The sequence below is a fragment of the Monodon monoceros genome, unplaced genomic scaffold (assembly GCF_005190385.1).
Source record: "Monodon monoceros isolate NGI ecotype Baffin Bay Population unplaced genomic scaffold, NGI_Narwhal_1 Super_Scaffold_18, whole genome shotgun sequence".
Classification (NCBI taxonomy): Eukaryota; Metazoa; Chordata; class Mammalia; order Artiodactyla; family Monodontidae; genus Monodon; species Monodon monoceros.
The window spans coordinates 162,039,226-162,156,880 of NW_021703774.1; the positions used below are offsets into that span (position 1 = coordinate 162,039,226).

Consider the following 117,655-nt stretch of genomic DNA (forward strand, 5'->3'; position numbering starts at 1 on the left):
GAAGTTTTCGACTATTATCTCTTCAAATATTTTCTCGGGTCCTTTCTCTCTCTCTTCTCCTTCTGGGACCCCTAAAATGTGAATGTTGTTGCGTTTAATGTTGTTCCCAGAGGTCTCTTAGGCTGTCTTCATTTCTTTTCATTCTTTTTTCTTTATTCTGTTCCACAGCAGTGAATTCTACCATTCTGTCTTCCATGTCACTTATCCGTTCTTCTGCCTTAGTTATTCCGCTATTGATTCCTTCTAGTGTAGTCTTCATTTCAGTTATTGTATTGTTCATCTGTTTGTTTGTTCTTTAATTCTTCTAGATCTTTGTTAAACATTTCTTGCATCTTCTCGATCTTTGCCTCCATTCTTTTTCCAAGGTCCTGGATCATCTTCACTATCATTATTCTGAATTCTTTTTCTGGAAGGTTGCCTATCTCCACTTCATTTAGTTGTTTTTCCGGGGGTTTATCTTGTTCCTTCATCTGGTACAAAGCCCTCTGCCTTTTCATCTTGTCTGTCTTTCTGTGAATGTAGGTTTTGTTCCACAGCCTGCAGGACTGTAGTTCTTCTTGCTTCTGCTGTCTGCCTCTGGTGGATGAAGCTATCTCTACATTCTTTTTTATGATCAAAATATAATCAGAAAATACATAATGGTTAAATATCCTGCTTTCCCTGAAGCAAGACTCATATTCCGTAAATCTTTGGTGTCTGGTGAAAACTAGCTTTCTAGTTCATAGACAGCCATCTTTCTGCTGTAACTTCACATGGTGGAAGAGATTAGGGTGCTCTCTAGGGTCTCTTTTATAAGGGCACTGATCCCATTCATGAGGGCTCCGCCCTCCCAACCTAATTCCCTCCCAAAGGCCCCACTCACCTCTTAATACCATTGTGTTGGGGGGTAGGATTTAAACATATGAATATTTTTTTAAAACATCTTTATTGGAATATAATTGCGTTACAATGTTGTGTTAGTTGCTGCTGTATAACAAAGTGAATTAGCTATATGTAGACATATATCCCCATATCTCCTCCCTCTTGCGTCTCCCTCCCACACCTCTAGGTGGACACAAAGCACCGAGCTGATCTCCCTGTGCTATGCAGCTGCTTCCCACTAGCTATCTATTTTACATTTGGTGGTTAAACATATGAAGTTTGAAGGGACATGAACATTCACTCTATAGCAGTAACTAACTCTGTGAATGACGGTGAATATCTGTTTATATGTCTGCATTCTAGTGTTTCCCCCACTGGAATGCATGCTCGAGGGCAAAACAGATGTCTCAGTCATCTATTGAGAAGACATATGATAGATTCTTGTTGTATAAATTAATGAATGAATGAAGAGTGAATGGGAGCCAAGAACAGAGTAAGGCATTTACTCAGAAGAGCTCAGCCACATTCATCCTCTCTCTCTTCTCTCTTACATTTCATTACAAATTGTGTGACTTTTCCTAACATATATAATAACACGTGTTTAAAGTCATTCCTAGGATACGAGTGAGGCAGGCTGGGAGCTGGGACCCTTTGCTGCAGTGCTTGCACCTGAATGCACCTCTCCTCAAGCAACAAAATACAAAGAAACTATAAGGGACCAAAAATAACTGCATGCATGCGCAGTTGGGGAAGATTACGGACAAAAAGATACAGAAAGACCAAAAAACCCAACTGCCACTTCTGGAGAGCTAGGAACTGAAACAGGCTGTTGGGAGCAAAGCAGGGCACTGCGCATGCCCCCTGCACACAACACCACCAAAGGGGTGGGCAAACCACCTAAGCTACCCCTCCGGCCAGAGCCCTGGTCACACCCCGTAAGGAACCAGCTTGCCCCCACTCAGGGAGTGAGCAAGGAAACCTGTTACTTGTTTTCACTCCTTCCTGCACCTTCAGGAGCCCCAGTAAAGCCTTGTCTGAATTTCTTGTCTGGCCTCTAGTCAATTTCTATTGATTGGGGAAGGCCAAGAACCTTGGTCAGTATCAGGAGGACAAGTGGGAAAAAAATAAACATAAAGAGATAAGCACAAATATAGTCCTTTTAAAGCCAAAATACAAAATTTTGCTTTTAAAGCTAGTGATATAAATCAGACTGTTGTTAAAAACTTTAACTGTAAGGAAAGAATTAAGTCCTATGTAGTATGTTCTGGTTATAAGTTGAAGTTGTGAATAAAAACACAAATAACCCCATTTAAAAATAGGCCAAGAAGCTTGTATTAGTTTCCTACAGTGGCTGTAACAAATTTCCACAAACGGCATAGCTTAAGACAACAGAAATGCATTCTTTCACACTTTTAGCAGCTTTAGAAGTCTGAAATCAAGGTGTTGACAGGGCTGGCTCCTACTGGGGCTCTGAGGGAGAACCTGATCCATGTCTCTCTCCTAGCTTCTGGTGGTTGCTGGCAATCTTTGGCATTGCTTGGCTTCTGGAACATCATTCCAGTCTCTTTGCCTGTCTCCACATGTCATTCTCTTTGTGTATGTCCATGACCAAATTTCACTCCTCTTATAAGAACACCAGTCAAACTGGACTCAGAGCCCACCCTGATCCAGTATGACCTAACATTGACTTAATTACATCTGCAAAGACCCTATTTCCCCATAAGGTTCCAGGTGGACATGAATTTTGGGGGGACACTACTCAATCCATTATACAGCTGAATAGACATTTCTCTAAAGAAGATATACGAATAGCTTATGATAGGCACATGAAAAGGTGCTCAACATCACTAGTCATCAGGGAAATACAAATCAAAACCACAATGAGACACCACTTTACACCCACTAAGATCGCTAAAATCAAAAAGACAGCTAAAGGGACTTCCCTGGTGGTCCAGTGGTTAGGACTCTGAGCTTCCAGTACAGGGGGCGTGGGTTCGATCCCTGGGTGGGGAACTAAGATCCCACATGCTGCACAGCTCGGCCAAAAAAAAAAAAAAAAAAAAGACAGCTAATAAAGAGTGTTGGTGAGAACTGGAACACTCATACACTGCTGGGGTGAATGTAGAATGGTGCACCTTTGGAAAACAGTCTGGCATTTGCTCGAAAAGTTAAACACAGAGTTACCACATGACCCAGCAATTCCACTCCCAGGTATATCTATCCAAGAGAATCAAAAACATATGTCCTCACAAAAACTTGTATAGCTTGTACATGAGAGCATTATAGATAACTAAAAAGTGGGAATATCCCAAATCTACCAACTGGTGAATGATTCAACAAAATGTGCTATATCCATTCAGTGGAATATTTTCAGCCACAAACAGGAATGAAGAATTCATTCTATGATACGGATGAACCTTGAAAACATGCTAAGTGAAACAAGGCAGACACAAAAGGCCACATATTGTATGACTCCATTTATAAGAAATGTCCAGAATAGGCAAATCTATAAGACAGAAAATAAATTAGTGGTTTCCAAGGGCTGGGGGCAGGAGAGAATGGGTAGTGACTACTTATGGGTGCAGGGTTTCTTTTAGAAGTGATGAAAACATTCTGGAATTAGATGCTGGTAATAGTTTTCTTTTTTTTTTTTTTGGTAATAGTTTTGCAAACTTGTAAATAAAAATTTACACTGAGAAAAAAGAATGGAAGGATACAGTGTGAGAGTAAAATTTTATACAGTCAGAAAATCTAAATAAAAACAAGCTGTGAGGGCTTCCCTGGTGGCACAGTGGTTAAGAATCCACCTGCTAATGCAGAGGACATGGGTTCGAGCCCTGGTCTGGGAAGATCCCACAGGCCTTGGAGCAAATAAGCCCGGGCGCCACAACTACTGAGCCTGTGCTCTAGAGCCCGCGAGCCACAACTACTGAAGCCCGCGTGCCTAGAGCTCATGCTCTGCAACAACAGAAGCCACCACAATGAGAAGCCCATGCACCGCAGCAAAGAGTAGCCCCCGCTCGCCACAACTAGAGAAAGCCCACGTGCAGCAACAAAGACCCAACTCAGCCAAAAATAAATAAATAAATAAATAAATAAAAAACAAACAAACAAAAAGCAAGCTGTGATGTTTCCTTCTCTGGATCTTTAAGTATTTAATAGATGAAATAATATAAAGTGACTTACCCTATCAAAAACTTAGAGTAGTGATAAAATAACGTTCTTCATGGATTCTGAGTACATGTCTCTCAGTGTAACATGGAAGACTGTGGTACTGGTGTTGTTTGTCACTTGACGTCAAGATCCTAAGGAAGTTCTGTGGTAAATTATCATGGAAGATCTGTGTCAGAAACCTCTGTATCACAAGTTATTTTGGGTACGTTTATAAGACTCCCCTAAAATTTACTCTTCATATCTTGCCTGGAATCAGTTGGATGGTAAAAAATAAATACCAGATTAAAAAACAAACACTGCTTATCTGTTAGATTGCTAAAATCTGACCAATTCACCCATCGGTAAAATGCTGTCACCTTTTAGGCTTTATAACACTCATCAGTATGCTGAAGTACATACATGGTGTTTTTGTCTGCCCTTCTTCTGTTTCCCTTTCTGGGGTAAAGGACTTGCCCACCTGGCCACAGGGATGGGCATGTCACCCAACCAAGCCAATCAGAATCCTCCCCTAGGTTGGGACTCTAGAAAGCTCTCCTTCTACCTGTTTGCTGCCTTGTTCTCTACTCTGAGGGGAAAGTCCTTTTTGCCGTAAGAGGGGAGGAAGCGACCACTAAAGAGAGTTAGAATAAGGAGAGCTGAGAGATGAAGGGAAAGAATTAATTCTTTACCCTTCTCTTAATCTAGGTGTTTAGAACTTTACATTTCCCTCTCAGGATTGTTTGAGCACCCTTTCTCTCCTCCCATTTGCTACCAGGGTTGGTCTGTGTGACCAACAGCATACGGCAGAAGTGATGGGATAGCACTTCTGAGTTTAGGTTATAAAAAGACTCCAGGGGCTTCCCTGGTGGCGCAGTAGTTAAGAATCTGCCTGCTAATGCAGGGGACACAGGTTTGAGCTCTGGTCCCGGAAGATACCAGATGCCTCGGAGCAACTAAGCCCTGCGCCACAGCTACTGAGCATGCACACCCTAGAGCCCGTGCTCCACAACGAGAAGCCACCGCAATGAGAAGCCCGCGCACCACAATGAAGAGTAGCCCCCGCTCGCCACAACTAGAGAAAGCCCATGAGCAGCAATGAAGACCCAACACAGCCAAAAAATAAATCCATAAAATAAATTTATAAAATAAAAATACTTTATATAAAAAAAAGACTCCATATTGGGTTCTCTCTCTGATCCCTCACTCTGGGGAAAGCCAGCTTCTATGCCCTGTGTGCACCTACGGGGAGGCCCTGTGGTGAGGAACCAAAGCCTCCCGCCAACAGCCCTGTAGTGAGCCCGGAGGCGGGTCTTCCAGTCCCGTCAGGTGACTGCAGCCCAAGCTGACTACTCAATGGAAACTTCTGAGAGACCCTGAGCCTTCACCTTCAGACAGCCCCAGACTCCGGACTCTCAGAGACTGTGAGATAATAAATAAATGCTCTGTTGTTTTAAGATGCTAAATTCTGCAGTAATTTATTATGCAGTAGTAGATGACTAATGTGCTCCTCAATGGGTTTTTATTAAGCCTGCAGTTTAATTTTATTCCAGTATGAACAATTCGTAAGCCACTCTCCAGGAAAACACATTTTAAGGTGCTCCATTCCTGTATGGATGGTGAAGGGAAATTGAAGACTGGAACCGAGTTGGAGGGCAGCTCTGTCTCTTTCACAAGGGAACCCACTAATTCATTAGAATTAGCAGGTGGCACTGGTCAATCAATGCCCAAGGGCTGCTTCTCATTTGGAAAGGAGACATCTCCATTCTAGACTTTCCAACAGTTGTTAGAAATTTCTAATAAATAGTCTAGGAAATTACTCAAGTTATCAAGGAAATAAGTAATACAAGACGTGTAAATCTGGCCCATTAAAGACCTTTTATTCACAGGACTTACCCAGGCAACCTCTGAGAAATCATTTGTGGTCTAATTACCTGCTCTGGGGCCAGGGGGCCTACTCAGATCTCTCAAGACAGAAAACTGTATAATTTTCCATTAAAGATCTCAATTATTCAAAACACATGGAAGAAAGGCAGCACCAGGCCAAGAAATAACTTGATTACTTCTTTGAAGCAAAAGGAGATGGTGAATCTAGAGTCAAACCACATGCAATGCTTATCTGTAGCTCAGAGAACCATGAATGGTGGGTATATTTTTTTCCATCCACATGGGAGTACAGTTAATAAAGAATCTATGTAACTTACTTGGAGAAAGCATTAATATACACACATCTAGCATCAGAATAGGCATTCCTGACATTTTTCTGAAATATTTATCTTAAAAGGCAAATACCTCCAATAAAATCTGCATTTCACCTAAACAAATCACAGCAAAATATTTTCTTCTAGAGCAATAATAAAGAAAAATAACATAAAAATTTTAAACAATGTAGAATCAAGGGAGGAAAGAGACTGAGGTATGTATTAGTAGTTTCTTAAAGTCTATATAAAGGTTATGTATGAAATAATGCCATTTGAAGCAACATGGATGGACCCAGAGATTGTCATACTGAGTGAAGTCAGACAGAGAAAGACAAATATCATGTCATATTGCTTTTATGTGGAATCTAAAAAAAAGGTACAAATGAACTTATCTACAAAACAGAAACAGTTACAGATGTAGAAAATAAACTTACCGTTACCAGGGGGTAAGGGGAGGAGGAGGGATAAGTTGGAAGATTGGTATTGACATATATACACTACTATATATAACAGATAACTAATAAGGACCTACTGTATAGCACAGGGAACTCTACTCAATACTCTGTAATGGCCTATATGGGAAAATAATCTTTAAAAAGAGTGGAGATATGTATATGTGTAACAGAGTCACTTTGCTGTGCACCTGAAACTAACACAACACTGTAAATCAATTATACTCCAATAAAAAATTTTTTTAAATATTAAATAATATGGGCCAACCATCACCTTGGCCAAGTGTCATAAAACACACCTCATCCCCACTCCAGATGGCTGTCAATAAAAAGTGGCATTTAAAAACACTGACTGAAAAAAAAAAAAAAGGTTACGTAAAGTCTAATAGTAAATCAGAGTTCCCAGCACATTATCATCATTGATCCATGCAGGATGCCTCTTATGTATGTATATATGTGTTTAACGTCTTTTTATTTGTATATATTCTTGCATAGGGATTACTGTCTTTGTATTTTAATTTATGTAATGCAACTGTTATATACATCTCACTGACTCACTTTTGTCATTCAGCTCTGTTTTTAAGACCCATCCATGCTGTTGTGTACATGGTTACTCTCTTGATGTGTAGTTCTCCACAGTGTCAATTTCCCAGTTGGGGACACCAGCTTGCCTCCATAAATAACGGCACAATGAACATTCTTAAGACGTCTCCTTACGGACCTGCATGAGAACATCTTTGGGATATATATCTCCAGGAGAACTGCTGAGTCAGGGACTTTGTTCTTTTTTTTTTTTTGGCCATACCACACGGCTTGCGGGATCTTAATTCCCCAATCAGGGACTGAACCCAGGCCCCTGCAGTGGGAGCGCAGAGTCCTAACCACTGGACCGGCAGGGAAGTCCCCAGAGACTTTATTCTTATTGATATGACAAAGTACTACCAGCTAATTCTTCAGAATAACAGTCTCCATTCCCACCAGTATTATATCAGGTTTCCTATATCCCCACCCTCTGGCTAGACTTGGTGTTATCTGCTTTTTACATTTTTGAGAATAGGTATAAAGTGGGATCTTGTTTTAACTTACACTTACTGGGTTGGAGTATCTCTTCATAGGCTCACTTTTTCCTTTGTTGTCAACTGCTGTTTGCATCCTTTAGCCAGTTTTCCTATTGGGCTGCTTTTCCTTTTGATTTCCAAATTTTTATTAATACCATGTTAGGATTGCAAATATCTTCTCCCTATTGTCTGTCAACATTGCCCATGGCAGTGAACCTAAAACATTCATGTCAATGTAGTCAAATTATACTTACATTACAGCAATGCTTTTAAAGCTGTATGAAGTCTTTTCCTGTGTCTGGGTCACAATGGCATTCCCCTACAATTTGTTCTGCTACATTTACAGTTTTACATTCTATATTTAGGTCTTAAGTTCATCTGGAATCCATCTTTGTATGTGGTGTTTGATGGGGAACCAATTTTTATTTACCTACATATGCTAAGCCAGTTTCCCCAACACCATTTACTAGACAATCCAGCCTTTCTCCATTTTTATTTTATGATGGCACTTTAGGGGCTTCCCTCGTGGCGCAGTGGTTAAGAATCCGCCTGCCAATGCAGGGGACATGGGTCTGAGCCATGGTCCGGGAAGATCCCACATGCCGTGGAGCGGCTGGGCCCATGAGCCATGGCCGCTGAGCCTGCGCGTCCAGAGCCTGTGCTTCGCAACAGGAGAGGCCACAACAGTGAGAGGCCCGCGTACCGCAAAAAAAAAAAAAAAGCATTACTTAGATAATGAACCATATTCTTATTAGACTTTGAAAGTTTGTTTCCACTGATGTTCTGTTGCAATTATTATTTTTTTAAAAATAAATTTATTTATTTATTTATTTTTGGCTGCGTTGGGTCTTCATTGCTGCTGCGCGCGGGCTTTCTTTAGTTGTGGCAAGCGGGAACTAATCTTCGTTGTGGTGGGCGGGCTTCTCATTGCGGTAGCTTTTCTTTGTTGTGGAACACGGGCTCTAGGCACACAGGCTTTAGTAGTTGTGGCGTGTGGTGTCAGTATAGTTGTGGCTCACGGGCTCTAGAGCTCAGGCTCAGTATATGTGGCGCACGGGCTTAGTTGCTCCGTGGCATGTGGGACCTTCCTGGACCAGGGTTCGAACCCGTGTCCCCTGCATTGGCCCGAATGGTATCTTATTGCTTACGGTTTGGCTATTGATAGTGGAAGGAAACGCTACCAATTTTTCTAAGTAATTCTTATATTTGGCAACTTTGCTGCACCTCCTTAGAGGGTCTAATAATCACATTGGTTTTTCCATTCATTAAACCAGGAAGGCTCCTTCTGATGCCCCAATCTAATAATACTCTTGTTTAGAGAAATTAATAAAGAAATTTTAATTTGCAAAACTATCCTTTAACTGATTAAGTTAAAGTCAGGATTTCAGTAGCAAGTTTCTCTAAATGTTCTTTGCGCACCAGTGCAATGAAGCACTTCTGGGCAAAATGGCTCCATAGTTTATTAGACTTGATAAGTACAGTATTATCCTCTTGGAGACTCAGAATGTGCAAATTTAAAAGTTCCTAGAAGTGGGACTTCCCTGGTGGCACAATGGTTAAGAATCCGCCTGACAATGAGGGGACACAGGTTCGAGCCCTGGTCCGGGAAGATCCCGCATGCCGCGGAGCAACTAAGCCTGTGCGCTACAACTATTGAGCCTGCGCTCTAGAGCTCGCGAGCCACAACTACCGAGCCCACGTGACACAACTACTGAAGCCCCTGCGCGTAAAGCCCGTGCTCTGCAATGAAGAGCAGCCCCTGCTCGCCGCAACTAGAGAAAGCCCGCGTGCAGCAACGAAGACCCAACACAGCCAAAAATAAATAAAGAAAGAAAGAACATGCTTGATGAAAAAACGAAGTTCCTAGAAGCACTGCAATATAGCTGTTTAACTTTTCCAAATATTTCAGACCACAAACTTTTTCCAAATATGTAACAAATTTTGATACACCCTATTTAAATACCTAATCCATGAATTACTTATATTTATACCTTCTATGTCTCAGAAGACCAGGGGAAGTTTGGCAAGATTTGAGATCTTTCCTATGAGCTTAAGAATTTAAATCTTTTTTCTTTCTAGATTGGAACCATATTTTGATGCGTTCAATGAAAGCATAGTGGGTTACTGCTCACTCCCCATATCTGTTCCAACATGTTTCTTGGTGATAATAGGACTCCGATACACACATTGTTGAATCTAACTTTTAAGTCAGTCTATTTTTTCTCTTATTTATTTATTTTTTCTTTTTTTAAATCTTTTATCTCAGTCAGTCTAATTTTATGAGGTAAATTACTTAAACCTTTATTCTTGTATTTTCTATCCTGCATTAAAAGAGTGTTTTACCTTTAGGTTATTTGTAGGGGTTTTCCAACTTGCTGTTTCAGCCAAGGAATCCTTAGCTCCAGTGAGATCTTATTTTCAGGCCATTATGTGCAACCGATTAGAGTGAAGAGTGCCAGGCCCCGGTCACCTGGAGGCTCAGCGCCACCTGGAGGCCGCTCCCCAGAACACAGCTTGAAAAGCATGTGTGACAATAGCAACGCCCCCAACAACTCTGGCTTAGTTCTTTTAAAACAAACAAAGAGGGACTTCCTTGGTGGCACAGTGGTTGGGAATCCGCCTGCCAATGCAGGAGACACGGGTTCGAGCCCTGGTCTGGGAAGATCCCACATGCCGTGGAGCAACTAAGCCCATGCGCCACAACTACTGAGCCTGCGCTCTGGAGCCCACGTGCCACAACTACTGAGCCTATGTGCCACAACTACTGAAGACCACACGTCTAGAGCCCGTGCTCCACAACAAGAGAAGCCACAGCAATTAAAAGCCCAAGCCACAGCAATTAGAAGCCCGCGCACCACAAGGAAGAGTATCCCCCGCTTGCCGCAACTAGAGAAAGCCTGAGTGCAGCAACGAAGACCCAACGCAGCCAAAAATAAGTAAATAAATTTATAAAAAAACCAAACCAAAATAAAACAAAAAACAAAGAAAAACACTAATAATTTTAAGAACCTCTGAATCGTGATACGTCTTCTCCCGAAAAATTAAGGATTTCAGTTTAACAGAGTAGGAGAGTATGGTAGAAAGAACCTGGGACAGGGGCAAGAAACCGAGATTTTAGTCCCAGGTGGCCTACCATCCAGATGTGTGAACCTGGCAATGCCTCTTGGGCCGTTCGCTTGTAAAGGTGTGAGTGGGGAACATGGAGGTGGGGGTGTGGAGGCTACTGAAATAGATCCCTGTGGAGTGCTCTGAACTGTTCCATGAGCTCTCACACGGGCTGGAGGGGACTGTGGGTCCCCATTCTCCCCACCCCCTGCCTCCCTTCAAAAGGAGCAGCTCTGTTTACCTTTGTTTTTGGTAATCACTTTTACACTGGGATTTACATAAGACTTTTTCTGAACAAAGAGCAGAGTTCAACAGCTTAAAAACTGATAGATAGATAGATAGATATAAAATCACTGTACTAGATAACCTCTACAGTCATTTTTAACTTCAACATTTTGAGTTAGAGGCTTTTTTTTTTTAACCAAGACAGAAAATAAGCCTTTAACAAGAGTAAATCAATTTTTGGGGGGGGCCACACCCCGTGGCTTGTGGACCAGGGATTGAACCCAGGCCCTCGGCAGTGAGAGGGCAGAGTCCAACCAATGGGCTGCCAGGGAATTCCCACAGTAAATCATTTTAAACTGAGGAACAAACCAGGGTAAAAGCTTTTCTTGCTGACGAACGCAAACCAGAGTCAGCGGTGGGTCACCACCTTTAACTTGGGCACAAACCCAGCACTAATGTCCAGCTGGGATCTAGTTAAAGAATCAAACGTAATATTTCACTTTTCTGCCTTTTGTGTTATTACCTAAATGTGATACTTAATTGAAAATACTAAGAAAACTCCGTTCAAAGGATTAAAAAAAACCTAACTTTATTAGCTTTAAAAACAAAACTGTTACAACGAATCACAAAGACTCCCCCCCAAATTACATTCTGCTTTTATCACCTTGATAGGATGAGGAATGTTTAAATGTCCTCAAAATACAGGAGAGCCAAAGTTGACAAATAACAAAGCACTACAAACTACGAATTGCCACTTCAAACACACTAAAATGTGGAATACACACATGTGAATTACTGACCAGCTTCTTGAAGTACAATAATATTCACTACAGTCGATAGTACCAGAAAGGTGATGTGCCCCAAAACGTAACACAAGATCACACATGTGTTCAGGTAAAATAACAAATTCAACTCCTGGGTTCAGTTACCAGAAGAGTGAAATGGTGGAGAAACGTTCCTTCAACTTGGAGGATACGCACAATACAGCACGAATGAAATCACGGGCGCCCCGACTTGGGTTGAGAAAGCAGTGGGAAGAGTATGGTACAATAACAGGATTAGCCACCTTCATCTCTCCTCAGTCCCTAATATGAGTTAGGAAGACTGGGGACTACGCAGAAAACAATACAGAAAAACACACATTAGCTGCATAGATATAAATCTTCCCTTACGGCAAGAATGGACATTCAGTCAAGGCTACGCTTTGTTCTAAGCGCCTGCAGAACGTGGTTTTGTTTCAAAAGGAAATGCAGGTTTACAAGATGGACCACATGGCTGATTTAGTAAAAGGCCTTTAAACTTTTTGTTTAAATGGACAGAGACACTTTGACTCAGTCCAAGGTTAGTTCTTAACCCTAGCTGGAAACTTCTACTTTGAACTTGACCATTTTTATAATTTTTTTGGTCAGTGAACCTAGGAGTCGTTGCAAATTTCAGTGGCTTTGTTGCTTGTATATTTGGTAATAATAATAACACTCTACAAATTTTTACAATTTCCCCCGATTCATGATTTTTTTTGTATTTTATTTATTTTTTATACAGCAGATTCTTATTAGTTATCCATTTTATACACATCAGTGTATACATTTCAATCCCAATCTCCCAATTCATCCCCCCCACACTTTCCCGCCTTGGTGTCCATACATTTGTTCTCTACATCTGGGTCTCTCTTTCTGCCCTGCAAACTGGTTCACCTGTACCATGCAATTAAAAAAAACTGCATTTCAATGAAGATGTTCTGGCTGACCCCACTTCAAAGGAAGCTTAAAAAACATGTATTTATCAAATTGTTGGACAAGGTTCACAAATCTTACTCTTTAAATTTATTTAACCTTTTAAAAGGCGAGGTTCTACAACATGGACTTACCTCCTCAGCTAGGAGGAAACTACTTCTCCAAGTCTTTAGTTTCTTTGTATTGTCACACTTATTGTCAGTAATTTATTTCCCTTCCTACAGGAAGATATAAATGCAAGTGTGCCAAGAAGAGAAAGACTGACCAAGCTCACCTGTAGGTCGGATATGAAGTACACAACTGTGGAGAAAAGAGAGAGATCCAGCAGACAGTGACCCTGATGAACCAAAGAATTTTGTACATTTTCCAATGCTTAATTAGGCGTGAGATTTTCCCTTTTACAAATGAAGCCATGGTCTGTAAGAGTCTATATAGAAACCTGAAGCACAGGTCAGCCTTCAATCTTCAACAGAACTCCATCTTACAAGCACTGAGTGAGCGCGCCATTCCACTGCAAGCTCTTTTCAAATCATATTAGATCTCATTATGCTTCATGAGAATCACATCTCAAGTATGCCTATTTATATTTTAATCTCATTACTATGAAATCTAGGAAAGCCCACATATTGATAAAATGTCAACACAATTCCTTGCTACCAAGACAATATTTAAGTAGATTCCAAACCCAATGGTACACTGACAACAAAGACAAAACATGGAACATCGAATTCATTCATTAAAATTACTAAGTCACTGATTTCATCAGATAAGATTTTTCTTATTCATTGTATCGCATCAGGGGAAAAGGAATTTTTTCCCTTTTGTTTGTTTGTTTCTTTTCTTATGACTGGGATTCACTGCCTCTGAGTGTCTTTAAGAGGCTAAGGTGAGAAAAACTAGAGGAAGGCCCTAGCCTGGGAGTTAGGACTACCAATTCTAGAACCAGGGCTGCCTTCTGTGGGCTTCACAGCAAGTCACAGCTCCTGTTTTCTAATCTGAGTAACACGAAGAGTACATTATGATTTCCAAAGTCATCTTCAGCTCTGTAATTGAGATTCTGAGAAATCAAATCTTTTCACTTTACATCACAACTTTTTTTTTTTTTTGCTCTGCTGTGTGGCATGCGGGATCTTAGTTCCCTGACCAGGGATTGAACCCAGGCCCCCTGCAGTGGAAGCACGGAGTCCTAACCACTGGACCACCAGGGAATTCCCTATATCACAACATTTTAAAAAGACAGAATTATTGTGAGTGGGAAACAAAAACAACCGTATTCTAGAATGGAAGTGCTAACCTGACTCTATCTCCTGGCATCTCTTTGATTTGAACATCCCATAAACCACAATGTTTACCTAAACTTCTACGTTATAAACAACAAGGTCCTACTGCACAGCACAGGGAACTATATTCAATATCCTGTGATAAACCATAATGGAAAAGAATATAAAAAAGAATATGTATATATATGTATAACTGAATCACTTTGCTGTATGGCAGAAATTAACAAAACACTGCAAATCAACTAAACTTCAATTTAAAAAAAAACCCTTTATGTTGAACTTAGAAGTTCCCAGGAGCTTTTATTTGGCTCTTAATTACTGATAGGTTTTAGTGTATAATATTTTGGCGAAGGAGAATGTGAAAAGACTAGTTGGCTTTCACCTGGTTTTCAGCTCTCCAAGGCAAGGGAACTAACTGTTCTTACCATTTCTGCTTCTTAGCACCTTAAACTAGTAGATGCTCACGGGGGTACACTTTTAAATAGATTAACTTCCGGTTTCATCCGGTGGGTAAATTGAAAGAACCTAGACCATAATAGCCCACGCATTACAGGTTCTGTCGACTATTTTTACTGTCGTACAATTTTCTTATCCTTCGCAAATGTTTTTTCCTAACGAAAAACATCATCTTCTTTCCTCATAACTGTCTACATAAATTGATTCCCAAGAAGAGGTTATCGTTTCTAAAGAAAACATAGCTACCATATTATGAGTTAAATCTAAGCAATGACTCAATTTCAAAGAAGAAGTAGATAAACTTATTAGAAGGTACTTAAAAAAAAAAAGATGCATGAGACTTATCTCTCACAAGATGGATACATGAACTGGATACAAAATAGCCAAAAAAAGAGCTCATAATACCTGGGGAGATCCTGGTTGATTTCACAATATTTAAAAGTCAATGGGAGGGAATTCCCTGGCGATCCAGTGGTTAGGGCTTGGTGCTTTCACTGCTGAGGGCTCGGGTTCCATCCCTGGTCAAGGCCCCATAAGCCGTGGGGCATGGCCAAAAATTAAAAAAAAAAAAAAAAAAGTTAATGGGCATATAGTAGTTTTTCTTTTAGAGTTCATCTTGTGGAAATATTATACTAGAAAGAATGAAAATATTAATGTTTTCCTTTCAGAAAAGTTTAATATATATTAAATAATTATATTTTAAATAAAAATATATATTACTTAATATATATTTAATTTTGGTTTAAGTTTTTCTTCAATTTATTCAACACTGGAAAAAAAGAAAGAAAAGAGAAAAAGAAATATTCAGGTAATTTGCATTGTTTGACTTTAAAAGACAGTTTTAAGTTAGGGATAGAATATTCTTTAATTGGAAGGTAGAGCACGAAAGCCAAGCCAGATAATAAAACATCATGACTTTTGACCACTTAGAAAATTATAGCAAATAAATATGATCTAAAAGGAAATTCAAAAATTCCCAAATGTTGAAAATACATACATTTCCTGACTTAGGGTCCGTCCTGCAATAAGTTAGTACACCCAGATAAAAGAGTGACAAAATGCTGAATTTAGAACTGCAAAGTAAATTTATTAAGTGGCTGCCAGTTAAACTGCCAAATAATGAGTTTAATAAACTGCTTACAGAATCACAAGTTTCAACTGAATTTACACTGAGGCTTACCAGTGGTGGATATATACAAATAGAAGAGTTGATCATCTCAGAGTATTTGAGGGCAAGGAAAATATAGAAAACTCTTTTTTTTTTCAATAAAGTTTATGTCCTTAGAAATAAATTCTACCATAATAAGAACATCTAGACCACAGAAATACATTACCAAAAATGTATAGACAGCACAGTCTGAATTTCTGCATTATTCTTTCTTTGTAGTGGCAGCCATATTGGTTTATTAGTCTAAACTCACACGTCCCTGCACAGGCACACCAGGGAACCCCATACACTTGCCATACAAAGAAAACCTCGGAGTGAGCAGAGAATCAGCAGAGCCACTTGACCTGAAGCAAAGCATTCTTAGTTTTGATGCTTCTCTATAAAAGGGACCTCAAAGTCCAAAGAGACCACAAAGAGTTAAGAAGATGTCTGCTTCTACCTTAGCAGGTTCAACGATACACTCTGAAACACAAGTAGGAAACACTTCTATTTTAGGGGAAAATGCCAACTGGAAGCCAGGGTAAAAAAATTTCACCCAGAAGAAAGTCCAATTAAAACTATCTCTGTTTGCCCCATCTTTCCCTAATTCACAGAAAAAGAATGTGTGTGACTTTTCTTTCAAATCAAACTGAAAAATGTTTAAATGGACAATTTAAAAATGGAAAATCTTATCATGACCTTTTCTAATTCAAGAATAATGACACACAAATATGCATAACAAAAACTCAACTGGTGGTTGAAGACAGTCTGAGCTACAGGCCAGGACGTGGTCACAAATGGTAGAGTGCAGTGGCCGCCTGAGGTCACAGTCATCAAGCTCACAAGGGATACGTCCTGCCTTCCAAAGCAACAGCTCTGTGTCCGGGAGGGATGGCACATCAGGAACTGGGGTCTGTGTATCACTTTCGGGATGAGAACAATGTGCACATAGATTTGGGTCCCTTGATTCTGACAGTCAAAGGGAATTGGGTATTTCTTCCCCAAAGTTAAGGAAAAAACACTTGAGAAAAATGATTTTCTACGAATTACTCTGTATGTCAGGTTTCTTTCTGTGCAAAAAATTCCATGTATATTGAAGAGCAATTAACCATTTACCAATAGATTAGTTGGAAGCCAACAGACCATTACAAAAAAATCCCACACTACATTATTAAAATTGTAAGACTATTTTTAAGTTCTTAAAAATGGTACTGCACTCAGTGACTAGAGTTTTCATTTTGCAGTACCCCATGCTATACGGAAGCAGGGAAATCAACGTTGCTGGAGGGAGCCATTCTCCCAATTTGCTATTGTTAAAAATGGTCAAGAGTTGCCACATGTTGGGGGCTAATCCTTTAATTTAACGTGCTGCTCAGAGCAACAGTTAAAATTTTGAACAGGTAAACCCGGCTGCTACTCTGTACTCCCCTGTCCCCAAGGCAGGCGCTGTTCCCTCCTGTCCTCGCCTCAGCTGAGCAGCGGTCACGGGCAGGCATGTCTCCACCACCCCAGCCCAGGTGGCAGCAGCCTCGCCCCACAACCAAAGCCTCACAGCGTGCAGTCGAAGGCCCGGGGCTTGCTCAGTGCTGCAGTCAGAGGTTCAGGGCGCCTTGTCTGGGTGATTTTCTGTTTGGGATTTTTTGTTTCCTCTTCCTCTTCAGTTTCACTTTCACAGACATGAACCACCACGCTCGGTGTCGACTCGGTTCCCGCGTGAAGTTCGTATTTCTCTCCTGTGGAGGTAAACAGCAAAGGAAGGGTTCTGTCCCTTGGAACTTCTTGCTCTACTCATAGTTTCATTGCTCATTATTGGTTTTTCCATCCTTAAATCCTATTTCAGAGAACTTCATCTTGTCTTGGCATTAGAGAACTGATGCTTTAAGGTTCTTAAAGAGTTTTGGCATTTTAAGACATTAGCTAGTATGGAGTACTGAGGTCTTGGGGGTTAAAATGTAAGTGCTAATTACTGTTCTATGAATAACACAAGTACGCCTGCTTAATTTCATAACGGCTTCTGGTTTTGCCTTGGTAGACGCCTGTAAGGTTCCGGGCAGCATCGGCAATCTCGTTACTGTAGGACCTCAGAGATCCAAGATACAGCTCTGATGTCTAAAAACAGCAACTAGCCACTTCCCCTCAAAATGCCTTTTGTATCCCCTATAATAGACATAACATTACTTTAGGCGGACAACTTGTATGAACAACAATGGCGCCGATTTCTTAGATTGTCTTAAAGGGATGAGAGAGAGAGAAATCAAAGAGAAGGAAAAGAAGAAATGAAAAATAAATACAGGAGAAGAGTCTGGAAGGGATGATATGGTATCACCACCAGTTCCCTGATGTACTAGTCAACGTGACGTCTGTCTATTTTGATGGCAACTAATATTCACTAACGACCTGTTATATACTGGAATTTATAGCGGTAAAAACCGCAGTTAGATTAATTATTACATACATATCATGTAATCCTTATAACCACGTTGAAAGGTAGCTATTATGATCCCTATTTTGGATTTTAGAGGAGAAAACAGAGGCTCAGAAAATTGAAGCTAAGTAACTTGCTCAAGTTCACAAAGTTAGCAAATGCTAGAATTTGAACCCAGGTTTTATCCTCCATGCTGATCATGCTCTTACTACTTGGCTAGAACACAAATTGCTGAATACAGTCTTTAATACCAAAGTTTCTTGGGAAAAAAAACAGGAGAGACAGAAGTTTGTTACCTGGTCCCAATTTGGAAACAGCACAGAGTAAATCATAATTTATAACAGGCATCGCGTCTTCCCCCTGCTTCCACCCCACTGGAGGCGACGCAGGAGGGGAGATGAGGAACTGTTTGACCGGCTGGGGGGGCAGTAAATACGATTTGTCCTGTGTTTCGCTGGACATCTGTACCTGCAGGGAGGGAGATGTTCAAAATTTGACTGGACTATATTTTTCTCTTTCATCTTTACATTAACTGTAACATCTCTTGGGAGAAAATTTTTAAAAATTAAAAATTTCTCTTTAACAGTACATCTCCCAGTGGCTGGGTCAGGGTCTGTGCCTGTCTGGTTCACCACTGAACACTCAGTGCACAGCACAGAGCATTATGTGCTCAATAAAGATTAGTTGAATAGAAAAATAAATTGGTGGAGAGATGAATGAACAATGAATGGTACTAAGCACTGAATCCCAGTTTTAGAAGAGATTAGGTTATACCATCTCCATCAATTCCACCAAGAAAAGTCCAAACATGGGTTTCATTTGGAGTATGAAATGACAAACCCCTTAATTTTTTTTTTTTTTTATTTTGAAAGCTAAGACCAAGGGGAAAAATTCTGTGTTGAAAATAAAACAGTGCCCTTAACACATCATCTAATGCCTTTATTTCACTAATTCTTCCGAGAAGAAATTGGCTTCTCAGAGTCCTATCAATGTAGGATTAGAATAATAAGCATAGCCAATTCTTGGCAACTCACAGGATCCTTTTCAATTCCAAAGTCTAAAACAGTCTTTCTGTATGTGCCGTGCCTCCTCCCTGCTCACCCCTTCGGCTGGGAGCCATTTTCAAAGGGGTGCCTCATATGAATCACAGCACACGGAAATGATTCCAGAGACTACTTTCTCACTTCTTCCAAGGATATCCCAGCACGAGTGCCATTCTAGATGCACAGGAGAAAAGTTAATTCACTGGCCTTAAGGTGTTAGGGCTTACTTAACCTTCTCAACCCCAGTTGAGAAAAGCTGCCAGAAAAATGAATTCCTTAAACTGAATAAAAAAGAGGTTGAAACTCTTTTCATGTTTAAGCAAAACAAAGCTAGGACGGCAAATATGCTTAATAAATAAATGTATATATCTGTAAAATAAAGGAAAAAATATTTTTCTCCCTGGGGATTGTTCATATCAAAGACCTCTGGCATAATAATAGAGAAAGTGGAGAACTGACAGTATTTCTGGATGGAGGAAAACAAGTTTAGAGAACACTGCCCTCTGCACCATGAAGTACCTGTGCGAAATACAGCTTCAGCTTCTTCCCATTGAAGTCTGTCTCGTGGAGTTCTATTCGAGCCCGTGCTGCTGCTTCAGGTTTGCTGAAATTTATTCGGACTCTTCTAAAGCTTTTAAACAGCTGAAACGTAACTTGGTCATCATAGATGGTGAAAAGCGCTTCAAATCTCTCCTACAAATTGAGGGGCAGCCAGGCAGAGAGAATGGGGGCGGGGGGAGAAACGACAAACCTTTACCAAGAGGAAATTTAAGTCATTAAACATAATTAATGGGATAGAACTCATTATAATTTGCCTTTTTCCCCAAAAAAGCATTTTTTTCTTGTAGGTATACAAGAACAGGTATCCTGTTAGTCATATGCTAAAATTCTGCAGTTTGCCCTTATTCTAAAAATAACCTTATTAAATATAGTGTAGATTCATATTATAAAATCGTATGTAAAGTATTATAAAATAAACGTAAGGTATAAAAATCATAAAAACATTCCCAATTATAGAACAAAAACATTACTACCATTTTGAAGTCCACAGTGTGTCAGAGTTTCTACCCCCATCCTACTCCTTTCCTGCTTCAAAGTAACCATTTTCTGGAATTTTGTGCTTATCTTTCCCTTGCTTTTCTTTATAGTTTTACAACATTTATATGGATCCCTAAATATTGAATCATTTTGCACATATTCCTCTGTAACTTGCTTTTTTTTTTTTTTTTTGCGGTACGTGGGCCTCTCACTGTTGTGGCCTCTCCCGTTGCGGAGCACAGGTTCTGGACGCGCAGGCTCAGCGGTGATGGCTCATGGGCCCAGCCGCTCCGCGGCATGTGGGATCCTCCCGGACCGGGGCACGAACCCATGTCCCCTGCATCAGAAGGAGGACTCTCAACCACTGCGCCACCAGGGAAGCCCTGTAACTTGCTTTTTGTTCCTAAGATTCTTCCTTGTTGCTGCATGTAACTATGAGCTATCCTTTTCATGACTGTATAGTATTCCATTGTAGAGCCATACCACAATTCCTCTAGTGCTGCTGGAATCTGAACTGCCTCCAGATTTTGCTACTACAGTGCTGCTATGAACATTCTTGGTACTATATGCATGAGTTTCTCTGAAGTGCAATCCCTGGGCCTTAGCACTGGCACATCTTTAACTTTAGTAGATGTTGCCAAATAGTTTTCCAAAGAGCTTATATCAGTTTACTCTCTAAGAGTGAATGTGTGTTCTGGTTGCGTCATATCTATGCCAACATTTTATAAAGACCTTTAAATTTTTATCAATGTGAAGTAGGGAATATGAAATGGGCTCTAATTTTGGTTATAATTCACGTTTCTCTGAATAATAAAGAGGTTGAACCTCGTTTCATGTTTATTGGCCATTTGGGGCTCCTCTTAATGTGATGTATCTGTTCATGTCTTTTGTCCATTCTTCTATTGGGTTGTCCTTTTTTATTGAGTCATGGGAGTTCTATAGAGATACTAATTCTTTGTCAATTATAGGTACCATAAATATTAAAATTTGAACATTACTAAATGTATCCACTTTTTCCTTTTGTGTTGTGTCTTGAGAAATCCTTCTGCACTCTGAGATCACAATGATGTTCTCCCGGATTGTCTTCTCAAAGTTTTATGGTTTTACCTTTCATGTTTAAGTCCTTACTTAACATAAAACAGATGTGTATGAGGTGCCCCCCCTCACCCCAGTAACCACCATCTCTTTTTCTATCACTCTAGATTCGATTGTATTTTTTAGCATTTTGTATAAATGTACTTTTGGTGTGTGTGTGGGGAGGTCCAGGTTTTTTCCCTGAGCATAATCATTTTGAGATTCATATTACTGGGTTCTCTTTTGTGGTCCTTCTTATTGTCAAGTAGAATTCCACTGTAAGGATGTTTACCCATGTACCTGCTGATGGACATTTGGGCTGTTTCTAGTTTTGAACTATTAGGTATTAGGCTGCTATGAACATTCATGTACACATTTTGGGTAGATATATGATTTTATTTCTTTTGGGTAAATACCTAAGAGTAGAATGGCTGAATTGTATGACAAGTATATGATCAACTTTTCAGAAACTGATTTTCAAAGTGATTGTACCATTTTACATTTACACCAACAGTGTATAAGAGTTCTAGCTGCTCCACATTCTCACCAACGTTTGGTATGGTCAGTCTTCTTAACTTCAGCCATTGTACTGGGATACAGTATTATCTCACTGTAGTTTTAATTCACACTTCCCTAATGACTACTGATACTGAGTATCTTTTCCTAAGTTTATTTGCCATCTCTATAATTTCTTGGGTCAAGTGTCTATTCAAATCTTTTCCCACTTTTAACTTGGGCTATCTTTCTTATTAAGTTGTAAGAGTTCTTTTATGTATTCTATATAGAAGCCCTTTGTCAAGTCTATGTCTTTCAAATATTGTCCTTGCTTTCCTTTTTCATTTTGAAAGAGTATCTTTTGAAAAGCAAGGGTTTTTTTTTGTTTTGTTTTTGGATGAAGTGTTGACTCCGTGTGTTGACTTAAAAAAAACCTTTGTGCTTTTTCAGGGAGATCAGCTCGGTGCTTTGTGACCAACTAGAGGGATGGGATAGGGAGGATGGGAGGGAGGGAGACGCAAGAGGGAAGAGATATGGGGATATATGTATATGTATAGCTGATTCACTTTGTTATGAAGCAGAAACTAACACACGATGGTAAAGCAATTATACTCCAATACAGATGTTAAAAAAAAAGAACTGTATCAAGTATAAACGCACATAAGTATAAAAAATAAAGACAATAAATAACTTAAAAAACCCCACAAAAAACCTTTGTGCTTTTTGTGTCATATTTAGGAAATCTCAGCCATACCCAAGGTCACTAAGATTTTTTCCTATGCTTTCTTGTAGACGTTTTATAGCTTAGTTCTTACGTTTAGGTCTATGATCCACTTCAAGTTAATTTTTGTATGTGAGACAAGGGTCAAAGTTCATTTTTTATCCCATATGGCTATCCCTTTGTTCCAGCACCCATTGTTGAAATGATTATCCTTTCCCCTGTGCACTGAAAACTATAAGACATAGTTGAAAGAAATTAAAGACCCATATAAGTGGAGAGATATAATTCTTTCTCCTTGGGGAATCACCTTTCTGACACTATTGGCTCTCTCCATGTATGTTTATTCACTTTTCGTTAATTCTTGCTCTTTATTCTTTTCTTTGAGGTTTTTTCCTATCACCTTAAGATGGATGCTTACTCCATTAGTTTTTCAACTTTTCTCATTTTTAATATAAGCATTTTAAAAATATACATTTCTAAGTATTATTTTAGCTGTCCCACAAGTTTTAATATATATTATTTTCACTATCATTTGATTCTAAATACTTTAGTCTAATTTCCATTATGTTTCTTCCTTGTCTCATGAATTGTTTAGAGGTTTCTTAAATTTCAAATAAGTTTCAGGGAAGTTCAGGTTCAGCTTGAACTTCACATCCAGCCTCAGGCTTCTATTGGAGTAGAGAGAACTGCATGTGCCAGCCTGTAGATGGTCCGATGGCCCAGTCAGGGACAATGTCGTCCACATGGTGGTATCTTTCCTGTGACTTCAGTGACCGAGCACTGGCTTTGATGAACAAGTACAAAACCCACCTCTGCATTTGCGAGGGGGACATGAGTACACACCATCCATTCCTGAGGCTCTCTGCTCATTGGCCTTTATTTAGCATGGGTAAAACACTCCTTTTTGCATCCAGTAACAGAGACTCTTCACTTCTTCAAACATGAGACCACAAAAGGAAGACCTAAGGAGGAACTCACAGCCTGGACAGATCACTTCAGCAAGGTCTTATGGCTTCTACCAGCCACTTATCTTCTGAGCACAGAGCTCTGGCGCTTGGCTGTCTGCGTTTAACTCCTGGCTCCATTATACATCTGTGTGACCTTGGGCGAGTTACTCACTTCTGCTGTGCCTACAGTTTCCTTATCCATTAACTGAGGATAGTAAAAGTACTCACTTCATTGGGTTACTGGTGATAGAAAGAGAGATCATTTAAAGGTCTTACAACAATACATCATAGGGAGTATTATCACTATTAGTAACAGGAACAGGTAGAGCTGTTGCAATAATCCATTTGCCATTCTGTGGTCACAAAAATAACTGCTCTACTGTGTGACGTGGATGCCCAGGAAGGAGGTGAATACACAGCGATGACAGTGTGAGCTAGATAGCAAGTACCACGGAGGTCGCCAGTGGAAAATTAAAACCTGCCCTTCCTGACAGTCCTTTAGTGTAATTCAGATGTGTCGAGCTGATGGAGCAGTCACCTAGGAGACATGCCCTCCCAGGAGACTCGGTTGCAGTGGGTGATACAGTGAACCACTGCTTAACAGAATCAGTGTCCATCTTCCCAGGATTCTTCTGAACTTGACCTATGACCCTGACCCCTTGAAGCGGAGGACACTGCTCCTCTGTTATGACACTGAGGACTCTGCATTACTCTGCTATGAACTTTGACTTGAACTGAGGGAGAGGATAGCAGGGTTTTTGTTTTTTTTTTATTGTAGCGATAAATTGAATTGTACATACTGAAAAAATACACTATTTCCATGCCAGTGGCTTTTAATCTTCCTTATTAATTTTGTCTTTTTGTTTTGTTTTCTATTTCATAAAGTCAACTGTTTGGTGATGGCCTTGGAGTTGCTTACTATGTATGTATTCACGGCGCCAAGCTTGCACAGAATGAAAAGCCACTTAAAACATGGAAACGGCTGATATGAAGCTATCACAGCATGCATGAAAATGTGGAGGAGCAAGACACGATTCCTCTTCGTCAAGGCCAGTTACGTACGAAGACCAAGAAACATTTCATTCTCGGGCTTGTCCATGTGCTTAAGGATTGGCAGTAACTTGAGCTCTGTTCCATTTCTTTGGTCTCCATCTAGATCTTTGTGTGTATGTGTCTTGATAAATTCTTTCTCACTGTTCATCCACTCACTCATTCAATAAGGCCAGGTACTACCTTAGATATTGAGGCTAAAACAAGGAACAATATTGATTGTGTGATTTATTCCAGGGTAGACGTTCATTTCCTTTCTGGTGGTGTTTCCTTCATGGACATTAGAGAATGAAGATGATTTTTCAAGTTAGGGACCCATCTTTCCAAAGACATGTAAACTTGAAAGAATGTCAGAAACAAGTCTGAGAAGGAAGTGTATTATTTGTTCCTTTAAAAAGAATAAGGCATCCTTCCTCTTCCTGAACATTCGGTTCAGAAGCCTTCAGGTGTAGCCAAGTAAGGTTGGGGTGTCCATGCTGATGGGGAGCCTGGAGCAGGGTGTCAGATACAGGTGGGTTAAGGGGGGCAGACACCAGGGAGGGAGGCAGGCCCAGCATGGGGTGCGGGAGCCCAACAAGGATGAGGACAGTGTGCCCACATAAGGGTAGCCCAACACAGGGTGCTGAAGCTCAGTGGGGTGAGGTGGATGTCCATGCAGGAAGACTGCCCAGAGCAGGGCAAGAGGGAAGGTATCCAGCAAAGGGGCAGGCTGATGGCGTGAGAAGGCCGAGGAGGGGACCTGCTCAGGAAGGCAATCCAGCCTGGAGCTCGGAGCCCAGGTGGGTAGGGATATGTCTGTAAGAGGCCAGCACAGGACACTGGATCCCGAGCAGGGTAAGGAGGGCACCCACGGGAGTATCAGAACCCAGGTGGGGTGAAGGGGACTTTCCTGTGGTGGGTCTGGGTGCAGGGTGGGACCTGACACGGGGTGTTGGAACACAGATGGGTGTCCACATGGGAAAGGGGGTGGGTGGTGATTTAATTTAAGGTGATACAGAAGAAGTGATTGAATAAGTAACTATAATAAGATAATGGAAGCTAGTTATCTCTCTGTCAGAGAAAGGAGTTACAGATTTGAAAAGGGAGAAAACTAGAAACAATTCTTTAGTATTGGACTGGAGCTGGAAGTATACGTGTAAACACAGGTATGTATGCAAATATGTTCATTTGCACATAGTTCCCATCTCTGTGCCAGAGACCTAGGAACAGTGAGACTCCGAGAGCACCCGGCACACACAGCTAACTCCTATCTCGGTTCCTAAATATGACTGTTCTCCATTGAAAGGAATCAGGGCTCTTCAGAGGAATGGCTGATTCCAGCGCTGGGGCAGGGAGAGTACAAGATAATTCTGGAATAGTTTGTTATGCTAGAAAGTTTAAAGAGGTACCCAAAGAGTGATGGGCACATGTCAAAAAGACACAGAGACCACCTGGAAGGGGCAAGTGCTGGCCAAACCTGGGACGAAAGTGAGCATAAAATCGTGACAGTAACAGATTATAACCAATGAATGAAATAGGAAACCACGAATCTTGCTGATATGAGTAAATATGTTTAAAACTTGACGGGGATACAGGATATTTACTTTCATAGTAACTCCCACAAAGTACTTATTAAGTACAAGGAAAATAAGAATAACTCGACAGTGCAGAAACCTGGGAGACACTGTCTTAATCAAGGGCTCAAAGTGAATTTCATCGGTAATAGGACAAATTAAAGATGGATGTGAGAAGAGGACAGCATCGCTTCTGTGATGTTCCTGCCAAAGGTGCACAACCTGACTGACCCTGAAGAAACAGTTTTCAGCCAAACCCAAACTGAGAGATGGGCTACAAAACGACCAGCCTGCAGTCTCCTAGAGTGTGAGCATCCTGAAAGGCAGGGAGGACTAGGAATTGTTTCAGACTGAAGGAGACTAAAGAGACCTGACAACTGAATGCATTGCGTGATAAGGGACTGGATTTTTGTTGTTGTTGTTGTTATAAAGGACATTACTGGAACCACCGCAAATTTGAGTAGGGTCGGAGAACTAGAACAATGTAATGTATCAGTGTTAATTTCCTGAATTTTGTTTTTTCTCTTAGAATGCCCTTGTTTGTAGCAAATACAAATTAAAAAATTGTGGGCAATGGCCACCATTGCTGGCAACTTACTCTTAAAATGGTTTGGGGAAAAAAGTCCTTTGTACACCCAAACCAGTAAAAGTATTTCAATACGCACTGCCAATATACTTTATTTATTTATCTACTTTTAAATTTATATACATACACACATACCCATACACACACATATTATGGACATGTTGTGCTATTCCAATATAATATGCCCTATAAAACTTATAAAAATAGAAATGTAAATCAGATAAGAAAATAAAACAAACAGAATAGACATGGTTACTGAAATTAATTTAGGAGGGCTCAACACAAACGCTGGTGAGTGTTGGTACCCTGACCTTGTAGATAAATCTTCCCAGTTTTTTATTCATCACATATTTAATGCACAGCAAGGCTCAAAAGCTGGGCTCTGTGCCAGGCAGTATAGAGGTGACACACGTGCCTATTCCGAGCTCGCTCACTCCTGAATTATCCCACCCTCCCCCATGGGAGCACCCTGCTTTGGAGAGATTAGGAACACATACACATGGGTAATCTAGATGTTTCTTAGAACCCAAAGACCTTAAATCCTACCTTGATTTGGGGACCGGCAGATCTTTTCCAACTGAAATTGAGATTACTGGGGAAAAAAAGCTTCAATGCAGTATTTGTTTTGAGAAAGATAAAAAAAAAATTATAAGGCATTTCAACTGTATAGACACATGAGAGAAAAGTTATTTAAATTATGTTAGGGGACTTCCCTGGTGGTCCAGTGGGTAAGACTCTGTACTGCTAATGCAGGGTTCCCAGGTTTAATCCCTGGTCGGGGAACTAGATCCCTCATGCCGCAACTAAGAAGCCCGCATGCTGCAACAAAGATCCCATGTGCCGCAACTAAGACCCAGAGCAGCCTAAATAAATAAATATTTTAAAAATTATGTTAGGATAAATCTCAATTAAATTATAGGAAGTATTAAATATTATACTGGTTCTTTCTCATTATTCGGTGACTTCAAACGTCACTTCTTCAGACAGGCCTTCCCCAACCACTCTAGTTAAAAACTGTCACCCATCAAGTCACTCTCTACCCTTCCACTATTTTATTTTCTTCACAGCAATACTTGTTATTATCTGAACTTCTAATTCACTTGTTTGCATGTTAAATATATTTATCTCCTTAATGTTCCATCAGGGCTGGAGAGTCACTGTGTTCACCACTGTCTCCCCAGAACTTTAACTGTGGCTGGCACAATGCTCAATAAACACTTACTGAATACACAAACCAAGATCGAATGTGGAATCTGTAAACCAATTGTCTCTAAGAACATGACAGCTAACCTGACTATTCAGTGATCTCTTAATATGGCCGATAATTAGGATACCTAACTAAATGATCTAAGACCCTTTTTAACTCTTGTTTTTGAGACAAAGTATTTACAATGGAAGCTACAAATATAATTGAAGATAACTGAAGATAGCTTCTTCATTTCAAAATCTTCTATTTGTAATTTCCTAAATGTTATATATACAATGCGGTGGTCTGAGGACCCAGCGCTAGTCCATGAACTTCGCTACTGGTCCACAACAAGGTTTGGTATAGAAATTGAGAGAAAGGGTCTAGGAACATTTTAGCAAGTTTACACTGCTGTGACATTCTTATTGCATTTTACAAATCTGTGACAGTTTGGAGGAAAAACCTGGTCCTTCACTAAGAGATAAATTTGAGAAGCATTCATCTACAGTTTACGCAAAAGTGTGTTAAAAAGGAATAAAAATGTTAACTACCAGACTGGCAAAAATTTTCAATTCTTAAAATATAAAGTATTGGTGATGCTATGGAACAATGGAAACTCTTCTACATGGCTGGTAGGAATGCAAACAGGTACAACTTTAGAGACTATCTGACAGTCTCCACTAAGATGGTGAAAATGTGCAACCTGACAAGCCAGCAACATCATTCCTGTTTATATACCCCGAGGAGACCCCCCACTCTCACCCTCACATATACAGGACACATACAGAACATTTACAACATCACTGTTGCAATAACAACATCTCAAAAATAACCTAAATGTCCAACATTAGAATGGGTAAATAAAGAATGGTATATTTGTAAAACAAGAGAGTATACAGCAAGCGACACGGAACACATATCTCAACAAGGATTAATCTTACAAATATAGGGGACTTCTCTGGTGGCACAGTGGTTAAGAATCCTCCTGCCAATGCAGGGGACATGGGTTTGATCCCTGGTCTGGGAAGATCCTACATGCCGTGGAGCAACTAAGCCCGTGCACCACAACTACTGAGCCTGCGCTCTAGAGCTCGCGAGCCACAACTACTGAAGCCCACGCGCCTAGAGCCCGTGCTCCGCAACAAGAGAAGCCACCGCATTGAGAAGCCCGTGTACCGCAACGAAGAGTAGCCCACGCTCACCACAGCTAGAGAGAGCCCGTGCGCGGCAATGAAGACCCAATGCAGCCAAAAATTAATTAATTAATTTAAAAAAAACACAAAACTTTGCAGGTCAAAAGGGAGAGGCATGGTATTTAAAAAAAAATCTTACAAATATAACATGGAGAAAAAAACATATAATTATGCCATTTATAGAAAATTTTAAATTATGTAAAATTCTATGTATTCCATTAGTGTTATAGTTTTCAGCATACAGATCCTGCACGTATTTTGTTGGATTTATCTTTAAGTATTTCATGGTGCTACTGTAGTGTTTTTTAAGTTTCAATTTCCAAATGTTTACTGCTAGTATAGAGACATGTAGTTGATATTGTATATTGACCCTGTATCCTACAACCTTCTTAAACTCACTTATTAGTTCTAAGAGTTTTTATGTAGATTCCTTTCTAAATAGACAATCATGTCAACTGCAAATAGAGCAAAATTTAAAAATAGTATACATACATACACACAGTATTAGGCTAAACCAGAAGAAACGCCAATATAGGTATCCACCGCTTTTTGAAAGTTTGCTTTATGCTGCTTTGCTTTTACAAAAGACCTACATTAGTACGTGTTTTCACTAACTGAAAGAAATCCAAAGAGGATGTTTCCCTTTTACAAAAAAAAGGCGAAACTCGCATTCAGCATGTTTTGCAGCAGCTGTTACAGAGGCAGTGCACACCGCAAGCGGTGAGAGTGGCACCGAGCTCCGTCCCGGGGAACTATCCTTAGCATCTCAGCATCTCAAGCCACCTTAGCTTTGAACTGTGTCTGTGAGCATCTGTGCTCTACCTCGATTTATTCTGTGCATCCTTTGGTAAGATGTGTCCTAAGGGATTGCTTCTTCATTTTATACCATTTCAGCTTACAAAAGGGTTTGTAGAAATACTCTACTTTTGGAGAAAGGGGGAAACCTGTATTTGACCATTTTGGCCTACAGATACACCAATTTCATATGGTTAAACTTAATAAAAAGATAAAATTGCATGGGAAATGATAAACATGGAGTTCAGGATAATGCTTATCTCTGGGAGAAGACAAAAGGAGTTCAATTTATTAGTAAAATTTTATCTGCTAAATTGGGTGGGCACGTGGTTTTTCTTTATATTAGTCTTTATCCTTTTTGCACAAGCTAAAAATTGCCCCCCTTTTTTTTTTTTTCGGTACGCGGGCCTCTCACTGCTGCGGCCTCCCCCATTGCGGAGCACAGGCTCCGGACGCGCAGGCTCAGTGGCCATGGCTCACGGGCCCAGCCGCTCCGCGGCATGTGGGATCCTCCCAGACCGGGGCACGAACCCGTGTCCCCCGCATCGGCAGGCGGACCCCCAACCACTGAGCCACCAGGGAAGCCCTGCCCCTTTTTTGAGAGCCTGAGACAGTGCCTTTACAGAGGAGGAATAACCAAACTTGGAAGTTATTCACTTGTGTCTTCCCTGGGCTCCTTGTGAAAGCAGAGGCCGAGGCAAGGGTACACACACGGAGCTTGTTTTGGGAAGTGACCTCATGTGACAAGGTGGGAACAGGGAAGAAGGGAAAGCCCGTCCTCCTTCTGTCCAGGTTGTGTTACCAAGCTGGTCACCTCTGTGAGCAACTGGGGCTTGATCCTGCTAGGAGCACTCTGAGGAGCCAGAAGCCAAGGAACTGGTGGCTGGAGAGTAGAGAAGGGACGTATTCACTGGCTTCAGCCCTCCACTGGTCTAGGATTGCCCTGTGAGATGTTAATTAACTCCCTCACACTGCTACGTCTGCACCTGCATCAATACGGACGAGCATCTGTGCACAGTCAGCAGAGAAACACTGGGACAAAGAGTAAGATATCCACAGTGCCACGGAGGCCAGCTGCTGTGGGGTTACACCTGCACACAGGTGAGTACACTCACAACAGCTGGAGTGAAAACGTGGGCCGAAAGCATGCAAAGTGGGGCAAAAGAGGTGCCCGTACATATATACATACGTAGTACACACACATATGTACATATTATATATATTATATATGTATAAAAGCACATTACAAAGAATGATAAAGTCAAGAAAAAGGGGGGGGTTGCATTTTTTTGTGGTAAAATATACAAAACACAAAATTTACCATTTTAACCATTTTTAAGTGTACAATTCAATGGCATTAAGTATATTCACACTGCTGTACATAACCACTATCCATCTCCAGAACTTCTCATCATCCCAAATTGAAACTCTGTACCCATTAAGCTGTAACTCCCAATTCCCCACTTCTCACAGCCCATGGCAACCACCATTCTACTTTCTGTCATATCATATAAGTAGAATCATACGATATTTATCCTCTTGTGTCTGTCTGGCTTATTTCACTTAGCATAATGTCTTTCAAGGTTCATCCACAGCATCAGAATTTCATTCATTTTTAAGTCTGGATAATAGTCCATTGTATATGTATACACTGCATTTTGTTTATTAACTTATCCGTTGATAGACATTTGAGTTGTTTCCACTTTTTGCCTATTGTGAATAATACTGCTGTGAACATTGGTGTACAAATATCTGTTGGAGCCCCTGCTTTCTTTTGTGTATATACCCAGAAGCAAAATCATTGGATCATATGGTAATTCTATGCTTAATTCTTTGAAGAACTGCCATACCATTTTCCACAGCACTCATACCATTTTATGTTCCTGCCAGCAATGCACAAAGGGTTCCAATTTCTCCATATCCTTGTCAATAATGGGTGTGAAGTATCTCATTGTGAATTTGATTTGTATTTTCCTAATTATTCATGATGTTGAGCATCTTTTCATGTACTTATTGGCCATTTATACACCTTTGGAGAAATGTCTATTCAAATCTTTTGCCCATTTTTCAATTAGTTGTATATACCCCACTTGGTTTTTGTTGTTGAATTTTAGGAGTTCTTTATATATTCTGGGGATTAATCCCTTATCAGATATACGATTTGAAAATATTCTCTGCACACGTTTTAAATTCTGATAAAGTCCAATTTATCTATTTTTTCTATTGTTGTCTGTGCTTTTGGTGTCCTATCTGAGAAATTAATGCCAAATCCAATGTCAAGAAGCTTTCCCTCTATGTTTCCTTCTAAGAGTTTATAGTTTTAGCTCTTACATTTAGGTCTTTGATCTATTTGGAATTAATTTTTGTATATGGTGTAAGGTAAGGGTCCAACCTCATTCTTTTGCATGTGGATATCCAGTTTTCCCAGCATTATTTGTTGAAAAGACTGTCCTTTCCCCGTTGAATGGTCTTGGTATCCTTGCTGAAAATCATTTGACCATATATGCAAGGATTCATTTCTGGACTCTCTGTTCTATTCAATTGGTTAATATGTCTATCTTTATACTAGTACCATACTTTTTTTTTAAATTGAGATATAATTGACAAGTAAGTACCACACTGCTTTGATTACTACAGCTTTGTATTAAGTTTTAAAATCAGCAAGTGTGAGTCCTCCAACTTTGTTCTTTTTCAAAATTGTTTTGGTTATTTGGGGGTCTCTTGAGAGTCTATGAATTTTAGGATGAGTTTTTCTATTTCTGCAGGAAACATCTTTGGGATTTTGATAGGGATTGCACCAAATCCATAGACTGTTTTGGGCAGTACTGACATCTTAACAATATTAAGTATTCCAGTCCATGGATATGAATATCTTTCCATTTATTTGTGTTGTCTTTAATTTCCTTCCGCAATGTTTTATAGTTTTCAGTGTACAACTGAAAAATGGTTTCTGAAGCAAGCTCAATTACTCTGTTACTCTGAAATTACTGTATGAGACTTGGCTAGGATTTCTTCCAGCTCTAAACTTCTATGATTCTCTAGTGTTTAATCTAGCCTTGAAGTTAATTAAATTTTTACTAATTCTTGGCCAGAATGGCACTACAGATTCAATTGAACAAATATTTACTGAAACCATATTATGTTCCAGGCACTGTTAAAAATACAGTTCACTTTAACATTCTTCCTTTGAATCCCCTTTTTCAATTCTCAAGTTTAAAACAAATCACTTTCCTCAAAAGATTCATTTCTCCTGGATTGAAGGTTGTATTAGAACACTCAACAATTGATTAGGTCTAAAAACCAAAGACTCAGGGTATTTCAGTTAACTTCCAGATATCATTTATTTTTCTTAAGTAATATTTTCTATTCTTTAAATGGAGGGTATAGAAACCAAATGTTCGACAGAAAGATTATATTATGAATATGATTATACAGACCACAGAAGAATTTGCGCCAGTGTATCTGAAATCACAATTTCAGATTAAATCTTCTACATACTACTTAACCTCACTCAGCTTATAAGTCTGTTTCTCTACCACAGCTCTGTATCACTAACCCTCCACAAACATCTTACATAATCCATTCATTCAACAAACATTTAACAGGTGTTGCCCCGTACTGGGAACTGTATTAGATGCTAAGTGTCACTGATCAAAAAGCAGGACCAGGAGAGCAAGTAGAGATGTCTTAATATACCCCAACCATCGTCATTAGAAAAATAAATCAAATGTCGTATGGTGAGTAGGTCAGTGGAAACAGTTTCATGCGCGAAGGGTAGTGCTTTGCGAAGAGACTAATCCAAAAGCCACGTGCATTTCTTTATAAAGTCAGTCCTATCGGAATGCTGCTTCCCATCAACATTTACTGAGTCCCCTCAGATACTCAGACCTAAATCAGAAAGGAGAATCACTCCAGCTTCTCCCATCATAAAAACCTAAATTGCATTTTGAAGACCTCTCATGTTCAAACCAGAAGGCTGCTCAATTTTTCCTTATTTTAAGAAAGGGAAAACTGGGGTTAAAAATGTCAAGTTAATAAAATCACACGGAACAAATTCCAATCTGTTACAGAAAAATTAGGTACTAAACCTGCAGTGCTCCAGATGGAGCCACTGATTAGCTGAGCACATGTATAAAAACTAGCAACCGTGCTGCTGCAGAAACAGAAATGACGAGATAAGCCTTTTCCTCGGTTTATTTTTCTTACAGTTTACTATATTCTTTACTTTTCCTCCCCCACCTCATGCAATTTTCAAGAAAAACTGATGAAAATGTAGAGCCCAAATCCAGCCATCTAAAATGAAGATTCACCTTCACATGACAATGGCACCTGTGTTACTCAGTCTACCATTCAGAAGAGGGTAAAAGCGTATTCCAACACTTATAAAATTATCAAGACAGAAACCTTTTCAAACCTGGAGAAAAAACTAAAATTCTTTTGAAAATAAAACATTTAATTGCAATCAGAATTATTTTGCCCATAATCCATCAGAAGTGGTTTTTGTTTTGCTTTGTTTTTTGCACGTATGTGGATGACCTGCACAAACAGGTTATTCCAGAAGAAACTAAAGCAAAATAAGACACTGATAGTGAGAAGCAAACTATAAAGAAAACATTTGATTCTCCTTACACTTTATATCCAATTAATGATCCATATATAATTTTATTATATAAACATTTTATATTCTGCAGCTTCAGATATTATCATGAAGGTTTTTATATAAAATTTACTATGAGTTAAGAACTGTATGTAATGTGAAGTCCACTGAACTGCTGCTAGAATTTCTGGTGATATGATTTCCAATATAAATTTAGGTTAGATACAACGTTAAATGGTTTTAAAATGGAAAACCAACCAGAATTCATCACTTCGGCAAGTTAAACAAACCCCTAGGCTATAGTAAAAAAAGAAAAACTTGGGACAGATAAGATTGTGAGGTTTCTTGAAAAATTCTTACGAATTTTAAGATAAACTAGTAATACATGTGGTTTCTCACAACAACAAACAACAAAGTCAACGTAATTACTTATTACATGAAAATTTAGAGCTCTTAAAACGTATGAGAAAACTAGGAAGAATGATTTCAAAATGTCTACACTGTGACCGAACTTGGGAAAGAAAATAGCATTTGTAAATGTAAACAAACCCAAACGGTAAAAACCTGGTGGCTGCCACCCTCTCCCTCTCCCCTTCCAGGCCTCCCGCACCTCTTGGCTGGTTTCCACAAGCGCACCCCAAAGGGCCCTGCTTTTGGCTCTCTTGCCACCACTCTGCCCTTCACAGGTTGTGGCTGACCTTCCCAATGTGTAATTCTGACTGCCACTCCTTTGCTCAGAGGCTACTGACCACAGAAGGGCAAGCTCCTTGAGTCTGCAGGATGCCTCACACTCACCTTTCCAGCCCAACTGCTCTTGACGTTGGCTACATCTCACCTCAGCGCCAGCCACACAGAACTGCTCACTACTCCCTGCAGTAAGCGGTCCACGCTCTCCTGATTCAGCTCTTTCGCTCATTCTGTTCCCTCTGGCTGGAACTGCCTTTTCCTTCCCTGCTAAACTCCTACCCAACTCACACAGCTCCTCTGCAATGCGTCTCCCCGTAAGCTCTTTTATTCCAGCTGGCTGTGATCCTACTCCTCTGTTACCTCAGCACTTTCAAGTGTCTCTAAAGGGCACGAGTATTCTATCTTACATCAAATTACTGATCATCTCCACTGCAGGACTGTAAATTCTCTGTGGCAGAAGCTGTCTGAATTCCCTGAAGCAACTGGTACAGTGCCTTACACACTGGAGCACTCAACTACGTACTCAGTCAAACTGTATCGAGTTCTGCTCCATGAGAGTCACTGGAAGGAAAATACTTAGAGGGCATAGATAGCAAATTAAAAGGAGCGTGATAGGATTTTTAAACGAAGTCTTAGAACATGCAAAATTCATACCAGTGGCAGAAATATTTTACTTTTGTATGACTAAGACCCACAAGCTTTTGTGAGGTCACGACGGAACCAAAAGCGCACATACAATCTCTTTTTCCAGTTAAATAATGAATGAACTAAAGAAGGGTAACCTTTAAAAAAAATAAACTCAATCATTTTGCCCCGGCCAGGTTGTAGAAAGTAAAACAAGAAATACTAACAACTCTGTTAAAATGAAATCATAAATAGTCCTAATTATGTAATTAGCCCTAGAAAAAGGCTTAAAATAATTCCTTCTTTTGTGAATTAACTCCCAAGTAATAGGAAGCCAGGCTAAAAATCACTTAGCTTCTCTTTAACCACAGGCTCCAAAAATGAATGACTGCATGAATAAATGGATGAACTTAATAGGACTTGATTCAGAGCTCACTAGAAACCAGTACTTCTCAAAATGTCTGTGGGGAAGGACTGGATTTTAAATATTTCCTATCTGTTGCAGACTGATAGTCTCATAAAGCATAATAAAAATGCCCCAGCAATGTCTAAAGTTTGGTGCACACTTCTCTACTTGTCACGGACCAGTAATAAGCTTTGCAAACGGGCAGCGACATGCTGTTTCCCCGAACCTGCACACATTTAACACACTATCAAAGGCAGGGAAAGGCAAGGTACATGCCTACCTTCTGCTCTGGCACCTCAAACACAGCTTCATGGACACTGCAAGCAAAAAGTGAGGTAGGCAGATCACTTAAATCCATCATTTCTTCCAAATCATCTTCATTTTCACCAAAAATCATCTCTTCTTCCTCTTCTTGGTCACTGCTACAGAGATCTGACTGGCTGTCATTCCAAGATTTCATAGTGACCCTCAGCTTTATCCCCTAAAAGCAGGTCTTTTCCGTTCTTAAAGTTCTAAGATGTCTACCAGGCATCTACTGTTAAGAAAAAGAAAACAACAGAGATAAGACTTTGAAGGCCCAATAACGCTCCAATTAATTCTCAAGACAGTGACTCATCAAATGAAGCAATTTTATTCAGGAAAGATCACTCAAAGTTTAAATAACCTCATTACAGTCCTCATAAATGAATTCTATACATACTAATTTGATTTGCTTGGCATACTTTATGTAATATATTTCACTGGCAACGACATATTACGAAAAAAAGGCTGCAAGTTTTCTAGTGAAATGGAGCTGGGGGTATAATACAAAATGAGATACTATCAACATGTACACCAGTTTACAAGCAGTGGGAAGGAAAATGTGAACCAGAACTGCCTTTGCATATTTGTTTGGGATTTAGGTCTGCAACACTGAAACTGGCAGAGCAGAATAAAACCCACACTGACTCACTCACCGTCTGCACCCTAAAACATGGTCTGCAATAAGCTGACTTTACCTTTTTTTTAAACAATTTGTTCTTTTTGAATACACTCTTGAAGAACTAAGTTACACAGAACCAAAAGTTCTATACAGAGTTGGTCTTTGCTAGTATCAGTAATATTTACAACGGGCAAAATCTGACATAGAAGACAATTTTTAAAATGTCCTTTCTCTGAATACTTAAAAATCAATAATTTTAACCCCAAAGCATGGAGCTGATAGTGTCCCACTGTTAAATAATGAACAGAGTCTGTCTTATAGGACTGTTTACGTGCATTTTTGTCTCTTCTGATGAACTGCACTCCACATCCACCAAGCAGAGTGCCTTGAACATAACACATTTCAAAATGCTGGAATTTAAGTAATACTTATCAGGCACAGAAAAATTAAGTGAGCATGATTATTACTACCTCAATATTCCCTTTGTGATTTTCTCTTTTATTTCAAAGAACACGAAGTTGCAAATATATTGCTTATATAGAAAACAGTACAGAATGTTAATTATGGGAAAAAATAGTGATTTTTCCCCCCCATTATGCCACTATATCAATCAGGAAAGACTAGTTTTAAAAAGTAAAATCTTTACTTGTTTTCAGAAACATTTTCCGAGTGTCTACTGCATACCAAGTACAGGGAGCTATGAGATGAATAAAACATGGTTCCTATCCTCAAGGAGATCCCACCAAACCAAGAATTTCTTCTCTTCAATAATACCCCCAAAGGACCTTTTTCCATTAACTGGCTCCTATACTTTTAATTTCTCCGTCTCCACCCATTCATTCCTCTTCTTCAGCAAACATACCTCTTCAAGATTCCCCACCCCCACTCCGGCCCAATCTTGAAAAAAGAAAACCTTCCATTTGGAGTCTGCCTGCCCCTCCATCTACCTCCCTCTGTCTCTGCTTCCCCTTTCCTACCGGCTTCCTGGAAAGAGGAGTCTCCTCAACTCCAGTCACTCCTGAATTCAGGGCAGCAGGACTCCTGCCACCCCCTTCCAGCTAAAACTGCCCCCATTGGACAGCAACAGCCTCTTCGTGGTGTCCTAACCCCAGGCCTCTGCCTGTCTCTGCAGCTCGGGACCGCCGCCCACCCATTCCTTCTGGGACGTCTCTGTGCCCCTGCCCTCCCCGGGCTCCGTCTTTCCCGGCTCTCCTTCCTCCCCAGCTGCCCTTGTCACTGGCTCCTCTTTCCCTACTCACCCTTTACAACGTCTCTTCGAGGTTTCAACCCCATCCTCTTCTTCATCTTCCTGTTCCTGGGTGGTTTTATCCAGGCCCAAGGATTTTCACTACTCCACCACCAGTGTTTCTCAACTTTGTTTCCTGCTTCCCCGTGGTTGACACACACAACACATGTATATCAATACAGTCTCTCGCTTCAGTAATTCTTAAGCGGGGAAAGATGTCACCGAAATTGAGGGGGAAGCAAGAGCAGAATCTTGGGCATTGGAGGCAATGATGCGTTGAAAACCGACAGGATCCCGAAAGATTCTCATCTGCCCCCAGGTCTTTCCTGCCTGTGCACACTGAACTCCACCTCTCTCTCCTGAGTTCTAGACTTGTATTTTTAGCTTTCCTTTGAATATACCTATCTGGTACTACAACTGTTTAAAACTTATTCCTTTAAGTAGATGACTGTGCTGGAAATCTCTGATCTGCACAGGGGCGTGCTGGGGGGGAAAATGGTATCTCACTGTGACTTTCATTGTAATCTTTTCTTTAAGCCTCAATTGTCAGGTAGAGTCCGTAGCTTTGTTCATTTCTCTGTTATGTACTTGATTATTTGTTTACAAATCACTCCTAAGCTACCAGAGCTTGAGTACCTTTGAATCCCCAGTCCCTGGCACAGTTTCTAGCTCAGAGTATACGCTTAATAAGGATTACTGAAAGCAAGCAGGTAGTATTGTGTTTACCCCTCTGATACGGCAGCACAGACAAAGGAAAATTTAATTCTGCATGAGATTAGAGACAGCTTCCCCAAAGGAGGTTATGGTTAGACTTGAAAGATGAACAGAATTTCTGCAGGAAGAGAATGGGGTGCATTCCAGGCGAAGCCAACAGTTCACGGACAAAGGCAGGAAGACAGAAAGAGGAGCAGGCACAAGATCATGAGATTTGGTGTGGCCAGAGTGGACCAGGTTTGGTGGGGATGGCACGAAACAAAGTGAGAAAGGCAGGTTTGGGCCAGGCTGCCTTGAAAGTAGGGTTACAGAGTTCTGACATAAAAATTAGTCAACATTAGCATGGCATTGAAGGTTTTAAGGAAGGGAAATGATATAACCAACCTAATTTAACTTTCAGTATCACTAAAAGTGGGCTGTCTTTACCTCTTATCTCGGAGACACTAATGTCTTTATCCTCCCCCTCCCCATTAAAAAGAGGTGAGGGGCTTCTCTGGTGGCGCAGTGGTTGAGAGTCTGCCTGCCGATGCAGGGGACACGGGTTTGTGCCCCGGTCCGGGAGGATCCCACATGCCGCGGAGTGGCTGGGCCCCGTGAGCCATGGCCACTAAGCCTGCGCGTCCGGAGCCTGTGCTCCGCAACGGGAGAGGCCACAACAGTGAGAGGCCCGCGTACCGTAAAAAAAAAAAAAAAAAAAGAGGTGAGGAAAACACCTGGCCTGGCTGGAGAGTTAGGGAGCTTTGAACGGCTAGATTTTGAAATTTGAGAAAGTCAAGTTATTTTTGATAAGATTTTCTGTTTGTCTCAAGTTCCTTCCTCCAACCTCTAAAAAAAAAGAAAATCAGAGCACAAGAAACAATCCTTCACCTGACTTAAAAAAAAAAATTCTTAGAATGTTACACCTTCATTTCCTGTTTTCTACCTTCATTTTGGGGTAACTTTTTCTTTTGATATAATGTCAAACAGAAAAGTTGTAAGAATAGTATAAGGAATTCCTGTGTACCCTTTTCCTGTATACAATTACTTACATTTTTGTCTATTTTAAAAATCATTCTCTCATTTTAATACATATACATTTTTCCCCAAACCGTTGAGACTAAGATAGGGTATGCCCCCTTTACTCCCAAATACTTCAGTGTATAAGAATAAGATCATTTTCTTATACAACCTACAGTTCAATTATCAAAACCAAGTACTTTAACATTGATATAATATTTTTATCTAAATCAGAGTCGATTTTCACATTTTGTCAGTTATCCCCTAAATACCTTTATAGGTATTTTCCCTTCAATTTTTTTACATTATTGTTAAATTATTTGCCTTTTGTCCCAAGATATTTCAATAATCTTTATAGTATTGCTATATTTTCTTCACTTACACAGTAGTGTATATTTGATACAGCTTAAAAGGATGGATTAATGAAATACCATAGTAACTGCAAACAAGTTTGAACAATATTTAAATATATCTCAGAAAGATTCAGGCTCCATAATCAGATTCCTCTAGATTTAAACTCTGTCCCCTGTATTCTATGTTAGGTAAATTACTTTGCCTCCCTTTCTCTTTCCTCAACTATAAAATGGGGGTGATAATAATAATTCTTATCCAATAACGATGTTAGAAGTGTTAAATGAGAGAATACATGCTGGGTGCTCAGAATAATGCTTTGTATATAGTTGGTGGTCGATAACTAATTATTTTTACATAGGCACAATCTATGTCAATGTATTGTTGGGTCGAAAGGATCCCAATAATATCAGAACCTTCGGTGGAACTTATATTAAAATAACAAAATGAGAAAAATGCACACCCAAATGATCTAATTCCAAGCAACAACAAGGATACAAAAATAAAACTAAAAAAATAAAACTAATACTTTGTATCATTTCAAGAAAACTGTTCAGTCGCAGATCTATCAATAAAATCAGCTCCAGAGCAACCACTGGTGGTAGTAATATAGCTCCAGTATGAAATCATTTAAAGATTTAAAAACAGAGAGCTGGGCTTCCCTGGTGGCGCAGTGGTTGAGAGTCCGCCTGCCGATGCAGGAGATGTGGGTTCGTGCCCCGGTCCGGGAGGATCCCACATGCCGCAGAGCGGATGGGCCTGGGAGCCATGGCCGCTGAGCCTGTGCGTCCGGAGCCTGTGCTCCGCAACGGGAGAGGCCACAACAGTGAGAGGCCCGCGTACCGCAAAAAAAAAAAAAACAAAAAAACAAAAACCCCAGAGAGCTAACTGAGAAAAGGCCATGGTGCACTTTTTAAGGGCCTCAAAGAATTTTATGTTGTAATTCAGTGCACACAGTATTAGAGATGTTGTCTTTCATATGACGGTTCTCTTGCTAAAGGCCTGCCATGAGATTTTTTTTGGATATAGCTTAAGTCAACATCATCAACCATTTCACAATTTTCTGACATCATAAATGCAGCCAGATTTGAACAGAGAGATATGATCAGAGTCAACCAGTGGAAAAGACAATCCTAGCACCTCTGTAAAGAAATCATCTTATAAGGTAACTCAGCTGGTACTTAAGAAGTTGTTTGGTTTTATTAAGGAACAGAAAAAAATTTACAGAAGTATACAGCCTCTATGCTGATATTACTGGAGTTGTTGCTAACTCTGCCTCACTGCAACTCCTACAAGGCTAACCTGTCCCTCAGTTTACTAACTCAGGGAAACACTGATTGGAAAGGGCTGAACCAATATCCACCAGCTTTTGTAAGCCAAGGTCTGTGCTGACCAGGGTTTAGCATCACCTGCAGCACGGCGGTAGCTTCTGGCGAATTGTTTCTTCATGGAAATATCACACGAGTGGAAAACTCCAAGTGGCATGACCCTCTGCTCTGCTACAAGCCTAGTGACGGAAGTAATCCATCAGGGGAAAATGTCAAGCACATGGATTTGACTCTGCATTTTAAATTCCGATCAGGAAAAGGTAAATTCCTCCTCCTCCTCCAGGATTAAAAAAATAATAATTTTTCAAAATAGTATGCTTCTCAACTTGGTGCGTATTTAAAATACCTTAGCTAGATGCGCTTTGTTACGTTTTGATGTGCTCAAAATGCTATTGATCAATACTGGAAGCAAACAAAATACCCCATTTCCAGCTCTACAAGTGCCCTGCTGAATAACCTTGGAACAGTCACATGGCTTTTTGTATTACATTTGTCCTCTCAATATAAAATGAGGAAGATACTCACAGATGCTGTTGAACTACTAAATACCTTTTAAAAACGTCTAAATTATAAATTTAGACTAAATTCCTTTTTTAAAAAAAACCCTCTGGATTGTCAATGTGGGGGTTCTGAATAGCTATCCTATAAGCCTCTATCTCCCACTTCCTCCCCACTCACTACTTTTAGGTAGAATCTTACTACTTTTTAGTAGCTGTGGTATGAAAAAAAAAATGGTGCAACAGTAAAGATGAAAATTAGATTTTTGAATTTTGTATGTTTCAATGACCTATGCCCTCTTTTCACATTTGTCAGAACAAATGAAAATAACAGGTTTTAAAGAATAATTGAAGTAGAGATGTAAAGACTGATGCTATTTGTTTCGCTGTATGTAATTCATTTCCTCTCACTATAACCTCTACATTCTAGGAGAAAAGTGGAGATCCACTGTCTGACCTCCACCTTCTGTAGCTCTTTGGGTCTAAATAACAAACGGTATTGAACTTTAGACCTCCCATTATTTCACAGGTTTCAGCCTAATAGATTTCCAAATCACACTATTTTTCATGATGTTTTGCCTAAGTCTTTCAACCAACATATCCTCTAGTACCATACAAAATTTGTACTCATTTGTAATCCTTAACATGAACACGTTTAAAAGTTTTACAGACGTTACAATTCAATAGTGGGACAAATCTTGTTTTCCTGAAAAGCACTGAAATCTCTTCCCACGCTAAGAAAGAAAAGTTTTGCCAACATGGTAAAACATAAAGCTGACAGCGTGGCTAAAGAAGGGGCTCTGAGTTTTCAGGCCTTTCACTGTCTTCCTGCATCAAAAATCCATTTCTAGAAAAGCAATATAATATCCCCACCAAAAAGCACGAATTTAGCTGATACACAAACATCTGTATTCTGAGTCTCAGTATTGTGTGTTTTTATAATTTAGTATTTTGAATCAGAGCTAATGAAACAGTCTTAAAATTAATCACTTTAAATCCTATGTAATCACAGCTACAAATAAGTCAATCGCTTATGAAATTGTACATCTGAGACTTCTATGAAATACAGAGACTTCTATTAAAAGTTCGAATAAATGTGGTGTGCTAGGTAACTTTCAACAAGAAGGAGCAAACACTTCTGGCTTTGAGCACTGCACTAAAACAACACTTTAAATAATCCTAGTTTGTATCTGCAACACGGATCTGAACTGCTCCCTGCAGCAGACTCCTAATCCCTGAAGGAGATGATCAGATTTTGCACGGAAGCTGGGACGAAGCAACCTGAAAACGGACCACTACTGCTCTATTGGTCCAGGCAGCAGATGGAAGCAGACAGACAAGTTTCAAGAAGTTATCGAATAGGTAATGCGATCGTTACCCGCGCATCACGGAGGAAGGAGAGCAAGAAAAAAGGAGGGGCTTCCAACTTCTGGTCGCCCCTGGACTGCACCCTTCTGCCTTCAGGAGCACGTTGGCTCTGTCAGCTTTTCAAAAAGTCAAACAGCTGTTGGGAGAGAGAACATTTTTCTTGGTTTTGTTTTCCAAGACACGACCCCAGAGCTGTCAGAGAAGAGCCTGGACGCCAGAGGGGCTGGACCCGGAAGGCAAAGGCGCGGCATCTCTGGGGTCTCGGGCACAGGAGCGCCCACCCCTCCCGGCACCTGCGGACAGTTTCTTTTTTTAACTTGCCACACCCAGTGCCCCCCATCCTACCGAGAGCCGGGGGCAGTGCCTGCTCGGAGAGGCGGGCGCCGGCCCCACCCTGCGAAGGGGAGACTCACCTGCTCGCGTGGCCGCCGCAGGCAGGCAGGCAGGCAAGGAGAGGCCGGGGCGGCCGGACGGGCTACGCGGGAGACGGGGCGCCGCGAGGGGCCGCGCTTGGGGAGACGCGGCGGGCGGTCGCCGCGGTACAGTCTGCTAGGTGCCCGCTGCCCAGAGCCTAGCTGCCACGCCCTCGACGTCCGCGGGAGCGGCCGCCTCCGCCTGGGCGCGAGCCGCGTCCTGTAGAGCGAGGCCGTCGGCGTCGCGCGCGCGCGCGCGCCCGGTCCCGCGCGGCTCCGCCCCCCCCCTCCCCCCCCACCTCCGGCGAGCTCTCGCGGCGCAGGCGCCCGGTGTCGACCGCCCGGCGGGGGCGCGCGGGGCCCAATAGCCGGCAGGAAGCGGCCCGCCCTTCGCGTGCGGCCTTGGGGCCGGGGCGGGAGCCTGGCTGCGCGCTCGCACTTGACCTGCATCCGGGTTTTCTTGTTCCGCGCAGGTGAGGGGCTTGGGCGGTCTAGCTGGGGAGGGGGCTTTAGGTGCCCCCGACGGCGGGACCTTTGGCGATCTTCTGGTCTTGCACCGTGACCAGAAATGGCTTATCTCCTTTTCTTGCTTGGTCCCATTCAGTCGGTGGCAAGAATAGTTAGTAGCAATATAATGAACATTTACTGAGGGCTAGTTACTATGTACACTGCAACGTGTGCTTTGCAGGATTTACCTCATTTAACCTCACAACCAGTGAACCGAACATTATTATCCTCCTTTTATAGATGAAGAGGGCTTCCATGTGCTTAATTCCCCAAGGCGAGACAGCAAGTTCGGTGGTTGAGCTATAGGTTGCGTCCGGGTGATGACTCCTTGTCCTGGGCTCTGAACCACGGTGGGCTTCTGCTGCAGCCGCCGCCTCCTCCAACCCCCCCCCCCAACTCCCCCTCCACCTCCTCTTCATCGTATGTACAATCCTAATAATATTTACATTTCTAATGTTTTATTCCCCGTTTGCAAAACACTTTTCACCGCACAGTCTTCCTTGATTCTCTCAGAAGCCTCTATTTCTTTTACAAATAGAAAGACCAATGGCCTGAGCTGTTCAATGAGTTGTCCAAAGTTACAGTGGTAGGACTGGGGCTTCCTTTGTCAGGTTATTTAAAAAAAAAAAAAAAATTTTTTTTCCAAGGCGTCTGAGCCAAGCTTGGAAGGGAGCCTGTGTTCACAGAGAGGGAAACAGAGGCACAGAACAGGAAAGGAATTTGACTTAAGGTGTGCAGTTAGAGGAAAATCAGCTCTGATCTCCCACATAGTCCCCTCTGAGGCAAAGTGAAGCAAATTGAAGGTCAAAATCAAGGAAGCAGTGCCGTCAGGCACTTAGCCCCTGGGTCATGGGACAGGAAGAAGGATTAAAGTGTGTAGAATACATCTAATCTCTGTTAGATTTAAACTAAGGAAACAGGATTGCATTATGGTCCCAATCATTCTTTAACAATTGACCTGGCACCATCTCAGAGATATGTCCAACGGATCACCCCTCTGACTTCCTGTTCATTGCTTGTGTTGTTTCTGTTGCTTCCAACCCTACTGCCCCTTGCGCCCCACCAAGTTCTCCCTTTCATTCACTTAACAAATATTTATTGAGAGCCACTTCATGCGTTAAGGTCACCCTAAGAACCGCAGTTATTTTTCTTCTCTAAATTTCTCAAACACAGCAACTTCAGCAAAAATTGAGCTTTTAGTTCAAATGAATTTGGAAGTTGCTGCATTCGGTACCCCTGCATGGGGATCCATTAATGCATCTTAACACAGAAATGGCTCTGAGAAGTCCTAAAGTAAAAAGACTGGTTTAGCCTTGTTTAACTCAGGGTTTAGGCCTTGTGCTGGGTACTAGGCTTACAGGGGTAAGGGCCATGCAAATCTGTCCCTTCAGGAGCTCACAGGTAGGGGAGACAGATAAGCAAACAACTAACTATGACACAACTTTATATGTACACTGATAGAGGCATTTGCAAAGTGCTGACAAAGCAGAGGAAGGATCGAGCAATTCTACCTGGAAAACTGAGGGAAGGCTTTGCATTAAGAGGATATTTGAGTAGGATTTTTCTAGGTGGAGAATATGGAAAAGGACATTCCATAGAATAATGGCATATTTAGAGATATAAAGGTATGCCTTTATGTTGGTCTTTGGGATAAGTATTAAATACTATTCAAGAGGTTTTGTTTTTGTTTTTTTTGCATGCAATATACCACTCAAACGGGATTAAACAGCAAATGGAATTCATTACCTCATGTAACACAGAAAAGTTGTGGGCTTCAAGCATGGCTGGATCTAACGGCTTAAAAGTATGACATCAGGATTTGATCTCCATTTCTTAACTCTGTTTTCCTTCGTGTTGACTTCTTTCTCAGGCTGCCTTTCCCCATGAGATAGCAGAATGGCTGCTAACAACTTCGCATCATATCCTTACCATTAGAGAGTTTCTTTTCTTCAGTGCTGTCAACAAAAGTCCCAGGACTGCATCTCGTTGGTCTAACTTGGGTTACTTGTGCATCATTAAGCCACTCTCTTCAGAAGGGGCGTGGACTATTCTGATAGCCCAGACCTGGGTCATGTGCTAACCTCTGGAGTAGCTCCTAAATCTCATGGACTGAGAATTGGGGAAACGTGGCTTCCTGTGTGACCAAAAATTTTCTCTTGGTCCCTTTATCTACTCTACATTTTTTTCTACCTGATTTGTGCCTTAGGAGATACCAGCATGGACTGCTTCAATGGGTCCCTAGTTCTCTGGCTTACAGTTGAATTTATCCATAGAAGACATTGGAAGCGTGCAGAGGATTGGAGGAGGATGAAGTTAGGCCCCTTCCGCAGGCCCTTTCCCTTCTGGGTCACTGCATGTTGGCCACATACCTCTGTTGAGTCGTCTGTCTAGTGCCCCTCTTCATACGGGTCTCTCCTAGCTCTGGTAGAGTCTCCCTTCTCTTGGCCTAGAGGTGGTAGTAGCTCCCTACTGCTGGCAGCCTCAGAGTTTCATCCTATCATTCCTTCTTGTTTCCCTCAACCCTGCCCACACATTTGTATATAACCTTTACCAAACTCAGCTCCGATTAACCTTCTGCAGGAACCCTGACGGTTACCTTCACCAAAGGTAATTCAAGTTTTTATTACTGAAAGAAAGGGAAATGTGTAAAGAGCAGGCAACAGGCGATAAGATAGCAATACTGATTTGGTAGAGCTATTACAATAAGGCAGGCCAGAGATGACAGTGGCTTGGACAAGGGTTATAGGAAAGGAAGTGGTGAAAAATAGTATGTTCCTGGTGAAATTTAAAGGCAAAGTTAACAAAACTTACTGATGAATTATATGTAAGTTTTGAGCATGAGAGAGGGGTTGGGATAGAAGCAGCTGGAAGACACAGGTCTGGAGCCTAGGAGTGGGCTCAAACCAAGCATAGTGATTTTGGAAGGAGGTGTGCGGGGTAGTTGAAATCATTAGCTCAGGTGAGATGACCTCAGAGGAGCAGGTGGAAAAGAAACACAAAAAGGGCAAAGGGCCGAATCCAGAACAACATCAATCTTTTCATGGTGGGCAGAGGGAGAGGTGCCATCTTATATCTATCAACTAGGTTGTGAGCAACTTAAGAACAAGAATGGAATCTTCCACATCTTCCCTCTTACATTGTGCCCATGGTGTATAAGTGCTTGTTATGAACAAACTTCACGTAGTTTTACATTTCTAACACTCCCTCCCTCTCCTCTTCATCATTGTGAGGTTTGAGTTACAGGCAGAGAAAAAAAGAGAGAGAAATTGATCCCTTGTGACTCAATCCATTGAAACCTATGCCAAGGTTGATAAGCATTTTTGCTGTCCTGAAAAACTCAAGTAGAACTCATCAGATAAGGCTACAGATCCTGAGCAGCTCATCTCTTACCTTGGAGGAGAATTTCCAGACAGATGATTTCATTTCAGATTTTGTTATTCTTATCTGAGTAGACTTAAAAGTCAATACTTTAAAAAGTCCTTATTAGGGACTTCCCTGGTGGCGCAGTCGTTAAGAATCCGCCTGCCAATGCAGGGGACACGGGTTCGAGCTCTGGTCAGGGAAGATCCCACATGCCGCGGAGCAGCTAAGCCCGTGAGCCACAAATACTGAGCCCACGTGCCACAACTACTGAAGCCCGTGTGCCCTAGAGCTGGTACTCCTCAACAAGAGAAGCCACTGCAATGAGAAACCTGCGCAGGGCAAGAAAGAGTAGCCCCTGCTCGCCGCAACTAGAGAAAGCCCGTGCGCAACAATGAAGACCCAACGCAGCCAAAAATAAATAAATAAATTTATAAAAAGTCCTTATTAGGTTTGTGCTATGGAATTAATAGAAATGATAAAAGATCTCCATCTCACACTCCAGTGTTGCTGGTGGAATGTAAAAGGAGACAACCAATTTTGGGGAACTTTTGCCAGTTTTTCAAGCTAAGTGTACATCTACCCTGTGGCTCGGAAATTCAACCCCTAGTTATATATTCACAAAAAATGTCAGCAAATATCCCCCCAAAGGGAGGGGTTGCACAAGAATGCTTTTAACATCTTTATTCATTCATAATATGCACAAACTGGGAATATTATAAATGTTCATCAAAAGAAGAATGGATAAGCAAACTATGGTATATTCCAACAATGGAATACTACACAGCCATAAAAAGAATAAACTACTGATACACATAACAGCATAAATAAATCTCAAAAAACTGTTGGGCGAAAAGAAGGCAGACACCAAAGAGTTATAGATGTATGATTCCATTTACATGAAGTTAAATAAAAGGCCAAACTAACCTATGGTAATGAGCATCAGAATAGTGGTTGCATCTGAAGGATGGAGATTGACTGGAAAGGGGTACAAAAGAACATTCAGGGAACATTCACATTTATTGGATTTCTACTATTTGCCCAGCACTGTTCTAGGCATTGAGAAGATAGTGGTGAACAAAACAGACCATGTCCCTGCTTTTATACAGATCTAAGTTCTTTTCATTGGCTGCGTAGCATCAATGCACTTTAAATAGAAAAAAGTGGCCTTTCTTTAAATATAATCAATGACAAGTCTGAGGAACTTTCTTCTCCATTTTTTTAGTTGCTGGTGGGAAGGCAGCAAAATACAATGGAAAGAGCATGGGCTTCAGGAAGTCAGCTCCACCCTCACTGGTGGTGTGATCTGCGAGCAGTTTCTTTAAACCCACTGAACCTCACTTTTCCAGTCTGTTGAATGACAGTGATGATATCTGCACTGCAGGGTTGTTTTCTAAAGAGCTAGACACATTACAGATGCTCAGTAAACATTAGTTGGTTTATTATCAGTTTACAAGTAAATGTTATTCAAGGCAGCAATGTGTTACCTCCCTTGCAGCTAGGCATAAATTAATTTTGCCTAGTGAGATATGAGCAAAAGGAAGCTGACTTAGCTGGGAGAGGTACCCTGTGCACTTCTACTGTTCCTCTTTCTTCTAGCCTGCAATATGAATATGATAGCTGGAGCTCCAGCAGGCATTTTGGACCAGGAGGTAACCTTGAAGATGGAAGCCACATGCTGGGGTGGTGGATCCGAAAGATGTGGATCCAGGATCCCTTGTGACACTGGAGCTGTCATACCAGCCCTGGTTTGCCTGTATCCAGACTGCCTTTACCTAGGAGAGAAATATTCTTCTATACTGTTAGGTGTCTGTTGCAGCCAAACCTGATCCCAAATGATATACCTTGTGAATGACCCACAGTTCCCTATGCTACTTTTCATGGCATCTATCACAGTTGTATTTAAGAGAATAATTATGCAGTTACTGATTTAATGGCCTAAGCCCGTTACTAGAATGGGGGCAGGGAGTAGTTCCATGGGGGCAGGGAGTAGTCTGTTCACTGATAAATCCCCAGCTCCTATAACAATATCTGGTTCTGGTATATAGTAGGTGCTCAATAAATCTGGAAGAGAGAAAGGGAGGGAGGAAACAGAGCTGCTTCTGATCGTGAGAGAGATCACCTCATGAGAGAACACACACTGAGGAAGGAAGAGGTCTGAAGATGGAAGCCTGCCTGCCTGCCTGCCAATTGGTCTCTGTCTCTGTCTCTCTGTCTCAAAGGCTCATAGAACCCAGGCATATTAGATATTTAAATTCACGGCCTACCACACACTCTAGATCTCCTATGGGATTTGCCTTGTAGATGACACCTTTTCCTGAAGAGGCTTTAATTGCCCAGCCTCCCTGGTAACACCCTCATTTATCTCCTCTTCCTGGAAAATCAGTCATTCCCCAAAGAAGAGAGTTACAACAGGATCCAAGAGCCGGCTGGGAAGGGGGGAAGCTTCTTACCAGCACCATCGGTTGGGAGATGAGTGATGTCGATTTTTTATACTTAAAATTTCTCATTATAAAAACTAGACTTGGGGCTTCCCTGGTGGCGCAGTGGTTGAGAGTATGCCTGCCGATGCAAGGGACACGGGTTCGTGCCCCGGTCCGCGAGGATCCCACGTGCCGCGGAGCGACTGGGCCCGTGAGCCATGGCCGCTGAGCCTGCGCGTCCAGAGCCTGTGCTCCGCAACGGGAGAGGCCACGACAGTGAGAGGCCCGCGTACCGCAAAAATAAATAAATAAATAAATAAAATAACCTAGGTTTTTATGGATAATTTGAAAACAAAAGGATAAATAAGAAAATTAAAATCACTTATAACCCCATGATCTAGAGATTATTCAATATTTTGGTATATTTCCTTCCAAACTTTTTTGTAAGATGAGGTATATCAGTGCCTTCTGAAGCCTGGATGCTGTGTAAGATTTCATCCAGTTATGTTCCTCTAAATTACGAAGAATCAGTCCTATTTGCCTGCAGACTCAGAGGCTGCAGAATTCACTGCAGATGAGTTCAAGAGCAGCAGGGCTACTCCACGCTGGAAGGAGCCGCTCTTTAAATGTTGCATTTCTTGGATTTGTTAGGAGGAGATATTATTTCCTGATTAATTTGGGCTGCAGATGGGTGGAGGATAATAAGAGCTAGAAGACCATCATCAGGAGAGGGGGTGGGGCACAGAAAAGAAAGGAAGAAAATGGAACATTAAGAATAGGCAGCTGCATGAATAGCCCAGGAATTCAAATTATCTTGATTTTTCTTGACTCTCAGGGTTTGATCAGGAGACAGAAGTCACACTAGTGATTTGAACAGAAAGAATTTAATATAAAGAATTGTTACCTACATATAAAGCTATTCACTAGTAACTAAACAGGTAAAAAAAAGGGATCACAGAGGTAGCAACTGCAGGAAGCAGGATGAAAGGAACCAACGGAAGAGGTTTAATTATTAAAACTTAGAAGATAAGAGGATATTCAGCCATAAAAAGGAATGAAGCACAGATCCATGCTACAACTTCGATGAACTGTGAAAACGTTATGCTAAGTGAAAGAAACCAGTCACACTAGTCCACATATTGCACGATTCCATTCATGTCAAAGTCCAAAACACAGAAATCTACAGAGACAGAAGATAGCTTCGAGGCTGCCAGTGGCTGGGAGGGTGGGTATAGGGAGTATAGGAAATATGGGCGGGGGGGAGTGTGATAGCTGCAGGGTACAGGTGTTTTTATTTTTATTGTGGTAAAATATGTGTAACATAAAATATACTATTTTAACCATTTTTAAGTACACAGGTTAGTGACATTAAGTACATTTGCACTGATGTGCAACCATCACCACCATCCATCTCCAGAACATTTTTCATCTTTCCAAATTGAATCTCTCTACCCAGTCAACTCCCCACCCGCCTCCCTCCATTCCTGGCAGCCACCATTCCCTGCTTTCTGTCTCTATGAATCTGACTACTCTAAGTACCTCATGTAAGTGGAATCATACAGTATTTGTCCTCTTGTGTCTGCCTTATTTCACTTAGCATGTTTTCCAGTTTGATCCATATTGCAGGATATGTCAGAATTTCCTTCCTTTTAAGGCTGAATAATATTCTGTTGTATGTATACACCACATTTTTTAAAATTTTATTTATTTTTGAATTTTTAAAATTTATTTTTTATACAGCAGGTTCTGGTCTCGTGCTTGTGCTCAGCAGGTAGTTGCCACCCTCCACGTGAGTATGGGGGTCTTAGTTCCTGTAGAACAGCTGGTTTCAGGACTTAACAAAGCTCAGGTTCTTGATGTCTCATCGCAGAAAGAATTCAGTGAGAGACAAAGTGATAGGTAAGAAGTGGATTTATTTAGAGAGAAATGCACTCCACAGACAGAGTGTGGGCCATCTCAGGTGAGAAAGTCCACCTATTATTTTCTTCTCAGGGTTTCTTTTAGAGGTGATGAAAATGTTCTAAAATTAATGGTGGTGATGGTTGCACATACCCATGGATATACTAAGAACCATTGAATTGTACAGTTTAGATGAGTGAATTGTATGGTATGTGAATTATGTCAATAAGGGCGTTAAATATGTAAGAGGAGGGCACAGCAGACCTGGACCCCAGACCTCTGAGGAGGGGGTGCTGATGTCTCTGAGGGGTTGCTATGAAGTTGGTTGTCCAAGTGCTGGAAAGAACTGCAAAACCAGATTCAGCTGCTGCTGCGCTAGAGTGACGCAGTGTTGCTGAGTGATGTACTTACGAACAAGAAATAGGAAGGAGTAAATCCTTCTTCCTCGTGCAGCCTCACTGTCTCCCTCACCGGGAGCAGCTGGCAAAGCAGAAAGGCGGTTTCAGCCCCGGCACCCCAAAGCCATCCGCTGGAAGTGTGGGTTTAGAACTGAGAGAAAATCTTAATGACATGCTGTCTTAATCAGCTTGGGTTGCTATAACGAAATACCATAACCTGGGTGGCTTATCAACAACAGACATTTATTTCTCAGTTCTGGAGGGTGGAAGTCCAAGATCACGATCAGGTTCTGGTGAGTGCCTTCTTCCTGGTTTACAGATGTCTTGTGTATCCTCACATGGCAGAGAGAGAGCAAGCCAGCTCTCTGGCCTCTTCTTTTTTTGTTGTTGTTAGTTTCTGGTGTGCAGTGAAGTGATTCAGTTATACATATTCTTTTCCATTATACGTTATTACAAGATATTGAATATAGTTCCCTGTGCTATACAGTAGGACCTTGTTGTTTATCTATTTTATATTCAGTCGTTTGTATCTGCTAATCCCAAACTCCTAATTTATCTCCCCTTACTCCCTTTTCCCTTTGGTAATCATAAGTTTGTTTTCTATGTCTGTGAGTCTGTTTCTGTTTTGTAAATAAGTTCATTTGTATATTTTAGATTCTACATATAAGTGATATCATATGGTATTTGCCTTTATCCTGACTTATTTCACTTAGTATGATAATCTCTAGGTCCATCCACGTTGCTGCAAATGGCATTATTTTATTCTTTTATATGCTTGAGTAGTATTCCATTGTATGTATATACCACGTCTTTACCCATTCATCTGACGATGAACATTTAGTTTGCTTCCATGTCTTGGCTATTGTAAATAGTGCTGCTATGAACATTGGGGTGCATGTATCTTTTCGAAGTATGGTTTTCTCTTGATATATGACCAAGAGTGGGATTGCTGGGTCATATAGTAACTCTATTTTTAGTTTTTTAAAAAATATTTATTTTATTTTACTTTTTATTAATTTTAATATTTTATTTATTTATTTATTTGGCTGCATCCCGTCTTAGTTGCAGCATGCGGGATCTTTCGTTGCGGCACATGGGCTTCTTTTTAGTTGAGGCGCGTGGGCTCTAGAGCATGCGGGCTTAGTTGCCCTGCGGCATGTGGGATCTTAGTTTCTTGACCAGGGATCGAACCCACGTCCCCTGCATTGGAAGGCAAATTCTTTACCACTGGAACACCAGAGAAGTCCCTATTTTTAGTTTTTTAAGGAACCTCCATACTGTTTTCCATAGTGGCTGCACCAATTTACATTCCCAACAGTGCAGGAGGGTTCCCTTTTCTCCACACCCTCTCCAGCATTTATTATCTGTAGACTTTTTAATGACAGCCATTCTGACCAGTGTGAGGTGGTACCTCATTGTAGTTTTGATTTGCATTTCTCTAATTATTAGTGATGTTGAGCACTCTTTCATGTGTTTGTTGGCCATCTGTGTGTCTTTGGAGAAATGTCTATTTAGATCTTCTGCCCACATTTTGATTGGGTTGTTTTTTTGGTTTGTTTGTTTTTTAAATTAATTAATTAATTTATGGCTGCATTGGGTCTTTGTTGCTGTGTGCAGGCTTTCTCTAGTTGCGGTGAACGGGGGCTACTCTTCATTGTGGTGCGAGGGCTTCTCATTGTCGTGGCTTCTCTTGTTGTGGAGCGTGGACTCTAGGCACGCAGGCTTCAGTAGTTGTGGCACGTAGGCTCAGTAGTTGTGGCTTGCGGGCTCTAGAGCTCCGGCTCAGTACTTGTGGCGCATGGGCTTAGTTGCTCCATGGCATGTGGGATCTTCCCTGGCCAGGGCTCGAACCTGTGTCCCTTGCATTGGCAGGCAGATTCTTAACTGCTGCGCCACCAGGGAGGCCCTGTTTGTTTGTTTTGTTATTGAGCTGTATGAGCTGTTTATATATTTTGGAAATTAAGCCCTTGTCAGTTGTATTGTTCGCAAATATTTTCTCCCAGTCTGTAGATTGTCTTTTTGTTTTATTTATGGTTTCCTTTGCTGTGCAAAAGCTTATAAGTTTGATTAGGTCCCATTTGCTTATTTTTGCTTTTATTTATTATTGCCTTGGGAGACTGAACTAAGAAAACATTGCTCTGATTTATGTCAGAGAATGTTTTGCCCGTGTTCGCTTCTAGGAGTTTTATGGTGTTCTGTCTCATATTTAAGTCTTTAAGCCATTTTGAGTTTATTTTTGTGTATGGTGTGAGGGTGTGTTCTAACTTCATTAACTTACACGTGGCTGTCCAGCTTTTCCAACACCACTTGCCAAAGAGATTATCTTTTCTCCATTGTATATTCTTGCCTTCTTTGTCAAAGATTAATTGACCATAGGTGTGTGGGTCTATTTCTGGGCTCTTTTTTCTGTTCCATTGATCCATATGTCTGTTTTTGTGCCAATACCATGCTCTTTTGATTACTATAGCTTTGTAGTATTGTCTGAAGTCTGGGAGGGTTATGCCTCCAGCCTTGTTCTTTTTCTTCAGGATTGCTTTGGCAATTCTGGGTCTCCTATGGCTCCATGTAAATTTTAGGATTATTTGTTCTATCGATAGTTCTGTGAAAAATTTCATGGGTAATTTGATAGGGAGCACATTAAGTCTGAAGATTGCTTTAGGTAGTATGGCCATTTTAGCAATATTAATTCTTCCAATGCAAGAGCATGGGATATCTTTCCATTTCTTTAAATCATCTTCAACTTCTTTTATCAGTGTTTTATAGTCCTCAGTGTATAAGTATTTCACCTACTTGGTCAGGTTTATTCCTAAGTATTTTATTCTTTTTTGATGTGATTTTAAAAAGGATTTTTCTGATGTTTCATTGTTAATGTAAAGAAACGCAACAGATTTCTGCATGTTAATCTTGTATTTTGCTACCTTGCTGAATTCGTTTGTCAGTCCTAGTGGTTTTTGTGTTATGTGCAGATGACATGATACTATATATGGAAACCACTAAAGTCCTAGGAGTCTTTAGTGGTTTCCATATATAGTATCATGTCATCTGCACATAATGACAATTTTACCTCTTCCCTTCAAATCTGAATAACTTTTATTTCTTTTTCTTGTCTGATTGCTCTGTCTAGGACTTCCAATATCATGTTGAATAGAAGTGGTGAGAGTGGGCATCCTTGTCATGTTCCAGATTTTAGTGGGAAGGCTTTCAACTTTTCACCATTGAGTATTATGTTGGCTGTAGTTTTGTCATAAATAGCTTTTATTATGTCAAGATATGTTCCTGCTATACCCACTTTGGTAACGTTTTTCTTTTTTTTTATTATGAATGGATGTTGAATTTTATCAAATGCTTTTTCTGCATCTACTGAGATGATCATGTGGTTTTAGTCATTTCCTTTGTTGATGTGGTGTATCACATTGATTGATTTGTGTATGTTGAACCATCCTTGTGACCCTGGGATGAACCCAACTTGATTGTGGTCTATGATCTTTTTTATGTGTTGTTGGATTTGGCTTGCTAGTATTTTATTGAGAATTTTTGCATCTATGTTCATGAAAGACATTGGCCTGTAATTTTCTTTTTTGGTAGTATCTTTGTCTGGTTTTGGTAGTATCTTTATCAGGGTGGTGGCTTCATAGAATGGCTTTGGGAGTGTTACCTCCTCTTCAGTCTTTTGCAAGAGTTTGAGAAGGATCAGTATAAGTTCTTCTTTGTATGTTTTGGTAGAATTCCTCAGTGAAGCCATCAGTCCTGGACTTCTGTTTGCAGGGAATTTATTTTATTATAGATTCTATTTCACTTCTAGTGATCGGTCTGATCAAATTATTTATTTCTTCTTGATTCAGTTTTGGTGGGCTGTAGGTTTCTAGAAACTTGTCCGTTTCTTCTAGGTTGTCCAATTTGTTGGCATCGCCTCTTCTTATAAGGGCACTAATCCCATTCATGAAGGCTCTGCCCTCATGACCTAATTACCTCCCAAAGGCCCCACCTCCAAATACCATCACATTGGGATTAGGGTTTCAGCACATGAATTTGGGGGTCACACAAACATTCAGTCCATTGCATTTGCATACCTTGGCAACTGGAAGATTTTATCCTTAGGTATGACTGAGACTAGCTTTGTAGTTTTAGAAACTGTGTATGCAAGGGCGTCTTCAAAAAGATACCCACAAGCTTGGTGATAAGGTTAAACTTGTAAAAATCCATTCATGAGTAGATGAGATACATGTCTATTCAAAAGGCCTCCCAAAGGTGGCCAAGCCCCAAATACAATGCAAGAAGCCAAAATCTAAGCACCTAGCTCTTTGACTTTGGCCTGTGGCTCTGTGCCTCTATTTATACTGCTCCCTAGCTTAAAGAAAAATAATAACAGTAGCTAATGTTATTTAGACGTCACTCAGTACCAGGCATTGTTGTATATTACATCCTTACAACAAACTGCAAGGGAGGCAGTATTACCATGCCAATTTTACAGATGAGGAAACTGAGGTTTGGAGGGGTTATGTACTTTCCTAAGGTTTCAGAGAAAGTAAGCTCCAGAGCCTGTACTCTTAGCCTTGATACTGTGCTGCCTCCCTGTGTCCTGCTCTGTGCTTCTCTTAGCTATTATTGGACAGGCCATGTGATCTTCCTTCAGTCAGGGAGCAATATCACTGGAGATCTAGAAGACACTAAAAAAAACCCACCTAAATGACCAGACCAGAGATCATGGGCACAGTTGTACTACAATGTGTGTGGCCACTGAGTGGTTTTCAAATGCTACCAGCATTCATCTTGATGTTGCCAGTGTCTAAAGGACCAGGCTGAGTTGCCTCAGTTCTGGGAGGGACCACTGAGTTGGGCTTTTTTTTGACGAAGCCAAATTCTTGAGGAAAGACTTGTTCTTTCAGGGCTCAGTGGGATTAGTCAGGTCTGGGTTCTCAGGTGCTCAGAGAAACCTGGTGGAGGAGAAAGGGGATGGGCAGCTAGCCCCATGGTGTGGAGGCCTACCTGGAACCAGATGAGATTCCTGCTTGTGAAGGGTTCCTGTGGTTCTGTTTGGGCTCACAAGAAGCTATTTCCAGGGGCTGCTGAAGGCCTGATCCATGCTTTGGAGGGGGAGGCCTACTGTAAGGACCAGAGAGGGTAGGGGGAGTATATATCTGTGGGAGGTCACCAGCAGGGGGCAGCTGACCCAGCTCAGTGATGGTCTCAAAGCGGCTGGTAGAGCAGAGGTCATGGCAAGAGGAGTAATTAAAAAAGGAAAACCCAAGAGATGTTACAGAGCACACAGTACACTTGAAATGTTTCCTGAGAATCTCTCAAAAAAGCAGAAGATGGGGCTGGGGAAGATAATGTCACATTGAAGTGGTTAATTTCCAGCTATTAGAAGCTTGTGCTATAATAGTCTGGGTATAAAAAAGAAAAGTATTATTAGACAAAGTCATGGTCTGGTGAGGCCTGGGTTGAATGGGTTACAGCTGAAATGTAAATTAGATAAGCACATTTATCCAACAAATCAAGCTGTCGGCTTTAGGTGATTTGACTTGAGAGGAATTGACTCAGGCACCTACCCTGCTCTTTTACTTCAGAAGTATCCCGTGTACTAAACTTACTGTGATAATCATTCCATGATGTGTGTGAGTCAAATCATAATGCTGTACATCTTAAACTTATACAGTGCTGTATGTCAATTATATCTTAATAAAACTGGAAGAATAAAAAGTATCCCTGGTAGCTTTGACCATTTTCTGAATTTACAGTTTTTCAGTTTTTAAAGTGGCAGCAGCATACTGGAAATGCCCACAGAGTAGAGTTTGTTTTCTTTCTTTCTTTGAATCTTTCTTTCTTTGAATCTGTGATTTATTTCAGTCAGAATGGACACCAACACCTCTTAAGAGCAATGAAAGACACTTTCACATATTGAGGTATGGGGAAGTCATTCTGGCTTATACATGAGTTAACTTGATTTTATGCTAACACAGCCTGTTTGTGGCCTATCAAACAAACATTGTACATCTGCTTTAATTATTAAAGGAAAGGACACATTGACCAGAAGTAAAGAATGTCCATGTTAAAAATAAAGATTAAATGCCTCCCTTCCCGGGATGCCAATGCTAGTACTCATTTGAATGATAAGACTCCCTTCCCAGGTGCCAAGGCCATACTGACTTACTGTGTATGTGCCGATCTGTTTGTTTGTTTTTAAACCTTGAAGGAATGTATCCCTGACTTATTTGGTTTTCTTTGTCCTGACAAGACACAAAATTGTGCTGAAAACCATGGTTCTCTAGAGCAGTTCCTCAGTTATCCGAGAGACTGTCTCCTGGGCTGTAGTCCTCAGTTTGGCTCAAGTAAAACTCTCTTTTATTCCTATTACAGGTTGGGACCTGGGACCTGGGACCCGGGACCCTTTGCTGCAGTACTTAACCTGGACAAATATCTCCTCGACCAGCAGAATACAAGAAACTCTAAGGAACTAAAAATAACTGCCCACATGTGCAGTTGGGGCAAAGTATGAACAATGAGGTACAACAAGGCCAAAACCCAGCTGCCACTTCTGAGGTGCCAGGAGCAAAGGCAGGGTCCTGCGCATGATCCCTACAAGGGGGTGGGCAGACCACCTAAGCTGCCCCTCTGGCCTACCCACCGATCCACCCCCCCCACCCCATTTAAGGGACCAGCTTGTCACCCCCTCAGGGAGTGCGCAAGGACACCTGTTACATGCTTCTGCTCCCTTGTGCTGCAGCGATAAAGCCTTACCTGAATTCCTTGTCTGGCCTCATCCATTTCTATTGATTAAAGAATCCAAAAACCCAGATCGGTCAAAGGAGTTTGCTGTCGTTCATGAGATGAGACCCAGATTGATCTGGATTCAGAGCAGCTTTCACACTGAGGACCTATCAGTTTGCTACTATGAGTCCACATAAGCGGGCACCACGTGGGGGTCTTGGGAAAGCCCCTAGAGAGCCAGAGCCAGCTTTCCAGGCATGTGTGAACTGTGCACTCCTACACGACCCCACAATCAAAAGGGCCTCACACTTGGTTTAATGCTCTGCGTTTGCCATCTTGAAGTTCTTAATAATTTTATCTTTGAACATCTTTCTGTTTGTCAGCAGGGTCTGATGGGTGCCACATGCATGTGAGCAGAGGAGTTAAAAGCAACGTGTGTGCGGCGTTCTTTGCACATAGCGTCCCTAATGTCCTCATCAGGCGTGCTCAAGGCAAATCCTAGGTGACCGTTAGGCCTGTGATTCAGTGGGGGCAGGGGTGGGAGTGGGGGAGGGCTGACATTCTAGAGAGGCTACACTTTCCATTCCAACTGAAACTTTCTTCCAATGCAGGAAGGAGGCAACGGACAAGGATCCCCATCACGTCCTTCTTACACGTGTTACTTCCCTGTATCAGCCTATCAGACAACCACATCCGCTGAAAATGATGACCTAGATGGAAAGGGAAAGCTCAGGCCACCCACAGCTCCTTCTCTTTTTATTTCTTTACTCATCAATAAGCTGAAGGCTGAGAATGTTGGTAGGATATGTGTACACCCATTAAGAAATAAAAACAGTTGAGTTAGTTTTGTGTAGGATTTCCATTGTTCAGGTAAGAACACAATACTTATTCATGTACAAGCAATGAAATACGAATTGTGTCATATCAGTGATTTCCTTATTAGTTAGTGCTCTTATATTTGCGTTTAAAATGGGTATTGCATAACATTAAAATGAATGGTAAAAAATGGTCCGTTTCATGGCACTTTTTCTCACTTTTTGGGCCCCTGCACTTTCGTTTTGCACCGGGCCCTGGATGTTATGTAGCTGGCCCTGCAGATACCTTAGTTTGGACTGAAAAGTCGTCTCCGCCTTCTCCTGAACTCCGGGTCCAGCTCAGCCCGGGCTCTGGGGCTGAGACACAGTGCCTGCTCTCCACCGCACCCAGGGCCATGTCCACAGCTTCCGTCTCCCCTTCTGGGTTCTCTCGTTTCCTGCTTAGTCCTGGCCCCATGAAATTTCATCACCAGTCCCTCAATTGTATTAACCATCACACTTTATATTGTTTGTTTCGTTTTCTGACTCCTTTGCATGGAGTTTCTCTTTTTTTCATTGCTGTATGTATGTACTTAGCACATGACAAGTGCTCAAAACACCACTTTTTCACTTTTTATTATGAAAATTTCAAGCATACACAAAAACAGAGATGACAATTTAATGAATCCTTGTGGACTATTGCCGGCTTTGACTACACTATCCTGCCATTCTTGTTTCACGTCAACAATTTTAGTCTTTCTCTTTCGTGTTGTTGGATTCCTTCAAATGCCTTGTATCTCGGTGGACAACTCCCACTTATGAATGAAGAGCTATATTGCTTCCTGAAGAGAGTTGGGTGGGTTTCCTTTGCAGTTGGGTGGGTTTCCTTCGCAGTCGTGTGGGTTTGTTTATTCAAAGGCTTACGGTCCCCTCCGTGGGAGGGGTAACTTTTGTCTCTGAGGAAGTGAACGGGGTCTCTCCATCAGCTTCCCCTTCAGGTGTGTGAGTGGGGAGCTGGCAGGCTGCCTGGGGACGTAGGCAAAAATAAGCAATACTGACTCTAGGGGTAGGGAGCTTCAGTGTCTATCATGCCTGCACAGGGCTGTCTTTCCTTATTTCTCCTCCTGGTTATTCTAGAGGTCCATTCTTTTCTTCAGCTCCATCTTGACCCCGCCCCCCCCCCTCCCCGCCGCAGTATCCTTACCGTGGGCCCTCTACAGCCAAATCACTTCTACTGTTTAGAGTAATTCTTAGGGCTTCAACTGGGGCATAGCTACTCTGTGCCTGTCGGCACGGCAATCCCTCGGATTGCTGCCCAGAGCACTCTTGTTCTTGATACCTACTGACTTTAAGCCCAAAGCCGCTCTGGGATGGAGAGGAGGTGAATGCGTGTGCTTAGGCTCCATATTGAATGGGAAACTCTAACAAATATTTTTGGCATAATTAAATTTTTTTTTCTCCCACTTAAGTTCAGAGAGTGTGGCTTCTTCATCTGTGGTCTCCAGGGCTTATCCAGAGGCTCGTGGGCCTGGGTCCCAGTTTTCCAGGGTCTTCCTCCAAGCTGAGGCAGAGCATCAGCCTCCATTTCAGCTCCTCTGAGTTTCAGCTCCGCGGGGCCCCTCCTCCAGGCATGTAAGTTGTAATCATTCCAACCTCTTCCTTTATTCCCCCCAGCCTTCGGGGTGGGAGCTGTGTCTTATCTGTATGATACTTAGCGGTCTCTCTGTACCCTTTCAGTTGCCTAGTGAACAGCTTCATTCCTAGTTACCAATTCTTTATATTAAAATTTCTGTTCTAAAAACTGGCGTGGTTTCTGTCACCTGACTGGACCCTGATTGATACAATAGTTGCCTAAAATACCATCAACTCAGTGTACCAAAGGAACGAAAGATGCCTTGGCCCAGGGCAACGGTGAAGATTGAAAGTTAATGCTCTTGTGCTCCTCCAGACTCAGAGAAAGTTGCATTTTATGCTTAAAAATGAACAAAGAATGTAAAGGTACAAAAGTATTGTCTATTGACATATGGAGGATGGGATTTTAAAAAAAAGCACAGACTTTGGAATCAGTTATATCTGGGTTTGAATCCAGGCTCTGCGGCTTACACACCCAAATGACTGAATTTCTTTAGAGTCTCAGTTTCTGTATTTGTTAATCAGGGATTGAACAGGTTCCTTGCAGGGCTGTTGAAAGAATACATTGCGATAATGGATGTAAAGTGCTTAGCACAGGGCCTGGCACAGAGTTAAAACTCAATGAATGGGGTGGATGTAGGATGTAGGATATAGCACGACTCAGTGATGCAGTGGAAAGGGGACGGACTAGAGCTCATAAGACAGTTTTAGTCCTGTGTCTACAGCTAACTAGCCCCCCTTTCCTCACAAGTAATACCAAGTTTGAGCTGCGTCAAACCAGGTTAGGTTCCCTAATGCTGGTTTCATCTTACAGGCCTGCAAGAAAATGAGGCAAATAATGAGTCTGTCCTATATTTTTCATAAAGCTAAATTATTCAGTTTCAAGGATTATCCTTTGTTTTGAGATTTTGCTCTTACTATTTGGGTGCTGATGTCCTGTTTTAATGAAATAATAGTACAGTAGGGTATTTTTTCCCATGTTCTCACTGGACAGACGGGATGAGGGAATTCTCTGGGGTCTGTTTTATAAGGGCACTAATCCCGTTCATGAGGGTTCCAACCTCATGTTCTAATCACCTCCCCAAAACCCCACCTCCAAAAACCATCACACTGGGGATTAGATTTCAACATATGAACTGGGCGCAGGGGGCATTCTGTTCTTTAAGTCTGCATCCTTCTTAGAAACTGTACATCCTTTTTATTTGTCAGATAAAGGTGAAATCCTAATGTGTGGTGAACTTACCCCATGGAAATTCAACCACACCAGGAAAGGCAGCACAGCAGAGGGATGAAGAGCTCAGGTTTTGAAGTCAGGCAGATCTGGGCTCAAACAGCAGTTCTGCTATTTACCAGCTATATGACCTGAGTCTCAGTTTCTTCATCTGTAAAATGGGGATAATATTAAAACTTAGCTCATGGAATTGTTATAAAGGAGAATTGAGATGTACATGAAGTCTTAGTATAGTGTGTGGCATATAATAAGTGCTTATTAAATGTATGAGTATGTATACATTATTCTGTGTGTGTGTGTATAAATAAAGATTTAGGCTCTATTCCACACCTGTCTTTGTAGATTGGAAACTTAGAATGAAGAGAGACACATTTGCTTAGAATTACTTAAGAAAAATCACAAGTGTTCATTATACAATTTCAAAGTGAATAAGTAAATAAATAAGTAAATAAGGAAACCATTGCTTCAATGTTATACAGTGTCCTGATGGGATGCTGGACATAGTTCTAAGACTTTACAGCTATTAACTCACCTGATCCCCATAATAACCCTTAGGAAGTGACCATTACTATCCCGGATTTACAGACGAGGCACAGAAAGTTTAAACAACTTGTTCAAGACCACACAGCTAATAAGTAGTAGAGCCAAGAATCAAACCTAGGCAGTGCGGCCACGAGTCTATACTCTTCACCACTGTGGGGGGGGGGGGGAAGTGCTTAATTCAGCCTTAAGTACAATCACAGGCATCTCTAGATCTGCACGGTTTCTACAGCGGCCACTAGCTATACGTGGATATTTAAGATAATTGAATTTAAATAAAACTAAAAATCCAGTTCCTAGGTTGCACTCACCAGGTTTAACGTGCTCAATAGCCACACGTGGATAGTGGCTGCCGTTTGGGCAGCACAGACATGGAACATTTCCATCGTTGCAGAAAGTTCCATTGGACAGCACTGTCGTAGATAACTCTGGAAAGTATTAACCAAACATAAAAGACTCAAACTCAACAGGCATCACATGGATTTTCTCTTTAATTAAATACCACTTCATAATGCTATTTGCACATAGCACATACATTTTTTTGAAAAATAAGACATGCCATACTTTAGTCACTAAATCGACAAAATGTGGGCTTCCACGAAGAATATATTCTAAGGTGACTTGATTTACACAGCTTCTCAGAGAAACACACAGTAAAATTTTTTGCCTGTCAGCCAGTGTTGGACCAGATTTGGAGTTCACAAGGCTGCGGGTTGGAGATTCCCCAACACTACCCTGATGGACATCTTGTCTCCACACTGTGCCATCAAGCTGCCTCATTTCCACCAGAAGAGCAATGGAGACGTCAATCCTCCCTCGCCTACCCAGTGTTCGACTCCATCCTGCAAAACCCTCGCGTGATCTGAGCCTTCACGTGATGGCATGTCAGACCCTGCATCTTCGCGGGGGGGCTGGGGGCGGGTGGAATGGGGCTTAGGTCCCTTCAAAAGCTGCAGGCACCCATCTGTGAAGAACTGCTTTTAATGTCTGATTAGGGACCCCAGAATCCCAGCCTTTAGAAGAGGGGAACAGAGTGGGGTGGGGAGAGGAAGCCAGAGAACAAGTGGAAAGCTGAAACCCAAGTTTGGTGACCTTGCTGTGAGAAGGGAGATGGCGGCAGGATACGTATTGTTGCCTGGAGCCTTCGAGAGGGCTTGGCGAGACGTGAGAGCCATGAGAAAAATAAAGAGTCAGGGCTGTGAGTGGAAAGCTGATGTCCTTGTGCCCCGCCCTAACAGCAAGTGCCGCTTATCTGCCACCAGCAAACCGTCCATTTACACTCAGGGACAAAGACTGGGAGATGCCAGCCCAAGACAGAGTCAGGATTCTGGGGACCATGGCTCCACATCAGCCGTTCTTCCCGGGACCCAGGTCACCTACCCTGGCTTCCACTCCGCAGCCACCATGCAACTCTGCGCAACCTTCCTGTACTCAGCCTCACGGGATGGCGCTGTTGCCCCAAACCTGAAGGCAGCTCCTGGGTGGCACTGAACCCGTGATCGTCAGCTGACCTGAGATTACAATGTGCTTTTATCCATTCATCACTGTTGCCTGACTCCAGGTTAAAAGACCCAACACAAAACCAAGGGAAGGGGGCAGAGTAAGGCTGGGAGCACATAAGATACCAAATGATCACCTGGGTTTGACATATTTAAATGGCCTCCCCGCTCACCTTCCCTTTATCCACTCTGCCCTCACACCCCCTCCCGGCCCACGTTAGAAACATCACTGGGAAAATGTGAATAGCAGCGAAATTGGATTTTAATTCCCCTTTTGTGTTTTGTTCCTGCAGCTGTGCAGCCCGACCTTGAAAAGTGACTTTTATTACCCCTTCAGAGTCTTCCTCCGAACTGCATAGGGCCTCCTTTCCAATCAGTGCGGATCCTGCCATTCTCTTCCTCATGAACCATCAATGGCTCCCATGTTCTCTAGGATATGTTTAAACTCCTCGGCCAGGCCTTCCAGTCCCTCCATGATTCTACCTCCACTGCTTATCTTTCCAGGCTCATTTCCCATTACCTACCCTGGCTCTTCCTTTGCCACCCGCCTCAACCCATCTCTGTGTCTTTGCAAATGCTGACCCCTCTGCCTGGGGGTGATCACCCTACTTTCTGTGCTTTGCCCAAATCTTAGCTAGATTTGCCACCCATCAATGAGTGGAGCCTAAATCATCTCCAATTCTGAATACCCAGTTCTGGGCTCAGGGCCTGGCCTTTAGCAGGACCTGCATAACTGTCATTTTCTGTGGTCCGCTATAGCACTCGGCCTGCCCTGTCATAGCCGACCAGGTATTTGTGTCTCTCACGGCTGGCTTGGAGTGCAGAAACCAGGTCTTATTACTTGTAGCCCTCACTGTCCAAATGCTTAACACATAGTAAGTGCCTCATAAATACTGTTTTGATACCTATTCTAAAGGGAAAAAAAAGTCATAGTCTGTTGCCTTCTTAGGCATGTAAGACACAATACAGAAGTGGTTATCACAGGCAACAGATATCAGTTTTGAAGTCAAGGTACTAAATCAAATCAGTATGAAGCACAATCCATAAAGGTTAATGATCTATCAACACTGGTCTATTAACACTGTTATCTTGCCGGTTAGTTCAAGGCTGCCTAGGGAAGCAGGAAGCGTAGTTCTAAGAAGTAATCACTGGATGCAGAAATGCCATGGATCCTATGGGGATTATTCGGCCTGCCAGATGAACCCCCAAGAGGAAACAAGGAATGGTAATTCCAACTTTCCAGCAGGGGTGTGTCAGGGTTTCAGCAGACTGTCTCTCTCAGTTATTAGGCTTTCAAGGTGTGTGATACAGGCAGGATTACCTGCCTCAGGATCACCTGAGCTGCCAGTTAAGAATGCAGACTCTTGGGCCCGGTCCCAGTCCCACTTAATCAGAGTACCTGTGGTTGGGGTGTAGGAATCTGTATTTTAAATAAACTCCCTAGGGGATCCTTATTTTCATTAAAGTTTGCAGACCTTTACCTGCCATTCTCAAAAGCATACAGTCAGTCTAGGGGAAGACAATCGTGTACGCAGCCAGCCAGCCAGCCAGCAGCAGCCCCATTTCTGAGCATGCCTACTTCTTCCAGATGTATGTGCACGGGGATGAGGACCCAAAGAGTCTATCGACCCCAAGGAAGTAAACCAATGACTCAAGCTTGGCTTGTCAATCTATAAGGGAGAGGAGAGAGGAGAGGTGAGTGAGGCTGTCTCTGAAATGAGCACCCCTGGTTTTCCCAGAGGACCCTGGTGTGCAGGAAAATACACATACGACAGCCAGATTGTCTGTCCGTCCTTTACAGGTGATGCAATCACCTCTTGCAAAATGAAAGGGATTTTTCTCCCTTTATGGGCTGAAGGCTCATGACCCCTGCTCCTGTCTTTCTTATTCCTCCCCTTCTTCTCTTAATTTCTCAGTTCCTTTGAGGGGAAAGAAAGCAACCAAGTAATTCACAGAACCAAAACCAAATTCGTTTTCAGAGTGGATCCAGTATAAATACATCAAGCACACCCTCACCGGGGAGGCACAGACCATCAGAAAGCAGATGTGCATTTCCTACAGGCAAGTGACAGGATGTTACACCCAGGGCTGGTGCACCATGCCATGTGAAGGCGACACAAAGGTTATCTCAAGTACAGAATCAAGAGGGAGGTGGGTAGAGATCAGGTCTGCACATAAGGTGAGGGAAGACTAGATTTGGAGGTTTCCAGCCTTTCAATGCATTTGGAAAGTAAGGGCAGAATCTCTGCCTTGCTTTAGCTCTAAAGAATGTGGCCACATTTGGTCACTGACTGGGGAAACCCAGTTCCCATCCTCAAGGATGACAACGGCTTTCCAAATCTCATTGGGCTAAATCAGGCAGAGGCTGAACTCTGTACTGCCCACCTAGAATACTGCTTTCAGCCCCCCACCCCAGCCCCACCCTCAACATCTGAAAGTTCCAGGACCAAGATAATCTACGCTTTGCCAGAGACAAAGGCTTTTCAAGATCCCCGTCCACAGAGTTCTTGGATTAAAAAAATAAGACTTGAAAGGCAAGTTTTAGAATTAAGGGTTGAACCGCTATCAGCATGGCTTGAGCAGCTGTAAATGGAGAGGAGGTGAGTCTCCTTCAAGGTGGGCTCACTCCTTCTTGGTGTGTTCCAGGACGCGATAGGGAACCCCAGAGGCGCTTCTAGAGCCATGTTCTTCCTGCATGATGGGCAGCGTGGCGGGAGCATAGATCTCAGAAATGTTGTCATTGTTTTCCAGGGCCCCGTAGGAAAAAGAAGCTTTGAGGTCAGGCTGGACGGTCATCCCTTTGTCATGCATGTTTTGCATACCTGAAATGAAATCCATTTCCCCCAAATCATTATGCAGTGGGGCCAAAGGAGGCTGCATCTCATCCTCCTCTATCCCACCACAGACTAATCACAGTGCTCAGGAGCTAAGCATGTGCACTGTCAACTTCCTGAATGGTTTGGATTGAACAAAAAAAGAGCGCCCATAAATATACACTAGAAATATTATAGTTGCTAAGCAACAAAGGATGAATCTTCAGGAAATAAGCACACAGACCAGCCACTGTCAAAAGAAACCATTGGCTTAGAATGAGGTGGGAATGTCCGGGCCACAGGGCAAGTGGAACCAGCACTGTGTTGTGAACGTGGTAGATGCCAACACTTTTCGCTGAATTAAATCAGGATCCAGAAAACTTCATTATACTGTTGAGAGAAGACGAAAACTTTTGTGTCATGGATACATGATGGTGACACATGTATTATGATGCTCAGAGGGAGAGTTTTGACATTAACATCCCTGATCCACATATGGAGTAAGGTGCGATTTTGCTTATTACCTCTGGGCACATTAATGTCGGATTTCTACTTACATTTGAGGGCAAAGACTTTAGTCATTAATTCCTTTAAATGTAGTCTACAATTCCCCTAGTTAAGTAGGACCTGGCCTCCTCTGAGGCCAGTTCTTTTCCTGGTAGGGAATTAAGACCCTTCAAATTCTCTTGCCCCCTGGTTGAGTAATAAAAACACTGAATGCAAATTATCTTCCATGAAACCATGATGATAATAACAGCTGACATCTGACTGCTTCCTATGCCTGACGCACCGGGCTAAGGGCTTTAAATAGTAATAGTAACAGCAGCAATAATGATAATGGCTGATGAGCACTGAGCATTTAGTTGGTGGCAGACACTGCTCTAAATAGTTACAAAGTTTTATCTCATTTGATTCGCACAACTATTGATTAGGAAAATGAGGCAGTTGGAAGTTAAGGAACTTGCCTGAGGTCGCCAAGCTAGCAAGTGGCAGCTCTGGGGTGCAGACTCAGGTGGTTTAAATTCTGAAGCCCACACTCTTAACCAGAATGCTGTGTGGGCTCCCTATAGACCTTAATCCCCCCAAATCCTATGACAGAAATATGCTACTATCCTCCTTTTCCAGAGAAGAACACAGAGATTCAGAGAAGTAAAGTAACTTGCTCAAGGACACACAGCTAATGAGAGACACAGCTGGAATTTGACACCAAAGCCCATGCTCTTATCTACTCTGCAAATGGCCTGGGAAGACCCAATCTGTGGAAGGGCCTTTGCTTCCACATTGCACAAGCCTTGGCTGATGGGAATTTTTTTTTTTTTTGCAGTACGCAGGCCTCTCACTGTTGTGGCCTCTCCCGTTGCGGAGCACAGGCTCCGGACGCGCAGGCTCAGCGGCCGTGGCTCACGGGCCCAGCCGCTCCGCGGCACGTGGGATCCTCCCGGACTGGGGCATGAACCCGTGTCCCCTGCATCGGCAGGCGGACTCTCAACCACTGCGCCACCAGGGAAGCCCGGCTGACGGGAATTTGAAGGGTACAGTTTAAGAGTCTGTGGTTTAGATTTTGGGGAGGGAATTGGGAGGAGATGAGGGGATGCCTATTCCTCAGGGAAGAGAGTTGGCTTACCAGGCATAGTTTAGCTTTGTCAACGTTCCCCAGCCAAAACCCACCAGGAATACACCCATAGTCTAACAAATTTGGGTTTCTTGACTCATTTCAGTGAAGGAGGTGTACGTCATGGGGAGCTGTTTCAGTAAGAGGGTATTAGAAGGACTTACTACAGAACTTGGGTTGTGTTAGGTGATTTCAGGAGGGTTTAAGGAAGCAGGGCTTTGCTTTGGATTAGTTGCTATCAGGAAGTGGGGATAATTCTATAACTGGGGATCTTAATGATTGTTATCTAGAAGGAAAGAAGACTAGATGGAGACTAAAGCTGTGATTGGTAAAGAAGCAGCAGTCACTCATGTGAGGGGGATGGTTGGTCTTTTTATGGTTTGGACAATGTTCATGTTTGTCTGTGTTTGGACGTGACAATGGCATGGTCCTGTTTGTGTCTTGATCCATCACAGTCCCAGAATGACCTTGTGTGATGTTGATGTTCTGTGAAATGGTCTATGTTCAGCCAGGAACACCAAGGCCCAGCTGTGAGAGCCAGGCCAGCTGTTTTTCTCCTTCTCATTTTCTAGAAGTCTTCCAGGTGCTAGAATTATTTCAAGCCTCTTCTAACTATGGCGTGTAGTTAATTTTCAGAACTTGAATGCCTCTTGAACCGTGACTACTAGTTGGTTGTGAAGATATCAATCTGGTTAGACCCAAAGCCAGGGAGGTCCTGATGCTGACCAGGGAAACCAAGCAGCTGGAAAAGCGTCTCTGTTTAAGAGTTTTCTTCTTCTTATTTTACCTGACATCAGGTCAAACAAGTGTTTGAAATTTTCACAGTCTTTTTTCAAGTAAAAACAAAGTGAAACCAAATTCAACCAGGCATCTACCAGGTCCCAGACATTGTGCAAGGGGCCTTTAACATATTATCCCACTACCCTGGGAAAAGGAATCCCAATTTACAAGTGAGGGTCAGAGGCCTTGGGAGGTCCAGGCACACGCCCAAGGTCACTCAGCAGGTAGGTGGTTGAGAGCTGGGATTTGAATCCAGGTCATCTGAACTCCAAGCCCACGCTCAGCTTCAAAGCACAGAAGCCAGGCCTACTCAGAAGTCCTGACATGCCGCGGCATGAGGGCAGGTCTCCTTTCTCCAACATCCAACTTCCCACCGGTCACAAGGCACAAAGAGGAAGCAAGAGCCACGTCCACAAACAGATCACAGAACGCGGATACCTAAGATTACCTTAGGTTACCTTCTATCTTCTACCAGAAAACACATCTGCATATACGCAAATACTTATATAGATGTATACACATACACGGTTTATAAACACACAAACACACATGTACATACACATACTTGCACACACAGAGTTGACACCTCACCTATCTGGAATTCAGCTATCCAGCGCCCTCATCTATCCGGAACACAGCCGAGAAACAAGGAAGTAAGCAAAAAAGGCATCTGAGCAGCCAGATTAGATGTTTCAAAAGTCCATGCACTAAAGCTCATGCACTTAACTCGTAGGAGAAACCTTAAGGCCCCAACTCAGAGCTTATTTATTTTAATTTTATACATGATTCGAACAACTTGGGTCAGATGAGAAGATTGACACGGAGCTGCTACACACAGGCAGGCTGGTAACAGCAAGAATGACAGACAACAGCTTAATAGCAAGAGATGAAGAAATAATATAAAAAGTAGACACATAAACCCTGGGGCCATTTAAATCATGGGCACCTTGGTCAGCCCTGAGAACACACCTGCCTCCCGAGTACTTTATTAAGTAGTATTCTACTCCATCATTGTGACTGTCTTTTGTTCACAAGACTGTCTTAATGGAGGGTGGGAGATTATGCTTTGGAGAGAGTTCCATCTTATATATCTAAAATAGAAATTAAATTTGAGTTAAAGAGTGAAAGCTAGGGGCCGCTAGTATCCTATAGAATTTAGGTCAGCAAATCTAGATGGGGCTGCCCAACATCTTAACTTTCTCATCTGAATCCCTTGAGGCTGGAAAGTGCTCTCCAGTTCTCTACAAGCCCCATCACTCCCTTTTGTGCAGTACTCAACTGATTCACACATTTTCGTTCCTGCCATTTGAACTTGTGCTTCTCAGTGTGAACCCTGAGCTCCCTGGGGAACTAGGCTCTCCAGAACAATCCACTCCCTTGTGGAATCTAAGGAGTGAGGTTGTGGTATTTGAATTTCATTCACCCTATTTTCCTTCCCCTCTCTGATCATTCCATTCCACTGAGATGAACTGGATTTTTCCTTTTGCAGGCATGAAGCCTGGGGCTGCAGATCAGAATCATATCCAGTGTGAATCAGAATTGTCTTTAAAAGATCCCCAAATTGACATGAGAACTGGCAAGATGTGCTCAAAACCAATCGAGGTGGCTCAGCCATTGCCTCCTCTTTTGCAAACTGAGATCAAACAAAAAACCAAAAAAACCACAAAAAAACAGAAAGAAAAAAAAGAGAGACAGTCACATCATAATAGCACAGCACACCTTCCCTGCACCAAACCCAGAGGCTGGTTGTGTCTTTTTAAACAGGAAGTAGCAGTCATTCTATGTGGATGGGCTGGCCAGCCGGATTTGAATGTTACCTGGCATGGCATCCATGGAAATGTAGGGCTCAAAGGGAATGGCCTTCTTCCTGTTACGTGTGATTAAGAAGACGCCCAAGAATGCGATGAGGCACCTGGCAAACACAGATGAAGAGAAACAAGGCCAGAGTGAGGTTGGGAGGGATGCTTTCAAACGTGAGTAATGGGAAAAAGGGGAAAACAGGGTGGCAGGCTGCGGAGGTGGGCTCACTGCTGAGCGGCCCTGAGAGGCGGCCGGGCCTGGGATCAGCAGGAAGCAGATGCGAGATAAATAATAACAGCCCGTGCAGCCCACACAAGCCTCAATCAGAACAAATCAGGCCATCCTTGGCCAAACCCTCACCTCCACTTACCCTGCATCTCAGAACCCTGCCTTTAAAGATTTTTTTTTTAATTAAAAAGTTCTTTATGGCCTAAATTCAATCAATACTGGAGCAGAGAAAGTAAAAATTAGGAAGTCCCTGTACTCGCCCCCACTATAGGTGTATATTCTTCCAGAGTCTTTTTTTTGTTTTTCTCTTTTCTCCAGAGCTTAGATAAACAAGCACACTTTCTAAAAACTGAGGCATAATTTACAGGCAATAAAACGCACAATCCCTAAATGCGGAGCTCGATTAATCTTACCTGTGCACACACTCGTGGGATCACCACCCAGGTCAATAGAGGAGTCATTTCCATCCCTTACCCACAGAAAGTTTCCTGTGCCCCTTCCCCATTCATGCAGACCCTTCCCCAGAGGAAACCACTGTTCTGACGTCCACAGAATCGACTGGCCTGTTCTTCAACTTCTTGTGAGTTAAACAATGCAGCGTGTACTCTTCTATGTCTGACTTCTTTCGCCTGATACATGTTTTTAAGATGCATCCACTTCATTGTGTGCATTAGTAGTTCATTATTTTTTTATTGTTGTGTGGAACGCATTATCTGATCCATTGTCTGAATATATCAGAACTTGTTTTCCACTCTCCTGTTGTATCCAGTTTGGGTATATAACGAATAAAGCTACTATAAGTATTCATGTACAAGTCATTTTGTCAATATATATAACTAATTTCTTTTGGGTCTATATCTAGATGTGGAATTGCTGGCTCATAGGGTATACTATACATTTTAAAAAATGTAACTTTTTTCATTCAACGTATCCTAGACACGGTTCTACGTCAGTACCAATAGACTGACCTCAATTTTTCAAAATGGCAGTATGGTACTTAATTATACGAAGATGTGTAATTTATTTAACCTGTATTTTACTGATGGGCATTTAGGTCGTTTCCAATTATTTGCTTATACAATTAATTTAAAAAATAACAAACACCCTCATACATGTGGCGTTGCGTCCATCATTTACTTTTCCAAGATAAATGATTAGAAATGGAAAGCTGCATCAAGAAGCATGCTCATTTAAAAATTTCACTGTTATTGCCAAATTGTCCTCCCACATTAAAGAACTTCTCACACTGTGGCGGAGAGCTGGGCTCCTCATCCTCTTGCCAACATGGGACATTACCCCTCCTGTTAGGTTTTGCAAAATGATGGCATCTTGTTCAGCTTCAGTATCCAATTCTTTGATCTGAGGTGAGGGTGAGAGTCTTTCCTGTATCAAATTGTGATGTGTTCGAAATGACAAGGAGATTAAAGCCCAAAAGAGAAGAAAGGAAAAGTAAAGCCCTTTGGGGAATGAAACGCTCACCTCTGGGGACAAAGCTCCCACTGCCAGCTGCTCCTCTGGCTCTAAGGGACTGCCTGAGAGGCTGGAGCAGGGGTAGGGAGAGAGGGGCAGCCTGCCTGGAATTCGGGGCCAGGGAGCAGGATGGGACTCACCCCAGTGCAAACATGCAGACGTGCAGCACGTCCTCCCCGAGGAAGTCCAGGTAGAAGATGGCGCCTGAGCAGCAAAGAATGGAAAATGCGGGTGAGCTGTTTTCAAATCACCTACCTGCCAGTCTGTTTAGGATCTGGCGAAGCTCCCTTCCCTACAGAATACCAAAGGGGTCCAAAATACTATGACTGCACCTAGTAAGAAATGAGCAGAGTGGAATAAAAGCCATTTGGGGGGAATAGACTGTCTTCTCTTTCTCCCCCACCTAGGCCCCTCTTACCTCCATCTTTTGTTTCTTAACTTTTTATTTTGAGATAATATTAGATGCACAGAAATAGTACGGAATTCCCACGTACCCTGTGCCCAGCTTCCCCCAGTGAAACGACACTATGAGCTAAACTAGAGACTTACCAGTTTTTACACACTCCTCTCCCTCATCTTTCTTTCTTTTTCTTTTTTGTTAAGTTTTTATAGGAGTATAGTTGATTTACAATGTTGTGTTAGTTTCGGGTGTACAGCAAAGTGAATCAGTTCTACATATACATGTATCAACTCTTTTTTAGATTCTTTTCCCATATAGGCCATTACAGAGTATTGAGTAGAGTTGCCTGTGCTATACAGTAGCTCCTTATTAGTTACCTATTTTATATATAGTAGTGTGTATATGCCAATCCCAATCTCCCAATTTATTCCTCCCCTCCCCTTTACCCCCTTGTAACCATAAGTTTGCTTTCTACATATGTAACTCTATTTCTATTTTGTAGATAAGTTCATTTGTACCTTTTATTTAGATTCCACATATAAGTGATATCATATGATATTTGTCTTTCACTGACTTAACTTCACTCAGTATGACAATCTCTAGGTCCATTCACGTTGCTGCAAGTGGCATTATTTCGTTCTTTTTTATGGCTGAGTAATATTCCACTGTATATATGTACCACATCTTCCCCCCATCTTTCTTAAGATGGAAAACCAAGGCTCCGTGGTTAAGCCGCCGGAGCTTTCTAACCTCATGAGACTGGCAGGTGTCACACCCTGCAGTGTGGCAGTGCCACAGGCCTGCCGACCTCACCCTGCAGCCAGCATCTGTCTGGACCCACTTCACACCCCACCACCCCAACCCTGCCCGGAGCTCCTGATTCCCTGCCTGACTGCGGACTCAAGCACGGTGTTTCTATCCCTTTCAATCTTGCCTGGACCGAAGCTGTTGACCATGACTTAAATCTCTGCATGAGGTTAGCTTTCTGGCTGCTCTGGGTCAAGCCCCGCTCAATCCCTGGTCCCGCTCACGGCACAGGCCCTGGCAGGCTGTGTGCCCTCTTGTTCTAACCTCTGTGAACACCAGTTTGGGCGCCACTCGTCCAAACTGCAGTGCAAAATATATGGCTTTCCGGCTGGGCCTTCCTCAAAGGGAGGCACACTGGTTGTTACTGGCCTTTTTACTCTGAAAATCTTAGTCACCATTGCCATTTAAAAACAAACAAACAAAAAAACCCGACACACACACACACACACACACACACACACACACACACACACACACACAAATATGCTTGCAGCCTCTGAAGCCACCTCAGAAAGAAAAAGAAAAAACCTATAGGGGTGGAGTAGAAGAAAAGGGGAATGTAATAAAGATGATGATCACTTACTGAGCACGTGTTATGTACATACTCATGATCTCTAAAAATTATACGGAAGAAATGTGTGGTCATTTGGCCAGTGGAGGCTGTGGAGTTAGCAGATGATGGTAAAAACTGTTAAAGAAACCTAACACAAGCAGTACAAAGTAGGGGACATTTGGACTATACATATTTCAATTCTAGGAGGAAAGTATTATTACTCCCATGTTATGAATGTGGAACTGAGGCTCAGAGAGGTGAAGTGATTTTCCTAGATCTACACAGCTCCGTGTCTGTGCTGGGGTGCAAACCTAGGCCTCTCTGGCTCTAAATCCTGCGCTTTCCCCACAAAACCGTCTACAACTGTGACAGGCAGAACAAGTCAGCAGAATTGGCCTTCTGACAGAGGCAGCGCCCCTTCCCTCCACACTGGGGTAATGTCCCTGCTGTCAAGGTAGAAGACAGAAATCTAGCAACCACACCCTTACCTGCTGTGATAGCCACGGTAGTGGATAGAATGTAGCCCACACTGGCAATCAGAGAGGAGTCATACATCTGTGAGGCTTGACCTAAAAACCTTCAACACAAAAGCACTCTGGTCAGTGGGCTGTGGGGATGTCGAAAGGCCGAGGTGAAAGCCGATGACCGCAGGCTTGGTCTGAAAATACGAAGATGAGGCATGAAGGAATATTCCTTGGGATTATAAGGATGCCAGCCTTGTGTGTCTCCTGGGCTGGGGTCCACGCTTTGCTTCTATTCTTCCTCTGGACACACAGCCTGAGGCCCATCCCTCTCCCCGTCCAACACCTCTGACCACATAGTTCTTATCACCGCAATGCCCTTCTCACCTCTGTGTCCCCTGCATCCCCTACCCACTAAAAAGCCATTCCTGGGCCCTTAACAGTCCAAGAAACTCCTGTAGCGCTTATCACATCCTGCCTCATGTTGTAATTATTCTTTTAAACAAATTTTCTTCTTAATTCAACTCTCACTGCAATAAATATAGGAAAAAGAGAGAGTAAATTAGAGTCACTCCTAACCTCTCCACTGCGGATAAACACTCCATCATTTAGGAATATATTCTTTGTCTATTCTCTGCATAGCATTTTGGTTATTGTCGCAAAGTTCCTTACACCATAACACACTTCCCACCCAACTGTAATTGTCTGTTTACCCGGCTGTCCTCGGACCAGGGCTGTGAGCACCTTGAGTTCAGTGACTATCGCTCATGTCTCTGTGCGCGGAAGGCCCAGCACGGGCCCGGTACACAGCAGGCCTTGATGAATGTGTGATGTGTGAGTGAGAAGCTTCCCGGGGAGGGTGGGGCACCTGATCATCTTTATAAGCCCCGGAGGGCACAGCACAGAGCCTTGCATTGGACAGGGGCTCAGGGGTGATGACCAGAATCACTATAGGAGGACTAAGCATAGTCATACTCAGCATAAGAGTAACAAAAATCATAAAAGAAGCTACTATTTACTGGACGTTATCCTGGATCCTACTAGAGCCTGCTGCGACTCTGTTAGGTAGGGGCTGTTGCTATTGTCATTGCAGACGGGGAATCTGTGTCTTGGAGAAGCTGAGGAGCAGGCCTAGAGCAGAGGGGTGAGGGGCGCGGGACGGGGAGGGAGACAGACGCCGGGGTTCCAGTCTCAGCTCCGCCAGTTCCTGGCCTCTCGCAGCAGTTCCTTACATGCAAAATGAGGATATCATTGTCGTGGGGACCAAATGAATTCAAGTTCCTGTGAAGGCAGTGAGAGCACAGCTTACACCGGGCGCCCAGGTGGCAGCGGTCACCGCTGTGTTCCCCGGAGGCACCGCTGGTGGATGGTGAGCCCCAGCGGCTGGAGTCCAGGGCCTGACCTGTCCGGGGTGAACCGGCCCCATGCACCACACTGAAACCTGCACTGTCCACCCTCCGTCCCCAGGCAGGTTTGTCACATGCTCGCCCAGGCCCCCCGCTGGGCACCGGATCTCTGACGTGAGCAAGGCCCAGGCCTACCCTCAGAACTGCTGCTTCTGAGGCAGAAACCATCACCTTGCTCTTCTACTTGGAAAGATTTCTTGAGGACAAGAAAGTTGGAGACAACTGTCTGTCTTCCACCAGGCAGACAAACAGGTGCCTCACGGGGACGGCACAGCTTCTTCTGAGGCCCCGGAAGTGGGCACCTGCCTTGGTCCAGATGGGAATCGAGGCTGCCTCTGATTGCGTGGTTCTCACATTTTGAGGCAGAGGGAAAAATACATCCACTCCAGGCTTTTCAAGCAGCACGGCACCCCTCCATGTGATAACTCAGCAAATTAGCGACCCCTCTCTCTCCACAGTGGATGCCAAACCCTGGCGACAGAACATTTGCATGTTCTACCTGCCCTACAGCTTCAAAAACAATTGTAATGGGGCCCAGAAGCTGGAAGAAACCTTTGTGGGGAAGCCCAGCAGGAAAAGAATCTGCAACTCACGCGGCTTGATAGATAGCAGTTGCCACCATGCACACGAACATCACGTAGAAGATGGGGTAGTCGAGCTGCAGGTTCCCCTGTATGGACAAGACGAGCATCCCGGCCACAGCCTTCACTGTCACCACGGTCATTGAGCCTGCAGAAGGTTAACAAGGATGTGTGGGAGCCTCAGAGACGTGGCGGGGGTGGGGGGGCGGGGACAGTTTATAAACTCAAAGGACAAAGTGACCAAGATGCAGGGAACATGGGCAGAGCCCAGCCAGTGATTTACACGGTGAGAAGATCCTATTGGCATTGGTTCTTTTGTACCCTCCCGTGAAAGCAGAGAGGAAAGCAAAACTCCAAAGGGTATTTCCAAATGCCCTTCTAAACTCTACCAAGAAAGGGTAGTGAGTTCACTCTGAACTCCAGAGTGGCAGCACTGTGTCTGGAACACAATGCAAGGTCAAAACAATCGAATGTATAAATGAACTTCTTTTGAGTATCATTCTCACGGCAATCACAAGAAAAATGTGGTGTGTACAGAGCTCAGGAGTTCTTTCTGTTGTTTTTTTGGTCTTTTAAAATGCTTACTCACTGGTATTTTTAAAAACATTTCTTTAGACCAGAGGTCTCCACATGTTTTGGAATGCATACCCCTATGCATAGGTATATGCTTTTCAAATATATATACATTTATTTATTTTAAAATTATAGTCATGTAACACTATGCTTATATGGTATATACATCATAAAAACATGTGTAGGAAATATACTTAAAAGGTGGAGATAAAAATAAATACCAGTTCTAATATTTTTTCTTCCCATACACCCACCTCATTATTGAGACCACTGCTTTACCCAGTGCTGCAGAAACGACTTCTAACTCTAAACTGTTGGATCCCCCTGCCAGAGCGGGAATTAAAAGGAACTCCCAAGTATGGTACAAATGAAGTTCCTTGTTCTGGCTGAAATGCTTTGCTTTCCTATGTTTCTCAGCGTCTGCTCATTTTGCCTTCTCCTGCCAACAGCCCAGCAGACACAGTGGCTTCTGGGCGCCTCAGCTACTTAGACTACAGTTTTCAAACATCGGCAGGCAGTTAAGTCAAGCACTTTCTCCAGGCTGTCCTTGTTGGTGAGGAGGGGGCAGAAAGGAATTGGCCAACGTGCCTCAGAACCTTCTGACCTTCCAACTCACCAGGAGAGAACGTTTTGGGACCGTGATCTTCCAATCCACTTTGCAAACAAAATCATCAAGGAACGGACCACTGAGTCATGCTGCAACAGGAATGAACCTCTACAACATGATGCTCAGTGAAAGAGGCCAGGGACAAACAGCCACATGGTGTACGATTCCGTTTATGTAATACGTCCAGAAAGACAAATCCATAGAGACCGAAAGTAGATTAGTGACTGGCCAGGGCCTGGGAGGATGGAAAAATGGGGAGTGACTGCTAGTGGGCACAGGGTTTCTTTTTGGGGTGACAAAAATGTTCTGAAATTCGATTATGATGATGGTTGTATCCTCTATGAATATATTAAAAATCACTGAATTGTAGGGGCTTCCCTGGTGGCGCAGTGGTTGAGAGTCCACCTGCCGATGCGGGGGACACAGGTTCGTGCCCCGGTCCGGGAGGATCCCACATGCCGCGGAGTGGCTGGGCCCGTGAGCCATGGCCGCTGAGCCTGCGCGTCCGGAGCCTGTGCTCCGCAACGGGAGAGGCCGCAGTGGTGAGAGGCCCGCGTACCGCAAAAAAAAAAAAAAAAAATCACTGAATTGTGAGCTTTACGGTATGTAAACTGTATCTCAGTAAAGCTGTTAAAAACAAGAAAATGGAGCCCTGTCCTATGATGACATATCTGTGTGTTTTATGGCCTGTCGCTGGAATGGGGGCTTGCTGTCGGAAGGACAGAAGGAAACAACACACACTGGGGACCGGTGCTCATCTCATTTAATCGCCTCTCCCCCCAAGATCTGGGTGTTCTCTTAGGCCCATTTTTAGAGGACAGCGTGGCGGACACAGGGACAGTCACTAGGAGGTAGCGGCAAGGCCGCACCCACCTCTCCCTCTCCAGGAAGAAGGGGTGATTCTCACAGCTCTACTTAGTAAATCTAACTCTATGTGGGGTTACAGCCTTGCCCCAATCTGATTTAGGAGCCATTCCCCCCATTGCACCCATGCCTTTAAAAGGAAAAAAAAAAGAGAGCAAAATCAAAATCAATTCTTGCCTTTGAATCCAGAATTGTCTTAACCTCTGATAGGTCTTACACAGACCCTTAGGGGCTCACTTGTTGGAACCTGTTCCACCCCTGACTTCCCTGAAATAACCTCTTAACCCCCCACCCCTACCCTTACTCTGCTTTCTTCTTCGTCATTGTAATTGTCACTGCCCAAACTTATACTATCTATGTATTTGTCAACTCGTTTACTGTCATTTCCTCCCTCTCAAATGGGTGGCACCCTGAGGGGACGGGTGTCTGTCTGGCTCAAGAACACCGAATGCCGTCAGCAGCAAGATGGAACTGACAAGGCCTGCATCCGGTTAGCAGGGACCCAGCTCCTGCAGCCGCCGATGCAGAGGGACCAGCCTGAGCCGGCCTCCAGCAGCTCCTGGGTCCAGATGCCACAGCTCAGTAAACAAAACCCACGTTTCCTTTTGGTGCTACTTAGTGGTGGCGAAACTCAATCCCCAGGACCCTCACTTACCAAGTAACGCCACCAAGAGGAGAATCACAACAATGTTGTTGGCGTTCCTCTCCTTGTAGAAGTACAGCAGCAAGCAGAACAGAATGATCTCCACGAGCTACAGAGAGCAGCAAGGGGGGAGGTCAGCGGGGGCCACAGGCAAGACCAGGAGACCCTGGGGGGCTGGGCTGGAGTTTATGCTGCTGATTGCATCAGTCACAGGCCCTCAGAGTTGAAGGGGAATTGAAACAGCCAGTATTTCCCAAACTCCTGATACGTATCCTGCAGGAAAGCAGGGAACGCTGAATCTCTCTACTCCCAATACTGAGGAGCAGTTCACCTCGTGGTGAGGCTCCGAGGGTGCTGGGCTGGCCTCAGGTCCACCCTGTCTTGGATGGTCAAGATTCATCAGGCTGAGCTGGTGTCCCATTTCACTGCTCCATGGTAACCCCCACCAAAACTGGGAGTTGGTTAAAGAGGGAGCTGCTTGTTCGGTGAGGAGAAGAGCTCTTCGGTTAAGTATATAAGTATATATACCACTTGCCTGCTAACCAAGCCTCCACTGCGTGCAGCTTGGTAGAGTCAGAAAAAAGAGGACTTCTGGAGTCAGGGAGGCCCAGTTATGAGGCCTTCTAAACTAGTTGTGTGACCTTAGCCAGGTCACTTAAGTTCTCTAAACCTCAGTTACCTCCTTTGTGAAACAGGGATTAAGTGTTCTTAACTTAGAGGGCCACAATCGCAGCTTATACTTAGTGAACTCATAAATCTGCCAGGCTCTATTCTAAGCATTTTATCTTTACTCAACTCACTAAATCAGCATAATAATTCTATGAAGAATCTCAAGCCAGCAAAAGGCAGAGCTGGGATTTGAACCCGGATAGTCTGGCTCCAGGGCCCATGCGCTTTCCCACTAGGCTACACTGCCTGCAGATGGGGGCCCAGTGCCTGGTGTTCAGAAGGTGCTCCATCAGTAGAATCTTACTAGACAACAGCAAGTTTGAAAACTCTGAAGTTTGAGAAGTTCCCCGCCTTTGCAGCAACAGCTTGTCCTTTCTATTCCTTAAAGGTCCAGACATCTGGCAATACTTTCCCAAGGAGTGAAGCCAGCCCCAGCCCCCAGCAAAACTAAAGCAATGGCTCAGCTCTGTTTGCCTATCCCAACCTCCTACTGAAGTTCATTTATCACAAAAACCAACGCAGAAACATTAATGGGCATTTTAAAAAGAAAAAAATTGTTAAATTCCTCAGAATTAGAGATCATAAAACACAGCTGCGTTCATTTTCCTGTTTCTTCCTGTCTTTGTCACAGTGAATACATATTTTATCTACTTGTCATCACAGTCAAAGCACAGTTTTGTGCTGGGCCGTTGTGAGTTACCGTAAACAATTTTCATGTTTTATGAAGTTGTCATCATTATCTTTAATTGTTGCAAAATACGCCATCAAGCAGATGTACAGTTACTCAGCAACACTCCCAACTGATGTGCATACATTTGGGCAGGGGGGGTGGGAGTGGCCGATCTCCCCACCATTCTTCATGACGCCTAAACGCACGCTGGGAGAGCCCTTGGCGTTCTATCGCGAGATGGCTGTATATGTATTGGTGCCTCCTGAGGGACCATGAGTTCTGTCAGCCCGTCTCGTTTAGCTTTTATACCCACAGTGTCTGGCACATAGCAGACACTCAATAAATATGTATTGAATTTGATCTGGCCAAATCTTTCCAGCTGGCAGCACTGCCCCACAGTGACGACGGAGGAAGCCAAACTGAATTGGTCACTGAGCATCCGTCACGTGCTGGGTGGACCTGACAGCCACCCTGGGTCCAGTGACCCCGCCAGTTAACGTACAGAGAAGGAGGCAGAGCATGCGGCTAAGTGCCTGGGTTATGGCTACACAGTATGCAATGGACTCGAGCCCAGGACTCTCTGAAAGAGAAGCCTGTGTTCTGGGGTTAAGCTTTTCCTGAAGAGGTGGGTCTCTGGCTCTGCCCGGCAGACACTTCTCCATGCCTACAGGTCAACACTGGGGCTGGCTGGCGCTAGGGAGATGACACAGCCCCAACCTTGGGGGAATCTATCACCTGCCTCACGGGCAATCTGAGGAAAAAGGACGTTCGGGGCCTCTACAGCAGGCCCAGGCTGCTTGAGTCAAGGCAAAACAGTGAACACCTTCGTTAGCAGGCTGTGGTGACACGTGAGGCCAGCCAGGCAGGCAGGCTTCAGGTCCAGCTTGGCTCTCACGGGACTCTGAGCAAGTTTGCTAACCCTGAGATCCAGTTTTCTCATCCATAAAATGGGGAGAAAAACACCTATGTTATAGGACTATCGAGGGAGGCTGAGATGTGATGAAACAAATTTTCACACACTGAGGTCTAGGGAAGTCATTCTGGCTTATACATGATTTAACTCAGATTTTATGCTAACAGGGACTTCCCTGGTGGTGCAGTGGATGAGACTCCGAGCTCCCAATGCAGGGGACCCGGGTTCGACCCCTGGTCAGGGAACTAGATCCCACATGCATGCCTCAACTTAGAGTTTGCATGCCACAACTAATGAGCCCGCCTGCCACAACTAAGACCTGGTGCAACCAAGTAAATAAATAAATAAATAAATATGGGGAAAAAAAAAAAAGATTAAAATGGAGAAAATTTTAAAAAATTTTATGTTAACTAAAGTGGCCTATTTGTGGCCTTTCAAACATACATTGTACACCTGCTTTAATTATTAAAGAAAAGGGTACACTGACCAGAAGTAAAGAATGTTCACATTAAAAATAAATATTAAATGCCTCCCTTCATGGGATGCCAATGCTAGTACCCCTGCGATGATAAGATTCCCTTCCCAGGTACCAAGGACAAACCGACTTGCTGTGTACATGCTGATCTGTTTTTTGTTGTTGTTGTTTTATACCTTTAAGGAATGTATCCCTGACTTGTTTAATGTTCTTTGACCTGAGAAGATATAAAACTGTGCTGAAAACTGTGCTTCTCCAGAGCAGTTCCTCAGAGTTATCTGAGAGGCTGTCTCCCAGGCTATAGTCCTGAGTTTGGCTCAAATAAAACTCCTCTGTTTACTGGTTATTTTTGTTGATAGATAATACATTAAAAAGTGTTTAACATGGTGCAGGGGGAGCAGGAATAAGCTTTACCAAATACCTTAGATATTTTCCTTGATTAGTCTATTTGTAATCAATTTAGATTACAATTAGTCAATTGTAATCTATTTGTAACCTTGATTAGTTCTGGTTGGGGGTTTAGGAGATAAAGTCTGCAGTGTCTCCCGTGTTTCTATCAGCTTCTATCAGCTGTGTGATAGCGGGCAAAAATATATATATAACATTCTTTAACTGTTAAAAATTTTAACTATTTTTCTTACCATAACAGTTTAAATGCTCACTGTAGAAATTTTGGGTAATTTGTAAAAACGAAGGTGAAATAAAAACACAATCATAATTCCATCTTTCAGAGACAACTACTGATGGAGTTTCTGTTTTTCTATCCAATATTTTACAGGTAACGTACAGACCTACAAATACCTCTAAAAAAATCAAGTTATCATACTATACATGCAGTTTTAGACATTACTTAGGACACAAGTGAAAAAAAGCACTTCCCCAGGAACTACGTGCTCTCTGCGAGCGTGGTGTTCGGCGCTGTGAAATACATCATGATTCCCGTGAACCCCGTCTTGCTGGGAATTTGGGTTTCTGGTTTCTAGGACTCCATCCCCAACCCCATCATCTCAGGTGGAAGGACCGGAGGCTTCTCTCACCATGTACAGGAGAAAAGGCCAGCTCACAAGATGTCTGATGATGTTCTCGCCTGTCATCTTCTCGTGACTGTTGGGTGCGAATGTCACCAGCAAGTAGGTGCCCACGATGGCCAGACCGCAGCCAACGAAGGATAAGATGTAGCGCCCTGCAGGGAGAGGGAGGCCATCACAGGGCTTACTGCAAGCGCCCGCCCCAGGCCAGCATGTGTGTGTAGGGTAACATATGGGGACCTGCTACTGCTTGAATTTTGGGTTTTTCTTTACTTGAAAAAAAAACAGAGTATCTTCATGAATGTCATTTTTTTTTTTCTACTTTTTTGGCCACGCCTCAAGGCATGCAGGAACTTGGTTCTCCCACCAGCAATCAAACCCATGCCCCCTGCAGAGGAAGTGTGGTGTCTTAACCACTGGGCCACCAGGGAAGTCCTCTGAATGTCATTTTTTAAAGATACATTTAGTGTTAAAAAATTTTTTTAGGGGCTTCCCTGGTGGCGCAGTGGTTGAGAGTCTGCCTGCCGATGCAGGGGACGCGGGTTTGTGCCCCGGTCCGGGAGGATCCCACATGCCGCGGAGCGGCTGGGCCCGTGAGCCATGGCCGCTGGGCCTGCGCGTCCGGAGCCTGTGCTCCGCAACGGGAGACGCCACAACAGTGAGAGGCCCGCGTGCCGCAAAAAAAAAAAAAAAAAAAAAAAATTTTTTTAATAAGATAGCATGCATACAAAAAAGTGCTCGATGAATTCTTACAAAGTGAACTCACCCACGTAACCAGCACCCAGGTCGAGAAAGGGAACATTTGTAGGACCCCCAAATCCACACTCATGTCCCCTTCCAATCACTAGCCCCCACCCCCAGGGCAACACTTTGACTCCTACCAGCACTGACCATTTTCCTGGGTTTGTACTTTATATCAATGGATTCGTACAGTATGTTTTCTTGTGTCTGGGTTCACGCAAGACTATGTTTGTGAGATTCATCTGTATCCTGGCATGTGGCGGTAGTTTCTTCATTCTCACTGCTGTACGGTGGTCCATGTGTGAATAGGATACAATTTATCATTTCTCCTGCTGATAGGCATTTAAGTAGTCTCCAGTCTTGGGTTATAACAAATCACGTTGCTACAAACATTCTTGTGCATGTCATTTGGAAAACATATGCGCGTAGTTCTATTGGGTACAAAACTAGGAGTGGAATTCGTGGTCATGGGAGATGTAGACGTCCAGTTTAGTAGGTACTGTCGAATGGTTTTCCAAAGTGGCTGTATCAATTTACACTCCCACCAGTAGCGTATGAGCAAAACTGCGTATTTTTTCTTCATTTTAGCCGTTCTAGTATTGCACTCTGGTTTTAATATGCATTTTACAAGGAACATTCTAAAGCTAGATGGGCTAGATGAAAACAAAAAACAAAAAAACCTCAAAAGCAAACCTTCAGAGCCTATGGTATGCCTTTGAAAAACTGTCTCAGCCTCTCCCAATTGGCTATTTAACCTACTCCCAAGGGAACTATCTAAATACTACCAACACTCTACTCCACAGACCTGTCAGATATTGTTGGTGGCTCAGGAGGCATGCTCCTGGGTGAAGGACCAGAGTCTCCTGACTCTTCCCCAGGGTCCTGTCACACTCCAATTGAACCCTGTGGGGTTGGTGAAAAGCCTCTGGTTGAAGTTGAGTGAACCCAGCCCCATGCAAGCTGAAAAGGGCTGTGAGTTCTGAGCTGCACATATTGTGACCACAGGCTTCTGGATTTTTCTGTGATAGAATTAACTCTACCTGTTTCATTTCACTATCTCGAGGAAATGTGATACCATATTAAATGTCCTTTATTTTCATTCTAGGCCTCAAAAGGTGTTCAAAAACCAGTTGTTCAATTGCTCAGCGAATGAATGAACCATGGTTAAACTCAACATGGTAAGTTCTGTGCAAGTCTATTGTCTTAAGTTCTCCGTAAGCAGGGACAGGTCTTACTCATCAATATGCCTGCGTTGTCCAGCAAAGGTCTAGCACTGGGTAAATGTTTGCTGAACTTAATAGAACTCTAAGCAGGGCAGCCAGGTACAGTTGTGCAGGTTGCTCACTGCACAAGGGCAGTGAAGAGGGCTAAAATCTAGCCCACGCTCTGCTCACCAAGGCATTTGCCCACAGAACTATAGATGCCCAGAGGGGCATCTTTTTCTAATTCATATAGGGCATGCCTCTCATTCCAGGACCACCTAGCATGACCCTGGAAGGGACATAAACCTCTACACTGATCTCAGAACCAGCCCAGCCCCGCCCCTCCCCCAGCAGAATTACTACAAATCATTCTGAGTCTTTTGGTCTTTGTGGCATCATTTGTTTGCTGAGCAGTAGTTCTGCTTTTTTCAGTGTAAGATTCTTTTCTTTTTCCACCTCCTGGTCCAATCTTGCTGTAACTCTACACCAATGATTCAGAACAGTGGTTCCCAAACGTGGCTGTGTGTCTGCAGCATCTTGGGAGCTTCTTCTCCCTGACATTTTGTGTTTAAAAACTTTCAGACACAAGGACTTCCCTGGTGGTACAGTGGTTAAGAATCCGCCTGCCAATGCAGGGGACACGGGTTTGAGCCCTGGTCCGGGAAGATCCCACACGCTGTGAAGCAACTAAGCCCGTGCACCACAACTACTAAGCCTGAGCTCTACAGCCTGCGAGCTACAATTACTGAGCCTGCGTGCCGCAACTACTAAAGGCTGCGTGCCTAGAGCCCGTGCTCCACAATAAGAGAAGCCACTGCAATAAGAAGCCCGCTCGCCGCAACTAAAGAAAGCCCACGCACAGCAACGAAGACCCAACACAGCCAAAAACAAATAAATAAAAATAAATTTATATTTAAAAAATCTTTAATAGTAAGCACCCATAGTCCCACCACCTAGATTCTAAATTGACATTTTATTATACTTGCTTTATCCCATATCGCGATCCATTTTCTTCATCCTTCCACTCATTCATCAAGCCAGGTTATTTTTGGATACATTTCAAAGCAAGTTGCAGACTAATATACTTCACCCTGGGGAGCTTTATGAGAATGCAGATGCCCAGGCCCCAGCCCAGATTTAAAGTCTCTGGGGATAGAGCCTGGACCCACCATCATGTCACTCCTTAACTCCTTAGCATGGCTCGTAAGCCCCTGCATCATCCAGTTCCTCCATGCCTCCTTGCTCTCATGTCCTGTTTCCTCCTTTACTCATCACCCTCCAGCTACACTGGCCTTACTGATACCGGACACGCCAAGCTTATTCCTGCCTCAGGGCCTTTGCACCTGCTGCTCCTTCTACATGGAACGCTGCCCACAGACCTTGGCATTGGTAGTCTCCTTAGTATCAGTTAGGTCTGGGCCCCACCTCTTCAGAGAGTCTAACCCTGACCAGTCTAGGAAAAGCATCCCCACATCCCCAGTGCCCCAACAAAAAGCATTCTATTTTCTCTGAAGCACTCGCTAAGATCTAGAATTATTTTATTTGGTTAGTTATATAGTTAACTTGTTTACTGTATGTTCTTCCCTCCAACACACATATACATTAGACGGTAACCTCCATGAGAGTAGGATCCTCATCTGTCCTACTGCTATATCTCCAGCACCTACAACAGAGGGTGGCACTCAGTAGGTAACTTCTTCCCCACTCCTTGGGTTTCTATGTGGAGGAAGCTCCAATGGACCGACACTTCTGCCTCTTGCACCATTGGTCTGCATTTCTCGACCGAAATGGAGTTAATCTATCGAAAGAATTTAAACACTCAGGCTTTGATCTTTTTTTCTCCCTTCTCTGTCCCAGGATATGTACGGCAGTAATTCTGGATAAGTGTTCCATCCTGTAAACCCAAATATTTCCTTGGGAGACTGACCCAAGGTCTAGCTGTGGGCTGGAGCGCACTGCGGGGAGAGCATAAGCAAGTTCATGTGGCTGCATGTTCTAATCTAGCTTTTATTAGTAATAAAGCGTAACTTCTGATCTCCTGTGTTTGACTTCCTTATTTAGTTCTCACTGTTTTAAAACTCAGTTAGGGAAAGAGGGTGCCTTTTCCTGGGCCTCCTAAAATCCCAGCAATAGATGTTCAATAAATATTGATTGAATGGAATAAATGAAAGCCCATTTTAAAAAGTTGCACAGATGGTTCTGATGCGTAGCCAAGTTTGGGAACCACTGATTAAAAAACCCAGCTCTCAGGAGCCTGATGAGGATGGGATACAGAACCACACAGGGGAGAAGGAGACAAATGATCTCTACATTGGGGTGAGCTGGTTTCACAATGAAAAAAAGCACAAGCATGAAATTAAGAACAGAGCTCCAATCCACGAACTTACTCAGAAAGTCTTTAGGTTTCCATTTTTCTTTGATGAATATGATTCCTATGATGGCGCTGGCTATAAAAAGAAAAAGCAGAGGGAGAAGAGCATTGAGGCTGCCATCAGTCAAATGGAGTCCCTTCGCCAGTGCCCTCTGGGTTGGCTCATTTGCGCTGGAGCTTGCCTAAGCTCTCACTCATGCTCCCAAGAGCTGTCTCTTGTTATTAGAAACAGAGGCTCCTCTCTGAGCCTCCCTGAGGATTTCCTACAAGGAACACCGGGGGTTGAATACTTGCTGTGTGACAGGCAACTTACACAAGTTGTTTCTGGCGTGTTTGCTCTTTGAGGTGGGCACTGTTATGATTCCATGTGGAAAATGGGGACACTGAAGCTGAGAGAGGGAAAGGACCCGCTCAAGACCATGCAGCTGGCGAGGAAAGTCCTCGCTCAAAGTCAAAGCCCAGGAAAGTCCTGGGCTCAAACCCAGGACTGTTGGAGGCCAGGGCTCTTGTTCTTTCAGAAGGCAATGCCTACCTCTGACATTTCCCCCCTGGTTCTTTTCTTTTCACTCCCTGACTCTTCCACGTTTGCAGATGTACTCAAACTTTCTTGTGACTGTCCTAAAGGATGGGGCTGGCATTCACCGTGAAAAGACCAGGGTTACTATCTCAGGTCTGCCTCCTCTGGCTGGGTAACCTGGGTAGGTCACTTCACCTGAGAGTCAGTCTCTGAAATCGTGTGCTGGATCCAGCCTTCACCAGCCTGCTGAGGGTTAATAGTCAGGAAACCATTGGTAGCTTGGAATCAGCGACAGTGTGGGTATTTACACCCTTTACATCAGAAACATTAAAAATCAGGTCTTCTTTTTCTTCCACTTTTCTGTCCCTTCCCTTCTTCCCTCCCTCCCTCCACCTCCTCTTTCTTTTCTTTTTCTTCTTCTCTCATTCTCTCGAGTTGGTTTATCAGCATATCACTGAAAATACCTACTTCTCAGAGTCATAGGGGTAATTAAATGAGATAATATATGCAAATCACTTAGTACATGCTCAGTAACTGAGTAATTATTATTATTATTATTAAAGTACCTGGAACAGTAACTAATAAGTAATAGGTACCCAATAAATGGTGATTATTATTTTAATATTTATTTTTAATATTATTTTTCACTTGGTGACTTAAGAAACTCTAACAGCCCCTTAATTTCTAGGGGATTATATGTGAAGTCCCATCATTATAATTCAGCCCATTTTTAAGAATTTGGTTATTTGCTCCTTATTAAAATTCAAAGACTAAGATTTAAAGTACTTAGTCATTCAGTCACATATTCCTCATTGTCAATAAAGGTTCTGAGAGCCCTTTGGATAGATGAGCAATGGGCAGAGGACAAACCTAAATATGTGTTGGGGCTGGGCAACAACACAGATGTAGAAAGCGGGCCAGATGCAAGACAGCAGAGAGAAGCTGAGATGACGGCAGACAACTTGCCTCAACTAAAGGCACTCAAATGACATTTTGAAATGATACTGGGTGGGAAAGAACACAGCATGCCTGAGGACCTCAGTCATCTTGTAGGCTGCCTGTTTACCAACCCTGGTCGAGAAAAAGAGGGGCTTTCAATAAATAGGATCAGGGAAAGCAAATAGATTTCCGCTCCTCTGCCAACTCCTAGTAATTGGTAATGACTGCCTGAAGCTCTGAGAATTCTGAGGGCCCATCCAGGCTCACTATGATTGATTAGTGATATCTGCCTTGGGTACTGCAGGGGCACATAAATGCCATGCATATGCCATCCCTGTATTGAAGAGGCCCTCTTAATTCCAGGAGGATTAAGACTCAGAATAGGATTTTCTCCTTTAAGAGCAGAGAAGAGCTTCTCGGCACTGTAATGCTTACCAGCAGGACGGAAGGAAACATTTCAAAGCAAGTTCACTGTCCCTGCTCCTATGTACAAAAAACTACTGTTCACTAATCTACTAACATCTTTTACTTAAGAAGAAAAGAATTTTTTTTCTAATTCTATTTTATTTGTGACTTCATGGACATTAAAACTCCTTTGTCTTCCAGTTGGTTCAAACGTTCTGAAACACTGGTTCAGTGATTACAGAAATCACAGAAAAATGGCAGATGAGAAAGTTAGTGATGTTTTAAAAATGGTATCAGTTGATGTAAAAAGATCAGAGAATAAGCTGAATGTGCATTTCTTAGGGGTGCGAAATACCTGCACTCTGAAAGCTTAGTTTATCTTGACAGTGTTAGGATGAATGTGTCAAGGTTATCTTCCTTCTGCAGTAGAAATAAAAAGCAATTCTGATAAACTTTCCGAATCTTAAACAGATTCTGGAGGCAGAACGCCAGTCTGCATCCCAGCCCTGCTTCTCGCTAGCTGTGTGATTTGGGGAAAGTAATTTCACCACTCTGTGCCTCGGTTTCCTCATCTGTAAAATGGGGATAATAACAGTATCTCCCTCAAAAGGCTGCCAGGAGGATTAGAAGAATCACTATCTGTAAAGTGCTTAGAGCAAGTCCTGCTGAGTATGAAGCGCTTTGTAAGTGTTAGGCATTACTAGCAAAGCAAAAGCTGGTTTGGTGAGTCTCTTTGGTACTGGCGGTGACCTGCTCACAGAGGTAGGCAAGTCCCAAGGGAGGGGCGGGGTGGGAGCTGGGTCTTACCTATCACGGAGACGGCGCTGAGAGGCACAATCAGCGAGAGCGGGGCGAAGGCGTAGGAGGCAAACACGCCCAGCTCGCCCAGCAGCATCAGGAACAGGCCCAGCCACCATGTCTTGGTCTTGAAATAGGCCCGAGGGTCCTTGGAGCCCGCGAGGCGGATGTGACAGTACTTCTAGAAATCCGAGAAAGAATGTGATTTATCCAGATCTCCAGGAAAAAGATGCTAAGATGCACGAATCCTAAATCCACTCCCCACTTTTAAAAATAGTTTTGAGGAGACCTGTCAAGTGTTTTTGGAGTTCTGACTCAGAGAAGAGTAAAGCAGTAGTGATCTAAATCTTAGGTTGCTATTCTGAGACAGTAGTTCTCAAATTGGCCGGGAATCCTTAAATTCCCTGGGAAGCTTTGAAAAAATACATGTGCCTGGGCCTCATCCTCAGCGGGGAGATGTGGGTGAGGCCTGGAAATGTGCATTTCTGATGCACATCACAGGCAACGAGCAGTCTGGGGTGGGAGCCATGATCTAAGGACCCCCACTTTAGCCTGGCCCTTGGGTTGACTTTTCCCTCTAATAGCAATGCCCAGGAGTCCCCGTGTTCAGTGTGCCCACTTGGATACACTCCTTTCTGTAGAGATGCTGGCTGCTCTGCTGGGCAGCCCTGTGGGTGCTAGTGGACCCTGCTCTCCCTCGGGTGGATACTTGGCCCAAGCATGGACAATATTCCTGGTTCTGGACATGTGAACTTGGGACACAGACCCTGAGGCAGTGACTAAGGAAAGCCAGAAAGGCATGTTGACTTAGAGGGTCAAGGCTGCCATGTGGGGAGGATCTTGATGAGGGCTGTACAGAAGCAGATGCATAAGCAGAGGTGCTGGTCTGCAGAGAGAAGAGAGGGAACCACATAAGGAGCTAAGAGACCATGCAGCCTCGGAAACACACAGAAACACACGTGTGTGTATGTGGAAGCAGAGTTCACGTGCCTGCTCCAGAGGAGCAGAGCGGCTTGCCGAAGCTGGAAGCTGTGCAGCGCTGGGGGAAAGCGTTGGCCAGTGCGCTGTGGGATTTGTCCTGCTGGCAGGTGTCAAGTCTTGGACTGGGTTTCCCAGAAGCAGTCCCTGAAACAAGGGCTGGGGAGCAGGGAGTTGATTTGGGAGGTGATTCCAGGAAGCATAAGTCAGGGAGTGGAAAAGTGAGACAGGGAAGGGAGGAGGACCAGTGAAGGGTGCTTTCACGGTGAGTTAGTGCTTTGGGCAACTGGGGCTCAGTCCTTCTGAGAAACCCTGTGAACTCCCCTCAGAACCATCCTACCCAAGGACGGGGGCCTGGAGCATTTATCCACTGACTCCCATCCCCCACTGGTTGAAGGCTGCCCCGGGGCATTAACAACCGCCACCAGCACCCAACACACACAGCTGGCTTCCCAGCTGCACCTGCAGCCAGTGGGGCCAGTTCCCATGGCGTCGTCAACTGGCTCTAAACCACGGCTGCCTGTGAGCTCAACTAGGCCGAGGAGTTATGGGGCAGGGCGTACACAGCAGATGCTCCAAGGCACCCCCCAGAGACTTTTAAGTAACGGAGAGCACTGTCTTCATAGTTGAGGGGTGATGGGGGATGAAGCAGGGACAAAGAATCAAGAGAGATTCTGGAACAACCTAAAAGGTATTGTCCCAGCCCTGGGATGGAATAGGCAATGTCCCCCAGAGAGGAGGCAGCCGGGCCTGCACCAGATACCCTGGCTATCAGCTGTATCTCTGCCCCAGGCAGCGCTGGTGACTGAAACGTACCTGGAGGTTAAGTGCAATGCTGACCACAAGGTGTCCGAAAATCGCCAAGAGGGCACCGATCAAGTTTTCCTGTAAGGAAAGTTCACAGGAGCAGACATGAGCTGGGCCTAAGCCAAAGGGCCCCAGGACACATTTGAATCCAACTGTTTGTTGTCCCAAAACAAAACCAACAACATCCATCACAAAGCCACGCCCCCCCAGACACTCTACTGGAATTTCTCTACCTGAGTTTACTCTGGCTGCCTTGCTGGTTTACAGAACATGGCCTGCAATGGGACACTACCAGAAAGCACCATCCTTTGTCTTCCAGTCACAAGGACTTGATAAGGCCTAAATCTGCTCTTCCAGTCCCATTAATGTATTGACTTGGTATGGTCTTGCGCAGAAAAGCAATGTTCAGAAATCAGAATTTACAAGAAAAACACAGGCAGGGATACTATTTGCCATCTAATCAATGGAGTCTTCCTATTCCCAGAGGGGTCTCAGTGAGGCTCCTTTAAGTGGCAAAGTTGCTTAGGGCACTTTTAATTATTTAATTTATAAAAATTTAATTTACGTCACCTTAAGAATGAGGTTCAGATTCCTTAGCACGGCATTTTTTTTTTAAACTTTATACAATGATTCCCAAAGTATATTCACTGTAGAATAATTAGGAAATATAAATGAAAAGAACAATAATGCAAAAAAGATAAAAAGCCACCTGTCACTCTAAAACCCCCAGAGATAGTTACTGCAAACATTTTGATTTTTGTAAAAATTTTTTTCTGTCCATGAATTTTGATGGCAATGGCAATGTTAATTTGTTTTTATAAAAATAATACTATAATTTGTTTTATAACCTGTTCCTTTACCTAAGATATTATAAATACATTCTCTTGATAGGCATATATAATTCACCATTTTTAATAAGTGTCAAAATAACTTACCATTTGGATGTGCATTTCTATCATTGCTTCTGTATTATTGGATATTTAGGCTATTTCCTTTTTTAAAAACAATGCTGTGATCGAACATCCTAGTTCATGCATTTTTGTGCATTTATGAGGATTAATCCCTTGGGATAAATTCTTAGAAGTGGGACTGCTGGGTCAAAGCGTACATGGCCCAGCATTTAAACCACACTATGTTATGTGCTCAACACACCCTCCAGCATTATCCCGCTAAACACCAAACGAATGCATCATTTTAACCAAATAGGAATCCTCTCTTCCCAGCATGGGCTTCCCCAACTCCTCCTTTGCTCAAGAGTCTCCCCCTGGGCTTCCCTGGTGGCGCAGTGGTTGAGAGTCCGCCTGCCGATGCAGGGGACACGGGTTCGTGCCCCGGTACGGGAAGATCCACATGTCACGGAGCGGCTGGCCTGTGAGCCATGGCCGCTGAGCCTGTGCGTCCGGAGCCTGTGCTCCGCAACGGGAGAGGCCCCAACAGTGAGAGGCCCGCGTACTGCAAAAGAAAAAAAAGAGTCTCCTACCACTGGTGCCCTCCCTTGTGAAATCTGCATGTTCTTCAAGGCCTGGGCCAGGCCCAAGTGAACCAGCAGTGAACATCAAGACAAACTCAGTCCAGTAAAAATTAATTAAAAAAAAAAAAAAAAAAGACAAACTCAGTCCTTCAATCCCTCTGGAAGGACAGATAATCAGCAAGCAGTAAGGGGGATAAAGTCAACCCTCCATCCCGCCTTCTGCCCCCCTCTTCCCTTCCCTCTCCCAGAGTGCAGAGGGCCCATAGCGCTGAGGGGGCCTTCCCAGAGAAGGGGCAGTCACTGTGAGACAGGGCGGGAGGAGGGCAGAGGAGGCCTGCTGATGGAAACCACCGTGGCTGTCCCCGACTTCTCCCCCTCAAGGTGCAGTGCTGCAGCATAAAGGAAAGATGCTGAGCTGGGTGCCCGGAGACCTGGGTTCTGGTCCCAGCTCTGCCACCACATCGCTACTTGGCCTCAGACAAGTCCCTTTTCCCTCACCAGGCTTGTGTGTCCTCTCTGGATGACCTAAGTGCTGGCCCAGACGACTGCTAAGGGCCCCTCCGGCTCTGACCCAAGCTTCTGGTCACAGCCAGACTGCTCAGAGAAACCAAGTGATGATCATGCCAGACAAGAAACCGACCAATTCATTTCACATAAAATAGCTCATTAACTGGAGGTTATTGGGGGCATCTCCTGGGACCCAAAGGAGCTGGCTTCCACTGCTTCCCAATACGGCTCTCAGCCTGAGCTGCACTGGCTCGGTCCTTCTCCATCTCCACTGTTTCATGTTTTTTGGTTTCTTTTCAGTTAAACAGAAGCCATGTCCTTCCTGCAGGATCACAGAATCTCAGAGCTAAAAGGGTCACTGGAGGCCAATCAGGCCAGGGTTCCCAGATATGTCAATGGGGTTCCAAGGCAAAAGGCATCATGTGGTTAGATAAGTTTGGGAAACGCTGTATCCTCCACCCAGTGCACTGGCCCAGTAGAGGCTCTCAGAGGCAGTTTCTCCTTGTCTAGCTCAGGTGTCCCAAACCCATTTGGCTCTAGAGCTCTTAGCTTAGAGTCCATCCACTGGCATCTGTGGTACCTCTGCGATTCTCACCAGCCTGACGTTTTAATCACTTTCCTTTCCTTCTGGTAACAGCACCCCGATTGTGCTGTGGAGGACTCCCTGCCTTCCCCCTGCCTCCTCATTGGATACTCCTGTTGGGACTGTCATTCAAAGGGCTCCAGTCTCCTCTCCTAGACAAGCATGGGCCTGTGACCCATGCTTGATCCAAGCCAGGCTGGTCAGAAGCTCTCTTTCTGGGGTCCAAATCCTGGACTGAGAAACACAGAGGCGGAAAAAGGCTGGTTCACTCCTGCCCGAGGTGAGGTTTAGCCAAGTCAGACCCCTGGAGCCTTCCTGGTTCCTGACCGTCTGAAGCTGGCTTCTCCAGCTCTTCCTTCTTTTCCGGAAGCTGTCCCACAATCTTTTTTGCTTACGAGCTAGTTTCTGTTACTTGCAACCAAAGAGCCTAATAGAGTCAAGGCTTCACAGAACAGAGTTTGGGAATATGTTTATTATTATTAGTCCAACTCCTAGTAAATATGTGTCCCCCCCCCCTCACTTTTATAGACAAAAACGGGGTAGCTTTTACGGACAAAAAAGGCTATGTGCATTTACTTTGCTTTTCAAAAAAAATTATATGTGTTATTAAAATAACAGATTCCCTGATCTGGTTTTTTGGAAACAAAACCTTAACAAGGAACTAGGTTATTCTTGTAAGTCTAACAAACTGCACTTATGAATATAAGGAAACTGAAATTCTCTTAAATACTTCAGCTGTTCACATACAATAAAATTCTCTGACAACTTTAATTTTAAAAGACTTCTGCTTCCAGTAGGACGGCGTAGACATTCTTTTTCCTATGCTTCCTGCTACGCACAACTAAAAACCCTGGACATTATATATAAAACAAACATAAGAAGACTGAAAGGTGGACAGAAGAAGGCAGACAGGCTAAGGACCTTGGGACCTGAGGAACCACATGGTAGGGAGTTCCTTGAGTTTTCTTTTTGCCTCATGTATCTCAGACTTGGAGCTGAAGAAACTGGCAACTTGGAAATAGCAACAGGTGTGACCCAAAAAAGCCTCAAGAAAAGCCTGCACTCTAGTCGGAGAACAAGGAAAGGAGCAGCCAGGCCAGGCAGAAGGCTTTTAGACAATAACTGATGTGCTCCAAACACTGCCGGAAAAAAAAAAAATGGCTCCACCCTGCCCCTGCCAGCATAAGCCAAGTAGGGAGCTTAGATTTCCACCCTTTGGAGGCTGTAACAAAGCAACCCAACTCCCCTGCTGGGACTATCAGAGAAAGCCAAGTGCGGAGCTGAGGCCAGTGATGAGGTGGTACCCCCCTCCTCCCAGTGTCAGTAGAGACCACAGGGAGACTAGACCTCTGCCCCACCTGGCAGTCACGAAGCACCCCTTCTCCTCCCCACTGTGGTGGTATCAGAGGAGGCCTGGTGGAGAGGCAAGATTCTTCCCACTAGACTTTCACAATTATATTGTCCTGAACTTGGGATTATCATTTGTAGTAAACTGCAGTGACAGCTGCCAACAATTCCTCCCATCCCTGTATGCATGCGCTATGACTCCCCTCAAGAGGTGGGGTCTTTTCCCCATCACTTGAACCTGGGTTGGCCTGTGACTTGCTTTGGTCAACAGAATGAGAGAGAGGTGAAGTTCTGGGATTTCCGAGCTCAGGCCTTACAGGTTCTGCTTTTGTTCGGAGGGGAACCCAGCCACATGTAAAAAAGCCCAGCCTGCCCCCCAAAAGAGAGAGGGGTCATGTGGAGGGCCAAACAGATATATGAGTGGGCCCAGTCAACACCAAGAGAAGAGAGAGGCACAGCCACCTCAGCCCACTCCAGCTGATTTAACCCATCCCAGCTGAGGTTCCAGACATGAGTGAGGACCTCTTGGATTCTCCAGCTCCAGCCCCAGCCAAGCAAAGATGCAAAGGCAAGCTACCACTGCTTTTGAAAGAAAAAAAGAATTCTTTCTTTTTAAAAAATTTTACTGTGGCATAAACACTTAACATAAGATATACCCTCTTAACAAATTTTTAGTGTGCAATACAGTATTTGTAACTGCTGGACGATGTTGTCCAGCAGATCTTAGAACTTATTCATCTGACGTAACTGTGACTTTACGCCCAATGATTAGCAACTCCTTACTGCCACCCTCCCTGCCAGCCCCTGGCAACTGCCATCCTACTCTCTGATTCTATGAGTTTGACTATTTAAGATACCCCATGTAAGTGGAATCATGCAGTATCTGTCCTTCCGTGACTGGATTATTGCCTTAGTCAATTTGGGTTTTGCTATAACAAATACGATAGACTGGTGGCTCAGCAGACTTCTATTTCTCACAGTTCTGGAGGCTGAGAAGTCTAAGATTAAGGCGCTGGCTGATTCTTTTCCTGGTGAGAGACTCTTCCTGGTCTGCAGATGGACACCTTCGTGCTGTGTCCTTACATGGTACAGAAAGAGAGCTCTGTCTTGTCTCTCTTATAATGGCACTAATCCCATTTATGAGGTCCACCATCACAACCTAATTACCTCTCAAAGTCCACATCTCAAAATACCATCACATTGGGGATTATGACTTCAACACATGAATTTGGGATCGGGGGGAGGCGAGGCACATTCAGTCTAGCACTTATTTCACTTAGCGTAACGTCCTCAAGGTTCACCCATGTGGTGGCATGTTCCAGGATTTCCTTCTTTTTTAAGGCTGGGTAATACTCCATTGTAGTATATACCACATTTTCTTTCTTCATTTATCAATGGACATCTAGGTTGTTTCCACATCTTGACCACTGTCGATCGTGCTGCAATTAACAACAGAGTACCAATATCTCTTCGAGATCTTGATTTCAATTCTTTTAGATCCTGTCCAGACTCCTGACTCATAGAATTGTGAGCAGTAAAATGGTTGTTGTTTTTAGCTAGGTTTTCAGGTGGTTTGTTACCCAGCAATAGCTAACTGACGTGCTTTCTTAGTGGACCAACGTTGCTTAACGATCCAGCAATTTTTGGCTGGGACTCAAGATGTGACTCTATTCCAGACCTTTACTAGCGGGCGGCTTTGATCGTCCATCTGATCTGAGTATGGATCACTCTACTGCTTGGTCATCTCCCCCCTCTTTTGCTCAGTTTAAGGTATTTTAATGTCTTCCCATCTTAATGCCTGGCTCTAAATGCTCTTTAAGGCCATTCTATGAACCCAGAATATCTTTATTTAATGTGTCACTACCTTTTTCATTGAGACAAATTCAAAAATCATAAAAGTCAGCATTTTGACGTTTTTAAAGTGTACCATTCAGTGTTTTTTTTTAGTATCTTCACAATGTTATAAGTGATGCCATTGAAAATGGTGGAATAGAGAAGAACTCCAGGGATCCATCCCTCCAGTAAAACAATGAATGAACTGGCAAACACTGTCTGAATCAACTTTTCTAGAACTCTAGAGTCTAATTAAAAACTTATAATAAGAAGGGGAAGGCTTGGTGAAGAAAGAAGCAGTTGCTTTATGGTCAGAAAGCAATGTGGCATTTTAAATTGCTTGCCAACCATCCCTTACACTCCAGACCTATGGCAGTCATGAGGACAGAGGGAGCAATAAGGACCTTATTTTTTAAAAATTGTGGTTGTGGGGCTTCCCTGGTGGCGCAGTGGTTGAGAGTCCGCCTGCCAATGCAGGGGACACAGGTTCGTACCCCGGTCCGGGAGGATCCCACATGCCGCGGAGCGCGTAGGCCCGTGAGCCATGGCCGCTAAGCCTGCGTGTCCGGAGCCTGTGCTCCGCAACGGGAGAGGCCACAACAGTGAGAGGCCCGCATACCATAAAAAAAAAAAAAAATTGTGGTTGTGATTAAAAATAGATAACCAACAAGGACCTACTGTATAGTACAGGGAACTCTGCTCAATTCTCTGTAATAACCTAAGTGGGAAAAGAATTTGAAGAAGAATAGGTACCTGGGGCTTCCCTGGTGGCGCAATGGTTGAGAGTCCGCCTGCCGATGCAGGGGACACGGGTTCGTGCCCCGGTCCGGGAAGATCCCACATGCCGTGGAGCGGCTGGGCCCGTGAGCCATGGCCGCTGAGCCTGCGCGTCCGGAGCCTGTGCTCCGCAACGGGAGAGGCCGCAACAGTGAGAGGCCCGCGTACCGCAAAAAAAAAAAAAAGAATAGGTACCTGTATATGTGTAACTGAATCACTTTGCTGTACACTTGAAACTAACAAAACATTGTTAATCAACTATACTCCAATATAAAATTAAAATTTTTTTTTAAATTGAGGTTGTGGATTCCAACCTGTCTGGCAGCTCCCTGAAGGAACAGCACAAAGGGCTTGCCTTTGTTTTGCCTGATTTGGAGCAGTACCAGGGCTGGGGGGGCAGCTTCCAGGATGCTTCTGCTGAAAGAATTTAAAGTCACAAGTATTGGCTGCAGCATCCCGAGGCAAGGGACAGCACTGGGACGTACAGTACACAGAAGGAAAAGCCTGAGCAGGAAGAGGCTGGGAGAGAAGATACGGGGGTGCGGGGTGGAGAGAGAGAGGGCTTTTAAAAGCTCCGGTGTATCCTGGGGAATCAAGACTATTCATATACCCAGGGCTGGATGCGTGCTCCAAAAACACTTGAGAAGATGCTAAGCCTTCACCTCAGGTGGCCTTCAGGCTGGGCAGAGCAGCAAGTAAAAGTGAAGGCAGAGCTGTAAATAGACTGGTAAACGATGGAGTAGTGCCCCAGCACACGGCCAGTCTGCGAAGACTGAGAGAGGTTTTTTTCTTTTTTCTTTTTTCCTTTTTTTGGCTCTAGGTATTTAACAAAACTATCAAAACAAAACTGACCACCAAGCTAACAGACACAGACTTGGATAGGCCACACACAACAGAAAACACAGACTTTACGAAAAGAGTTGAGAAAAATCACTAAACAAGCAAACAATAAGAAACCACAACAAGCAGCAACAACAAACAGGAGGCCGGGTGTGGATCTGATTCCCGGAGCTGCCACATAACCTTGAAAACGTCCAGATTTCATCACGTTGTGCCATACCGATATCTAAATGCAGAACACTTCTGTCATTCCTCAAAGGAACCCCAAACCCACTAGCATTCATTCCCTGTTTCCCCTCCCCTCGTTTTCCGGCAACCACTAGCCTACTCGCCGTCTCTATGGATTTGCCTATTCTGGACATTTCATATAAATGGAAGTCTACAATGTATGGTCTTTTGTGACTGGCTTCTTTCACTTAGCATAATGTTCTTAAGGTTCATATGAACCTTAAAAGAACTGGTTCACATGAACCAGTACTTCATTCTTTATTACGGCCAAATAATATTCCATTATATGGATATACCATTTTTTGTTTATCTGTTCATCAGTTACATGTAAATTATTTCCACTTTTTGTCTATCATGAATGTTGCTATGAACATTTGTGTACATCTTTTTGCATGAACATATGTTTTCAGTTCTCTTGGGTGTAATTCCGCTAGGAGTGGGATTGCTCAGTCATATAGTAGCTCTGTGTTTAACTTTTTGAGGAACTGCCGAACTGTTTTCTATGGCGGCTACACCAAGTTACATTCCCACCAGTCAAGGGTTCTCATTTCTCCACATCATTGCCAACGCTTGTTATTTTCCTTAAAAAAAAAAAAAAATTACGATAGCCATTCTAAAGAGTGTGAAGTGGTATCTAATTGTGGTTTTGATTTGCTTTTCCCTAATGACTGATGATGTTGAGCATCTTTTTAGGTATATAGTGGCCATTTGTTTATCTTTGGAGAACTGTTTATTCAAATCCTTGGCCTATTTTAAAAAATTCACATATAATAAAGTTGACTATTAATCATCTTAAAGCATACAATTCAGTGGCATTTAGTACATTTTCAATGGTGTGCAACGCTTTGCTTATTTTTATTTGTTTTTGGGTTTTTTTTGCGGTACGCGGGCCTCTCACCGCTGTGGCCTCTCCCGTTGCGGAGCACAGGTTCTGGATGCGCAGGCTCAGCGGCCATGGCTCACGGGCCCAGCCGCTCTGCAGCATGTGGGATCTTTTTGGACCGGGGCACGAACCCGTGTCCCCTGCATCAGCAGGCGGACTCTCAACCACTGCGCCACCAGGGAAGCCCACTTTGCTTATTTTTAAATTGAGTCGTCTTTTTATTATTGAGTTGTAAGATTCCTTTATATGTCTGGATACTAAACCCTTGTCAGATATACGATTTGCAAATATTTTCTCCTATTTTGAGGGTTATAGTTTACTTTCTTGACAGTGTGCTTTGATGAACAAAAGTTTTTAATTTTGATTAAGTTTAATTTATCTATTTTTTTCTTTTGTTTCTTGTATGGTTTTTGGTGTCATCATTTTAAAAAATTGTTGTCTAATCCAAGGTCACAAAAATTTGTACCTATGTTTCTTCCCAAGAGTTTTATAGTTTTAGCTCTTAGATTTAGGTCTTTGAATTAATTTTTTAATTTTGAATTAATTTTTTTTACATGGTATGAGGAAGGAGTCCAACTTCATCCTTTTACATGTAGATATCCAGTTGTCCCAGCATCATTTGTTGAAAAGACTTTATATTCTTTCCCTATTGAGCGGTCTTAGCACCCTTGTCAACAATCAATTGACCACAGATGTGTGGGTTTATTTTTGGTCCCTGTATTGTAGTCCACTGATTTGTACGTCTGTCCTTATGCCAGTACCACATTGTTTTGATTACTGTAGTTTTGTAATAATTTTTGAAATCAAGAAGCATGAGTCCTCCAACTTTGTTCTTCTTTTCCCAAGATTGTTTTGGCTAGTTGGAGTCCCTGGCATTTCCACAGAATTTTAGGATCAGTTTGTCTCTAATTTCCCTTGTGATTTCTTCATTGACCATGGTTTAATTTTCACATATTTGTGAATTTCCCTCTTTGCTGCTGTGAATTTCCTTCTGTTATTAATTTCTCATTTCATCCCGCCACAAGAGAGGCCACAAGAGAAGCTGGGGCTACTCTTCATTGCAGTGCATGGGGTTCTCATCGTGGTGGCTTCTCTTGTTGCGGAGCACGGGCTCTAGGCGTGCAGGCTTCAGTAGTTGCAGCACGCGGGCTCAGTAGTTGCAGCACACGGGTCCTAGAGGGCGTGTGCTTCAGTAGTGGCAGCATATGGGCTCAGTAGTTGAGGTCCATGGGCTCAGTAGTGTGGCTTGCGGGCTCCAGAGCACAGGCTCAATAGTTGTGACGCATGGGCTTAGTTGCTCTGCTGCATGTGGGATCTTCCTGGACCAGGGGTCGAACCCATGTCCCCTGCATTGGTAGGCGGATTCTTAACCACTGCGGCACCAGGGAAGTCCCAGACTGAGTTCTTTTTACATGGCTGGCCAGCTCTTCTACTAGAGAGAGCTCAGCCTTTGGAAACTGACAGACTGGGTTTGTTGTAAATATTAGAAATAATCATGACAGCGATAATGACAAACAACAGTACTTCTTGAGCACTTACTACATGCCAAGTACTATTCCAATTACTTCATATGTATTAACTCATTTAATCCTCATAACAACCCTATAAGGTAGGTAGTATTATTATCTAATTTTACAGTGAGGAAGCTGAGGCACAGAGGATATGAGGTAGCTGGTAAGTGGATGAAGCAGGACTGGAACCTGCTTCTAATGTCAGGTAGTCTGACATTAGAGCCTATGCTCTTAACTATTATGTCAAGCTATGGAATATTTAAAGCTCTAGAACAATGCCTGACACAGGATAAGTATTCAATAATTAGTAGCTATTATCAAGGGCTGGGGAATTGGTTCTTGACTCAAAGGTTACTAGGCTAGTGCAGAATACAGACACTTTACAGAGGAGGGAAGAATAGCATTCCAGACACTTATTCAGTGCCTAGTGTGTGCCATGCACTGACTGCCAACGTGCCATGCGCTGTCCCAGTCCTCATGCAGTATATATTAAACACCTGATTATTTTTAAGCACACTTCAGTTAGAGCTACCTAGGAGAAGCACAGATGCCTGATCTAGTGTGTGAGAGACCCAGGATTAAGGGAAGTCAGGGAGGCATCTTTGAAGAATGGTTTCAGAGAGAGATCTGAAGACGTAGAGTGATGGGGGTGGGGTGGGAAGCCCCCATGGTGGGAATGAGCACGGTGCCTTTGCGGAATGGAAAGAAGGTGATGTGGAGGGATAAGACCCAGGGGGAAGTGGGCTCAAAGGCACTGAGAGGTAAAAGGGGATGTGTGTGTGAGAGCTTGAGGACCAATGAGGGCTTCTGTATAGCTGGGCGAGGGTCCACAGAAGATAGAAGAAACGTGAGTGTAGAGGGATAAGGCTTAGGGGTGGGCTGGTCAGATTGGGAGGGGGCTTCTCTACTTCAAAGGGTTTGGATTTGGGCTTGGAGATGATAGGGAGGCTCTGAGTGATGTCACTAGGGCTGTTTCTAAAAGAGAAATCAGGGTAGCAGGATCTAGAAGGCCATATCCTTCAGATTGGGGGGCCCAGAGACTCTCTTCTACAAAGGTTTTGCTGATACTGACAGTTCTAAGGGATTCCATCACCATATCCTCATTTCCATCTGTGCCCTTTGCTAGCTTCCCATTGTTCCCCTTTCTTACTTTTCTCTGTAGCTTCCTCCCACTTTATCAAAGAAAGGCTTGTCCTTCACTCATGTGGAATCTTACTCTGGTACATTGCCCCAAATTGTAAAACCACTAAGAAACCCAGGGGAATTTTGAAATTTTGTTTCCTGGGAGATTTCTTTAGTGATAAATGCCCATTCTAGGAACTGTTTTCTCTCCCCCTCTCATACGTATTCCTGTAAGCCATGACAGATATCGGAATGGGATAACTTGGCCCTTGTTAAGATATTCTGAAATCAGAAAGTCTGATTTAACTGATGTTTGTACAATAAAAACTAGCTTTGTTAATTAGGTTACACCTACAGTTGTAAGTTTTGACAAAAATATATTCAAGCTAGGGATAAATACATGTACAAATATTTATAGTAAATATTTGCATTATATTCTAGAGTTAAAATATATGTACACATATATGTATTACAGTACAGTAAGGGCAAAGGTGTAGTAAAATTAATAATATTTCAATTTCCCCAATCCTTTCTGGATACATGAGATTAACCCAATGTGCCTCTAAGTGAAAAAAGTGACCGGCATAATTGATCATGCTTTTTTGGTAAACTTCACGGAAACTGTAAAAGCAAAAACAAATCCTGTTCTAAATTAAGTGTGTCTAGTACGTTGCTTTGAACAAAAATGAATGAGGTCCTAATCATACTGTTAGCTGATAGGTCAATAAAACTAGTTTATCACTACATGATTTTTAGCACATAACTTAGAAGGAGTTGAAAGAATTCAGTGATACTGCTGTAACAATACTTCTTCCATTCGGGGTACATGAAGAGGCTCAGTACTTCTAGCCATAAAAACCAAAGCTTGCTACAGGATTGATGCTAAACTCTGTCTCATTCTACCAATTAATAATAATATTCACCTTGAATATTGAAAATCAAGTCCAAATCTTTTCAGATACATTTTTCTAATACAAAGTTATTTTTGTTCAATAATGATGATAAAAATTTATACTGCATTAATCAATTGCTTTTATTCAATTGTATAAAAAATTCTGTATTGAATCAATATCTATGAACCTTATATCAAAGGAAATTTTAAAAAAGAAATTTGGTTACATACTCTACATTCTTTCTTGTAGAGAAGTATGACAGGTGTCTGTAAAAATTCTAAGTATTGAAAGACAGACACATATAAACAAAGAAGAACAAGAGTGTTTTTGCTCACCACCCAATTCTGCAAGGATTAAGCTGTAATTTGTTGCAGTCGATGACCGACAGTACACTCTGAATGGAAATTAAGACAATGACAGGATGCTCTGTGCTTGGACAAGCAGGCCCCTTAGATAGTTAGATGCACATCTCAGGAAGAATTTTAATGAACCCAGATTCTTGCATCTTCCCACACATAAAAAAAAGCACTAAATAATTAACTTGAGATATCTGTTGTCTGTGACCAGCAGTAATCTTTTACCAAGATGTATACTTTACCGCATGTATTTCCTAGCCAAAAATCACATACGTATAAACTGGTTTCCCCCTCAACCTCTTCAGAACAGCTTCCTCAGAGCTACTGAGCGTCTGTCTCCCAGGCTATAGTCCTCAGTAAGGTCTCTGAAAAAAACTTAAGTCACAGCTCTTAGGTTGTGTGTTTTTCTTTAAGCTGACACAATTTTGGGATAAAATTCTGTGGGGAAATGGAAGGGAAATAGAAATTCAAGAAGGAAAAGGAATGATGTAAACTTTCCAGCTGTTAAAGAAGAGTCTTTTCAGAAGTCTGATGGTAGGGATCAATGGTCTTTATATTCTGGGGGCTTTAGTTAAGTACGTGTAAGAGTTTAAAAAAAATAATTTAAATGTGTCAGGAATTACATACTTTGTGAATATTTAAACTTGTAATCAAAAGTTTTAAGTTTTAGATGTCAATGAAAAGAAAGTGTGAGGAAATACACAGTGTTTCCTTAGAGGGGCAAGTTTGAGGACCTCAGAGGAAGCCCTTCACTACATGTGGTTCCTAAGGATTGAAAGCAAGGACCTCAGCCTCATGGAAGGCAAAGAACTTGGGGTCAGGCAGACACTCTGCCTAATAACTCAGTTTACATACGCTAATGAGTAAATTGTTACAAAGTGTTAAGTGGCAGTGATTTTGCAGGAACTGCCTTTGGCAGGTAGGAGACAAAAAGACTCTGGTTGCTGCTCCAAAAACACTTCAAAGCTACTTTAACACCGTAGTGGGAGACAGGGGAGAGCTGGAAACAGGCCCCAGGAACTGTGCAGAAACGGAGACCTGAGCAGGGGCTGTTCAGAGGCCAGCTACAGGTTCAGGTTGGCAGGCTGCTGAGATCTGCTTCACTAAGCCTCGGTTCCGCTCTCTTCTGCTAGTTGGGATGACGGTGCCCCTCTGTCAGAGCTGGTGCACGAACTTCTTGAGATCATTTGGAAGAAACACTTAACTCAGTAAATAAGAATTAGGGTGAACCATAGAAATTGCCAATATTCAACCAGTTCTGACCTACAAAAGTGGTCGTTTCTTATCGTTCGACCTACAACTGATGGCCACTACATTATTATTACCCAGAGATACCAAGCTGTCCTCTGATGAGACTGAATCCACAAGGCTGCCGGAGAATGTGCTGTGAAATGTGACATAAAATGGAGTCATTAAAGTCAGGGTTTTAAAATGGGTCTGGGGGGTTTCCCTGGTGGCGCAGTGGTTGAGAGTCCACCTGCCGACTGCCGATGCAGGGGACACGGGGTTCACGCCCTGGTCCGGGAAGATCCCACATGCCGTGGAGCGGCTGGGCCCGTGAGCCATGGCCGCTGAGCCTGCGCGTCCGGAGCCTGTGCTCCGCAACGGGAGAGGCCACAACAGTGAGAGGCCCGAGTAACGCAAAAAAAAAAAAAAAAAAAAAAAAGAATCCGCCTGACAATGCAGGGGACAGGGGTTCGAGCCCTGGTCCGGGAAGATCCTACATGCCACAGAGCAACTAAGCCCAAGCGCCACAACTACTGAGCCTGCACTCTAGAGCCCGCGAGTGAGCCACAACTACGAAAGCCCGCGTGCCACAGCTACTGAGCCTGCCTGCCACAACTACTGAAGCCCGCGCGCCTAGAGTCCGCGCTCTGCAACAAGAGAAGCCACCGCAGTGAGAAGCCCGCGCACTGCAACGAAGAGTAGCCCCCGCTCGCTGCAACTAGAGAAAGCCCGTGCGCAGCAATGAAGACCCAATGCAGCCAAAAATAAATAAATAAATAAATTTATTTTAAAAAAAAAATGAAATGGGGTGGGAGGCCATTAAGGAGGTGGACCTTGTATATGTCCTCACTGGCTGGAGCCATGAACTTCTGAACCAGGCCAAACCATGAATACTCTAAGGACTCTGCAAGAACGCTTGCCACTTGTCACAGTACCAAACTGCCCCCCCCAACCCCCAGTGATGGCCGGAGTGCTCAGTCACGCTCAGGGAAGACTAGCTTCTCCCTCCAACGCCAATGAAAGTCCCTTGTGATGCAAACTTCCCTTCTTCACCTTTAAAAGCCCTCGACTTGACACCTGAATCTGTGTGCCCTGAACTGTAATTCTTGGATCCCAAATGAACTCTTTTTGCTTGATTACGGCCTCCTAGGTCTATTTAGGTCGACAGTGTTGCTAACAACTCGCCAAGGGGAAGTAAAGAGATGAAGATAGGAAACAAGCAGCTGTGGCCACACAGACAAGTCAATGCTCAGGGAGGAGGCTGTGGAGGGGTGAAACCAGGACATGAAATTGTGAAGCTCACAGGGGTAAACCAGTCTAAGCATCAAAAAGAAGGTTAAGGGCTTCCCTGGTGGCACAGTGGTTGAGAGTCCGCCCGCCGATGCAGGGGACACGGGTTCGTGCCCCGGTCCGGGAGGATCCCACATGCCATGGAGCGGCTGGGCCCGTGAGCCATGGCCGCTGAGCCTGCGCGTCCGGAGCCTGTGCTCCGCAACGGGAGAGGCCACAACAGTGAGAGGCCCGCATACAGCAAAAAAAAAAAAAAAAAACGTTAAAAGGTTACCATAATAATATTTATGGAGCATTTATATATTATATCACATGTATTATATATATATATATGTCAGGCATGGCACTAAGCCCTTTCTACGCATCACCTTTGAGCCACAAATAACCCTATGAAGTGGGTACTACTATGAGTCCTATTTTTAGCACACAAGTTGGAAGGAGTTTAGAGATGAATGAAGGAAGACTCAGAGTAGTTAAATAACCTGTCCAAGGTGAGGATGGGAGAACTTAAAGCTAGAGGTCTGACTTCCAGTTTCCTGATGAGAATCTGTGTCCCACTGTATTCTCTGGGGTGTCCTTCAAAGGTGGCAAGATAAAGGAAAAAAGATCCCCACCTTGTAAGGGCTACATTCCCACTAATGACACAGGAAGCTGAGGTTTCTTTTAAAAGCCGTTACCTCAAGCATATTAACCTCCACTCATAACGACTGGCTACAGACACAGTTAGTAACAGCGCAATACAACTTCACGCCCCTTTCATCCAAGGGTTTCAAAGGGCTTCGTCAATGCTAATTATGCCCCAAACCCTTGTGATGTGGTGGCTGGTTCAATTTTATGAGCATTTAAAGTCAAGCAAGGAAGCTCCCAGCAGCCCGGGGGTTACACAATTTGAACACACACCTACCAGCCGTCCTCAAGTGCCTGGTGGAGGGCAATTCAGAGTTGAGGCGACAACCAGCAGGGCTCCTGACATTAAGTCCCTCCTCCAAACCTCAGCACTGGAAACTGTGAAATGGTGGTGTCCAGGTCTACTGGCAGGGAGGGAGGAGGACAGCAACGCGAGCCTCCAGCTCTGGACACTGCTGGGAGACTTCTCGGCCCCGTATGCTCTGCTTTTGGCTGAGGAACCACCCGGGGGTTTTCACCAAAGTTATTCAAAGTGTTAAGTGCTCATAAGTACATGTGGACGGCTAACCCAGGACAGGGATTCGATCTTGGGATCAGTGACTCTGTGCCTTACGAAAAGGTGCAGACTGAAACACCGGTGCTCCCACTGAGGGGCAGGTTCAAGCCATGGCTCCAACAGACCCAGCCATCAAGGGAAGGGGGCAGCAGACCCAAAGTCACTTCCCTCTCTGCTTCAGCTTACCGATACAGATTTTGAAGACCAGCAGACCTGGGCTGGGGTCCTGGCTCTGCTACTTACTGCTGTGTGGCTTCAGGGCAATCACTCTGAAGCCTCAGCTTCCCCTCTGAAAAATGAAGCTGACTGTAAACCCTCATGTAATAAATATTAAAACAATTCTAGCTGCTACCATTATTATTTTTACAATTTTTATTTTTATCATCGTCATTAGCAACAGCTCTAAGGACCTTTCTGGCTCTGATCTTCTCTGATCCAAGAACTGACCTTTCACCAGCTACAACTCTGAAAGAAAAGAAACTGTTCGCAGAAAAGCAGCCAAAGGTCGCAGAGGCAGGAAACCTTGGATACTGGTACCCAAGTGAAAGCTCAGCTCAGATCTCCTGTTCCAGCGCCTGCTTTACATCTGCCGACAACGCAGTGACAAGACTGTCATCCCTTGCTATTTAAACGGAACTCTCACAGTCCCTTGGGCTTAAAATGCTAACAGTTAAGTATAAACTGCATTCTGGCTTGCTCTGAGGGTTACTCATATTCAAATACAAGGGAGGCAGCAGGCTGGCTAATGGGCTCTGCTACACCCGTGACCTGGCTTCAGGCCAGCTCCCTGACGTTTACCTTCTCCAGCAGGTAAGGCGTTACCTTATCTACGACTGCTATTTCGACACTTAATAACCAGTATCAGGGAGAGAAGGGGCCTTGCAGAGTGCTCAGCACAATGTAGGCAAGAGGAAGTGGTGGATAAAACCACGGGCTCTGGCAGAGCACAGGCTTGTTTCAAATTCCAGTTTTATGACCTATTGACTGTGTGGTCTTGGGAAAGTTAATTAACATCTCTGTGCCAGTTTCCTCATTTGTAAAATGGGGATATAATAGTACTTACCTTATGGGACTTTTGTGAGGATTAACACAGTCCCTGTTATAGTAAACACACAACAAATGTTAGTTGCTATTACTATGATGATCAATTGTGAATTGGCTATAAAAGTGTGGATAAAGGACCTATATTTTCCTGCCAGGAAGACTGACAAAGGCTTCATGAAAAAGGTGATATTTGAGCTGGAGCTGGAAGGGTGGGTAGGATTACCACAGGCAGAAAACTGGAGATGGTACAGGCAGCTTCAGTTTCCTTTTCTGTAAATTCAGGTCATCCTCATAACTACCCTATAGGATGAACTTAATGCTGATGTGCAGAGGAATTACATGACTTTCCCCAAGTTATAATGCTACAAAGTGATAGAGCTGGGACTGGAAGCCAGGTCTCCCTGATTCCAAAGGCCATGCTCTTAACACCCTGCTGAATCTCTCTTTTTGTGCCAAATTCTGTCCTAAAGGGTAGATACTTGTGGAAATGGCTTCCCCGCCACCCTTCTAGACTCCTTCAGGGAGAAGAGATCTCAATTACCTACATAGCTCCCGCCCCACCCAGCATAGGCACGTATATGGCAGGTGCTCAGTTGAGAGACCTGTTTGCTAAATAGAAGTGAGGCCCGACTCTTGCAGGCTGAAACAGAGCCTCCAGTGTCAGAGACCCGCAGGGATGCCGACCCTCGGGCAGCTCAGCCTGTTGGTCTCACAGACCACCTTCCCCCAACAACCAGAATCCATTCCCTGCTGGGTAGGGTGAGGGCAGGGCTGTAACTCAGGGCAAACTGCTTGTTTCTAGCCATCCCCCGATCAACGTGGACTTGGGGCCTCTCAATGTTTTCCCCAAAGGTAGGAGAGGCCTCCAGGAAAACCCACCCAGCCACAAGCCCACAGTGTGGAGACACCATATTTGCTGGAGGACCCCACCCCCAGCCACTACTGATTGGACGAATGTAGACACCTGACCCAAGCTGGGCCAATCAGATCCTCCCTCTTTTGAACGTGTGATTAAGAGTTCTACCACCTTTCAAGCCCCACGGCCCTTCTTGCCCCTGGGCTCCATGAGCTACCCTGTAGCCTTATAATAATTTTACCTTTCCCTTCAGCGTCTCTGAAATGGATTTTTATTCCTTGCAAACAAAATAGCCTTAAAATCAAAGAGGAAAGAGACAGCTTCCCCTTAGAACCCCTTCCCCTTCCCCCAGGCAGAATTAACTACTCCTTCCTCTGCTCTGTGCACCTTCATCTGTTCCTGTTTGTAACCACGAGACATTTCTGAGTCAAGCGGTGAGTCAAGCCCCTCCTGCATGCCTAGCGCGGGGCTACGTGCTTTCTCATTGATCCATGCAGCCGAGGAGGGATGAGGGATGGAGGGAGGTGTTGCTACCACCATCCTACCCGTAAGAGAAGCTCTGAGGGTTACCTAAGCCCTACATCTAATCACTTAGATAGGAACAGGTAGGGATTTGAAGCCTAGCCCTCTTCCCTTTATTCTCCCTGGTACTTCGGTCAGCTCATCACCCTTTGTTCACATGCCTATCCGCCACCTCAATTCTTAAGCTTTTTGGTAGAGTCACTATGACTTATTTACCTTTTCTCTGGCATGAAGATACTTCTGTAATAAGTAACTGAATAAAATTTGTGATTAAAATGGAAACTTATTAGACACCTCATCAGGGAGAGTGTTCTCTGTGTTTGTCTATTTGACATCCATTCACCACAAGGGCAATTATATTAACTATATTTTCTTATTTTCTGTATTCTTGATGCACTGGCATTTGTGACCTCGCTTGCTGGGGAGAGACTGCCTCTTCCAGGGCTATCCAATTCTTTTTTTTTGCAGTATGCGGGCCTCTCACTGTTGTGGCCTCTCCCGTTGCGGAGCACAGGCTCCAGACACGCAGGCTCAGCGGCCATGGCTCACGGGCCCAGCCGCTCCGTGGCATGTGGGATCTTCCTGGACCGGGGCACGAACCCGTATCCTCTGCATCGGCAGGCAGACTCTCAACCACTGCGCCACCAGGGCAGCCCTATCCAATTCTTAGAGATAGCAAAGGGGCATGATCTCTGGGATGGTCACTGCAGCATTTACAGCCATCCCAGATTAGAAACAACCTAAACTTCCAACAATAGGAGGTCTTTCCAGCAAATTTTGATACAGCAGCTCAACAGATTACTGAGCAATCATTCAGAAAGCATGCTTTCAATCACTACTCAGTGATGTGGGGAAATAGTCCACAAATAAGGTTAAGGGCAACAACCAAGAAACAAAACTCTCTGTACAATCTGATCCCCAATCTGTAACACCAGAAAAAGACAGGAAGGAAATACACAGAAATATGAACAAAGGTTGTCTGAGTAATGGAGCAGGTGATTTTTTTAAAAAATCAAGTCTTCTAAGTGGGAATGAATTCCTTTTAAAATATTTCTCTACCTTCCTATTTTTACGTATTTTAATGAACATTTCTTTTGATTACACATTCTCTTGTACGCGTGGAGGGTCTGCCTGTTTCTGCCAGCGATAGGCACGCGGACCCTGGATGTATCTGTTAGCCAATGCTGCACCGTGTTACTTTCTTGTTAGAAAAATATAAAATTCCCAAACCAAAAAAATAAAAGCTCTTGCCTTGTAGGAGAAGGAAGCCTCACTCACAGGGTCAGCACTGCTCGCGGGCGGGAGCTGCTGCAGCTGCAGGGCTGCTCTGTGGGCTCCGTCCATGGTGGTCTAAGGGTACATCCCACCGGGCCTGGTTTGGCAGCTGCAGCTGCTGCTAAGCCATCTTTCCTTGTGGGGTTCGCCTCCTTCCACCAGCCATCACTTTCCCACACGGAAGGAGTACTTCAAGGCTCTTTTGGCCAATTTACAGCCTTTTCCTCATCTTCCCTCAGAGACGTGCCAGTTTCTAGGTCTCTTCCCAGGCACACAGACAGGGATGCGTTTCCTGATTCTCGCGGTGCTCTAGAGGGTGGGGAAGAACATTAAAAATGCATGTACAATGAAACGTTGAAACATTATCATATCAAGTAAAGATATGGCTCACCTACCTCAAAGCCTTTTCCCGGCCCTTTAAAAACCCCATCCCTCGCCTCCTTTGCTTCCTTCCTTCCATCACATCCTAATTTAAATGCTACTTTTCTATAGGCTCCCCTACATAAGAAGCAGAACACTACCTACATCTACTTCTCCAGGACTCCAAAGAAAGAAAAAAATCCCACTGCCATAAAAAAGGAACCATCTACATTCTGATGCAGGAAAGAAAGAATGAGAAGAAAAGTTATCTCCATGGAAGATGGAAGAATTGTCCTGCTTCTGAGGGTCAGCCTAGCACAGGTGATACAACATTGGACCAGGAGGGGGAAGACCTAAATAACCAGATCATTTTGCCTCTGGAGTCTCAGTTGCCTCATCTGTAGAACAGGGGTAAAATCTGGCCTCAAGTAAAACCAGCAATGACAGTAATTCCCATTAACTTCATTGGACTGATATTTTCAGGGCATCTCAAGCTTTTCTACCAAATAGAGAAAGAGGAAGTATGCCCTTAGTGTTATAGGAAGCATGGCCAAAATACCTTCTGCAAGTGCTAAGGGATTCTTTGACGTCTTCTTATATTAAAAAAAAAAAAAAAATCATACAAATTTGGATTCTACTGCAAAGTCTATGTTTATTTACTTTATTTTTTTTGCGGTACGCGGGCCTCTCACTGTTGTGGCCTCTCCCGTTGCGGAGCACAGGCTCCGGACGCGCAGGCTCAGCGGCCATGGCTCACGGGCCTAGCCGCTCTGCGGCATGTGGGATCCTCCCGGACCGGGGCACGAACCCGTGTCCCCTGCATCGGCAGGTGGACTCTCAACCACTGCGCCACCAGGGAAGCCCTATGTTTATTTTAATATAAAAATATTTTAAATTACTTTTGATCCGCCATGTGCTACCTGTTTTACCTTGGCCAAGTCATTTAACTTTTCAGCCAGTCTCTTCTGCTGTGAAATATGGATATTCGAAGCCCATGTGTTGTGAGAATTTGGTGAAATAATGCATATAAAATATGTGCACAGTGAATGGTCAATGAATGTCAGTTATTATTAGTATTAATTTTATTATTATCGGTCTAATTATTTAATTTGCCTATGAATACACCTTTCTTTCTCTCAAGCAACGAATATTTGAGGGCTTACTGCGTGCCACACAAAGTCTCTGCTGTGCCTCAAGGTGTCAGAAAGCTGCCTCCGATCTTTCCTGTAGCTTCCAGTTCCTTGTTATCTAGCCCTAGGCCCAGGAATTCTGGTTCCTGGTGTGAACAGCACAGTCTTATGTCGTAGGACTAACACTGAGTCCAGTATCTAGGAGACATCAGATGCAGGGCTTAGCACAGGGGCAGCACTTAGACAATGTAGCCCAGGTCTCACTTTGTCAAAGGGCCTCAAAGTTAAATGACTGCTTCTGCCTCTAGATGAGGTTATGTATTCAGTATATATATACCTGAAATACACTCATCAGACAACTTCGTAACTCACATCCCATAACCAGACCTCCCTGACTGTAAAGCCCTACGAATATTTGTTTGTAATCTTGTGAAAAGCGTAATTATTCTTCACTATACTTTTATGCCTTAGGAAGGAAGGGTGGCCCAGGGTTCCCTTGATCTCTGAGACCCTCTTAGAGGCTTTCAGCCTGGAGGTGAAGAGGGGCACTGGAGCACAAATTCTAGGAAGCAGTTTGCTGAATCCCCTGCTCCGTTGCTCCCTGCCGAGATCTAGCCCAGAGCCTGGCACGGTGACCTCCATACATACCTGCTGACTGGCTATAGACAGGCCTGTGAAGCACCTGGTGCACCGTGGCTGCTTCACGGGCAAGAAGAGAACGGATTACTCAGGCCTAACCAACCACGACTCCAGAGAGATACAGCCCGTATAGCCAGCCCCGCCCACAGCACGTCAGAGAGGCCTCAGGGATGTGCCAAGGGGCTGATGGGAATCCAGGCCCCTAACGAACCTCCTTTGGATCAGCTGGTTCCTCCAGGTGCGTTTCTGTTTTTGCCCTCCTTTGTAGCGGCTGTGGTTACTCTCATTTAATTCGCTTTGAAAAAGCAGCTTCCCTCTCTGCCTCAGGAAACCCAGGCCTCTGAGGCATCATGGCCTGCAAAGACAGAAAACTCTCCCTCAGCTGGGTAGCCGTTGGGACTAAAAGCCTTGGAGGAACTCTGCAAGTTGCCCTTCCTTATAAGGCACACATTCTTTGCCCAGCGACTCTCTTTTCCTGACTTCAAAGCACTTTTCCAGGACTAATACATGCCCTAGAGGCAAGGAGCCAACTCTGTACTGCAGCCGCCCCTTAATTTTGAGGCCCCACAGCCACCAGTGAGCACAGGCTCGCTGACTCAAAAAAGGAAAGATAACTCACTAGGTGATGGCTTCCACTCCATCCCCCAGCCCTCGTCTCAATGAATTACTTCACTGACCCACAGAATACGGTTTCCCAGCCTAGAGAAACGTAGCTCGTGGCTGCTAAGAGTCGGGTCTTGGCTCTGCCTGAAAAACTCAAACACGCCCTTTCCCAACACCTGCAAATTCAGCTTCCGGTTGCTGAGTGCCAGTTACAGGCCAAGCGCTTTCCCTTTCCTGGGCTTTGGCTCACTAAAGGGTTACACGCTAAAGTCCCCACCCGATGCGCAGGAAACAACTTCCAGAGGCCGGCATGGATCAAGAAGGCCTTCTCTCATCCACCTGATAACTCCACCATCTGCTATCGCCCAAGCCGGCGTGTATAGGAACAATTTAGGCGAAGTTACTCTAGTTCACTTCCTGATTCGGTAACGCCTGGCATCACCTTTACTAAGGCAAATCCATGCCCCTCTCCTCGGTGCGAAAATGGAAAAAGCATTCTGAGGCAATGAGACCCAAAATGACAAGGAAGATATTTACGGTAGATGATCACAAATGCATTCGCTTTTCCTGAAACGAAGGGTGAATTCAAGTCCCCCTTCCCCCGCCCTTAGTCTTAATCACTACTCACCGGCGGCGTTTCCGCTAAGGCCCACCTATCAGAGGTTTCTGAGCAATGACTTAGACTCTTCGCGCAACCCGGAGGCACAGCCTCCCAGATTCCTTCCCCAACCCAGAGCTGCCCGAGGGCTGCAGTGTTTTGCTTTCAAGGCCGCGATTTGACTTGCCAGACAGCCTGCCAGTCAAAAGCTGGCAGGCATTTGGCGCAGGCGAGTGGCTGCGAGGAGGGGGTGGGCGGGACAGACCTCCGGCATTGGCTCCGCCGAGAAGCTTGCTTGAAGCGTAGGGGGAGAGCCTTGAGGAGGCGGCGCCCCGCAGGAGCTTTGCGCTCGCCTGGAGAGGGTCCCCTCTAGCGGCCACAGGAAACACGTTGTAACAAAACTCCGCTCCCTCCTCGGGCTGTGTCTGGAAAGCTCCGGTGACTTGCTCACTCCACTTGCCCTACAGGTGGGCAGCCTGCCAGGTGTCCTGCCTCCTTATCCTCAGAGCCCCCTCCCGGGCTTTGCTCCTGCTGTTGCCCCACCCCACGCTCTCACCAGGTATTCAAATCCTACACATTTTTCAAGGCCCGGTTCCTCCCAAAGCCGCGGGGCATAAAAGTCTCTCCTTGCCTATCCTCCCGGAACACCTGTTGGCAGCACAATATACCAACCCTCCCGGTACGTCCCCAGCTCAGCAATACTTAAGGTCCACCAGTAAGTCCAGCACTTGAATGCTTCCGTAATGTACAAGTGTAATAATTATAATTGCCTCGAGGATATATTGTACAATACAGGGAATATAGCCAATATTTTATAATAACTATAAATGGAGTATAAACCTTAAAAAATTGTGAATCACTATACTGTACACCTGTAACATATAATATTGTACAGCAACTATATTTCAATTTAAAAATTAAAATTTTAAAAAATGAGTTGTATTTAAAAAATAATTAATACGTGCATGGAGCTTCTGCTTTTTCACTCACGTGCATTTCATTTCAGATCCTCTCAACAACCCCCTGAGCGAGACATTGGGCTCATGCCCATTTTACAGGTGAAGACATGACATTTGGACAGAGACCTCGATGATGAGAAAGAGGCAGTTGTGGTTCAGACCCTGACACCAAGCGAACTCAGAGGGAACACCCGAGAGCAGGACGAGGTTGACATATTGTAGGAACTGCCCAAAGGACAGCGTGGCTGGTGCGAGATTTTTCTGGCGCGTGGGAAGGGGGAGCGGGACGGGCAAGGGACAGCTTATATGAAGATGTTTGGATTTCATCCTAACTTTAAAGGCGAGCCCTTGGAGTGTTCTAAGAGAGCGAATGACAAGATCACTGTGAGTGCTCTTAAGTGTGTAAAGAGGGGCTCCTGGAACACTACATGGCTGCCCTCGTATGTTGCCCGTTTCAGTCTTTTTTCTTTGCCTCTTATAAACAGGGCTTCGATGAATGTTAGTTCTTTTAGGTTTATTCCTTGAAGTAGGATTTCTGGGTGATCAAAAGTCTAAGGCTTTGGGTCTATCACAAGATTTTGGGGGGTTGCCTA

General features: G+C 43.5%; 2 protein-coding genes, 1 long non-coding RNA gene and 1 other non-coding gene across 10 annotated transcripts; 2 read left to right on the top strand and 2 right to left on the bottom strand.

The window, feature by feature from the left end:
* Nucleotides 1–15,583: 15,583 nt before the first annotated feature.
* Nucleotides 15,584–44,119, bottom strand: RCAN3 (RCAN family member 3). The gene is made up of 5 exons (XM_029229018.1): nt 43,924–44,119; nt 36,369–36,623; nt 19,656–19,829; nt 18,390–18,561; nt 15,584–17,401 (listed from the first exon to the last, which is right to left on the bottom strand). The coding sequence occupies exons 2-5, from the start codon at nt 36,546–36,548 to the stop codon at nt 17,217–17,219; spliced, it is 711 nt and encodes a 236-aa protein (XP_029084851.1). The 5' UTR covers nt 36,549–36,623; nt 43,924–44,119; the 3' UTR covers nt 15,584–17,216.
* Nucleotides 27,311–27,383, top strand: TRNAS-GCU. Its single transcript has one exon. It is a non-coding gene; the product is annotated as a tRNA-Ser (tRNA).
* A 205-nt stretch (nt 44,120–44,324) lies between the features above and the next one.
* Nucleotides 44,325–61,156, top strand: LOC114899188. 2 transcript variants are annotated; one of them, XR_003794527.1, is made up of 4 exons: nt 44,325–44,396; nt 58,868–59,014; nt 59,602–59,720; nt 59,830–61,156. It is a non-coding gene; the product is annotated as an uncharacterized LOC114899188 (long non-coding RNA). The 2 variants fall into 2 exon arrangements; XR_003794526.1 differs by having other exon boundaries at nt 59,605–59,720.
* Nucleotides 61,157–63,893: 2,737 nt separating this feature from the next.
* On the bottom strand, nt 63,894–116,249 carry NIPAL3 (NIPA like domain containing 3). 6 transcript variants are annotated; one of them, XM_029228110.1, is made up of 12 exons: nt 116,134–116,228; nt 112,777–113,082; nt 93,035–93,103; nt 91,250–91,421; nt 88,598–88,657; nt 84,277–84,422; nt 80,525–80,621; nt 77,838–77,973; nt 75,866–75,954; nt 73,758–73,821; nt 71,937–72,031; nt 63,894–67,736 (listed from the first exon to the last, which is right to left on the bottom strand). In XM_029228110.1, the coding sequence occupies exons 2-12, from the start codon at nt 112,840–112,842 to the stop codon at nt 67,537–67,539; spliced, it is 1,194 nt and encodes a 397-aa protein (XP_029083943.1). In that variant the 5' UTR covers nt 112,843–113,082; nt 116,134–116,228; the 3' UTR covers nt 63,894–67,536. The 6 variants fall into 6 exon arrangements, 3 of the variants coding, with proteins under 3 accessions (XP_029083943.1, XP_029083942.1, XP_029083945.1); XM_029228109.1 differs by having other exon boundaries at nt 66,695–67,736; nt 112,750–113,082; nt 116,134–116,249; XR_003794391.1 differs by having other exon boundaries at nt 67,621–67,736; nt 71,937–73,506; nt 112,750–113,082.
* Between the last annotated feature and the right edge of the window lie 1,406 nt (nt 116,250–117,655).

What these genes read in the sequence shown, in the direction of transcription:
- NIPAL3 (XM_029228109.1), bottom strand. Translation starts at nt 112,842, where the DNA reads ATGGACGGAGCCCACAGAGCAGCCCTGCAGCTGCAGCAGCTCCCGCCC. An exon ending in CCTCTTGGTGGCGTTACTTG is followed by an intron (nt 77,974 to 80,524) that starts GTAAGTGAGGGT and finishes AACCTTCTGCAG; the next exon opens with GCTCAATGACCGTGGTGACA. An exon ending in TACCGTGGCTATCACAGCAG is followed by an intron (nt 73,822 to 75,865) that starts GTAAGGGTGTGG and finishes TTTGCTGCTCAG; the next exon opens with GCGCCATCTTCTACCTGGAC.
- RCAN3 (XM_029229018.1), bottom strand. Translation starts at nt 36,548, where the DNA reads ATGAAATCTTGGAATGACAGCCAGTCAGATCTCTGTAGCAGTGACCAA. An exon ending in TGAAGCTGTATTTCGCACAG is followed by an intron (nt 18,562 to 19,655) that starts GTACTTCATGGT and finishes CCCTCCCTGCAG; the next exon opens with GTACAGATGTCCAGCGAAAC. An exon ending in TGTTTCCAAATTGGGACCAG is followed by an intron (nt 17,402 to 18,389) that starts GTAACAAACTTC and finishes TTACCTCCACAG; the next exon opens with GAGAGAAATACGAACTTCAC.